At 38.0% G+C, this 144,179-nt stretch overlaps 6 protein-coding genes and 2 non-coding genes across 11 annotated transcripts in view; 3 read left to right on the top strand and 5 right to left on the bottom strand.

Moving 5' to 3' along the window:
- The window catches only part of LOC109037469 (uncharacterized), a 33,400-nt gene extending 7,207 nt beyond the window's left edge, over positions 1-26,193 (bottom strand). Inside the window, exons 1-3 of one of the 2 annotated variants that reach the window (XM_072300583.1) lie at positions 26,137-26,193; positions 20,359-20,721; positions 18,233-18,291 (exon numbers count right to left, since the gene is read on the bottom strand). In XM_072300583.1, coding sequence (XP_072156684.1) covers positions 18,233-18,291; positions 20,359-20,379 — 80 coding nt within the window. In that variant the 5' untranslated portion in view covers positions 20,380-20,721; positions 26,137-26,193. Of the gene's footprint in view, positions 1-4,680; positions 4,819-18,232; positions 18,292-20,358; positions 20,722-26,136 lie in introns of those variants that run through there. The other variant, XM_019052163.2, reaches the window with a different exon arrangement.
- On the top strand, positions 2,224-10,209 carry LOC109037467 (uncharacterized). 2 transcript variants are annotated; one of them, XM_072300580.1, is made up of 5 exons: positions 2,224-2,364; positions 5,739-5,826; positions 6,842-7,105; positions 8,559-9,063; positions 10,092-10,209. In XM_072300580.1, the coding sequence occupies exons 1-5, from the start codon at positions 2,239-2,241 to the stop codon at positions 10,159-10,161; spliced, it is 1,053 nt and encodes a 350-aa protein (XP_072156681.1). In that variant the 5' UTR covers positions 2,224-2,238; the 3' UTR covers positions 10,162-10,209. The 2 variants fall into 2 exon arrangements, with proteins under 2 accessions (XP_072156681.1, XP_072156682.1); XM_072300581.1 differs by lacking the exon at positions 2,224-2,364 and adding an exon at positions 5,043-5,104.
- LOC140224626 (uncharacterized) lies at positions 11,370-16,472 on the top strand. Its single transcript, XM_072300582.1, has 4 exons — positions 11,370-11,951; positions 12,524-12,653; positions 13,327-13,416; positions 14,212-16,472. Exons 1-4 carry the CDS (start codon positions 11,907-11,909, stop codon positions 14,754-14,756), a joined length of 810 nt encoding a protein of 269 aa, XP_072156683.1. The 5' UTR covers positions 11,370-11,906; the 3' UTR covers positions 14,757-16,472.
- TRNAS-GCU (transfer RNA serine (anticodon GCU)) lies at positions 16,797-16,878 on the bottom strand. Its single transcript has one exon. It is a non-coding gene; the product is annotated as a tRNA-Ser (tRNA).
- Positions 26,194-32,338: 6,145 nt separating the features above from the next.
- TRNAS-GCU (transfer RNA serine (anticodon GCU)) lies at positions 32,339-32,420 on the top strand. Its single transcript has one exon. It is a non-coding gene; the product is annotated as a tRNA-Ser (tRNA).
- Positions 32,421-44,921: 12,501 nt separating this feature from the next.
- LOC109042673 (uncharacterized) lies at positions 44,922-55,507 on the bottom strand. Of its 2 annotated transcripts, XM_072300578.1 has the most exons (7): positions 53,173-55,507; positions 51,552-51,657; positions 50,022-50,599; positions 49,397-49,447; positions 48,807-48,839; positions 46,125-46,259; positions 44,922-45,111 (listed from the first exon to the last, which is right to left on the bottom strand). In XM_072300578.1, the coding sequence occupies exons 1-7, from the start codon at positions 53,221-53,223 to the stop codon at positions 45,094-45,096; spliced, it is 972 nt and encodes a 323-aa protein (XP_072156679.1). In that variant the 5' UTR covers positions 53,224-55,507; the 3' UTR covers positions 44,922-45,093. The 2 variants fall into 2 exon arrangements, with proteins under 2 accessions (XP_072156679.1, XP_072156680.1); XM_072300579.1 differs by lacking the exons at positions 44,922-45,111; positions 46,125-46,259 and adding an exon at positions 46,280-46,385.
- A 25,860-nt stretch (positions 55,508-81,367) lies between these two features.
- Positions 81,368-107,774, bottom strand: LOC109037498 (uncharacterized). Its single transcript, XM_019052207.2, has 3 exons — positions 107,638-107,774; positions 87,549-87,613; positions 81,368-83,738 (listed from the first exon to the last, which is right to left on the bottom strand). Exons 1-3 carry the CDS (start codon positions 107,677-107,679, stop codon positions 82,421-82,423), a joined length of 1,425 nt encoding a protein of 474 aa, XP_018907752.2. The 5' UTR covers positions 107,680-107,774; the 3' UTR covers positions 81,368-82,420.
- Positions 107,775-132,764: 24,990 nt separating this feature from the next.
- LOC109037324 (uncharacterized) lies at positions 132,765-141,455 on the bottom strand. The gene is made up of 3 exons (XM_019051923.2): positions 140,756-141,455; positions 137,747-137,814; positions 132,765-134,779 (listed from the first exon to the last, which is right to left on the bottom strand). The coding sequence occupies exons 1-3, from the start codon at positions 140,795-140,797 to the stop codon at positions 133,567-133,569; spliced, it is 1,323 nt and encodes a 440-aa protein (XP_018907468.2). The 5' UTR covers positions 140,798-141,455; the 3' UTR covers positions 132,765-133,566.
- Positions 141,456-144,179: the final 2,724 nt, after the last annotated feature.

Here is a 144,179-nt window from a genome sequence, read left to right as displayed (position 1 = left end):
GCAAGTTGAACCTTTTCTCTCTCATCCTTGCCGTGACCGATCTGAACATTTAGTATGTATTAACCTGGTATAAGATGTGACTTTTCTGAAATTTTCATGCCCATACAAAATTTTTTGCCCCCCGCGGCAGCGTTGCCAATTTGCGGACTCAAAAATATCGAATTTGATGATAAAATGAAGGTTTCGAGGTGTGATTTCCTCCAAAATTTCACGAAAAATGTGCAATCTGAGAGTTTTCGATAAGAAAAGGCATACTTGAACAATTTAGAGTTGCAGTGTTGCCAGCTTTTGATTTAAAATTCGTCAAAATGACCCAAATCGCGTTGCAACCTCGAGCGCTGGATTTTTATTTCGTTCAGAATTGGTTATTACGGTTCTTCTGTACTCTATGCATTTAGGTACCATGAAAATTATGCCATTACTTACTTGATGGGTGCAGCTAACTCAACAAGAGAGGCCGGATAAAGCGATGAGTCGGGGGAAAACGAGCGGTTCGGGTTGACAGAAAGTTCTTAAATCTACTCCATCACCAGAAAGTAGAATTTGAGAACTTTCTCCCACCCCCCAAACCTTATCCCTGTTGCAGTCAATCCTTTGAACATCTGATCTGAAATTTTGCCCCCGAATTTTTACCAAAAACATGAAAAATAAAAACACGTTTTTGTGCAAAAAAACATCATGTTTTTGGTAAAAATTCGGGGGCAAAATTTCAGATCAGATGTTCAAAGGATTGACTGCAACAGGGATAAGGTTTGGGGGGTGGGAGAAAGTTCTCAAATTCTACTTTCTGGTGATGGAGTAGATTTAAGAACTTTCTGTCAACCCGAACCGCTCGTTTTCCCCCGACTCATCGCTTTATCCGGCCTCTCTTTTTGAGTTAGCTGCACCCATCAAGTAAGTAATGGCATAATTTTCATGGTACCTAAATGCATAGAGTACAGAAGAACCGTAATAACCAATTCTGAACGAAATAAAAATCCAGCGCTCGAGGTTGCAACGCGATTTGGGTCATTTTGACGAATTTTAAATCAAAAGCTGGCAACACTGCAACTCTAAATTGTTCAAGTATGCCTTTTCTTATCGAAAACTCTCAGATTGCACATTTTTCGTGAAATTTTGGAGGAAATCACACCTCGAAACCTTCATTTTATCATCAAATTCGATATTTTTGAGTCCGCAAATTGGCAACGCTGCCGCGGGGGGCAAAAAATTTTGTATGGGCATGAAAATTTCAGAAAAGTCACATCTTATACCAGGTTAATACATACTAAATGTTCAGATCGGTCACGGCAAGGATGAGAGAGAAAAGGTTCAACTTGCCGCCCCGTGCTCAGTGTGCTATTTTACCCTTAAAAAACCGCAAAAATTCGATTATTTTTCAAAAATCTCAAACACTCTACTTCGAAATTGGCCAAAACCCCATCAGGCAGTACCCTACTACAACTTACAATTTGAATTTTTGATTTTGAATGGAAATCACACTCCGAAACCTTCATTTTATCATTAAATTCGATATTTTGGAGTCCGCAACTTGGCAACGCTGCCGCGGGAGCAAAAAAATTTGTATGGGCATGAAAATTTCAGAAAAGTCCCATCTTATACCAGGTAAAAACATACTAAAAATTCAGATCGGTCAAGGCAAGGATGAGGGAGAGGGGGTTTAATTTGTCGCCCGGAGGCCAATTTTGCTATTTTACCCCTAAAAAACCACAAAAATGCGATTATTTTTCGAGGAGCTCCGACAACCTATTTCGAAATTGCCCAAAAACCCATCAGGGAGTACCCCACTACAACCTCCAACTTGAATTTTTGATGTACAACAAAGTCGCATTTAAAGTGAGTTCAGGGGCACCGTGTCTGATTTCTAAGAATCAAGAAACTTTACCTTTAACCATGAAGAGGAGCCTTTTATTTGATCTTATGCAAGGTAGCTATGAATATATTCTTCTGCGTTTTTCCCTATACATTTTGTACAAATAACGAACCGCAAAATTTAAATTAAAATGCCGGCAGAAAAGGTAACTGATTTGCAAAAACAGCGGTAAGAGCAGCTTTCTTGTGACGTCATGTGGACTTTCTGCGCGACACACTGAAAAAAAAAGTTTAGTCATACGAACCGAACGTTTGTTGTTCTATATCACCCCAACTATTCGGCTCGTCAAATCGAAATGTGTTTGTCAGTTCACTCTACCGCCAAAGTTTGGTTACACGAACCGAAATTTTAGTTTGACAAACCTAATGGTTGAGGGTGATAATGTGATAAGGAACACTGAACGTCAGTTCATATTTTCCAATGGCTTTCTCAGGAATGGTGTCGTTTTTGAGCACAGACTCCTCTTCAACAGCTCTAGTATAATAGAAAAGGTAGCGGATTTTGTGGTTTTAACAGAAGTATGGGGGTCTTTTATAACTAATTCCCGGAATTTTGAAGAAAATTCAATTTCAAAAATTAGATTGTTATTGCTCTCTTCTACGACACGGAAGTATGATATGATTATAGTAGCCGATCCGAACAGTGAATTGCCGTTTTCATCCGTTGTTTTATCATATACAGGGTTATTCAAAAGTGACGCACCACTGGCTATGAGGGGGTGTCCATTTGAAATTTCTGAGTTGCCCCCTTCCCACCGAGGGGATCAAAAACTGGAAAGTACTTAAACAAGTTTCCCCCTCGATATGAGAGAGAACGTCTTAAACCGCAAATCGATATCATAATTAGAACAAAAGTTATGGCCAGAGGTGCGTGACTTTTGAATGACCCTGTATACTGATTTTGAGATACCGAGTTGGAAGAGGCAAACAACGTAGAAAATGAGCAATTCGGAATCAGATCTGGAGTCCTGCATCAGGATGTACAGATTCGCAATTGTAAGTACTTGCAGTGAGCCGTAATTACATGCAAAAAATAAAAGTCCGTAAAATAAAGGGCATTACGAGGATTTAGCTCAAGGAAACAGTCACAACGCATAAAAATTTTATTTATGCAACCGATCAATTACTGGTAACAATTTCGTGCCAGAAAACTGAGAAAAATAGGACTGAACAGACCTAACTTCTATTTTCCAACGTTTCGTCGGGACTATATTTACCGCACTTACAGATAAACGGTCGGGAGGAGAATGAAGGAAACCATTAGCTACGGTCCTCAAGACAAAACGGGCGAATGTTGGCAGAACTGCCATTTGCGGAGGGTAATCGGTGGCAATTCAGAGGTTCGACTCTGGTGAAAATGTAATATTTTTAGAACTATTTGACACTCGTATCAGTTGTCAAAAAAATGTCCTCTTTTTCCCCAATGATGAAAATACATATAATGAAGAGAATATTTCGTTCAATGCCAAAACTCAACACCGAAAATCGTTATGTAGCAGTGAGTGAGCATCATATTTTTCTTCTTCTTTTCCCCGCTCCTCTAAATTATTGTCTTTCTACTTATTTACTAATTGAACCAATACGTGTCGTTAGTCCACGAAAAAGGTATCCTAGTGCATGAAAGCAAGATTTCAGGAGAATTATTTATTTTCGTTAAGTTGCACGGAAAAAATGGATTTAGAGCTTTCGTCGAATAACATGTCTTGGGTACCGAAGAAAGTTATCAGTGCAGCATTTCATTTTGATGACAATAATAGGTGTGAAATTTGTAAACTGGCAGTTTTGAGTCGACATTTAAAGCAGTAAATGGTTGTTTATCCCCCTTCCTAGTTCTTTTGTCCCTTCGAGCAGGTTTCCAGGAGCCAAAATTAATTTAAAACTCATGATCAATAAAAAGATGTGCTAATTTAAGGAATTTAAAAAAAAGAAAACCTTGATACTTTACTTTTCAGAAAAATACACTCACTCTTTAATATGCCCGCCGCCCCCCCCCCCATTCATTTTTATTCACTTTTAGATATAGCAAAAACGCATGTTAAAGTAGCTTAAATGAAGAATAATTGGGTGTGTAGTTTTAATCAAGATATATTGTTAAATAGAATAATAAAATGAAGGGGAAAAAAAAACAAGAAAAGACATGGTAACTGCTTATGTGTATTGGTAAACATACACTCCTATTGGCCTAAACTTTAGCTGATTGTGAGTTCTTAAGCAGGCACCAAAGAGTTAATCATGTGACAGGTCCACCATGTCGCGATGAGGACAGTTCTTCATATGATAAGCTGGGCGATTACAGAGCATTTACAAATTTCTCGCATCTTATATGGTTTTAAACCCATCAACTAAATTTTTTCATTCAGTCTCTCAGAAAAAAATGTAAGTTTGCAAATTGCTTTATTGCCCAAGTGTAATTTTTATCATTTGCACGATTCACGTGTGCAAAATTTCTATCAAGGAGACAGAGTTAGACGAATCTGAGTTTTTTTGTGGACAGGAAGGATACGTAAAGTAACATGGTGATGTGAAAAATGCATTCAGCCGTTCAGTACAACGTGCCTCTGACAAACATTCAACTGAAAAGATTTCCGTGCCAAGAGAAAACAAAATTTAAAAAAAAAAAATTGCAAAAATTAGGTCATTTAACTGTTTAAGGTAACCACACGATAACCGCATTTTTATCGAATAGCTTCTTAAAATGGTACAACGTATCTTTTTTCCTCCGTGGAATTTGAAAGCGTTGCTTTTTCCCCGCACGAATCTCATTCTTTGAAACATTTAAAACGCAAACTAAGTAACTAGCATACAAACTATTTAGTAACATTCCACATCAATTTGAAGTGGAAGAAGAGGTTTGAAGATTTGCAACACCATAAGTCTGAAAATATTGAAGATAAAGTTTAACTTTTCATTTTCTTTTGACTTGAAATTTTGACCGAGGAAAATGTGGGATTTTTATGCTCAAAACTACCACCAACCTCTAGTATACCCGAGTGTAAACTAATGCTTTACTCTTAATTCAAATCAAGAACTTTTAAGTCTGTATTTATCATTGCTTGTCTACTGTATCGTCATTGATTTTATGCTTCTTGATCATGTTGAGATAAACGTAAGAATCACTTTTATCAATCTTAGTTATTGTTCTATAATTTCTACTCGATAATATTTACTCGATCTCATCAGTTGAACCACGCATGTCCACCAATCAACATGGAAGCAGCAACACGGAATGCAGGTAAATGAAAGTATCCATCCGCACTCTAATGTAGACATGGACCAGACATGTGCCTATACCTCCACTCGCCTCCAGGATTAATTACGCTACAATTTACAATGTGATAATACTACCTCTGGCTCGTTACAGAAATAACATATGTATCATTAACATTGTAATTTGAAAACCAAAATATTCTCAATCAGTACTCAATAATATATTGGTTTTATTGAGATATTTCTTAAATGCATCCGAAAAAAATAAAAAAAATACTCATGTGTATTATTATTCAGGTTGAATTAACCCTTTGTTAAAATTTTTAGAGACATAAATTACCCTCCTCATTTTTATACCAATTTGCGGCCCTCTAAATCCATAAATGTCACGCTAAAAAACCACCCTTAACTTCCTTGAATTCAAATAAGTTATTGACCTTTACAATTCTATGACAAATTCCCCACGTCACGTCATGAGAAGCAATGATTTCAGATGAACTAAAGAGATTAGAAAGAGTCAAAAATTGGCTCATTGTGAACCTTACATTTAACCTCAAAGCATATTTTTCATCTCAGCCGAAATGTCAGTTTGTAAAATGTATTTTAAACCAGATCTTATTTACATTGCTTGCACCATTTACGTTAGTTATGTTTTCCAGTTGGTGAGAGGATTTTCTTGGTCGTATTATCCTCGATTGAGCCACGAATGTCCACCAATAAAAACAAGAGAAAGGCCAGTGAGTGCAGGTAATGACGATTCCAGCCTCAGACGAATGATAAAAATATGGGCATTATTTTGTTTTTGTTTGTTTTTTGTTTTGCCATTTTGGATAAAACAGTTAGACTTTGAACTTCCGACATTAAACACTCTCTTGTATCCAGAAAAATAAGTTGCAAGTGATTTAGCTCTTTTGTTTGTCTATGAATGCGCTAAAGTTGCATTATACGGTCGCGTTGAGTAAAAACGAGGCTTGAACATTCGAATGTTGCCAAATTTTTCAGGATAAGGTATTCACTTTTTGAGAAATTGTATGAACTACTTTTTTCTTAAAATTGTCACAAAGTTTTTCATTATAGCTACAATCCTTTGAAATATCAGCTTACATGAATTATCAAGAAACTTATGTTTTATTTACCAGATATTTAGCTATGTCTAAAAGTTCAAGGAGATTTTTCCCATATCGTGAGAGTGCAACCCAACCCTCTTGTGAGGCCTGATTGCTTTTCTCAAAAATAATATTTTGAACTGGAAACGTTAATATTTTATAGCTCCAGCTTGTTTCGGATTTCTCGGAAGTTTTTACGTCATAACGTTAAAAATAGCGATAACATTAATATCCTAATTTTGCGCTTACGTCACTTATACCAATTTTCCGTGCGGATGGTCTAGAACAGGCCTGTATATATAAGAAGGAGCGCTCCTCCGTTCCAATTTTTTTATAAAATATACTCACACAATTAAGTTTTTTACGAAATTATGGAAGGACTATCATTGAAACTTTCAGTTGGAGGTACTTCGTACTGCACAATCTGTTAGCAAAATTAAAATTTTCGAGTGAGAACTTCACAACGTTGAAATGCAGTTGAACGTGTTCCCCCGTTTAAAAAATGGCAATTTATTTAACTTCAGTCAATTTTGAGTTCAACAAATAGGGTCAATAATGAAACCTACATTATGTTAGAGAGTCATACTATTGCTTACGAGTATTTTCTTCAAATAAAATATCTGCTGTAGTGAAATGGAAGAAAATTTCTTTTTTAGGCAAGCATCATGTATTACTTTTGGGGGCTCCTGGACCCACTACATTAAGGGCGATATTAGAGCCTGCAACAAAACGCGAACCTGATGTTTATACAGTAAGGGCAATATTAGAGCCTGCTACAACACCTGAGCCCGACGTCTATACCTTCGATATACCTGAATACGAATACGTGGAACATCCCGCTTTGAGTCAACAAAAAATCGAGTACGTAGAAGAATACGAGTATCTAGAGGATAAGGACCTGCGTAAGGAGCTTATCAAGCGTAAGTGTCACTCGTCACTATCAGATATGCTTGAGAAATATTTCTGGCTTTACAAATCTAAGGATAATAGCTGCTAAGATGATAGTCTTTGGTGCTTACTTCACGAAGAAATTAGTTAATATCTGCTAGAAAAATAGTGTGGTGGTCATGTTCGTTGGATTTTAAAGTGGAGTTAGGTGTGAGGTTCATTTCATCCTCTTGCAAAACGGATCTCGAAAATTTGACTAATTAATATATTTTTGACTAAAAACTATCTTGAGGAAGGTAAAGAGCAACGCTCACCTGACCATCTCAATTGAGATACAAAAGACGCGAATCGTCGTCAATTGTGCATTATTGCATGAGCTCCGCAATGGTTCTTCCGAGTTATTTCCGAAATTACATCGATTTTCACCGCAGGGTGTCCTTGAGTTTTTCCGCATGAAAACTGGCATACTGTTGTGTTGACGATAGCGCATAATGGTACAAGAAATAGATAGTTTTTTTTTGTTAACTTTCACATTAGTGATGGGAAAAATAAATACGTTTTATAACCTTGTTCATTTTTGAAGCCTGCAGCTTCATACAACTATAATGTCATTGTAAAGTAACTTTGGGGTACGCCCCCTAACGGCTTTGCAGTTCAACCCCCGAGGAGTTTCGCACCCTTTGACTACTGCTGCAGCGTTATGCATTACGTGTCACTCTCAAGATTTCGTATCATAGAGTAAGATAAATGGCCACAATCTTTAATGTATCTTTCCAAAGAAGATAATTTTATTTGCTTTCTATCTATTTCTGATCTATTTAAAAAAACAGATTAGGTGGTCCAGCTGAATTTTAACAGCACCAAAATGGGTTTCATTGTAGTATAAAGACACATATTTAATGAATATTTTTCATATATGGACGTATTTCTATCAAACGGAACTATGTGCATTATGACGTAAGCCCCCGTTATGCGTGTTTTCTTATGGGTCGCAGGGCTCATGTCTTAATGCACATAGTTCCGTTTGGCAGAAATACGTCCATATAACTGCAATAGCCATAAACTAAGGAGGAAAAATCTCGTTGCCCTCACTATGCTTACAGTAGAATCCAGATCCCTTCTACGTTTCTGGTCGTAGTTACAATGTTACTTGTGCCATAAATATTTCATTCCTGAGATAAACGTCTCGGTCTCGATACCAATCCCTACAGCAAGCCCGATTCAAAGTTATACCGGGATTGAAATAATTACAAACACAAAATGAACATTGTAATTACGATCAGAAAAGCAGGTAGGCGGTAGGCCCTGAAATTCACTACGATATTTGAAAAAGCTACGATTCTGATTTATCACTGAGATGCTGACAGTCTAAAAAAAATAGATTCATTCTAATTTTTCAGACTTTTATTGTATTTATGTTTGTAGTAATAGACTTTTTTGTTTGTTTTGTATTACATACTAATCGATTTTCGTTTGCACGCGAAGCGCAGGAACCAGACGAACCATCTCCTTTTGCCCTGTTCCTGGTTGACAAACAATTTGAAAAGTTCGAGGAGAAAATGAACGACGAATTTCAATTTGCCGAGGATCACATGCCAAAGGAAACGCCTCCAGTTTGGCACATATATAACTACAAGGCGTACATGATGCAAGCATTCTGTAAGATACGAATAAAATACGAGGTAAGAGGAGGTATGAAAACAGGGGATGATTATTGTGATCATCTCATAGTACCAAAACAAGGAAATTCTGGAAGCGCTTTCATCGTCAACTATGTCGTCTCCGAGTCTGAAAAAGATCTAAGGAAAGACGCCAAAAAGTGCCTTAAGACTATGTTCGACCAGCGTTTTGGTCTTGAGCTGGAAAACAGACATCCACCCCTAGATGATGTGTACAAAATTGCCATTTCATTTTGTGGTCCCAAAGCGGTTGTTGAGTACTCAAATGCAACGATTGCAATGAAACTTGAGTCAACAACCAGGAGAAAAACGTAAGTATCTACTATACAACTGCACATTGCAAGCCGCGCTGTCATCGGTAAGTGTGTCATTTTCGGTAGCAGTTGAAAGGCGCTTTTGTTCCTCGTGACTTGTAAAAAATACATTCTCTGGACAGTTTTAGTAAATGTAAGTTGGCTTTAGAGAATGCTTCTGCCCATTTCCCCACGTAAATTTAGCGCCTCTCAAGATTCATTTAAAAAATAGGATAGGAGTTTCGTTTGGTTCAACGGTCATGATTTTTTATCAGAATTTCAAAGAAAAGCAAAAACTAATGTGGTTTTAACCACAAAATCAAAATAAGGAAAGTAAATCTACCATTGGATTTTGAAAATCAAAAATTCGTGAATTAAATTGAGTCTGTCAGTCAGAATTTTTGCCGTGTTATGTAAGATTGTCTTATAAGTTGCCTAAAATTCACCGATTTGGACAATGAACAAACCAAAAAGGGAAATCTCAAGCCGAATAAGTTGCCTCTTAAAATTTCAACCTTTATCTAAGGAGATAAAAGTATTCAAAGAGTGTCTTGTGTCGAGTATAATTATGCATATTGGATTTTTGGAAAAAGACATTACCAGTTTCGAAAAGTAGAAGCTGTTAGCTTTTCTCACTGGACGTCTCCAAAGACATATGGAGCAATCCAATCAAATATTTTAGATAACGAAATTTCTAATGCGGGAAGGAGAAAAACCCTGTATAATCATTCGAGTTTTGCAAATTTCCCCTCAGAAAATTTTTATTTTTGGGGAAAGTCATGCATGTTATTCCTTGAAACCTAAAAGCATTTTTTATCAAATTAAGAGAAAAATTCTCTGAAAAATTGGGAAGAAAATGTGTACAGATTTCGTTAAAACTTCTTGATTTGTATCAACTTTAACAACGTCTGAAGGCTCATCCGGCCGTTTTTCTTTTGCACGCGAGATGTATGTGTGTAATTTAAACTGTTGTAAGTACGGACAAAAATATTATATTTCCCACTAGTTTATCGAACACGGTACTTTGCATTGGCCTTATTTTTCAGAGAAAATCAAATGTTTGAAACTGGGACGACCAAGGATCATTTCACCATGTACACAATATTATATCCATGATTCAAATGTTCAAAAAACTGAATAAATGAAGAATGTTTGGTATTTTAATTTTGTTCAATATTTGGAATATTTTGGGGGAAAATCACATCCTTCAAACAGATTTCATGCATGATTTTCATTTCCACTGAGTAATGAAGGTGCCACTGAAAAATTCTACACTTTTTAAAATTGAGGAGTTTTTTTTCCTTTTTGATAAAATATTTTTTTTAAAAAAAATCAATCACAGATAAATAATACATACACAAGAGTCTATTTCTGGCACTCTGCGACGCCTAACCGCTACAAAACTCGGTCCTCCCACAAGTCATCAGGGAGTTGGCACTCCCACATCTTATCGAAAACTCCCTGTCGCCACCCTTTCACCGGGCGTCCCCTTCGTCTCCTCCCAGGAGGAACCCAATCAAGCATCTTTAATGGCAGCCTCTCTTAACACAGCTCCCTTATCACAGATAAATAATACGTGACTTAATAATCTTAATTAGCTTTTCAGGCATCATAAGATGTACCTAAATCGAAAGGAAAATCTGATGAACACGCATGAAATGCAAAGTTATTTTCCATAAAACACGGAAACGTCTGAGTAGTCAATCTTTCTTGTTGGAGTGAGGAAATATGGGAAAACAGTCAATCTTTGAAAAATCGTAACCCAGGTGGTTACGGTGCATGACATGCAACATAGCCCATCGACTTCATCAGCCGAGTTCATTTAAGGAGGGCACTGGGATTTTGTTTCGGTGCACTTCACGAAATAGGAGCAGAAACTATTGTGCAACAACAAGAGCGATCGGTTTTCTCAGTACAGTTTCTTCAAGACGTGTCCAAGCCCTGTCTTACCGACATCTTACATTTACACCAGATTTTTTCGACAGTAGTAGGCGAGTAAAAAGTAGACCCTAAATCAAATCCAGCGTTGAGTAACCAAAATCGGAGATTAAATGATTCATCGAAATATGCTTGGAACGTATTGAATTAGGAATCTTTAATCTCACTCGTTTGCATATGGATTACTTTCTATGTATTGAATAATTATTGACGTGTAACATTATCCTTTATTTAAAGTATCCATGAAGGAATAACTAGATTCCTCCCGTCCGGGGTCAGATAAAGATGAAAGGTACGCACGGAATGATGGAAGGATGATACGTGGTTGTTAGTATCTGAAAATTTATATGTACGAGAATAATAATAAATGCTATAAATGAAAAATTAAACAGCGTCCTTTAGTAAATTAAGAAGTGTAGCGTGATCTTTCACTGAGCAGTGTAATCTTTTTCAAAAAATATTGACCAAATTATGTCTTGATGGAATGTCTATATAGATAATCAACACAGCAAAAAGTAGTCAACTTTTAAAACATAGAAGAATCTGCCCGGTGAGAATATTTAGCGACATTTCACTTTAATCCTCATAAAAAAAACTAATTTGTTCAGACCTATTAAACAATTACAGGATTTTTATTTGAAATTTATCGATAAAATCAATTCGGTACAGACGTTACTATTTGTAAAGCACACCAGAACATAATGAGAAGAATTGGTCAAGCACTTTAATTTTCCACTGTAATCACTTCCATGAACAATTAATTGACATAAAGGTCATGAGAACGAGATAATGTTATCAGCAGTGAAGAAGACATGATTAACAATAAACATGATTCATTTTAGACGTGTTTCCATTTTAAAACTGAGTGAGCATACTCCTTATTGTTACAATGCCGTCCCAAATAGTCCAGTGTCTTCTCCAATATGTACTTGATCGATTTGAAGTATGGAAAAATCGGAATATTATTGGTAATATTAGTTATTTTTTTCTTTTTGTTCATTAATAACTAGTGTAATTATTCGATGAAATGACTAAAATACTTTGGGCTCATAAAAAAACTCGAACTATTCGAAAAATAAGTAGATACAAATAAATCCTTTCAAATGTGAAATTCAGAGGAAAAATACGATGTTTTTGATGAATTTGTTGATGAATAATCTTTCTAAATTCTGAAGACAGTGTGTGATAGGAAAAAATAAGAATTTTTCGAAAGTAACAGTAAAAAATTCACGGAAAAACTTTGTATGGCTCATAAAGTACCCCTAATAATAATGGGTAATACACATAGTAATATTCATCGGTACATCTAATCGAAATGACATCTAAATACATTTTTATAATGCTTTTTTAGTTGTGGTTGGTTTAAATGAAGCACCCGTTCCTGTAGAATGAAATCACTTACATTGCAACTTAATATATAAATGCAAAATAAATATTTCTGGATATTCAAATTTCAATATTTTCTGCATCTAAAAATTTTGCAACCAAAAATGTTGTTTTGTTTCTGTTGTTTTTCTTTCATGGTATTTAAATTTTTCAGAGTTTTCATACGGTCACAATATTAGCACACTTCTCACTGTTCGAACGATTCCAAAGATATGATGATTCCTCGAAGGAGTATGGATCCAAATTTCAAAATCGCCCATACGCTGTGCAATCCAGGCATGCATGTTAGTAAATTATATTTCAATTTCTCCCCCTTTTTTTCTTCTTCTTCTTGGGAAATATGATATGCGCGGTGTCAGGGATCCTAATTCAAGGATATTTTTAAAGGGCCTTTTGCTACATTACACAAACTGAGCCTCGAATAATTGAAAACAGAGAATAAATGGCAAAATATAACTCTTTTGAATAAAAAATGAAAATGAACAGTGTTGAAATGGGAATATCAACCGTTGGAAACAAGATATTTTATCAAACATGAATCGATGTACCGCTTTAAAATGTGCTCTGACTATTTGTTTTGTCAGAAAAAAAGCTTTGATAATTCTGACAGAGACTTTTATGTGTCCATCATAGACTAACTTAAATGCGATACTTATAAGTCTGAAAGTGAAGGTCAGTCTATTATATGAAGGAAGAAGATTCTTGTTCATTTTCTTTTATATTTGCTCCTTTTCAATAATTTTACAAATTGAAACCGGTTTTTTTCAAATTAACAAAGATTTCAATAAGACTGGTCTTTGCACAGGGTCTTTTATTTTCATGGTGCACGAAATGTTGATTGATCTGGTCTTCAGATTCTCACGGTGAATCAAAATTTTGTTAGAGATGAAAATGCACAGAATTATCATTTAACGTATTGCATATGGCATAATATTGATTATAATCTCGTGCTGACAGTCTTTTTCCAGGCAGATCCTTTTGAGCAGCTAAATCAGTATGAGTGGTGCAATAAAACAACTTATAGAAAAAAATCCGATTCCAAGTCAAGTAAGATTTTTACCTTTTTCCTTTTGTTTCATAGGAATCGAGTTGCAAAAATATCATGTTCGACAGAGCGAAAGGACCACTCATTGAACCCTTATTCAAAGTCATGCAATTAGAGTCAGCCAGTTATTTTTAGAGAAAAAAGTCTTAAACCAATTCTAAACGAAAAGTTATTATGAAAAAATAATTTCATTTATACAAGAATCTCTCCATTGAATGAATCACATAAAAGCTGTGTATTGAATAAACTATGAGGCGTTTTGCATTTTATAAAAAAGATGTAAATACTATTGAGTTGATTGAGGGATACTTTATTTGCCGGTTTTTTTTTTTAGTCATATAAATCCATACTTTCCATGGTCAATATTTGTGACATTTTCTAACAGAGGGATCTATTAACGTTTTTTTTTTTTTTTTTTTGGATGGCTGACGTTATAATGTCCTCGACAAGTTTTGATGAAAATAGGTTCTGTCAAGTAATAAAATCAGGTATTTCTATAAAAAATGTTGATGGGCTAGGTTGGGTCGGAAAATGGTTGTTTTCTTTGTAAGTATTCACTTTATAAGGTGTGCCAAATTTGTAATGATGTGTTATTTTTGAAATTTTGTGTTTGCTTACATACTAAATCAATCATCATACTTTAGTGCTGCACCTGTGAGTATTATTAATTTTTACGGCGAAAGAACCGTTTAAGAGAAGTACACCGATATAATTCGAGGAACAACTAGATTTTTCGGTGCATTTATTTCTAAAATGTGAATATTGTAAATAGAAAAGCATCTACATTTGTTTCGTAGACGAGACCATTCCGAAAGAGCCCTTGAACTACACATCTTTCTCGGCGAATCTGATACGCGAGGATTTTGCTGAGTTTGAAAAGGAGATGAACATGGAACTTAAGATGGTGGACGAAATGAAGGACAACATAACGTCTGATTGGAAAAATTTAGATGCATTCAGAATTTTCATGGCTCTGTCGTTCTGCCCAATGGCGGATTCCTGGGAGGTATCCACTGACGAGGACACCCCGAATGGGCGAATGAATCACCTGATGGTGCCGACGGATGATAATGTTGCGTACAAAACGGGTTTTATATTGAACTACGGACTATGTGCCACGCGAGCAGGAATGCGAAAAATGGCGAAGCGGGAACTTGCGAGAATGGTCATCAAAGATTTGGGTTCAGATTTGCGAGACCATGTATTATCGGTCCGGCGTATGTATCGAATTTTCATAGCTTTTCATGGCCCCGAGGGAGCTGTAGAGTATCATGGCCCCTCTGAATTGCGCCCACCCAGCTACGCAAACACGCCCTCAAACGGGACGACTGTAGCTACTTAGGGAAAGAGATAATTCAAATAATGTTGGGGCTATCTCGTCCATGACAACGAATCTAGCACGAAATGAATTTTGAGGTTAAATATTCTCAATTCGATATTTTTCATATTATCTGTAGGTGCTCCGAGTGTTTTAATATAGTTGTTAAAATATTGCATCAATTTACATATGTGCGAGAGTTTGGCGGAATGAACCATTCATGTCGCTCGGAATTGAGTCTGGAGAAAACACTGTATTACTGTAATTCGCCAAAATTTCAAAAAGTTCATATTTCAAATTCGTCTCCAGAACTAATGCAGACTAAAATACCACTATTGCGACTCCAGTGACCTCGCTTTTGCCTATATCATGAATTGAAGGCAAAACATAGTCTCGTCACCTGCAGGATATGTGGATACTTCTAATGCGGTTTTTTTAAGGTACTTGGTCTAATACTGCCGCGCTCAGGAATACTTCATGTGAGCATTAAGATGTTGCCAAAATTTGCGGATAAAACTGAATTTTTTAAAGAATCTATACATGTTTCACTAATTTCTTAAATAGTTGTATTTACAATTTAATCTAAGTAGATTGGAATTTCAAAGAAAAGCATCCATATCTATATATTTTTTTTTTTTTCTTTTTTTTTTTTCTTTTCTTCAGGGACATTCCCCATCTGACTTTATTCAATTATCCATATCTATATTTGGAAATGGATATTTTATCAGAAGAGAGGCAACGTCCGAATGTCCATGTGACGTTTTTCTTAAGCACGGCAGGTCGTGATATAGGATAGGGACTTGGAATCTGCACACAGCTTTTTTTTCCGAGGGACCCTTTAAGTGCAAAATATTCCAAGCTATGTATGATATCAGCTAGTACCTTGACAGACTAGTGCACATATTAGGCATCAAGAAATACACATACACACAGCTATTCCTGACAATTGGTTCTTAATGCACCATTTGATGTAAATTAAGCCATTTGATTGTTGCAAGGTATGAGAAGTAACTATCAATAACATTTGAAAGTGCCCTCACAAATGTACAGCAAAAAAATTGAATTATTGGTAAAAAAGAAAAAGAAAAGGAAAAAAAGTAGAATCCTAATCATCAACAATATGCGAGTTGACTAATTAAGTTAAAAAGACAACAAATCAAAAAAAAAAAAAGAGAAAAAAATTGAATGTATATTATCAATATGAAACTCGAAGTTTATCATGAACTTTAAACGAACTTGTTTTAGTAAATTAAGATCCTATTACCCCCTAAAAATGTCATTCGCAAAAACATATTTTCATTATTCTACAAAAAGGAAATGAGCTACAGGAGGGAAAATATGTCATTAAAAATCTAGAGTTGAATTTCGTCCTCTCTACTAAGAAGATAATCACCTCTCAAATTTTATGAACGCAAAAAAATATCTCTAATCAGTCGATAGAATCATGAAGAGACTTAGTGCAAGTTTCTTAATTTTGCTAAACATGCTAAGATTATTCACCCATTCTGAGTTACATCAATAAAAATCTGAAAAAATATTCATTTTTTCTATTTACTTCACGTGTCTTATAATAGCTACTAAATGCTATGGTAGGAGCCCAATACACTTTTTATGCTGCTACTGCTACTACTACTACTACCATTTATTTATTTTTACTTTTTAATGTTTTAATTTTTTTATTGAGTGAATTTCTCTAAATTCTCATTAATAGACAAATATATATCATTTTAAGATACATAGATACAATCCTCTTCTGATTAGTTTAGCCCCATTATTTTAGTCAATCCGAAAATTTTCATCATGGAGACATCAAGTAAATCCAATAAAACCTCATACTGAATAAAATATGACAATGAATAACAGAATGAAAAAAAGAGGAAAAATACAAACAAAAAAAACAGTGCATATTTAATTGAGTCTCCACCCTTACACCTAAATTTCATTCCCAGGAAGCGCATTTTTATGCGCCAACAAAAATAAAATTAAGACCCTGAATCTGCTTGCAACCTTTACCAAGTAAAATCCGGCACACTGCAAGAGTTAAAACTGCCGATAAAATTTCAACGACGAGGATGGGATTCGAACCCACGCGTGCAGAGCACATTGGATTAGCAGTCCAACGCCTTAACCACTCGGCCACCTCGTCAGATGTCGCCTCGAAGCGGAAAATACGCAACAAAACGCAAGGCGCCTTTCACCTCTTTGGGGGCCTCCAAAAATCCGAACCTGATAAGGATATTTGGCAAAAAGTTCGTTTTTTATGACTGATAAACCGGCGCCCCCCTCCCCCCTGCCGGCACTTCTGCCCGGACCGCGACGCGCGCCGCGGTTGTCAGCGCGTCTCCTCATCGCGCTACGAGAGGGGCATGGGTGAGGGGTATCGACCTCTCCCGATGTGCGAGACCCGGTTTCAAGGGGAGGCGAGATAAAAATTAGAATACACTTTAATCCTGGTTTTTTTTTTCTTTCGTTCCTTGAGGAAAATATCGTACTTTTTAAAAAATTCAATCGTTCAATTGCGAAGTTATTACGGCATGTTAATTACCGATGATTAAAGTCTTAAATCATGCAAATTCAGTGCTATGTTCCAAAATTTTCCCAAGTTAATTATGCCTTATGAGAAAACTAAACAACATTTCAGACTGCAATTTTTGCTATTGATCCCCAGCACAACGGACAAAATGAAAACGAAAATAGTTTTAGTCCAACAGTTAATAAAGTATGAAGGAAAATTTGCAACGTTGCAAATGGAGATACGCAATTTTCAACTTCAACCGTAGGTTTATTTTTCTTTGAAAAACAATTTCTCATTTTTGATTTTTTTTTAAATAGGTAAATAAAGGATTTTTTTTTTTTGCGTAACCGCTTACTTTCTACTTGTTTTTAGTACTTCGAGTTTCAAGATAGAACGGAAGAATTACAATTTATTGATTCAAGATTGGCAAAGTTTAGAAATAAGGGAAAAATATGTGTGTATTTTGTACTTCAAATGTAATATTTCACCACTACTTAAATAAATGCATTTATCTTGTAAAGCAAAGTTGTCAGTCAATATATTGTCTCCCTCTATCACCATTTTCTTTTTCATAAAGATTGGAAGGGGAAACGGCCTCCTACTCTGATGACGAGTGTGCAACTCCCTTTAAAAAAATGTAGGCACTTATCTTCATTAAAAAAAAAACTAGTAAACCAAACCAATTAATTGAAATTGAGGTACACACATTACCTTCCTCAATCAGCAGTGATTAATTTTTTTTTCTTTTCTTTTCTTTCTTTTTTTTTAGATACGATAAAATGAATTGTATGTATCGAGGTCTGAATTTAAAATAACCATACGTACGTACTATGCACTAATTTGCTAATGTTCTAATTTTCTATATCACCGATCAATGAGAGCCAACCGCATTTTAATTGAAAAAGAAACAAGTAGAATGCTATATGTGTAAGCAACCATTTATTTTTAAAATTAAAAATTAGTTTATAAGTAAAAAAATGCTTACTGATGGTGAGCAGATTCGCAGATCGAGATCAGGATGCAACACGAGATCAAACATATTATCTGCAACGAAAAATGGAAAAAATAATTTAGTATTAGAACACATGCTTTCTTCCTTGCATGTTGATTGTTTGCTGACAGCAAAAAAGCAATTCCATAATTGCCTAAGGGTGAGAGGAGTCTGTAAATTGTATGCGTAACCGTTCATATAAAAATAATGGCACCTCAGTAGGACACTCAAAGGCAAATATCTCAGTACCTAAGTTATGGAATTTTTGCCGCGTTGGCTTAAAAAGTTAACTTAAAAAGTTAATCATTATGTACAATTCTCTTTTTTGCACCAAATAATAAGTTTTTAGCTTTAGGTAAAGCTACTTTCTTTGCCAAAAGAGGACGTAATGTGGTATTAAAATCTGGTCATTTCAGTGCCCTGAGCATGGAAAATTAAAACTTTGAAGGAGCCTCTTTGTTAAAACCACATTTTTCTGCCTGCAAATTTCAACAGCCATAGCTCTCGCTCGGTTTGACATTCTTGGGCCCATTTTATCCCAAAATAACCGTAGAACGCTCTTTTCTGGACTGGTAGCAACGCCACAATTTTAAGTTTCCGAGGACTAGGGTGCCTCCTATTGCTTTTTACCCGTGGGGGTTTAAATTATATTATAAAATTGCCTCTGAAAATAACACGTCTTTAAATTATTCCTTTGATATACGGTAAAAAAGAGAGGAGAAGCAATCCCGCGTTATCTAGAAATGTCGTTATTGGTATATGTAAAAGACAAAATAAAATGCGTAGAGGTGACGAAACCTTTGATCCACACAATCTCTACGATGAGAACCGAACACGTCGGCTAAAATGATTGAACAATTTTTTGTTAGTGTAAGTATCAATTTTCAGTCAATCCTCTGCGACATGTTACTTTGTCTTCGAACTTTTTAGTCTAACTTTCCACGGAGAGGTAACCCTATTTACTGTTATTTTGGGAAAAATGCTAGAAAAAACTTTGCATTGTTGAAACCGAATAAACTCTTTCTACGTACTTCAGCTCATGTTTTGACTATTCATCTTAGCTCAAATTCATACTCGAATTTTTAAGTGCCACTCAATCTCTTGATAACAAATTCTTTCAAGATCAAAATTGATGGCTGTGTAGTGATGGAGATTTCAGCGCGCGCACGGTGGCACGTTAAAGTCTTCTAATCATGAATGTGGTTTATTTGAGTCATTTCACTTTCTACAGGGTCGCGTTTCTAGATCTCATCCCTCCTTAAAGCTCTTGATAAATATCTCGAACTATATATATTTTAACTCGAGCTAGGGCTGTTTATGGCATATTCACGAGATACTTAATTATAAAAATTGGAAGTAAACAGCGAAAACATGAGAATATAGCTACTTCAAAGCATCTACAAATAATAAGGAACCAATTTTCTTAAAAATTTTGTAATATTTCACAATTGTTCTTGGTTTTCTCAAAATCACGAGTAAAGCACCTGACACATTGACAAAAAAATATGGTAGATTTTGCCATACTCTGACACAGTGATCCGAGTATGGTGATAAACACTAGATTCTAAGTTAGAATTCACCACGCTATAGTAAGTATCACCAGAGTTCTGGTAAATACTGCTATAATTCTACTTATTTCTACTAAACAGTTTCACTGTGTAAAAAATCGAGTAGACTTGTGGTAGATGTTACCGTATTTTCTTTTTAGTGAGGTGCATGCAGTGCACCCTTTGATCGACAAGGCATTAAACAATACCCTTTAATTGGATTGCATTTTGCAAAAAGAAACCAGGAGCATTGCAATCTTGCTAAGATTGTGCAACTTCTTTTGTTTCGGAAGAAAAACCTGATTATTCATTTACAGTTTCTACTTTACTCGCTAAAAACTGTAAATTTAAGACAAAATTACAATGTAAATTTTATATTTGTTCATGTTTTCAGGAACTTTATTGCAAAGGATGAAAATGCACAATCTTAGCATCATCGCAATTCTTCTGGTTTCCTTTTTCAAAATGCAATCCAATTGACAAGGCATTTCACGAAATGTCGAATATGACCAGTGGCCTCTCGACACTTACAAAAATAACACACTTAACCATGACAATGAAAAACGAGCTTACTTGCTGACTCAGATTCAGCATCTCTTTGGACGTCGCTGGACGAGGCCTGTCATTCACCCTTTGTCGCGAAGAGCACTTTGGCACTGAGCATTGTCACTTGTAAACCTCGGTGGCGCACTATCGACCATACACCGCTTGACGCGCGCGGAAAACTGAGTTCCGTTCCTGGTTCTTCCGAGATGAAAAACCAGCCGGCTCCGAGCGGGAAAAGCGTCTGGGGCGGAACACTGGACCGAGTCCTAGGATTGTGCCGTGCCTCTGTTTGATTTGCGGAGGAAGGGTTTCACTACGTCCATCGTCGGCTGGACCGCGTTTTCTTGGTCCAGTTGCGTCGGGCAATTGCCGCAACTCGGCAACAACAAACTATTGACAAATTGCACATCCATGCAACGAACGTTATCCGTCAAATGCGTCACAAACCATTTCGAAAATGAAAGGGAAAAAGCCTTTCGGGAGCGTTCATAAATTGGACTACATTTTGCAACTTGGAACTATGAATTCTAGCCCGGTTTGAAAACAACGTATGTGCCATTAGTTTCCCTATGCACATGAGTGTTTTCCCAGAAGAGCTAGAATTTATAGTTCAAAATTGCAAAATGCAGTCCAATTACGTAACCCACTATTTCGGTTTTTTTTTACCCCTGTCCTCTCTTGTAATTTTTTTATGGCGGATGCCGGTAGGGCCCCATCTCTTAACACGGGGTAACCCCCCCCCCCCCAGAGCGTTACGTAATTAATGAATGCTCCCTCATGCCTAAACTGCTTTTTGAGAAAATCGCGTTTGAAGCTCTCAAAACGACGTGATTTAGAGAGGGAACTGAATTATGTGCTCCTCCTCCCTCCCCTCTGACAACATCATCACATGTTTTGTCAACATCATCCCTAATTTGGTGGCTACTTTAATAGCTTAGCTGCCCATGACGGTAGGGAAGTCATATCCTTAAATGAACCATCCTCTTTCTGGGATACGAGAAATGCCTTCAATTTAGAAAGTATGCAATCCGCAAATGTCAAGACCCCGTATGCCCGCCGGCACCCCGGGGCCCTGAGTTCGAATGCGGTCCTGGCGTGGATTACGAATTTTTAGAAGTGAGTCAATAGTTCTTAGTTTGCTTTCATTCAGTGTCGTGGAAGGATTTATTCTAATGGAGTAGTACTCACTGAAAAAGAAGAAAAAAAGAAAAAAAAAAAAAAAAAAAAAAAAAAAAAAAAAAAAAAAAAAACCACATTGGATCTAGAGTCCAGACTCTTGAAAGCATTGACAAGAAAAATACTCTTGATTCAATCGGATTTTTGCTTGAATCAAAACAAAATCCGCTTAAATTAAGAGGCTTGGTTCTTGATTTAAGCTAGATTCTGATTGAATCAAGAGTACTTTTTCTTGTCGATGTTTTTAAGAGTCTGGACTCTAGATCCGATGTGTTTTTTTCCAGTGCTTCCAATTTTAGTAGAAATGCAAGTTCAGAAACATGGAAATGATAATCATTTTCAATTTGATCAAATGCAACCATTAAAATGTACAAATGCAAGAAAACTCCTTGCTGCTTGCGAGAAAATGCCTTTTGCATTTTTTTTTCCTAATTTTTCATTTCGTTTTCAGTAAAAATAACGACGGACGGCAGTAAAAATGTTATTAAAATGTAATAATTTAAAATTGTTTATAGGTCCTTCCCTAGGTACTTATTTGGTTGGAACCATGAAAGAAAAGTACCCTTTTTGTACTCAAGTCCTCAATTACTGCACTTCCTACAGCAGCGTGCAGTTTATCGTGCTAGGCATGAACGAAGTCATACACACAATCAAATAGATCTACTAGAAGGTGTGACTGTTCAAGAGGGAACCTTGGCACAACGGAAATGGAGCTGGCGAAAACTGGAGGCTGAAGTTGGCGCATTCATCTTGTATGGAGACAGGATCAGTCAACAATAAGTGCGTTTTGAGAGGCGTGATTAGATCTGAGCGCATTTTGAATGAGGACCAGTGCAGCAGTGTATGAAGGAGAGAATAGGAAAAGTAATTAAAAGACGTCGGATCGTTAAACTGTTCTCTTCCGGGCGCGGGCGGGCTGGCTGGCTGGCGCTGGACCACTGGCAGCCCGAAATCGATCTCTCGCATTGCACCTCCAAAATCACGTGCCGAGATCGGTGCGGAATCCGATTCAGGATCTCAACAACCAGCGCAGCGCTCCTGCTACTGCTGCAGCGTTACTGCGCTACGGAAATGCCGTGTTTGCATTTTCCTTACCCACCAAACCATGACGGTGGCATCTACCTTGCACCGACTCCCTCGTGTCAGCATCCGTTTATTTACAAAATTCTGGGAGAAGTATTTTTATGAATTATTTGCTTCTGCACGCTTCCTGGGGCCTGTTGCAAACTTCGACTAGAGCGAAACAAAGAGTTATTTCTTATTGCAAATGGCCAAAAAACCACGACTAACGTGAGTAAGTATGAAATACTCTCCTAATTTCATAACTTGCTTAAGAAATATGCGTTTTTCTAAGAGTCCTGCTTAAAAAATGCCACTACTGCACAGATAATCGTTTCGTGAGAGTAGTCGGTACAGCCAACCCTTACGCACGAGGATGCTACACAATATTCGACATGGCCGCACCAATCTTCCAAAACACACGAGACAAGCCGGAATTTTATCAAGCGGCGCCGGCGCACAGTGGATCGAGTCAATTAGAGCGGTCGCACATGAGCTTTTTTACTAAAACTGCAAATTTTTATGTTTAATTCGTTACATTTGAATTGAAGGGGTGCTTCTGGAAGAAAATTTTACGAGAAAACCAATGGAACCACTTTCGGAGCCTCAAAGTTATGTATAAACGGTGTTATAAGTTTTTGAACTTTCCAGATTTTGTCCGACCTCTCCCATTGACTCGGGCCACTGTGTGGCATGTTTTTGAAACGGGAAGCTTAAAATAATGCATATTTCTTACGTAGATTGAGTGATTAGGAGTGTATTTCAAATTTTTCCGATACGCGTACCGTGAGTTTTGAGCCATTTATATAAGAGACAAATCCTTTTTTTGCTCTATAGCTGAAGTTTGTAACAGATCCATTGCAATAGCTATTAGCTTGCTCTACAATAAGGAGCTGTTTTTAATTTTTCATTAGTTCGGGTTTTCTTTTTTTTTCTTTTTTTTCTTTTTTTTTCAATACGTGCAAGAATGAAATCCGGTATTTATTGTGGTCTTCATGGAAGTCCACCGTAACCCTTGATTCAATATTTATCCAAAATTCCAAAAGTTTTACATTCAAATAAATCAACAATACAAGTCGAAAATCAAGCATCTTCGTTAGCCCATTCTCCAATTTTCCCTAAAACTGCAGCGGTATAGAGTTCATAGTGATATATGACTTTTTCACGCACGTTAGAGACACGGCGGTCCAAACTGCATATCATCGTTAAATTGTGTAATGGCGAATTCAATCCTCGCATAATTTTGGGTAATATTTGGTGAAAAATGGATGAAATAGTCCATTACAAGCTGTTTTTACGGTTGATTTAATAAGGATAAACCGAGCCGTATCCCGCCGCTAAATACCCAATTTACTCGGTTAAATGCATGGTCTCACATTCGTGAAATGCGAGATAAGTGTTTCAGCAGAGGACAAGTACCAGGCGGTCGTGCCATGCCATGCTAAGGAAGAACGCCGTATGAGCCTTCAGACGTTGCCAAGTTTCATCCAATAAAAACCGAATTTACTGGGAGTATTTCGAATACTATTTTCCAAAATGTGCAGACAATTTTGCACGCAATTTAATCTTAAATATCTGAAAATTTCAAGGAAAAATGTGCATAATGGACCACTAGACGAGGTACGAATTTAAGCATTCTGATACATGTTTCCTGGTCAGAATTTCACGTAGAGCACAATTCGCACAACGAAAATTACTTAAACCAACTCCTAACGAAGATATTAACATTTTTATTTTACATTGGTCACGAGGAATTTGAACTGCCCGCTCACAAGAAACTCAAAGCTCTACGTGAATCAAATCGCACAATACAACGGTTTCAGCAAGCTTCTCAGTCGAGCAATGTTCATGTCCCACCATGTGTTGTTCAAACTATAAGCAATTTGCTATAGCTGAGCCAAAGCGTCAATATTGAGGTTGCCAGATTTGTATATCGTAGAGACTGTCATGATAACGTTTAGCGCGCGATGTGAATCACGTAGAGCATTGAGTTTTCATGAGCGGGTGGTTTGAATTCACGCATCGAGAATCATTAAATATCCTCGTAAGGAGTTAATTTCGGTAATTCTCGTATTGTGCATCGTGTTTTACGTGAAATTTTGGTTAAGAAACATGTATCAGAATGCTGAAATTCGTACCTCCTCTAGTGGTCCATTGTTGTCAAAAATACATGTTTTATCAAGGGAAATTTGGCAACTCTCGAATGTTCATACGGCGTTCTTCCTTAGAGAGGCAGCATGCGCGTTTGGAAGCGATCCATTGGAGGGGACGAAATAATGACGCGTTATTAAAGCTAGCCGGTACGTTTTGAATTGGTACATACACGCATTCACGCATGTGAGAAAGTCCTCTCGTGAGTACAATGGTGACATTTTCTCGTGGTGGCTAAAGACCGCTCGAATTTCAAGTATTCATTTAATTCAAGGACCATGAGCTCGATACTTGATCAGTTTTCATATTGGACAGTTTTCTGTGGAGGGGAGGCAAGTGACATGGACTTGAAAAGCAAAATAGGTTTGAAGTTTCATCCCCTCGTCAGGTTGAATGTAAAAATTAGACTGAATCGACGGAAAACATTCCAAACATTTGATTTTAGACAAGAAAAAGTATATATCTAGGAACAGGGCCGGATTTACCAATAGGCTACATAGGCTATAGCCTAGGGCGCAACATTCTGAGGGGCGCAAATTTTTTGAGAATTTTGCGTGACAAAAAAGCAAGAAAGAAATCACTGTAAAATAGTAAGTAAAGAGAATTTTTTTTTAATTTAACGAGTCTTTTGTTACTTCTCATTTTCCAAAACCAACTTGCAGACGTAAACGTACCTCGAAACTGTTTCAAATCGTGTTTTTTTAAAGGTGAATTTGAACATTTTCCTGACACCTAACATCCTCCTTCTGATCTGGAGGGGAGGGGCGTCTGAGGATCCCCCCCCCTCCCCACGAGAGGGGACTTCTTTACTTTTTTTTCTGGTCACATAATTTTATTAAGGGCAGCCAAATGATGCTACATGCACGCATACCGATACAATTATTAAAGTTATTAAGTTAATGGTTGATCTGAATGAGCCGTGTCATATTTTTATTAGATTAAATGAGGGGCTTGGAAGACAAGGCGCATAAGTGCAGTTTTTGCTAATTCGAGAAAACGCGTTTAAAGTTCCAAAATTACGTGGATCCTTATATGGCGAAAAGAAAGTTCAAATGTTCAAAGTTCAAAGTTTTGATGCTTAAAATTGGAATTTGGGAGCAAATTTTTCGCAGAGTATGCTCTCAGACTAGTGTTTTGAAATCGTTAACGCCTCGATTTTTTTTAAAAATTGCACTTATACGCCTTGTCCTCCAAGAACCTCAAATGCATTTTCTTCAAAATCAATTTATTTAAATCGAAATTTGAAATTTAAATAGGGATGATTCGCTTTAGGCTCATGAATTTTTTAGACGGATCGACGTCACATCGGTTATGTTAGTAAGCAAACATTTTTTACCAATGAGGTTAAAGTCAAGCGACATTTAACAAAAAAAAAAAACGTAAAAAAACAATAATATAAATACAAGAAATTGCGTGTACCTGTAGAAGGATTCCTCGACCAGTATTCTTATCAAACGCAAGCTTGATAGTCAGAGACTGATAGACTGTTATAGTCGTATTCATTTTATTTTAATTCGTCTAGGAAGCTGGAGGGGGTTTTCAGACGTGTAGAATCACATTAGTCTTTTAGCTTGTCGTCTTCAATGTGGCAGCAGTAAATATTTGCTTTTTGCTCATCAAGTTGCCTTTGGCTCTACCTATTGGACGAATTTATGCTAAAAGGAACTATGTCACACGCGAACCCTATGCACATAGTTCCTTTTACCATAAGTAGGTCCTATTTATTGTTCAGCTCTGCGATTTTTAATCAGTTTTTTGACAGATTTTATTTTTATTTTATATTCTAGTGAGAATTTCGTAGATCCAGGAAGGATATGATGCCAAATAATGACGTTCAGGCAATATTCTCTCTCGTGGAATGGACCACAGAGAGAAGGAGAACAATAAGCTAATGAAATCACCGCTACTGGGTGTCACAGTTTGGTAATTAGGAGAAACTTCGAAGCACATATCGACGGTGAAACTACCAAACCACGTATCTCGTTTGCGGTGTTTAAAAATCTACGCTCACATTTTATTTTTTTTTTTAAGTAGACCAAATCAATATCATTCCTTGAAATTTTCACGGAATTTTCTCCGCACAAAGAGGAAAAATCACAGAAATTTTCAAGACTGGATGTTAAGTAGTTTTTCATTAAAAAAATAAAGTATGACAGGAAGTCTGCGACGTCGCAAACCGAGATACGTGGTTTGGTAGTTTCACCGTCGATATTCCATTTACGTATTCAATTTTCTGCGATTTCTTGTCTTAGCGGTACGCGCGAAATCATATGCTGTCGCATTCATGCAATTGTTTTTGACAGTTATTTTTTTCGTCCCTCATTTTTTTTTCAATCAACGTTTACCATCAAACAGAAGTGTGATGACGATCTCTCTCAGGCAGTCAGGCACGTTGTTCTTATTTACGTGACTGACTAAGGTATTTTCGGCAGTTTTCGGATCTCAATAAAGAGACAAAATGACATCACTTTTGTCTAGACGGATGACAAACAGCCCGTAGATTGTATGTGACACGGCACATTAGTCACGAGCAAAATGTCAAAATAATTATTCATTGATCTATGACGTTATACCCTCAGTCGAATGAAGTTACCGATTATTATTTACAACGGTTTTGAAGAATCTCGGATTGTTTGTGCTTGTAAAACCACTGAGAGGTAAGTATACTGAAAAGATTTAAATGTGAAATTTTGCAGAATTGAGGAAGGAAAAAAAATAGGATTTTTCTTGGAATTGGGTATGAAATTTTTATTAGGTTTCAGAGTTTTCATTTATTCTTTTAATTATTCATATTAAAATTTATTTTTGATGAGAATCACGTCTAATAATTTAAAGCATATGCTTGGATATTTGATTTTTTAAGATCGTTTTGTAGGTCGAGAATTTTTTCAGTCACACTCCTCAAAACATACAAACATACCCACTTATTTAAGCCTTAGCACCCTATCCTCCTCGAATCAGCCGTAAAATTAAAATTGAGAAATGTTTATGGTCATAATTACTGGTAACTACTTAAATAAACACTAAATGAGTATTAAAACGCGTCCGCGTGACCCTCTTTTCCGCATTAAAATCACCATAATAATGTTATCTTCCAATTAGAGAAGTTCTCTAAACATTTGGTATATCTGAAATGAGAATACGCTTAATTTCACGATTGCTTTTCCTGAAACTACATCACAGTCAAATATTTTCTCTCATGCGCGCAAAGCTATCAGACTGTATTCCACGTCTCATGCCGAATCTTATGACACAGGGTCTTTCAGCTTCAGCTTTAAAGTACTATCCTTTCTCGCTGGGCGGAAAAGTCCCACAGTAATTTTTCCAGGAAAAAAATCACCAGAAAAAAAAAATCTCTTGGATCCAGAGTCCAGACTCTAAAAAAGTTGGACGAGAAAAAATAATATTAAACCAATCGGATATTTTCTTGAATCGAGGGCCAAACCACTTAATTTAAGCGGATTTTATATTGATCCATGCGAAAATCCGATTGACTCAAGAGTACTTTTTTGTCAATTTTTTAAGAGTCTGTACGCTGGATCCAAGTGATTTTTTTCCAGTGACTGCATCGCGTTGTTTTGCAATAATTACTCATTTCTTAATTACCTCTTTCACTGTCATTGAATAAAATAACATGCGTAAAATATTTAGAGGAGGCCGAACGACCGAAAGAATATTCACTGTGGCAATGTTCTCATTGAAAAGTGATCGGACATTGCAGCAGAGTTGCATGGATAGGGCAGCGAAGTAATGAGGCTAATTTTTCACGTTTGGTCCAATGCTCAGTCTGTCACTTGTTTTGGTCAATCATCTCCATTAGGTGGCCAGGCGCATTGTGAACAACTCACAAAAATACACAAACTCCTGCTGTTACGTCAGGGAAATAATGCTCGGCCATTCCAGTCCTTACGCTATTAATTGTATGCAAACACAACTCTCAAATTTGCTCTCGGCATTGTCCACAAAGTCGCGGAGCAACAGTACTTTTTAGATGATTGACCCTCAAGGTCTATCCGTATGCGAGTTAAAGAGGTAATATGTGACTATTTTCAGTTTGGTGAGTGTTTGTGACGAAGACTGGACCATTGAAGCACTCTATAGTTTAGATAATATTTCGGTAGAGAAATATTTTCATGGACCGCAAGACAGGATAAGAGTATGGTACAAGACATGTTTGTAATCGTAATCCTCTCTTTTCTGATAATATCATTTTTAACACGCTCGATGGACGGTGTGAGGAGGGGGAGTAAGATGGTTGATGGGCAGGAGTGAGGAAGGGAGTTCAATAGTCAGAGTTTTAATTGAGGGGGTCATTACTTTCAGAGGCCTTTGTTTAGTCATGTACGGAGAAAAAAACTTCGTGCATGAAACCCAAAGTTTAGGTCATATGGATCTCTGAAGTTTTCGGATTGAGCATCCGAACATTTAAGGTCCAGCTGCTGAGGTTCGGATCACACATCTGAAACTTCAGTTCTTACATCTGAAGCACTTCGGTTTTCACATCCAAAAAACTTCGGTTCTTACATCTGAAGTACTTCAGATGTACTAAAAACTGAAGAAACTTCAGCGATCCATATGACCTAAACTTCGAGTCCCACGCACGAGGTTTTTTTCTTCGTGTGGACAGCTATATGTGGCCCTGTCAAGGTTGACTTTTAAAAAAGGAATTAAAATCCAGAGCAAGGAGAAAGTCGTAAAGAATATTGTTTGGCGGGAAATTTTTCTTTGAAACATCGTTTTGCTACTCAAATAAAATTATTTGCCCATTATCCGCCAACGGGCGATTTTGCTGGTCGCAAAGCGGCCTTTGGGGGAGCGCCGCGCCCCGAGAGTTGGGCCGCGTAGCAGCCAGGGGGTAGACCCCTAGTGTATTTATATTTTTTAGATGGGCGCAAGTTCGATTCAACACCGCACGGCAAAATGGGAAATCCGGTTCTGCAGTGAAAAAATGACAAAAAATAGGTAAACTCGCCCCTTATTACCTTACTCCGTTTATTGGTCCATTTCAATTCTCAAGATCGGCGTGCGTACTCAAGCCGTTTTGTAAGCCTCAAGTAAACATCGAGTTGGTTGTGAGTGCACCAACATTCGCGTCACGTTGCGTTGCAGCGCGTCATCTCAGAACGGATGAAAAACGACCTGTTAACCGTTCTCGAGTCCCGAGGGGGTCAAAGTGTGTTATGATTTACGAGTAACACCAACGAGATTCGCGGGGAGCTAAATTAAATTCCCCTCGTGCACGTCCCAATGCTACTCGACGTTCAGCGACAAACGAGGGAGACGTGCGATGAACGTCACGTCTGGACGTGAATGGATTTAGCGTAGCCTAATCAGCGCACGCCTGATTAACCACGATTATCCGAGACGGGGTGGCCGAGCGGTTAAGGCGTTCGACCGCTAATCCAATGCGTTTTGCACGCGTGGGCTTCGGTCCCATCTTCGGTGCACCGCTCTGGTTCGGTGCATCGAGACCTGGAGAGCAGGTTTGCCTTTGCTGCAATTCCTCCGGTTTCAAAACTGCGCTCGGTTACGCTCGAGCCTTCGCAAATTCGTCTTCAGCCGCGAAAATAAATATGAGACGGTTCGTTAATCTCTCATATTTTTTTCACCGAGGTGTTACACTTCATTCATCTCGGACGAGAATTCTGCATTATGATTGATGACAAAAAAGGAGAGAACTTATCGGCTTACCTGAAAATCTAGGGCAACCGTTTTGAAATGCACGAAAAAAATATGGTTTGTATGAGAATAGTAGGTGGCAAGTCATTTTTCATAAAAAAAATCCTGCCACAAGTTTTTCTGATACTTCATTCCTACTCGTTTTTTATCCCATTACAGTTTGTCTTACAAGTATGATGTCATACTGGTTTATTTTCTATGGACCTTCGTCTTTATTTAAATTAAAATATAGGTAAGGTTAAAATATGAGGGGTGTTTCCTAGTTGCGAGGTTAAGTCGAGAATTTTTCCCTCTCCTCCATTCATATGTTAAAGTATCTTTTTCAATTAGGACAAATACCCTTGGGAAAAGGGCTAGTGGGATATTTCACTCTTAGGACTTATTGTGATGGGACAAAAAACGAGCAGGAAAAAAGTATTGAGAAAAATCTTTGTAGGAAAGAAAAATGTAGTGCAAATGACCTAACACCGAATAGTCAGTATAATTTGGAGATCATACCTGCTTTTTGACGAGGGTGGACTTGCATGGATAAATATTTACAGTCCTGATAACGTTTGGTATCGAATATGGCTGATAAATGCAAGAGTTTGATCAATTCCACAAAATCCAAAGGCCAGATTTAGCACTTAGGAAGCTTGGCTCAGGGTGCTTGCGGGTGAAAGGGTCCGCACATTGCGGGATGTATACTCTGTAAATTGTAGGCGGTTCACGTTTCCATGAAAAGAACGGAAGAAAGATTTAAGAGCCGCAGGGCCCCTGTGGAAAGAGTTGTAGTTATTGGGGGATCGCGCAAATCGCAACTCCTGAAGTCCATCAAAATTTCAGTCTCAGGCTCTCAAAACCTCTAATTTTACGGGCATAGGACCCCAAATATTTTAGCATAATACCATCTAATTCCATATGTTTCCTTAAACAAAATGAACGAATCCGGAATCAGCTCTAGATTCCATTCAAACACCAATAATGATCGTCTCGCCTAGAAAGAAAGAAAAAATAATAATAAAAACAACCGGAGGATTTCACGAGCTCAACAACATCGATCTCTTTGATTGCCCTCATTTAGAAGTCTACCTAGGTGTATCATTTCCCCCCCTAATTGTTTAGTCTTCAATTTAATATCAATCAGAAAAATGTTTCGGCCTACTCCTCCCCTTTTCCCAAATCAGGGTTCTATTAATTTTACATACAGCATTTTAACTGCCCGCGTTCATTTACAGTAGTCCAAAAAATCAGAAAGCAAACATTTTTTTTAAAACCTATAATCAAACATGCTTTCCTCAAATGCCCTTTAATATTGACTAAAATATTCCAAATGCCATTGAATTTGTTTAATGTCGTTGATAACGTATGGCTTCGTTAAAATTCGGTGACCAAAAATCGAGGGAAAAGCGAGCGATGATGATTTGCCTCAATGTTACAGTTCACCATTTAATAATTTTCCTCTGGCTAGGTATACTCCCTCCTTGAGGAAATGACGGAACTCTTTTTTATTAAAAAATTAGTTATTGACTTAGATAATTCTACAAAACGCTCCATCCACATGATTCTCGTGCTTATGAGCATTAGTTACGACTTGTTTTTTAAGCCAGAAAAGAGAACAGTATGTCACAATAGAATCACCCAGTAATTAGAACAGAAAGTCCAGGAGCCATACAGTACAGCGTTTTCTGTTATCAACACCAACTTGTACTGTTGTTTAGATGCCGCTTAAATGCAACTTAACTTAAACGATTGTATCTCGGCAAAACGCAGTGAACAAATTACCTCATGCTCCAAGCAAGTTGCACTTTTCACCTTGTCTAGGATTTTAAAAAATCCATAAAAATTAGATAAGAGGAAAACGCTGAACACCAGTCTATGATAAGAATTGCATGTGATAACGCATTGAAGTCAATGTATTGTGCGTGTAAGTGTAAAGTCTCGCACCAATGCAACTATTCAAGACGAGGTGGCCGAGTGGTTAAGGCGTTGGACTGCTAATCCAATGTGCTCTGCACGCGTGGGTTCGAATCCCATCCTCGTCGACATCATTTTGCCAAAGGGTACACTCAATCTAGCGACAAACTGATCATACGATTTGAAGGGAATCTTGCAGTCCATCCATTGTGAATATCGCTTTTGATGACAATACAAGGAGCCTTGCAACTTGAAATTTTGGAATTTATTCATACATGTATTTTTACCAAAACTAAGAATTAAGGCAAATCAAAGGATATATGGAATTTTATTGTAAAATTATTAGGGATTTCACTTCTTTACTATTTTGAGGGTGGGGAAAAATTTTTCTGAAAAACATTGCAAATAATGACATAATGTTCTCTCCTCCTCTCAAAAGTTGAGCCGCCTTAAACATTGAAAGGAATTTTAAACCATTGAGATCTCTCAGAGTAATCCTGTTCACTTTCACCTCACACAAAAGTAATGATGTAAGCGATGAGTTTTATTGAATAAACACGCTTACTTCACTATGGTTTTCTTTTCTTTTTTCTCTTCGTATTGCGAAACTAAAATATCATAACTTTTTCTCGGTCACGTTTTTCGCGGAGAAACCTCGCGACATGGCAAAGCAAATGCACGAGGTGTAATCAAAACTAAATGCCCAGCGACAGAGCAGTATTGCCCAAAATACTGATCCCACTTCCTCTGGGTGAATTTCGAACAATGGTCTTATTACAGCAGTACTCTCATTGTTCACACGGAAAACAATCGGATAACCTCATCAGCCGGGTTGGACAGTAAGGTGAAATAGCACCCTCTAAAATTGACCATATTTGCATATTGTAAGATCCTCTGTAGTGTGACGCGATTTGCGATGCCCGTTGCTGCCCAAGGCACGTAGGCGTAACATGGAGTAACGTAACGTTGGAGACGGTCGCTCTTACACTGTAGCGCACGTTCCAAGATTTATTAGTGAGTTCATAGGTAGGTACACCATATTCGACTCACTGTTTCAAAATTAAATATGAGCGCTTGCATTATGGCGCATTTCCTCAAGGTGTTTATGAATTCGCTTCACTGCTTTCTGCCTGCTATTTCATTCATTCTGTTGCGTCTTTAATGCACAGGGTGAGCTGCAAGCATACTGTTTACACACCTACTTATGTCTCAAAGGGGACTAATTAAGTGCAAGTACCACATGCGCTATTCGACAAAATGTGGCTATGTGATATTGTTATGGTGGCATTTTATGGAGGTTACTTTCTACAGTTGGCAGAATAGCTTTTAATTGCATATGTTTGGGTTTGCAGAATATTTCAATTTATTTTATCAGGTGATTTTCCTTAATATTATGTGCGGAATGAAATTCATTTTTAATGGAGGAAACCAAAGTCGCACAATCTTAGCAACACTAGATGGAAAAAAATCTTTCTAATCAACCCTTCCTATATTTGGACCTCATTTTGCAACAAAGGCCCACTCCACTGTCAACTCTTTTCGACCTATCATAGAAACAACAAAACGAGAGAAAATCTTACAATAGCTCTTGTGATGTCTTATTAGTTTGGTCCAACATTTTTCCTGAAAAATCTCCACTGACCCTCCTCGGAGTTAGAGAAATGAGCGCAGGGGTAGGTATATTCTATTGCCCTCGAAGGCTCTTCTGGGGTGTTCTTCTGTGTTTCTCCTTGCAAAATGTTCCTAAGTTCAACTTTGAATTCAGCCCTTAATTAGTGACATCGCGAAGGAGTTTTGATCACGTGTATGTATCGTACGTATGATTTACAAATAGAAAATTATACACGCTTCATGCCTTCTCTGCAGCCTGAAACCATTATTTTTTCATCGAACAAGGTTCAACAAATAACACAAAATGCAGATATTTTTATAGCGATGAAATAATTACAAAATATCCGATTCAATAGAGGGAGAGCAGAGTGAGTAGAAACCGAAAATTCGCTGAATTTATATTATTCTGATTAAACATTAAAAGGAGGAAAAAATTTAATTGAACTAAATACATGCAGCGAAATAGTTTGCAGAATAGAAAGCTTTTACTGTGAGAATTTTTTGAAGCAACCTCATTACTCACTAATCTACGCTGCTCAGTGAATTGGGTTTTTAAGCGATGCAACTATTCGGCCTCCGAGGCCACGCTAGGAAGTATATTTTTCTAAATGAAGCCGTTGCTGATGCGTCGATGCGCCTCAATGAAGAATTATCTGAATCGATCAAATTCACTCACTAATGTAAAGTGCTACACTGTAGATGATTGGGGTTTCAAACGATGCAACTATTCGGCCTCCAAGGCCACACTAGGAAGTATTTTTTCTCAATGAAGGCGCTTCTGATGCGCTGACACGCTTCATCAAAGAATCACCTAACGCAGCTGCATTTTTCTCTAATCTACATTGCTACATTGTTGATTGAGTATTTAAATGATGGAACTATTCGGCCCCTAAAGCCACGCACTCCCTTTGAATATGCCTTCCTGCTTGGAGAGCCGCCAACAAGAGCGGCTGCTTTTTGAAAAGAGACAAAAGACGCCATGCAACCCAAATACGCTTTCTTGCTTAGAAATTATCCTCATTTTCCTCCACTTCCTCCTTGTCTTACTTCCTCCTCTTTTCCTTCTTTCCGTCCACATTTCCCTCCATTTCAGAAGACACATCCAGCACTATTGCATGGAATTTAGGCCCTCCAAATCCTAGAGAACGTGGAAAAGAATCATATACAGCAGACGCGGCATCATCTAAGCTGTGCGATTTCCTCTGATAACACCAAAGCTACCTCAAGTGCACCCTGTACAAATTCATCCCACTTAATAGCCGCTGGTCTAATTAACTCGCATCTTTCGAATGTCGCTTGTCTAGTGACCCGACCATGCTCGGACACAGGCTATGTCACACGACAAACCACCGCGACCGTTCCAACGTTGCCGCATTCCTGAGGATATCGCCAAGGCACACATAGAATGAGAATGAAACTCGACAATGGTCCGAAATTTTGCATCGTTGCAAGAGTGTCTGTCGCCGCCGGAGTAATTACGTATGGTACATAGTAACGCTCGAGGAGAGATGCTAAGCCACGGCTCCACAGGCAGCGTGCGACGTGAAGGTGGCTGCGCGACTAGGAGCGATGATTTTAAAACCGCATGTTGCCTCTGATTGAGAGATTTGCGTCGCCAACTAGAGTACTTTTTTATACTGGAGAATCCATTTCTGATTGACTCAGCCATCTCTAGCGCCATGTAGCTCTTATGACCAGGAAAAAAAATTATGGACGTTACATGGAGTTGATTCAAAATGACTTGGCTTTCAAATAACTGAGGTTTTACTTCCTTGTGTCACTCAGATCGCACAGTTGTGTACCGATTCTGCACATTCTATTCGAAAAGATCTCTTCAACCTAGATCGCCACGAAGGTAAGGTTCGCAACTGGAGGAGGTTAAACCCATTCAGATCGATAAAAAACAGTATAAAAGTGTTTTTACTTGTAAGATTCAGATACTTCAAACTGAATAGGTGGTAAGCCTCATGCCGCTGTGGGGTCCAGTCCCACGTGCTAATACTTGGCGTGGTTAGTACTTGGTTGTACCATTCCAAAACGAGATAAATGTTGTGATCCAGCGTTCATCAACAACATTCATCTCGATTTTGAAAGGCTCAACTGAGTACAGATTGTAAGTTTATACTTTTTTTTTTTTCTTTTCTTTTTTAACCAACTGGAGAGGGCTGTGAGGTTTCCAGCCGAGATGTCATAGTCATTTGCGTTTAGAACGAACCTTGTTGCCCACTGGTTTTATTCTATTAAAGTTAAAATTACTACACACAGTTGCGCGGTCAGTTCGTGTCGCTCACTGCCTGTGGACTTGTGGAGTCGTAGCTTCATTTGCCTCCGAGACGCTGATTGGTGGTAGTGGCGCGCATAAGTCACGCCTGCGAAAACAATGCCGCTCTGAATGCGTTTTAATCGAATTACGTGCGACCGTCGTCTTGTCGACCACGGACGCCGCGGAAAACCGAGAAAAGTTACACGCGCGACTACTTTTCCTCGCGCTAAGGGCACCGATCCGGCATTTCGCATTTCCAAGCGAATAATTAAAATCCTCCATATGTTTCCCATGCGTGCAAAAAATTTGCAATGTCTTACACCTGCTGTCGTCGTAACTCACCGTCTAGACAGTTGCAAAACTCGCCGTTGGGGAAGCCAGCAGTGACCAGCATGGATGTTGACACTTGGAGAAAAGAAGAATAAAAAGAGTGAATACTATGGTGAAGATGTATTACAGTTGAAAAATGCACACCTCTAATAATGTGGCGTTTCAAACCAATCTCTGTGTTTGAATTCTTTGGAGATTAAATTAACCGATAGTCTCTGTTAAAATTTTCTAATAATTTCCTGGTTATTTCATTCAAAAATTTTCATTAGATAATTAAATAGATAAATGAATAATTAGCTAATTAATAAGATAATTAATTGATAATTCATAGACAATTAAGATATTTCGGTCAATTTTTCTCGAGATACATGAAACGTAATCAGAGATTTTGAAACGATGTTGCAATGAACTTATGCATTATGCATTTTTCGACTCCGATCATCGATTTAATAGATTAGAAAATACGCAGCTTTTGACTTCGTGATTAGTGCGTGGTTTACATTAAAAAATTGGTATCCTCCGTGTGTCATAAAATGTTATTCTAATTTCCTGAAATTTTAAAAATTAACTAGCAAAAGCAAGATTTTTGCACTTACAAATGAAACCAGCCCCAATATTAAAGCGTATTTTTGCGCATGAATAGCATCGAGGATGACATCACCTTCAGAGCCATTCAATCAACTAACTATATTCTTATAATAATTTGAAGTAAACTCTTAGCTTAAAATTTTATTATATTAATATGCTAATTTGTAAGAAGATCACCTTAATACGACATTATTATTCGGATAACTGATCTATGAAATAACAAGAATTTTGGCTACCAACAAAGAGCTAATTGCGAACTTTCCTTCATCGAAAGAGATCGAAATATAACCACCAAGACCCATGACAGAAGAAGAGGTATACTTTTGATCAACATAGACAGTGCTAAAAAAAACATAGCAATACTTTTAATGAAGGCACAGACATTGAGTTGAGTTGTTCTAAATGGGGAAGCTTGCCTTCTTTTTTTCATAATAACACATTGCGACCCTAACGATTGTCTCGTTTTATCCTGTCTTTTGCTCCAGAATCGAAGTAGACATTTAAAGTAGGGCCGGATTTACCTACTTGCCACCCATGGGCCGCCTTTATTTTGCCGTCCCCTTCTCATTCGTATTGAAACATCAATAACAACCATCAAGTGAACGTGGCAGTGGAGGAGGGGTGCATAAGACGCGTTTACTCGTGTTGAACACATTTTTTGGGGATGCCCTGTCAATACTACTAGCAAAAGTTAAGTTTCGTAAACCTATCTCTGTGTGGACAAGGCCTTCCATGCATGAGAAATGAACGAAAAAATTATAAAAGAACAAACATGAATGTGGTTTAATGATTTTAACTTCCACCGCCGCGCCGCGCAGACCGCACCGTGTTTGGCGCGATGCGTGAAGTATTCACGCAGTCTTGTAGGCGCCATGCGTTTCACGCTGACCGCACTGTGTTTGGTGCAATGCGTGAAGTATTCGTGCCGTCTTGTAGGCACTTATATGTGTTACATGCCGATCGCCGCGCCGATGGCTTCTCCTTTTCATCTCAAGTCCTCGTCATCATTGCTCTCTGCGCCGCGCCGTTCCAGGCCAAATTGCGTGTTTGGTTTCCCCCTTAACTCGACTAATTAAAGGTGCTGTCTCTTGTATCACTGAAAGACGAATAAATTAAAAATTACTACACTCAGGAAATGAGAGATTTTGTCGCCTTTTCTCGTTTGTAATTTTTTTTTTCTAAATCTGATATTTGTTTATACCTACATTTAAAAAATGGCTAAATTTGCCGCCCTGTAGATTTGCCGCCATGGTTCGCGACCCATGTGGCCAATAATCCGGCCCTAATTGAAAGACTAAAAAATGTAAAAAAAGATGAAAAAAACTTGGTATAAATGTAGATGTACATCGAACCACTTTCTGAAATATACCATATGCCAATTCGGACCGTATATGGGGGGGGGGGGGGGGGCTGTACTGTCACAGGTTTAGCAATCCTGCAAACCCAAGCTGGTAACCCCTGCCTCAAAGGGGATTTCGAGATGGTCACTGGCTTCTATAGGTGAGCGAATTACCCAATTTAAGGGCAGATTGGGTCCTTAGCTGCAGTGAAAGTAACCAATCTAGGAGAGCGCATTCCAAATTCATGGTCTTCCAGGTTGCGGTTGAGAAATGTGTTTATGTATTGACTTCACAGTACTTGTAAAAAATCCAAATGTCAAACGACCAAGCCAAAAAAGCCTCGGGACCCATATCAATTCTGAAACTTCGCCTTAAAAATGTGATAAAATGGTAATGAATTCCGTGTCACTATCGGCAAACACAGTGCAGTGTAATTAAGCCGCTTTGGTCGATACTGGTGAAAGGATGCGCTTCATCACAATGATGGATTTCATAAATGGAACCTAGCGACTTTTTATGCGCGAGCCTTGTCTAGACCAGTTAAACGTCGCAGTTCGAGAATTTTATTCGAGGTGAAGAAACTTCTCGATTGTGAGCGGTCAAGAATTTGCTTCACTGCTGGAAGCATCTGGCTCGGCCCAGTGACTCGACCTGCGACCTCATAAGAACAACGGCCAATCCGTCCTGGAGGATAGATTATCGCTGGATGATAAAACCGAATTAGGCAACGAACAAGGCGCGATGATACCCAACTGATCCATCGCTTGATCCATCGTTGTTTAGAAATGAGAGGTGAGGACAGTGGACCAGTCAGCAGGATGGGCCACAGCCACACTGCCGTCCTAAGGAAAAACGCCGTATGAGCCTACGGGCGTTGCCAAATTTCCTTTGAAAATCACTAATTTTCGAGAAAATTTCAAGAATATTTTTCTTTCAATTTATCAGGTAATTTTGTTCGTAATTTAATCCAAAAAGTCTGAAAATTTCAAGGAAAAATGTTGATAATTGTCCTCATAAATAAACATCTATCGTAGGAAATTTGGCAACTCTCGAATGTTCATACGGTGTTCCTCCTTAGCACGGCAGTGCTGGGAGGAGGTGCCATCAACTACCCCCATTCTCCGACTATAAGTTCAAACGGACAGAATTAAACAGTTTGAAGCAAAAGAAGACCGTGAATCAGTTTCAAAATTTAAAAATTCTTCCAGACATCAAATTTCAGCGCCAAATAGCGACCAAAGTAAGGCTTACGTAAAAATATGCGTGAAAAGTGAATCGCATTTTGCAATATGGAATGATCCTAGCATAGCAATATTGTTGAGATCACACTGAAAAAAAGTATCACAATCTAAACGATACTTCCAGCTGATTTTGGCGCCAGCTAAAAGAGTATAGTTGCACTAGCTATAAGTATAAAGACACCAGCTAGCGGTATAGTTAATCTAACCACACCTACGCTGACTGTAAGGGCACCAACTAGAGGTATATGATTGATCCAACCACAATTTCAGTTAACCTAACCATACCTTTGGCTTGTGCAACTACTCTAATATATAGCGCTAAACTCAGCTAGGAGTATAGTTGGGATTGTGATATTAGCGGCTCTGGTGCTTGCACTAGAGCTGCTATTCCGGACGGTCCCAGCTGGGGAGTATCAATGGACCATGTTACATTGGAGAGACCGCGCGTTGGTTGATGGGAATCGGCGCCATTTTCGACTATGTACCTTGTCATGACTTTATTTTATTGCATATTGTTTTATTGTTAGCCAATGCTATGTTGTGTAGTGTATTTTTGGAATCATGGTGATACAGTCAATAATTCAAAACTTGTCTGTGCTTTAATCTCGTGATGGAAAAAATGTACTTTACGTTCAAAATTTGAAATTTTGAATTTTAAAGTTTTCGCGGTTTTTTGGAAGAATGCAGTGGTTGGAGCTTCCTAGGCATATTACTCGATATCAGCTGATAGCAAACAAAGGTTACCAAGGAAACCGTAAACGTTTAACAACTATCGTGGCCATCGGGGCGATTATTGAAATGACATCGACTCTATGTCGCCGCTTACGACAAGACATAGCCCTATCTTATCCGTGTAATATATCGCAATTCGATTTAAAAAAAAAATGTGAAAGAGATTGTTTAGGATGCGGACCTCCAAAGAGCCTTCAAAATTAAAAGTATACAACAAGTGATAGTGCCATGGATTCTGCATATCAAGGGCCAATACACATTTATACACCGGCTTTGTAAATCTGCTAAGTTACAAAACATGAATCGACAGTTGTCGGATTGTACATCAATGACAAAATGTGTCTAGGCCCTCATTCTTGACTACAACTACCGTCGCCAGAGCCGCTTTCCGACGCGAATGCGTTGGAGCTTACTGCTTGTTTTTTTTCTCCGTGTACGCAACTTCTAAGTCCACGATAAATTAACCGGAAACATATGATATTTACAGGATTTTTTTAATGCACAAATAAAATCTATAATGCATCCGCAGCGTTATTTTTTGAAGCAAAAATAATTTCCACAATATTTACAACATTTTAAGGCAAGTAGTTCTTCATTGCAAAATGCAGACCAAGTCACCTTATTTGTGCACTTCCTGAAGTCGTACACTACAGTTTTTAGACCACCACCGCACATCGCAACTTGTCGATGGCGTCATCCACATATTTCTAAAAGGGCATCATATCTTTGGCACTGCATTTAAAATTGGCATTTAAATATTTCTCGCTATTTTTTGTCAGTTTACCAGCTTCAAAGCAAACATACTTTTGCCACACGCGTGCACAACTGACCTATTGGCAAATCCTGAATTGCAAGATACAGAGGAAGCCGCTTACAATCGGGCAACGTCGGTCTAAAAGTATGGATAAAAAACCGGAACACAATGGTTGTGAGTGGAGTAGAGCAGCAGCAGCGCAGACGAGCGGCTGCAGACGCAGGATAACGCTAAACGTTATTCACAAATGATCGCTGCACTTTCACAATCTCACATTCGTTCAGAATGCAGCGAAAAAGATATTACAAGTTTTAAGTTATTCACCGTCGTCGTTGCCGTGTCTTACACGAAATAATTCAAATTTCAATTTTGCTGAATAGTATTGCAAATATCAAGAGTGGCGGTAGCCACCCCCGGTCGAGGAAAATGACGTCCTACTAAAGTCCCGATAACAAACGGGTGGCCGACACTCTTAGTCACAGGCAACTCCCTTAATCTGAAAATTGATTCGATTTAGAATGGAATTCAGAGCAAACGGCGGCACGGATTCCAACGATCTTGGTGTCTATGGACGCAGCTAAGTTAGCCGGATGGCGTTTAAGGGTTTCATTAAGATCCATCGAGTTTTCAAAAAGTTATAAGCACTTAATGACCCAAAACAAGGAAAATTTTACTTTTTACTTTGCCGGGAAATTTGAATTTCAAGAATCCAGGGTCCTGAGAAAGTCACTCAAACTCCGCGATAACGGTAAACCTTAGACCCATAAAAGTGGGTACCTAAAGAATCGTCATGTTACCGTGTCCATGGGTTTTTACAGTTTTCTAACATTCCTAGTGAACTTAAAGAGAAATTACGGAAAATACGACTAAACTGCCCGTCATGACCATCTTTAACAACAGATTTCTCGCTTACCCGGCCGCAGATTGTAATGGAGCCTATGTAAAGGGCACTCCGTGAAGATGTGAGGATTTCATTTTGCCACATAAAAAAGCGCTTTATCTCACGGATAATCCAGCATCCGCTTACATCCTTCAAAATTTTAGCTATAATATTTGAATTTAGAAAAACCAGTGGTGGTTCAATGCCATTGGTTCATTCTGTTCAGGTCCGATCGAGTTTCGGGAACGAAATTCGGAGTTCCCGTCGTCGATTATACCAACCTCCACCTCATGTATTTATTTGTGAATAATGTACAGATTTAATTTAAAAGTTCGATTCATTTTAGATAGACCCTAACTAATATTACACAATTATGTTATTACGTCCACTTTCATCCCGATAAACTACTTCATTGGTTTCTTAAAAATTTGCAAGTGATTTACTGACGAACGCAACTGTAAGTGAGGTTATGTCCAGCTGACTGTCCTGGAACTGGCGTAAGCGATAAATGTACAATTTACGATGTCATAGAAATTACGAAATTTTGCTGAAGAATCTCACAAGGAAGCAGCATTTCCACCACAGATTGCATTCTCACAACAAACAGCTCCTACAAACTTCAATACCGTTCAAGTAGAGACAAGCGCCAAGTGCATCGGTGGAATCTACGAAAGAAAGTGCTATGTGGTCATAGCTTACATTTTGTTCATTTACAGTGTTATTTTCCTCATGGCACGAATCCTAGTCCTCAGATCTTGAAGAGGAAAGTTGTTCTCAGATGAACAGTCATAAGTTAAGTTCTACTATCCAAAAGTTACTGGACATCAGCCTCTGCCAATCCTACGATATGGGACTGTCCAGTGTGCTTTGACCAAAGTTCATTCGGTTTAAACTTTTCTATCAGCCCATGCCTTCTGAAGTGATTGCGTTTTCCTTAAGTGCATGTTATTGGCATGAAGGCTATGTTCTTTGCATGATTATTCTTGGGAAATCCCTCCCCTGACCGTGTTGGGAACCTCAATTACTTGGACATCGGCAGCTGTTGTTTATCTGGAGAAGTAACGTTCAATTCTACCTACCACCTCTCTGTTTAGTGCAGTCATTTAATCAACTTATTGTCACAAAATCAGAGATCTTTGACTGTGGGTTTAAGCTCCCATTTAACTCTTTCAGAGACTCTGATTTTGCGTCTACAGTTGCTACAAGCATCGTTCATTGCTCCTGACATTATTTAGGATCCAATTTTGTGAAAGGTACGTACACGTTCTATTTTCTTACCTTGAAGATATAAGTAATTATGGGTGATAGCAGTCACCTCTAAATAAAATTAACTCACGTAACAATAGAGCGGCTTGAAAGATAGTCACAGCCAAGCAGAGACTTTCACACGTTGCCGGGTATGAAAATTCGAGTCGGTTTCAACAAAAACACCTAATACATATTTCCCTAGCTTACTCCACCTCACTTAATGATCCAAATCATCTTTTCGCCTCATGTCTGAGTTACGCCTGGTTCATACGCTGGCTGAATAAGGTGATCGCTCTGTCCTCCGATCCTGTTATCAACTACTGAGAGGTCTAATTTGGAGCCATCCATGATTCAATTTACAGTGTGAGAAATTGTCTGGGACAGCAGGAATTGAAGAGCACACTAACTAGTAGTCGATGAGAAAATTAATGAACTTGGGGCTGCACGAGAAATCAACTTAAAAACCAACTTACAAAAGAATGCTGCATTCTCCTTTGCATTAAAAGGGAACAAAGTAACTGAACTTCATTCTCAATTAGTTTACCCCATTTAGACACCTACTTGACAGCGATGCAAATTTTCTAAAGAAATAAAGGTCCTAATACTTAGGAGCAATGTTCGCCCCTGTAACAGGGCATATAAATTTTTCTAGTTCAAGCTGTTGCATTGTGTTGAACTAAGGGAAATAATAACATTAATAATCATGCCACTGAAACAGAAGGTAACATCGAATACATTAGACAAATAGTATGAACTCTGGTAACAACTATTGCCAATCTCTAGGTTCCTATAGTAAAAATCCGCAACTACGCTTATTCTGCAAGAAACCTCAGAGGTCTAACCATTTTTTTAATTCACATGAAATACTTACTTCCTTATTGAGTAAAACGATGAGGTACCTGAACGAAACATAATCTTGCCATCTGAAAATTGCCTTTCTCTGAAAACACCTTTGCAGACGTATAGCAGAAAGAACATGTTCCACCATTTGGATCATCAGACTTAGGTACAGAAAGCGATCTCAGGGATGAGAGTTGGTGGCTTAGCTTGCCTCCTTACTCCCGCACCTCCCTCAAACGTCTGAGCATTGGCTTGTAATTCTCCAAATTCTCATTGCTCCTGGATTTGAGAGAATGTTTCTTTTTCCCTTCTTCAAGGTAAAATTATAAATAAAAATAAAAGTTAACGCTTTCTAAATCTTTCATCTTAAATATATGGTCTGACTAAATTAAGCCTTTCACTAATTTCTAGCTGATGTTTCGAGCGAATAAATATGGAAAATTAAATTTTGAAAAACGCCTATCTCTATTGAAACTTTAAAATAAGCAAATCATAGTCTTCCAATTAAAGCCATCCACTAATTCAAGAGGAACTGTTGATTTAATTTAATTTAAAAAAATAAATAAAATTACTAAGTAAAAAAAGGTCAAAGATTTTTTTACGTTGCAAACTGAAATACACATTATTCAACTCTACCCATCCATGTACAAAATCCTCTTTAAAAGAGATCATAAGAAATATTACGTGAGATAATGTAATGAAACTACAAAATCCCCCAGAAAACTTTCAGATTTAAAGGAGTAAAGAGTCCGCCCAAAGTCTTAAACTTGTTGAACCAAATCCTTTTCTTATTGCTTGTATAAAAAAATGAAAAATGTTTAAGAGATGATATGACATCCTACGTGAGATAATGATGAAAGAAGAGGAAGAAAGAATATATAATTTGATATTAATTTATTTACATATTATGAAAAAATTAAAAAATAGTCATTTTTAGTCATTAGAAGTCTCTAATGCCAGACGTCCTGGGTTGCTCAGCGTCGGCGGCCGCCCTGAAACAAAGGATCAAGCAATGAGGAAAATTAATTTTTAGATAAAATATTTGTTACATAATGAGTATATAAATGAGAATATGTAAATTTTCAAACCAATTTTAATGCAATGGTAACTGAATATTCATCATCTATCCAGTCACGATTTTGCTGTGCAATTTGAGTAAGTAATCAAGAGATTTCACTGAGAGAAACTCAACAATAATCTAGAGAAGTGAGCAGATATCCACATCTATGCTATCCATTTCATGACCTGTTCACAATGTAGACCAACTGTTCATCAATGTTGCATCTCACTATGTAGAATCTTACAATGTTGCGTCTCACTACACTATGTAAAATTTTAAAAACTAAGTAGCTATGTTTTCTTTACTTCAGAAGGGACACCTTTTTTTTATACACATGCACATAAATTGCCTGTGCATCCCTATTAAATGACTCCACAACTCATATGAAAAAGACATAGTATGGGAAGTAGGAGAAAGCAGATTCCCAAAAATATACATAATTAGAAAAATATCACACGACAAAAGAAAAAAATAAAAAAAAAAAAAAAGAATTAAATAAGGCCACCAGAACAACAACTTTTGAAGCGTGCAAAGGAAGAAAATCCTCAAGAAAAAGTGTTAATGAGGAAGAAAACGCAGGCAATGTAATAACTGTTAGGTAGCGAAGAAGCCACTGTTATATTATACAGCTCACTACGGTTGGAAATCCATAAAATGTAAGATATGAAGGAAGCCACCCTGGTATAAACACTGCGACACGGTGGAACTCCAGGGCCGGGAGAAAAAATCAAAATGTTAGAGGAATCTAATGAAAAAAAGTTGAATCAAACGACCAAACAACCAGTCAGGGAAGCGGGAAAAAAGAATGATCAATAAGTAAATCACCGAATGAAGCTGCAAAAAAGGAAATTATTTACAGCATTATCATCATTCCAAGCCTTAAATCCACTCCATTTATGATAAGGGTGATGCAAAGCCTGTTATCTTTACATCACTTGTTCTTACTTGCAATTGTGTCCCCTCCAATGATGAACTTGTAAAACAGACGTTGACCTTATAGAAAGGAGAGATCTGCTGTTGGCTTTTTGTTACCACCCAGGAGACTAAGAATGACATTGTTTCAGTTCCCACTGCCCAACTCTGTGCCATAAGTGTGAGTTGTAAAAATAAAAATTAAATAAAATTATTCAAAGTCCCCAGTGCGATGATACTGACTGGAAATTTGGAATGATATATCAGTCATCCTGCTGGTGTTGCTATGGAAAGCTGGAATAAATCAAATTCTTTTGTTGTATTAATTTGTTGCAATTGTTACCACCCAGGTAACTGAAAATCAAGACTTAAATATTGTACTGTTAAAATCACAAATTGGAAGGCCAAAGAAAGGAATCCTAATGTTTTGATCTTTTAATAAGACAATAAGAGAAGACATAATTTGTTGCTCTTCAAAAATAAAAAAAATTGTCACCATCGGCATCTCCTGGCTCTCTATTTTGCTCACTGCAGTATTTTTCCTATATGACCTTTCTGTCAAAAAATTACTTTTATTTACTTTCTTTCAAAATCATGTCATGATGCTGAATTGAGGACCATGCCGGAAGAAGGGCGTATGTACAAGGTTCAGCGTCGTTAGAAAAACGCATTTGAAGATTTGAAATGGTGTCCCGAAAAATGAAATGCAGCAGTTGGTTAAACCAAAGTCAATTCTCTTAAACTAGATCCTACAGCTTTGAAATCCATTAAAAGTTTAAAAGAAATAAATAATTTGCCCTCTGTAATCATTGGACAAAGTAAGCCAGAGATACGCCCTTCTTTCGGAATCCTTGTATGTACGATAAAAAAGAGGATCGTTTTTCTTCGATAACTCATAAAGTAATGAAAAAGAAGAAAATCGGGGAAATGACTTTCTGCTAATACATTTCAGTATTCTAACGAGCCAAAGTTTTTAAAGATCGGGTCACTGGTTGCAGAGAAACCCAGCTTTTTCTGGGCGCACTTGTGATTGCTGAAGACACTAAATTCACTACTAAGTTGATTTCCTTCTTTTGTATCTCGTGACAAAATTAATTTAAAGGAAATCAAAGAAAACGGTTTCTGCAGAATTTCTTCAGCTTTCTAACGAGCTATAGTTTTTTAAAATCGGAGGTTTATTAGCGGAAAAAACTGAACTTTTCCGGTTGCACGTACATGAGAAAAGTGCATTGTTATTGTCGTCGGAAAACTGTTATAATCCGCTGTTGCTCCTTATTGAGTCTGGAGGGTCTCCAAAGGTGGTCGAACATTCAATTGGTTACGAATTGCACCCATTGGATTCTGTTTGTCTAATATCAATTACATCTTGCCCCCCCCCCCCTTCCAACGGTATGGGATATGCTGTGTTGCCAATCGTCCAGAAATGAACCTTATTGGTATAGCGGTTTCTTCTTAAAATTATTGTCTTTTCTTTGGTTGTCATTTTAAACTGTGGAATTCCTTATATGTTTGAACCGAGTGTTGCTTAATAATTTGATACATTGTCCGTAAAAATGAACTTTTCAATGGCCAAACCTTCATCACCGAATGCTCCAATTTTATGAGGATGGAAAATGCGTCGATTTAATCATTCAAAAAAAAAAAAAAAAATGCCCCTATAGAGAACTTTTCTTGTCATTTTTCAAGAGTATCTGATGAAAATTCTGTAAGCTCTTGTCTGTTAAGCTTCATTGATCTTATAATGTTGCCAAATTTAATTAACTCTCAGATAAGGTACGCCCCTTGACCGCTTCCCACTCCAACCCCCCAAGCGCTTCGTCGGGTAATCATTTTCAATAAAAAAACCCATGTTGAATATTCTGTAGTTGTTCATGCGACAGATTTCCACTTTTATTGATTAAAAAACTTAAGATCTGTCCGATGTTGCAAAGTTTCTGCAATATTTTTCGTAATATTCTCGAGAAGTATACGTTCGCGCCTGCGAGTAAGGTGGCTGATATATGTAGGAAGTTCCACGCTGCGGCGCGTCATCACAGCAGCCATTTGGGAGATTTCACTATCGCGTACTTGTGTATCTTACATCAAACATACATAGAGTCACGAGAATTTGTTTATAAACTTGCAACTCCGAACAACTCCGAAACTTAAAGCTTCGGACTGCATTAACATTACTAATGTAATATGTGCAATAAATCGTAACTCTCACATTTCACGTTCTGTGATGTACAGTAAATAAAAATGAATAAATAATCATTCTATTCGGCTAAAACTATTCCTTCTAATGAGAACAAAATGGAAGTGACACTTCTTTCACCAGAAAACAGGTAAAAATCCATATCACGGAAGGCAAAATGTGTAAATAAGAGGAGAAAGTTCGTTGGCCGGAAGAAGGGCGTATCTTCGGTGTACTTTACAGGTCAATTATTCACGTAACAAATCGACAGATTTTTCTCAAACTTGGAGGATACTCTCACTATTCGACGTAGAATCAGAAAAGCAGAATGTTGAAAAAAGGGCGTATCTCGAGATACGCCCTTCTTCCGGCATGGTCCTCAATTGCATTTGGGAAAAATTGCTTTTTTAGATGAGTATATTACATACACTCCATACAAAGAGGGCCTCATAGAGACACGCTTCAACAGATTCTTTACCTATCTTTATAAGAGGCAAATCAGTCAGGATAACATAATAAATAAAATAATAACGTCAACTTACCCTTTTCTTTTTTAGGGGGGGAAACTCTTTATCCTGAAAGCAAGAAAAAAAAAATAAATGTAACATATTGTCCTATTCCGTTGAATAAAGCTGCTCCTCCAGTCAAGTGTTAAAAACAAACAGATCAAAGAATAACTAATTACCGAAAGAAAATTTCCGATTATTTTAACTTTTATATTTCTTCATGGCATAAAAGAGCTTTTTTTACTTCTCAAATATCATGACTAGAAAACGAATAAATCGATTTTTGAAGAAGAACACACCAACAAAAATAACATAAAACCTTTTTTTTTTTTTAACTCAGTCAGCTTCGAAACAATAAATACCCAGTTTTTCACTTTCTTAAAAAATCTGCTACAAAACTGCTTCGATTTTTCAAACAGTTCCTTGTAATTTTATTTAGTTATACAACCCCAGTGTTACTTTTTCATAAATATAGTTGCTTCACTTTTTCACTTAGAACTCTTGCCATGATTTTTTTGTCTTTATACTCGTAGTATTGCAGGAAAGCTTTGAATAGTTCATTCTGAAAATTAATTAAGAAAAAAACACAAAAATAGTTGCTTCACTTTTTCACTCAAAATTCTTACCAAGATTTCTTTATCTTTGTAAAATTTCATGAACTCTTCGAATAGCTCCTTCTGAAAATTAAGAAAAAAACACAAAAATTAAAAAAGTATTAATATGTTACTGTATCATAATTAGTTGGCAGAGCATTGCCTATGGATTTGGATGTTTTCTGAGAAATTCTAAATCAATCTCTCGTGACACAGATTGAAAGAAGGAAAAAAACCCACCCATGGCTTCAAATCCCTGCAATTCTGTAAGTTAGGCTTAGGCCTTTCTTCAAAGCCTTTATTGGACATTCCTTGATTGTGTACAGGCTGATCCAAGTCTCTTGCATTACTCCTCTCTATCATTTAAACAAATTGAGATGGAGACTTGAAATTTTCGGAGTGCTTATAGATTGAATGAAACTTCTTTTTGCAACCCCTCAAAAATTTGGGCGAATCTTGTCAAAAACACGAGTGGGTGGTTGCCTTTTGATGAAAAAAATTCCAGTTCATGATATTCTTTCTAGTTTCTCCCTCTAATATTTCAGTGATCCCACAAGTGCACAAGCCATCCATACATTCATTATGATCCCACCACTCTAAAAAAAAAAAAAAAAAAAAAAAAAAAAAAAATAAATCATTATGAATCAATCGCCCATACTTGCTTGTCATTGGATGCATCAGCTGTAGCTGGTGCCGTAGCCTTGGTTGGTGCCTGAGGAGCTACTGGTGCCTGTGGAGCTACTGGTGCCTGAGGAGCTACTGGTGCCTGAGGAGCTACTGGTTCCTGAGCAGCTACTGGTGCCCGAGGAGCTACTGGTTCCTGAGGAAGTACTGGTGCCTGTGGAGCTACTGGTACCTGAGGAGCTACTAGTTCCTGAGGAGCTACTGGTGCCTGAGGAGCTACTGGTGCCCGAGGAGCTACTGGTTCCTGAGGAACTACTGGTGCCTGTGGAGCTACTGGTACCTGAGGAGCTCCTGGTGCCAGTGATGTGCTTGGGGCATATAGGGGCCCTGTTGGGAAGGGATACCCATAGGCATACTGTCTAGGGTAACCCGCGTATACCGGACTGCGAAACTCCAAAGGGGCTGGGTATCCCCAGTTGGCGGGACCAGGGTGCCAGTTTGGTGCCAGATTTCCTGATGGTTCAGTTGGTGGTGGAGGCGGCGGTGCATTTTTAAGTCTCATCTCATTTTCTATTTTCTTGATGACAAATTGGTCATCACTATCATCATTAACTGAAAAGAAAGAAGAAAAAAAATGAATGCTACAGAAGCAAAAACAAAAAAAAAACCAAAAAAAAAAAAATTTAATAAATTTGCACTGAAAAGAACCACGTTGCGAAAAAAACAAACCCTATTCTCATAGTTTCTTTTACCATAAGTACGACCAAACAGTACTTCCTTGTTGCAAAATGATGTCATAGTGCATTTTAGAGATCATTCCTATTGTCCACTCATTACTAGGCTGGCTGTAAGAATAAAAAAACTGTTTTGTGGATTTGATGCCGAATTACTTCACTCACAATTAAACTGTCACAGAGGATCGACTCTTTTCAGTTCGCCATTGAAAGTGAATCCAAGAACCAAGATGGCGAACTTCTATCTCACTTTATCCATCTAATCTACAAATCATCAAGAGCTACAAACACTAATTTGACTTCAACACTGCCTGTCGACAAGTTAAGAAATTGTAGATTTTTCTCCCTGAAAGGTCTCATTTGAACACATCAGAAACCTCCAAATTTAATTCTTTTACATAAGATATTCACGTTTGTATCATGCGGCCTTGGAGGGAATCAATTCAAATCTTCCGCTTCTATGAGAAGCCATGATGAATGATCGTTGGTGTATACCAAACAAACTAATCTGCCACTGAAAACAAACTTCCTTGTTAGGCAAGAAACTGACGTCTGATTTCATAAATGCATATTACTTGCCTCCTCTCAAACTCTCAAATGAGTTCCTCCTCAACTTTTTAGAGCAAAATCATCTACTGTGAAATATAATGATGAATTCAGTTCAATATATGTACTGGTAAAATTGCATGAATTTCAGATCATAATATTTTTACAAAACTAAATTTTTTTCAGTTTTTCAGTCAATAGGTTATGATAGGACACTACGTACAGTTTTATTATTTTGTATCAAACAAACATTAATCAAAGAATATTACGCTTAAACAACTTACACAACATTGCCGAAATAGTCATCGCCGCTATGCGCTTGATTTTTCTTTCCTCCAGCTTTCTCTTAATTCTTGCCACTTTTAGGGCGTGCTTAGCTCCTTTTGATCCCTAGAGAAAAAACATAAGTGTTTAAGAATTAGAGCTTCAAAGACAAATACATCAAGTGTTCTAAGCCCAGACACAGCATCCAGCGATGAATTCAATGAAGGGAGCTGTATGCATCTAACAATATTCTCTCCCCTTTCTGCGCTTACTGCAGTATACTCAATACTCAGCAGTGGCAATTTTTAGAAGTTGACATTGCTGCATTTCACCCCCTCAAAAATAATACTTAGAAAAATTGATAATGCTTGACGAGGCAGCCAGCTAACACTCATAACTCATTGTTTAAGTAGGATTTTACGAAGAAATCTTCAGTCTTATACTACCAACATACAAGAATTACCACTGCTGCTCAATAACCTGATCACATCTTGAACTGTGAAAAGTCATCTCCAATTCAAGGCATTCTTTATTAAACTTAACTACATCATCAAAATTAGAGTCTACATCAAATAAATTTGTCCACCTTCAGCATGAGAAATAAGATTGCCATCTTTATTCTGCCACTTGCTTTCAATGTTTAGCCAATTTCTTTCTTCATGGTGAGAAAACAACAGAAACTAGGATTGAACCATGACGTCGCCACCAAGTCAGACTTCTCCGTCAAAACAATTTCGAAGAGACATGCTATTTAAGATATTGTTGCAGGATTGCTAGAGGTGTCGTCAGCTAAGTTTACGGTTGTTTACTTTCGGTTTGCAGGCAATTTGCAGACGCCAATGACGAATTTGGGCCTCTGAACAAAGCGGCGTTCGTTACTATCCACTTTGAAAACATCCGTCTCATGATTGTATCGCTAAAAAAACTACTTATCAGATATGATTTGCGACTTTTATGTGGTTATGATATCTGTGTGTTTAAAAATTTAAGTGTTACAAGGTTTGAAGGTATTAAAAAACTTATCTACGCTTGTGTTCTTGCTTCCGAGAGAGTCGGATGTTTTCATGTGGATAGTAGTGACGCGAAAACGCCTGCAAACGGAAAGTAAACAACCGTAAACTTAGCTGATGACACCGCTAACACCTCTTTGAACATTTCATTTCACATTTCTTTTCTTCTTTCATCAATGAAAATGTTCCGGCAAGCAAACCCTGGAAATGACTGCTGCAGCCTGATTGTTGAAATTTTTTGTTTGTCGGAGCGACATAGATGACATAGGTTAAAAGGCGGAGCATGATTGGTTGGCTATGTCTTATCACTGCTTTGTCAGGTGGAATGGACGACATACTGTCGGAAACTTAGGAGATGTCGTTAGCTTGTCGTGAGTTCAACCCGACAAAGCAGCGATAAGACATAGCCGACCAATCAGGCTCTGCCTTTTAACCTATGTCATCTATGTCGTCCCAACAAATAAACGATACTTCCTCTCTACCCTATGGGAGCGAGAAAGTAAAAATTTCAACAATCAGGCTGCAGTTCATTGCAAGACACCTTAGCAGGGATGCAGCAGGTCACTGATTGAGGGAAAATTAATGAAGTTGGATATTACATTATATGTTGATATATTAATCATATACTTACTTCGGGTACTAGGCGGTTGAACAGCGGCTTGTGGTGGTCCTTATCACTCATTTTAAATGGTTCTGGATTCTCGTTTGGGTTGATATTTTTCGGTGTACGAACGAAGATCGAAGTTGAAGATACGTATGAACATGAACAAACAATGAACAGAAGCCAGCCGCCGAGCCGCGCAAATTCTTAGAACAACTTTAAGTACCAACACAACTTCTTGCGACGAACAAAAATCACTAACCGAAATACGTAGAAACTCAAGGGGCTCCCCTCCTCCTGATCATTCATCCGGCGTGTTTCTTTGCAAAATCATTACTTACTTCTACAGCAGTTCTGTGAGCTTTCTCATTATCTAGAGCTTTGGATAAAAAAATATCCACATCTTTCAGTGAAAATTCAAAGGTGGTTGCTACCTCGTAACTGACGTAGTTATGACTCTGTAGTCCTCAACCAATGAACACTTAAGTCATTTTAACTAGAGTAGCGCCTTGTGGAATCCACTTCTGATTGGCTCCTGATTTTACGTTTCCTCAGTTGAACCGTGGAACTGAGGCATTGACGTATAATACAATCTAGACCGCGCATTAGGAAATTTCAGCGAGACGATAGGCAACCCAGCAACACTCAGCAAGTGTACCGACGAGACAATGGTGGAATTCGTGGAAATGCCAGTCTTGCCAGTGCCGTTGCCTGATACGGGTACACTTAGCTCGTATATCCGGCGGTATCAACTAGGCTGAAGGCGCGTCTTTGCCCTGATTTACCCCCCTAGCTGTCTTACCTTCCCCGCCTAAAGTCGGGCCCAATGCGCGGTCTAGATTGTATTATACGTCAATGAACTGAGGGCGCGACAAGAAACAAACGGAATGAGAGAACACAGAAACCGGTAATCCGGGAATGAACGCAGGAACTTCAGGAAGTAAACATCGCATAGAGAAAAGGTGTTCGCATCTTGAGGATTGTGTACCCTGTGACGTAAGTCGGCACAACCTGGTCAGCAAAATCCGGAATTCGAAGTGTGAAAAACGGATCATAACGTCCGATTTTTTTGCTTAAATCAACTCATGATATAATTTCAAACACTTTATGTAGGATGCATTTTTACCATAAACTACACCATTTCCAATAAAATCGATGATAAAAGTTGCCGCGCCGACCTACGTCATCAAAAAATTCCAAGATGCCCGAAATGCAGACACCCCCTTTTTTCTCTATGATTAATTAAACATAACCAAAGAAAAAAGTCTGGAAAGTAGCTGCAATACGAGAACTTGTTACTTTTGCTAGACATCTTTCAATGAAGCTCCTTTTTTACAAGGTCTCATGGCAAAGGTTACAAGAAAAAACATTGTACCACTAATAAAAAAAAACGGACAAAGGAAATCATCTGAATAGGTAAATCACTTTGTCTAAAATTGATTGGCGAGGACAGGAGCGACTATAAGGGGAGATGAGGAGGTCGCTTTAAGAAATTCAATAAATTCAGGTGAAAAATGGTCTATTTCACCGAATACTTCAGTTTTGCTGGCTCCTCGTATAGCCAGAGCTTTATCCACCCAAAAAAGACCTGATATAAACTACAAAAACCCTCAAAAACATTTTCGGGCAAAAAATCCGGTCGAGGAAATTGACGTGTCACTTCCTTTTAATTAAGTAAAGGATAGGCAAAAACCTTTGATGAATTCCCAAAGTCCACTAAGCCTAATCTATCAAAAATCTTCAGAAACTTATTCGAAAGGAAAAAAATAAAATGAAAAATTAATCCCTTGCCAAAAACAAACAAAAAACCGATTTTGAGATAAATCCCTCGAATGAACTTGAAATCTCAAAATCGGTCGAGGATGTCAACTGAAATTTTTCCCCCTTCAATTATGAATTCCGCAACAAGCGTGACTCGCTTGTACCTTTTCATACACGAGCCGCACGAATTCATCTCTTCTTCTCTCCTCTCCTTCCGTCCATGGACAGAGGTCCAAAATTTTTCGGATTTACTGACGCGACCGGCTGCGGCTTGATGCGTAAACATGGGTGGATTACTAAGATGACACAAAAGTCAGAGAGGAACACGTACAACCTGTCGACTTAAGAGGGACTCATTCCGTGAGGGGACTCAACTCCTCTCCACCATAACTATTCCACTATTAATTATGCGATTCAGAAATCCCCTCCCTTGCCCGGACCCAACGTGTCCGTTGAAATGTCATCCAATGGTACAGATGTATCCTAGAGCTATTGATGCTGATTGAGAATAAGAAAATAAAGAAAATTATTACTTACAACCTACCTACCATCCAAATCGTATGGTAAGCTCCCTTAAAAAAAATCCAAGTTTCAGATGAATCATGTTTCGAAAAAGTCTAACATGTAATTGTGGAAAAATGGGTCGACTGGTGAAACTGCAACCGACTTGAAGCCGACATCAGGGATAAAAAGGCACCGATTCACTGAGAGCATCGAGCCGCAGCCGGTCGCGTCAGTAAATCCGAAAAATTTTGGACCTCTGTCCATGGACGGAAGGAGAGGAGAGAAGAAGAGATGAATTCGTGCGGCTCGTGTATGAAAAGGTACAAGCGAGTCACGCTTGTTGCGGAATTCATAATTGAAGGGGGAAAAATTTCAGTTGACATCCTCGACCGATTTTGAGATTTCAAGTTCATTCGAGGGATTTATCTCAAAATCGGTTTTTTGTTTGTTTTTGGCAAGGGATTAATTTTTCATTTTATTTTTTTCCTTTCGAATAAGTTTCTGAAGATTTTTGATAGATTAGGCTTAGTGGACTTTGGGAATTCATCAAAGGTTTTTGCCTATCCTTTACTTAATTAAAAGGAAGTGACACGTCAATTTCCTCGACCGGATTTTTTGCCCGAAAATGTTTTTGAGGGTTTTTGTAGTTTATGAAGGCGAAACTATTGAATGGCAAAAAGGCGGTGAAGCTACAAAAAGGTGCATCTCATTTGAGGTTACTAAATCTCTGTTGCTATTTTATTTTTTTAAGGGTGAACAGTTTTATTCAACACAGTTGCTTAAAATTTCACAGCACAAAGATTTTATATACCCACACAGAAAAAAAACAAAAATTCGGGAACTTTTCGAAAAATTGATGCTCAATTTTTCCATTTAGAAAATAAATTATGGCGGGAAGTAGTCTGCAAACACGCATTATAACCGAGGTACACGATTTTGTAGTTTCACCGTCCAAAAGGAGTGTAGTCGTGGTCCTTATCAGGGTGGCATGAAGCGTAAGAAAGAAATGTAAGATTGGAAATTTCAGTGAAATATTTCATGAAATTTCACGAGTTTGTGAAATATTTCATATTTTTCAGGGGCTAGAGTATGCAACCCGCACAAAAACAGAAGAAAATCACAATTTTTACATTTTGCGAAACATGAAAAGGAACCGGTTTTTTTTTCAATATCTTTCATTAATTTCTGAAATGTCATGAAATATTTCATGTGCAATTTCAAGATTTTATTTTTCATGGAATTTTGCCCTTATCTTACGGAACATCTCCAAAAATTCCTAAAAAGTGCGTTACTTTCGGACGGCCTTAAGGACTAAGCAAGGATGAAACTCTGTTTTCTTCATTTTGCATTGTTATTCATGCGATATCCCAGGTCATTCTCCGGAGAAATGGCAACTTTTTCCACGATCCATGCCTCGGGTGGCGTTGAGTAGCGGCTCCAGCTCCAGCCGCGCGGAGGACTCCTTCCTGAATTGCATAAAGACAAATAATAAAATATGCCTAGTCCTATAATAGCTCAAGAGAACTTGCTGTCTGGTTTAAGTACAATCGCCCGGCCACGGTCAGTTGAGCGGGCCACCGTTCGCTGCTCGACTATCGATGCGATATTCCGCCGCGATATTTTTGACTGCCTGGTCTGATCACACTAAACCAGTTTCGACTGCATCGTTCGATATCGACCCGGGCTGGTCTTGCATACGCACGAGGTCATTATATCAAGCCGCAAGCCTCCAAAAACGTGTGGCATAGGTACCCAGTGACACACTGCGCTGCTTGTCCGCTCATCTGATCTGGGAATCTGACCGGCATCCCGGTCGATATTTCGCTCCATCCTTGGTGCCCTTTTAAACTTCCTTTTTCAGGTGGACGTGACCCGCCTGGCAAATATTAGATTCCTTGGGACATGCTTTGATATGTGATAAGAGGGATAAAAATGCGGGTTCTAAGAATGCATCAAGAAGTTATGATACGCGGAAAAATTAAGTTGCTGATTTAACAATTCAGTCGCTAAAAGAAGTGACTGCAATATTTCAACGTAGATTTCACAACACGAAAATACTACTTTAACCACTAGTGTAAGCTAATTTAACCACGGGGGTGGTTAAAGTAGCATTTTTGTGTTGTAAAATCTACGTTGAAATATTGCAGTCACTTTTTTTTAGCAATTGAATTGTTAAATCAGCAATTTAATTTTTTCCATGTAGAGGGGATTTGGAAATGCATGAAGAAAGTGAATCCGATTTTATCCAAAAGTGCATTCAAGGAGAGCCAAAAGTGCTTAAATTCATAATATATAATGGAATGAAACGCCTGTTTCACAAAACAATATTTATTCTTCGACAAAAACAGTAAAAGGAACGTACACAGGTATTGACTTTAAAATTATTTTCTAAAACTAATACAAACATTACATCACGTCAAATTCTAAATCGGGAATCAGCACCTCAATTTCAGCTATATTTTTTACTCAATTTTTCAATTTGCCAAGTGAAATTCGTACGACTTTTGTTTTCTTGTGTTGGCTCAATTTTTCTCGAAATTGGTTTACAATCAGGTGAACCCTGGCAAATGAGTTGAACCCTGTACTCGTATAGGCTATACTTTTCAACGCGGAATAATCATTTCTGGCTCATTTTTGGAACGACATACGTGGCATTAATTACGCTATGCAGTTATGTGCTTTGAGTGATAAGCCAGGAAAAGTGGATCATTGTTGCAAAATGTAATCGAAATGATCTTCGGAACGTTTAGTTTCTGTATGAAATACGAGTCTACTTAGTGATGAAAGCTGAGCTCAGCGCAAGTTTTTATGCTGTATAATTTTTCATCTTCAAGTGAATGATGAAATAAATGAGGTGAAAGCCCAACGGTCATTTTCTAAAATGAAAACAATTCGCCATAACATGATCATTGAAATCAACAGACATTTAAAAGAATGATAAATTGAGGAGGCTCATCCAAAGGTAAAGTTTTGAATTCTATGGTTTCTCGAATTCAGCTAACAACAAATTTGTTTTTTACCTTACTGTAATCATGGATACACGAGCTTTTTTTGTGATGCTTACTTTTTATTTCAAAAAATATTTTGCCGTGGACCAATTCAAAACAATATAGTTGCATCTTTGTGCTTGTGAAAAAGTAATTTCTCTTGATCTATAGACTCCAAAAAATATCTAAAACATTTACAGGCTTTTATTTGTATAAACCAAGAATCCAAAAAGTAACATTTCGTACTCTATTCTAAAGTATCAAAAAAAGTTATCAAGTCCTCAAAAAGTGAACATTTAATAAGTTCAATACTGATTTCATCTTCATGTTATAGTCTAAGACTCAGTGGCGATGTTCTACTAATGAGACAGTTTCCTTGAAAACATTTCTAAGAACCTGAATTTTCATTCTTTCTCCGCCGATGAGCTGCTGGTGGCGTTCACTTTACCATTGACCTCGACGCTCTCATCTTTATCCAGGTCATCCGTGTCCGAAATCGACTGGACACCACTAGAATTTCTTCGAAGTCTGATGAACTGCAGTCTGCGAGCGTAAGGGACTGGTATGATGGCCAAAGCACTGGTATGATGGAGCGGCACAGGGATGGTCAAGGGATTAAAGTGTGGAAACCTGTAGGGAATGGGCCCCAAATGAGCTAGCGGTGAGAATGGCTGTGCATACTTGAGGTAAGGCAAAGGGGAGTCCGGAATTCCTGGAACGGCTAATACCCCTGTATTTTTGATGTTCAGCCAACGATAATCGACGTATTTGAATGGAGACGGTGGGGTCACAGGACCGATAGGGATTACTCCATAACCTAAGTAAGGTCTTGGCGATGGTAGGATATTCTGTGTCGGTTTTATGTAGTAAACCACTGTTGCCTCCACTGACCTGCAACATAAATATTGAACACTCCCATTAATGTGCTCGGAACTTAGTGAATTTTTGTAACCATATTAGGTGCATATGTTTTATTCTAGCAGTTATTAAGATAGTGCTCAGTATAATGGCATGGTTAGGAACGCACTGCTTCAATATAGAAGATTGGTGTGTGAGCATTCACTTTATCGCCAAATTACCATCAACAGAATAGAAAATGTGTAAATTTTTTGAAAAATTATTGACGTAAAACCATTCAATTTTATGATAGTATGTATACTTGAAGTGAAAATTTAGAAATTATCAGTTGACATTAAATCACAATCAAAATCTGGATGAAAAATTCAAATTTTTTTCGGAGAAAAGGTAAATTTGATCATATAAAATTTGGCATGATTGAATGTGCACGTCAGAGAAAGTTCTAGGTAAATATTTTTAGTGAGTTTGGCATGCGATCATTTGATTCCATCATGTCTGGATTGAGACATGTTGAACGGTCTCATATCATTTTCACGAATGCTATGTAGAGATAAGAAGACAGCAAAGAGCCGAAATTATTGCTACCGATCACACTTTAATTTCACATGAAAACGTTAAAATGTTTATATAATTTCGTAGCGATCAAAATCTAATTGAACTAAGGATTAAAATAAGAAAATTCGGCTTTTATAAAAAAGATTAATTCCTGTGAGTAATTGATTCTTCTTATGAAAATGAGAAAATCTGATGTAGTAGCTTGGTCAAGATTGCAGCGAAGAGAAATGTATAGAAGATGGTGAAGAAATCGAAAAAGATTTCGGTCGTTCGCAAAGTAATAATCTGTTCAATGTGCAAGCAAGATAAACAGTTACCGCACAAAGAAACACCGGAGTGAACAACGATTATAAGTGTATATTCATTCATGAATGGTGAAAAACTAATCCATACAATACACAATATAATTCGGTCGCTAAAAAGACGCGGAGGCAAAAATGAATGAAACTATAATTCCTGATCACGCACAAGTATGCCAGTTCGTGGTGCATTAAGCTGTTGACTTATCTACGAACGTGAGACCAACCAAATAAATTCAATTTCTTTCTTCACAGCGCAACACATAGGCGACGCAACGTTATTGAAATAGTCAAATCCATGTAAGGTGTAGAGCGTTCATGATAATGATACTCCGGATTTCAAAAGCTTAAATTTGATATACTAACACTCTCAATTCACTTAGAGACAGTACTGCTTCAATAGAGAAGTTGCGGGTGTCTTAAATTTTGTGAATTACATCTTTAAAATGATACTACTAGGAAAACTGAGTTCGAGGACATCATTGGTTTCTAAGGTGGACAATTATTAGAGAAAATGTGACAAAATAACCTAATCTACTAAAATACATGTGTTTAAATGAAAAATTCCGACAGATGACGTCATAAAACGGCACATTTTCTCACTTTTAAATCTATTTTTCTACAATGTCCCATGTCAGAAAAAAATTATAAAAAATACTGCGAACTCAGCTCATTAAGCACTCTCAGATGAAGCATTGAAATTTTCGTGTGTAAATTCTCAATTTCAAAAGTGAATTCCAAATCCAAGTCGAAATTAAAATCAAGACAAAATCAAAATGCATAGGAGTAAGTTTTTTCATCTTGCAAGTTGTAAACATTCAAATTTCTTTCAAGTTCCTTGTCTGATAGCTAATAGCGTCATGCTCGTCTTTATGGTCTGAATTGGTCTGGGAGAAACCTATTTTAAGCCCCATTTTCAAACTAGAGTAATTGAGGAGTTTCCTGGCAGTCTTGTAGGCGCTATTATTTGATACATACCGACTGCCGCGCTGAGGGCTTCTCCCTTTCATCTCTACTCCACGCAGTAGTAATGAAAAAGAGCAGATGAATGTGAGGATAAATTCAGAGCAGAGCTTTTCGATAAGATATTCGTAATTTAAGACCCACGTTGCACAAAATTAGCAGCATTGAAAACCTTACACGCACTTTTACTTGAACATGTTTGATGCTTGATGTACGTCTCATAAGCCACCATTCGGCGAGATGTTGCATTGATGAATGTAGCAATTCTCGCACTACGAATGCCATCATCTGCCCCACGAATGCAAAACAAATCCGCGGATGACGTGAGGTTGCGTCAACGAACGGAACCACGTGCTGCAACAGCGGAAGGGGTTTGTCACAAGAGTTACCGGTCACCACGCAACGATGATCTTCCGGGACGTCATCCATTAGTGGATGACCATTCCTCAGATGCGACACGATTCCCCGACCAGAACTCAACTTTGTGACGAATATGCCATATCAACGGGGGATCGGTGCTCTCTCCACTTGACTAAGGAATTGTTTTTCACGAGCACGTGCAACAATGCGCGCTACCGCTGAAGATGCACCGCCGGAGTTCGCGTGCCGAGTGCATTCTCCGCGCGCCGCACAGTAGATCGGGTCAATTAGAGCGGTCGAACATGACATTTTTTACTAAAACTGCAAATTTTGATGTTTTGTCTGTCACATTTCAAACTTCAAGGGGTGCCTGAAGCAGACAATTTCTCAAGGAAACCATTGGAACCACTTTTAGAACCTCAAAGTTTTGTATAAATGGAGATATAAGCGTTTAAAGTTTCAAAATTATATCCGACCTCTCCGATTGACTCGATCCACTGTGCGCCAGTTATGCGCGTGATGACACGCGCTTGCATTAAGTCCCTCCCTCTTTATCTTTATCCACCGTATTGGAGGATCGCTATAAGAATAAAATAAGCTCAAGATGCATGTCATTGTTAGTTGTACCAGTTCCAAATTTGAGCTCAGGTGATGAGAAATAAGTCTTTCTGTCATGCAGAGATGAAAATTTTCGAAAAAAATCAGCGACTCATGAACAACACAAGCTAACAAAAATAAGCTCAAATGAAGAACAACTTAATCCGTTAAAGCACTTAATAAAATAACAACTTAACCTAGGTAAAGGCTGCACAACAAAATAAAAGATAAATGAGAAAACCGGGAACGTTTCGAAATAAATGACAATTTCATTTTCAACCGGAAAAAGGCTAAAAAATGAGTCGTTGATTCACTGATGATGCGTTCCGGGTTTTTTCTACTTATTTTTTGTTTTGTTGTGCTGCGTCTCCCCGGATTACGTTCTTATTTCGGAAATAGGTTACTTCCAATAGTTTATCTTTTAATTCTCAATAAGAGGAATGAGAATCATTGCCCCTCCACTTTGATACCTTTTCCTTCTAATGAAAATTGCTAATCCTACCACTGTCTTTTCTGATAACTCAGGCTGATGAAGCTGTAGATATTTTAATTTCAACCATCAAAAGCTATTGTTGTAGACCCTTTGAGTAAGTGAAATACTTTGAAGAGTTAGTAATTTTGATTAGACTTCAAGGTTCAAACAAATTGTTTAGAGTCTCACAACATGATTTAGAAGTGCACTCCTTTTTAATTTCTCAATAGACCCCGGTAGAATCCCTACAGTAGACTCCCGGTAGATTTTAGTTTCCTCAGTTATCCCAGAAGACTTAATTTTTTTTTTTTTTTTTTTTTTTTTTTTTTTTGGGCACTAAATAAACTTTACGAATAATACACTACTAGACATTGGAAATTTCTTTAAAAACCTTAATTTAACTGTTAATGTATGACTCAACGCTAATTTAAAATTTAAACTATAAAATATACTACCTTTACATCGTGTAATTTTGGAGAGTAAACATAAATTAATTGCAATATGTTTGATTCGTGACCCTGTCTAATGGTATATTCTTCAAGCAGAAGATGTGCGTCAAACGGTTAAATATTCCCAAAGACAGTGGATATGTTATTTTTTTTTTTTTTTTTTTTTTTTTTGGAGGATGGTGATCTTGTCATGGGAGATACAGACTCTCCCTGAATTCCCTCTTTCAATTGGTCACGTCTCTGTAGCTGTACCTTGCCTCTAGACACGGTTGACACTTTTTCAAACACACTCGCTCATTGACTGGGATCGGAACTCGGAAAAGTGGAATGAACAACCGGTTACATAACTAGTGCAAGGAAGCTGGAAAAAAAGAATGAAGTAAATCGATTGAAGTTCTTTATTCGGTCACTATACTACGGATCTTCCCCCACCTGATACAGACGTGGCTAAGCTGCTCGACCGTCTCATCTTTTGTTGAATTCGTTGTTCTTCTAACGTAAGCGTATCTCTATTTCCAGATGAGCCCCAGAAAGTACAGAGTGACATGGAGAACAGGGCTCACGTTTAAATACAGATACGTCCTTACGTCTGAGGAAGGTCGAATTGTATGCAATAAAAATGCGAATCGTACTCCAGTGTGTGTATATTTTTCAACCGGTCTTGCCAAATTGCCGCGAGAATCCGTGTCTTTATGTCGGGTGGAAGAGGAGTTTCCCGGGAGTTCGCCGGGATGCGGCAATGTTGCCTTCGAGTAATGACGGAAAACCACGTCATTGCTGCGTAAATCGGCGCAGGTATCCGTCAATCGATCGACGGTTTCTTTTTGTGCGTCAGTGAGAATCGCTGGAAATACTCTGTTGCCGCGTTCGGAGAATATTGGTTTTGGGAAAACTGAATATCTCTGGTGAAAATTAAATGATAAAGAGTCACGATGACATTGTAGGTATTTTTTTCTTCTTTTTTTGGGGGGGAGGAGGGGGTCACTTTTTTAGGGGGAGTTTTTTTAGGATTGGGCCGGGGTAGCTTCCGCCACCTAGAATTTGCTTCACCGAAAAAAATGTGTGCAGTGATATGAGGACGATACTGAACAATAGACCCTGCGGTAGCAAGTAGCGACAAATGGCACGGGAAAAAAGGTAGGGATTGTTGGGTGGTATGGAAACTCTAATTACTTGTGGTAGGGCCCCAGTAAATTAGGTTGTTAATTAAAATATTGCTGTACCACCACAATTTATTAAAAATGTCCATATCATCCAACAAACTGGGGTATTACCACAATTTTAAGGGATAACTCCCAACACTTTTTCCCCGTGGGATCTAAAGCTTGGCACCCCCTCATTTCATTGAAACCCCCTGTCATCACCCTTTCACTGGAAACCCTTATTTTTTCTACTCCCATGGCGAACTCAATCGAGCATCTTTTTCTCCAGCCTTTCTTCCATCATCTTGTTAAAATGACCTTGTGGCTTCGTCAATTCGGTTCATCTTTGGCGACACGTCTTAATCAATGTTTTAATTTCGGCTGAAATCCAGGGCCTTCTCAAGTGCACATATTTTGGGGCTCTGCCTCCCCCCCCCCCCCCCGGATTCAATTAAAGACGGAAGAGAAAGGCAAAGACGAAGAAGAAAATGAGGAGGGAAGAGAAAGGAAAAGGACAAGAAAATAGTAGGGATTAAGGAAAGAAGAAAAAATAGGGAGAAAGTGAGAAAGGAGAGGAAACCGAGAGGAGTTAAGATGAAAAGTAAAATGGAGGGGTAGGAGAAGAAAGAATAAGCGAGAGGAAGAGAAGAAACAAAAGCCAAAATGAAGAATAACATAACACAAAGAAGAATCTCTGAAAAATTTAATAATGATGGTGTGATGTACTGCCTGTCCGATCAAAACGATTTTCATCAAAACAGGAAGTGAGAAATGACAACATGGAGAAAAGTGGGAAAAATCAACACCCAACCCAATCCTCTGCGTTCTCCTCGGCCCTATTTTCATCCACAGTCCATGCTCTATACGTTATGATTTGAAGCGTTTTCCCATGCGTAATCGGTCCAGATTCTACGATAACATTACGCAATTCACGCGTGTAAGCACCTTGCGTGTGCCGGAGGGGTGTGGGGCAGAGATTTTCAAATGATGTTTGATCGACAATCGTCGCTTTGTGATGCCAGTTTGACAAATGCCACGGCTTACGTAAGCGTGATTTTATGCCTAATCGAGTAACAGGATATTCAGCCATGAAATTCAATTTCGATAGCACAAGTAATCGTTTTTCAATAGATTATCACTTATAAACCGCTGCGGTTAGAATGACATTAATTTTTTCCCGGCGTCATAGGTGTTGAAGCGTCTCAGAGTTGTGACAGATAGAAGGAAGGAAAGGGTAGGAACATGATTGGTCAAATGTACTTGTCATTCTGAAGAAAACTACACTCAAGCGAACCTTCCAATAATGCACAATCATGTTCTGAGTTTTGAAGTCAAATATTATGAAGTTATGTGAGATGTTTCATGTGCATCAATGAAATCCCTTCTATGATGATAAAATAAATTTTCTACGTCATGAAAATCCACCAGCTAACAAACATTTCAGGAATTTAAGTTAGCGTCTTTGACTTTTCAAAATGAGCCGTGCGTTGCGATTTCAACGTGATTTCAAAACTTTAATGTAATAAAGTTTTGCCTGTTTTGCCTGATACAAGGTTTCCAATTTGTGTCCTTTTTAATATTTAAACGAAGTAGCACCACAAAAATTACAGATAAGGCAAAACTTAATTTATCCTGCTTGAGGTTCTTTTATTGCACTTTCATGACCAGTGAAATGTGATAGAAGAACATTCAACAACAAAGGACGATTCATTAAGGTACATAATAGGAGCTTCTATATATCATGCTCAGATCATATCTCTGCATCAGTACAAAAAATTCTTACATCGTATGCTCTGATACAACTATTCGTACCTAGGAGATACCTTTGCAGTATGAGCAAATAATTAAAAACGCTCTGCTATTTTAAATCCTCGAAGCTAAAACCAGCCGTTTTTGTCGTGCAGTGGGTGAAATGAGTGAGTTCCTTGACAGTCAAAACGCCTTCACTTTGATGCGTATGCAACACGGACATCCATGGAGCCCGAATAGTTGCATCAAGGGGTTAAAATGTAGTTTATATTGTGTTCGTCGCATTCGACTCCAGATAAGGGTGCTGTGTTCGTTTCATGTGCATCATTACTTCATGTGCATTCAAGTGTTGTGTTACATATTGTGCCAATGAAGTAAACTATCACTGAGTTTTATTGCGACATTGCCGATTTTCCGCACAGTGATTTGTTTGTTTAAATATATGTAACAACGTCGCCGTCCTTTAAAGTGGGCTTCGACCCATACCTGCACTTTCAAAGAACCCTCATAAACATATTCACTAAAAATTTTGTGCAGCCAAGGCTGAGAAATATACCCCTGGAAAATAGGATTGGTCGAAAATGTGAGCCCTTATTGATGCTGGAAGTGAATTTTATAGGGGTCTCAAAAACATCGAGAGGTGACGTACCCAAGAAACTTTTACGACTTCGACAAGAATAGAAGAGGAAGCTGCAGGAATGAATAAGCTACAAAGAGAGAATCAGGCTACACCGCCTATATTTAAAAGAAACCTCCTTTATTTTTCAAAAAGAATCGAGGAATTTCAATGGCTCAAATCTGATCAAATTCGCCAAATCTTCAGGTGCATCGCTACCCTTGGGGGAAAAAAATTCTTGAAATTCGGCCTGATAGGTATCCAGATCTGATCAATACAAGAAATATGTTTTCATTTAAGTTTGAATTGTCCAAACGGCCTACGAGGCCACTTAGTCCATTTTTAGAGTGTATCTCAAGTCACACATGAATGAACAAATTTGACTAAATACTCACGTGTGAGGCAGAATGTGAATAAGACTGATTAACACCAAAACGCACTGAAACAACAAAAAATAAGGCTCATTAGTAATTATAATCCTTCAACCTTATGATTTGATTAATACTTTAACTATATTTGATGCAGCTAGTTTTTGTTGCCTCAAAAAAAAAGGCCGGATTGTTTTTCTAGCCAATTTTGGTAGTATTTTTGTTACCAGTATTAGTTATTAAATTTGTTACCAACATTTATTTATTACCAATATTACCAATCTAAGGCAACGCGGTAAGTATTTCCGTTTTCCCACCATTTATCAATGCGTACGAAAATCTCATTTTTGTGATTTTTCACCAGTTTATTATGAAATATTTTTGAGCGAAAGAACTTGGAGAAAATGTATCAAACAAAGCAATATCCTTCAACTGTTTTTTCACATTTTTAAACCACTTTCGTCCCCAGGAAAACCTATATCCTCTCTGATTCGTGTACGATTTTTATTTTGATATTTGGAAGAGGAATTTTCAGGGGTGCTGGTAATTTGGGAATACTATCGCCCGAAAGGGGGTATGTTGATATTCAATTATGTATGCATAATTCAAAATTACAGATTTTGGACTTATCCTTTTTTTCTTAAAATCGCTCTCTGTGCAGCGCTCGGGTCGATTCTCTATTTAATCTAAGTTAATGAGAATTCCTGGACGCCGCAAATTCCTGCAATCTAATCATGAATTAGTACAATATTATCTTTAACGTGTTGGGTCAACATGTCTACAACTCCACACTAGAGCATAAGTAGTGCGAGAAAAAAAACTCCTTCAAATTCGTTGTATGCCACAAGTTAAACTCTTCATCGTAGGTGAATTAGAGACCAAGTGAATGAGCTGAGTCACTTGGTATCTGGTCTGGAGAAAGTAGATTTGATTTGAGAACCGTGTTCATACGCCCGCTATTGATAGGTTAGGCAACCAGACGTACGTTACTGCAGATTAAATCACTTAGTCCGTATTTGAAGGCATATGAATTTGTTTGATGAACCTAGAACACTCTCTCTGCACAATTAATTGTATGATGATTCGTTTTAAACCTTAAAAACTTAACTGAAGAGAGACTTGAAAGGGATTGTGAAAATTCTTTCAGATGGGTTGATTAGGATTACCATTTTTTTTACTTTTTTAATAATTAGATGATACGTAGACTTATGTGGAAAGAAGAGGGTGTTAAAGTTATATCATTCTTTCTAGATTCTTTTATTAGATTTTTTCATTGCAATGTTTAAACAATAATGTTCACGAGCAGTTCCGAAAGCACCATTCAGATATCGATTACGAAAATTAAAAGATAAACTTTAATTGTCTCATTAATGCATATTTACAGACTTATCCACAAAAAAAATAAATTTATGTTTTGCCAACAGAAATATTGCAAGCAAAAAAAAAAAAAAAAAAAAAAAAAAAACATGGGACAGTAACAAGTAAGAAACGGGTTGGCTACGTTTTAATATTACTAACTGACACTGTTGCGGAAAATGAGTATGTCTTTTACTTCCAGAATTCGCCTTCTTCCGGTCAAAGTATCACAAACGCCATGCTACGTGTAAACATGTTATTTTATTTTATTTTTTACAAATAAATTTTTGGCTGAATCTGTTCGAAAATTCCGCTGAATTTTATCGGCAGCACGAAGAAAATTCAGAGAAATTTTCGGACAGCTTCGTTGAACAATTTATCTGTAAAAAAAAAATGGTGACGGAAATTTTTAAACGTACCATGGCACTTGTGATACTTTGGCCGAAAAGTGACGAATTTTTCCCACTCACACTTTTTACGTAATAATTTTGCACATTATCGCCTTCGAGGCAAGGGACCTATGTCCACAAAATTTCAGAATTCCGTTATCGATGTCAGAGCATCAAGTAGTGCTCTGAAAAATGTTTCATAAAACACCGAAAAATTCCAAGTCAAATAGGAGTTACGTTGGTTTGAAGTTTGAAGTTTAAAAGCTGCAGTTTCCAGGAAAAACATTCTAAAATGTCAATTCGTTATCAGTTATATTTTGTCAAGGCCTTGTATAGTTGATTTTAGCTGTATTTTCTTTTTAAAGCAGTTTGCCAAACGCAGAATTTTCTACAACTACTCAGAATCAAATGATTCGAAAGGCATGAGAAACTAGAATCGAACTGAAAAAAAAAATGTATAGATAAATTTTTAATTCGTTCACGCGATACTGAATACAGAACCAGTTTCTTGAAACATTCGTAACATTGTACGCAAATAGTTAAATGGCTCGAAAAAAGGATGAGACAAGTATCATTATCAACGAGGAAAATTGTAATACGTATGTGTAAAATTTTTCAGCGTACAGTGTACGGATCTAGGATCTCTATGTGTACTCATGAGAAATTAACGTGGAGACTTTAATGCTCGGGCAGAAAGATAGACGTTTGAGATCTCAGGAGTTTATTGCAACGGAGATGCAACTCATTTCTTTTGCTGGCGTAGAAATGAAGAATCTCTATTATGCCTTTCCGAGAGATTGACGCACACACGCGGAGACTTAAACGCTTGGGCAGAAAGAAAGGCGTATGAAATCTTAGGAGTTTACTATACAACGGAGTTGAGACATATTGGCTATTATTAAACATGCACACAAAGACAACTCACTTTAATGATTCAGGAAACAATTAAACTTACCTTGCAGCAAACCATTATAAAAAGCACACCTTCTTCACACTACCGAACGAACAAAGAATCAAACTGAAAACCAAAACACAACTGGACGATGAACCGAATGAAAGTATCGATAGTTTCTACTAGACCCTTGGATGAATAATGTTAAAATTTAGGTGATGGCTTGCCCACCAGACAAATTTGGACTCCAATTACTTTCGCATTGATAGGTCTGAACTGCTCATTGATAATTCGAGAGCGTCCAGTCTGACCCACAAAATTCGGACGATCATGGGTGATAGTATTTTGAACTTTCATTCACGAAATTTGGCGCCCATTCAGTCAGAAGTGCGCATTCAGGAAGTGAGGTGAAACTTAATCCTTATCTGCAACGTTATTAAATTTTATTCCAACGTAAAAATTGTAATCCATTAAAACATTGCAGTTTTGTAATACAGTAAATACATCTCCGATGGAATGAGTTTAAGTATGAGAGATATTATATCGTTAAATGCTATTATATGTATATTACCTTTCAACTTAATATAAATCCAAAATAAATTAAATTGGAACTTTACAACCGCAATTTTTTACCTTTAAAACAATGTGAAGTTTACAAATTACTCTTTAAATGATTTTTTAAAAATGTTTGCTTAGTAACGTGAATTTTGATTAAAGTTGTAAAGTCGTGTAAGTTATTTAACTTATGCTTCTCTAAAATTTTGATTTATTTTATCGCAGGATTGATTGAACTGGCTCTGATACGAATATCCCTGAATAATGTAGGTATGTAACTCTAATTGGTAATTGATATTTATATTTTAAGAAAAAGAAAACTACAAATTTAAAGTTTTATAATTTATCTCCTCCAAATTCTCCGCTAGAAAGAGTGGGAAAAAATAGCGTATTTGTCTTTGAAGAAAACAATAAAAATCATATTTTACACGTACAAAAAAAATCAACATGACTGTTTTTAAAAGATTCCGCATTTCCTCAAAGTTAATTTTGTCGCACGGACAGAGACGGTCTTTCACCGTCGGGACCATTTGAAAACCAGCTTGGTAGGTATTATAAGTTCTCATGCAATTACACACAAAACGGGCGATTGTTAAGATATATTGAAAAATATGTAAATGGCTGTTATAAAAATGCAAGGTAGCAAATTAACTAAAATCCGACTTTTGATTCCCTTTTTTGACCTCCTCCATCCAACTCCCCCCCCCCCCCCATGAGAATCAATGGAGATTCTGATGGCCACTCAAGGATGAGGACACCCCTTTCTCCTTCTAAAATACTAATTTACCAGGCACCCGATTTTTCAAACCTGCGGAGAGACTCATTGTGCTGCTCGTCCAATTTCAAATCAAAGAAAGGAAATTAGAAAGAAACCGCAGAGCTAATAAACGCAGATATGTCTCCAAGATAACTGGCAGCCTTGGCTGGAAGAATTACAAAGCCAGGAAACATGTAGTCGAGCCGTGAGCTTTTACCAGTCGAAACGATAGACTGCGCGTATCATCAAGTGGACTTGTGCAACGCGACGATGCTGTCTCTCTCGACCCAACCTGTATCGAATTTCGATGATTAACCCGCACGAGATAGGAAGATATTCGAATCGCATATCGAATCAGGTCATATCGCACCGGTCTGATCGAAAGACTCGGAGCACGCGCGCGAATCTATCACGAATCAAAACTCTTGCTCGTGATCCCAAGCTTGTACTTTTCGCCGTATAACCACAGTTCCGATGAATAGAAAGAGAGGGCCGGCCAAATGGCGGGGGAGGGGTAAGGGGGGAGCAGGGTGTGTAGGTGTGTGTGAGTGAGGGAAAGAACGTCCCGTCGCTCCATCAGCCTGACTCCTTTGACAAATATCTGCCTCCGAGGACAGTTTGGTCATAGTAAAGAGCTGAGTTATGGTGCAAGGCTCCGAATGCATACATCCTGCATATCATGATTTTTTTCGAGAGGGAGATTTCTCCGCTCCTGAAAGCCAGGAGCTTGCGCAATATCAAGGAAGAAAACTGATCCTGTGCTGGTGGTTTATTTAATGGATCGATATTGCATAGCCATGAATAATAAGTATGATCAATGTATTTTCTCAGGTTTCAGTATGGTACAATACCAACCTAGTGATCCGTGTTACTGATATAAATATGAACTCTTGAACTAGCACTCTCTGTTGAAGATTATTTTCACTAGGCTGATTGAAACAGAGAGGGAATACAAAAACTTCGTATGAAAGCTTTTAGAGTGGTCATTTACGGACGTTATCGAAATACGTAACGCTTAATTGCAGATTTTTCGACATACCTTCCTCCCTCGTGACGATTCTGTGCGACATGGGTCCGTGCATGACTTATAACCTGTAAAACCAAAATAACGTAACGCTATAGAGTATAAATAACGTAACCTCCACCAGAGCGTTACGAACTTTATGAGCTGCCCCTTACTTTTTTCTTTGATGTTTTATTTTTCAAAAAGAGGACTAGGCAACACTAAATTTTGAAATGTTGTGAGTACATATGTATTCTTCATAACTTTAGGTGAATTCACGGAGAGTTTATATGCTTTAAAATATCTGACTGGTTCTCTTGGATAAGTAGACTTCATTTTGCAATTAAGAACTGCAATATCTGACTCATCTTTAAAATTACTTGTCTGCATATGGAAATTAACGGCACATATATATTGTTTTTAAAAGAAGCTGGATATTAGAACTCCTGATTGATCTGCATAATGCAATGTGGAGCTACAATACCTGGCTCAGTTTAGAAACACGTATATATACAATTTACCGTTTTAGATTTTCAATGCACTCAAGTATTTTTACAAATGAGCCAGAAATCGTGGTTCCAAATTGCAAATTGCAATCCAATGGAGATGTTGCATGTCTGATGGAATATACGATTTGACTATTGATTCTTATGTAAAAGTTCGCAAGAAACACTATGGTGCCACTGGTTTTCTCCGAAATCAGCTCCCAAGCTCAAAAAAAGCTCTCAAGTTGAGGCCAAAATGAAAAGGATATCCCACGCTATCCTGTGAGTCCACCTATACATCAAGACAAACTCTCCATGCAAAGATGGGGAGCAAATGCATGGACAGGGCTGCCACTTTAATTGGGGACTCCAAAACTGAAAACACGGCATCTTATCCTTGCTAATGTATTTGCACCCTATTTTTGCATGGAGAGTTTGTCCTGATGTAGAGGTGGACTCTCAGGACAGCATGGTATATCCCCTCCATTTTGACCTCAACTTGAGAGCTTTTTTTGAGCTTGGGAGTTGATTTCAGAGAAAACCAGTGGCACCATCGTGTCTCTTGCGAGCTTTCTCACATGAATCAACAGTCAAATCGCAAATTCTTCACACATGTAACATCTCCATTGAATCGTTTTGGAAGACGGGCGTAAGTCCAAAACCTCATGAGCCCCAGCGTCCTGCGAGATCAACGAAAGCCAGGGCTCTTAAGTTTTTGGACTTACGCCCGTCTCACACAAATCGATTCATTTGTAAAAAAAAAAACCTATTCTGGACGATATATTACAAGTCCCGGGGAAAGAATATGTGAAAAAACCCCAGTATTTAGGCCTGAAATCACATTTTTGATTCTCTACACTTGATATCAGAATGACCTGAGGTTCTCTCCCGAAAATTGCGCCATACGTATATTCTCGAAACAAATGAGTTTAATCAAACAGGCAGCAGAGTTGCACCGAACTGCTTTCTTTTCTAGTTCTTGGTAAAGATGAGGAAGTTGGGGCTCTGTGGCTGCGGCTGGCAAGCCAGAGTGCGTTCTAAAGATCAAACAGATTTATTCAGTTGAATGAGCCATGGCAGCTCGTTTGTTTGTTGTGCTTTTTATTGGTGTTAATCGAGTAAGATCGGCGTTTATTTAGATTCAAGAGCTCTGTTGTCAAGTCGAGATGGCGAGAGTGATAATTATCCTTATAGAAATGATGAAGTGGATGGACTCAGAATGGACCACTAAGTATAACGTTAGGTATTAATAAACATAATGAAGTAATATTCATCAAAATTGCACAAAGTGTACGGTAGACACATCGAACGTTTCCGCATTAAAATCATTGATGAGGGATTGAACTTTCGAAAAAAACCTAAGTCTGAATTGAAATGGGCACAAAATTACCTTAAATTTTGTCAATGTTTGTCTAATGATACGGACTCAGAATGGACCACTAAGTATGACGTTAGGTATTAATAATTATAATAAAGGAATCTCCATCAAAATTGCACAAAGTTTACGGTAGACACATCGAGCGTTTCTGCATTAAAATCATTAATGAGTAATTGACCTTTCGCAAAAAACCTAAATCTGAGTTGAAATGGGCACAAAATTACTTTAAATTTTGTCAATCTTTGTCTAATGATACACTTTTTTTTCGATGACTGCATTTTTAATAGTCTTATTTATGAGTCAATTTTGAAATTTTGTTAACAAATGGAACGTGCTGGAATGGAAATTTCATTTCGGAAACTTACGAGGAGTATGAATATTATGCCGTACTAAGGAGCCGTGCACTCTTTGCAAATTCCTTCCCCTTTCTCTCTCTCTATTTCTCTCTGCTCTCGCTCGTTTTTCTGATCTAATAATATACATATTTCCAATAATAATATACCCCCTACATCTGTATTGATCTCTCTTATTGAAGGTGTTCGTGACCTTGTTTTGTTACGGCACCTTAAAATAAACGCATTCATCAACCAATCAACTACATCTGGGGGGCTTGGAGGACAGAGGCATTTGTGTGGTTTTTTAAAAAATTGAGTTTTTAATTATTTCAAGCATAGCTAGTCTTAGCGCATATTCTGTGAAAAATTCTCTTCCAAATTCCATTTTTAAGCATCAAAATGCAATTTTAACTTTCTCCCCGCCATAAAGATCCATGTAATCTTGAAACTTCAAACACGTATTCCTCGAACTAGCAAAAATTGCACTCGTGTGCCTTGCACTGAAAAAAAAGATTGGTATAATTTACCTCTCCTCTGCGCTGTATTTCACACAGAGTGAATTGAAAGTCGATTCTTCCAGAGGTATGGTTACCAACCTGTGCCAGTATATAGTAACGTTTACCTTTCTTCTGGCAGAATTGACTCCGAATTGACGCTTTGTGAAATACAGCGTGAAGGAATGTTAAATTCTACCAATCTTTTTTTTTTTTTCAGTGTGTCCTCCAAGCTTCTCATCTTACATCTCTCCATGATCAATATGCTATTGAAAGCCGGCAACGGCTGAGCTTGCGTTGGACGCGTCAACTCGAGTATCCGTCCATTTAGCGCCAAAAACATCGACAGCCGAACAACCTCTCGTCTTTTTCCTCACACGGAAACGGCGCTGCGGTGGCGGTCCCGCGGTCCGGCTGTTGATCCTTCCGATGTTTACGAGTGTGTAACTTCCAGCTCCAGAGACCAACGTCCACGCGAGGAGACAGAGGCGCCGCCGGTCGATCCGTCCCCGCAGAACGAGGGTCCCGCTCGTCACAGTAGGACCCGCGTGACGTCATCGCATCCTACCTCGCGCGTGACGTCATCGGCGGGGCCTGACGAGCGGGCGGGACTCGGAGGCGAGCCTTGGCGCCTTTGACACGGGAACGCTGCGGACGCAAAACGTGCCCGCGGAATGGACACTCGGGTCTCGCACGAAACTTTTTTACTTTCACTGGTCATTCCTCATACGGATCTCCCGATTCGGATCGATCCCGAATCGCTTTTAGCTGCCTATTACATTTGTCTCCTTTCTTTTCCGGCCGGGGTTCGGCCGAGGAGGCAAAACATACCGTCCATGCGCAGACAATGCTACTGTGCTGAGGAAGAACGCCGTATGAGCCTTCAGACATTGCCAAGGTTACCTCGACACAACACTGGAAAAAAACTCATTGGATCTAGAGTCCAGACTCTTGAAAACATTGACAAGAAAAAATACTCTTTGATTCACTCGGATTTTTGCTTGAATCAAAACGAAATCCGCTTAAATTAAGAGGCTTAGTTCTTGATTTAAGCTAGATTCTGATTAAATCAAGAGTATTTTTTCTTGTCCATGTCCTTAAGAGTCTGGATTCTAGATCCAATGTGTTTTTTTTTCCAGTGAAGCTGAATTTACTGGAAAAATTGTGAATATTTTTTTCCAAAATTTTCAGACAATTTTGTGAGCAATTTAATCTAAAATATTTGAAAATGTCAAAAAAAAATTTGCATGAATGTCGTCGAAAATACATGCTTTATCACGAGAAATTTGGCAACTCTCAAATGTTCATACAGCGTTCTTCCTTACCACGGCTGAATGGAGGTAGAGGGTGCTCCTGAAAAAATGTTCCGAGAGCTCGTGCTAATTTTTTCAGGAGCTCCCGCTAATTTTTAATATGAATACGACGCTTATTGGCACCAATAAGCGTCTTATTCGTAATCATTTTTTTAAATAGCTCCTTCTCTTCGGAGACTCCATTGGGTTTAAATTGTATGTATAAGAGGTTCATAGAGATGATTAACAAAACATGTTAAAAATTAATTTTTGCAAATCGCTCTAGGAAAATTCCGCTGTATAACTTTGAAAATTAATGCTTGCAACGGATTGCAATGATTTGTCACCACAAAAAGACAACATAAAAAAGCTATACTTGGACGTATTTCTGCTAAACGAAACCATGGAGTGGGTAAGATGGGGTGTGCTCTGGAGAGCTGAATAAGAACTAATGTAAAAGTGGGCGTGATTCCCTTGAAGAATCGCCGCTAACGTCACTGGCGCTTTTGTGATTCCCATTTATTCTTACGGTCCTCGATTAACAAGCATACCCTTTCATTCCCACCTGTCTCTGGTTCCTTTGGCAGAAATACGTCCAAATCTGAAGGCTCGATGTTAACTGTGGAATGCTCTTATTTTCTTTACCGTGCGTTTAAGTCTCCAAATCTATTGCGCGCATTATCCGTACAGATGTTGAATGATTTAAAATATTCAACAACCTATATCAAATGAAACTCTGAACAAACTAGTCAGTTAGAGAAAAAATCATGAAAATCGTGACAGGGAAAATGAACTGTAGGAAAACTTGCATAGGCTCTACGATAGAGATTCATCGCACGGATTCATTATTTCAGTGAGGAAATATTGTGGTCCTTAAATCATTCCAAATTCATAAGCAATAAACTTTCAACTCAACTGGAAACGTCTCGAGCCACTTGCCCATCACACAGAGTTGCCTTGTTTTTAGTTAGATATGTTTAATCACTCAAGTGTCATAAAAAAAAACAAAAAAACAAAAAAAAACAAAAAAACAAAAAAAAACAAAAAAACAAAAAAAAACAAAAAAACAAAAAACAAAAAACAAAAAAAAACAAAAAAACAAAAAAAAACAAAAAACCATAATTCCTTGGCTAATTTTTTATGACAATCCAAGGAAAACTGACCCTTGGTCACATTTTTTAATATTTCGTCCGTAGGATTATTTGGATGAATTTCAAGTATATCTTAATTTTGCATGATAGATATGTAGAGCAATTTGTTGAATCAACCGAAAAATTAGCGAATAAAAAAAGTAACTTGAAGTTTCATTTTTCATCTTTAGTCTTGAAAACTGAACATTCTTTAAATTATTATGCAATAATATCTTCACGCACTAGCGTAATCAAATTTCAATACTTTTTCATTCAAGTTGGTGCCTTGGCAATTCAACCCTCTCCCCAATAAAAATTTTGTTAAATTCACGCAGAAAACGAAACGAAAAATCAATTTCCGATAAGTTAATTTTTGCATTTTTTTTTTTTGTAATTTTGTCGGCACCATTTGAAGATCTTTTGCCTTTTAGAGGAGTATGCGCAGGAATCAATATGCTTTGATTTTCCAACACTTTTTGCATGTGATTCGGACTATTTTGAGATACGCCCAACTTTGTGAAAATGATAACGTCATGAAACATTCAAACTGACAATTGAGGGGCTTGAAAGACGAGGCGCATAAGTGCAGTTCTTGAAAAAAGAATGAGATTTAACTGATTTAAAGTGAACCTAGTCTTGATGCATATTCTGTGAAAAATTCGCTCTCAAATTTCAACTTTTAAGCATTAAAAAGTCAGTTTGAAATTTCTTTCCGCCATAAAAATTCATGTAATTTCCAAACTTCAAGCACGTATATCTCGTAATAGCAAGATCTACCTTTATGCAGCTTGTCCTCCAAGCTCCTCAATTGAAGTGAATTATGACTATAATCAGAAAAGTGAACCCGGCAACATAGCCTCTTACCACGATTGAATTGTTCACGAGTCGACAATCCAAAAGGACACCCAATACTTACTCAAATACCGCCACTCGCCCATTCTTCCGCATCGTGTCTATTTTGATCGTTAACTTCTGGGAGCCGCTGCACCCCACAGCCATCGAGAGTCAAAAAAAGTACGAGTGACGCACACTCCCTATCAATGACTCTTGCATTAATCGGAGGATGATGAGTTTAGCGTGACAACTTGATGAGTTCTCTCACTCTTCCGGCCTCTCCAATTACTTTCCCTTGCAATATCACCGTGTTCAGGAAAAAACGCCATATGAGCATTCGAAAGCTGCCACATTTTTGCTGAAGATAAGCTAAATATTTTATGACTTAATACCAATTATCTGTTGAAATTTTGTACGAACTTTGTCCACAGGTTAACTAGAAAATTTAAAAATTTCGGATGGCAATTTTAAACAATATCCCCGAAAATAAATAAATATTCAGAGAAAATCTGGCAACTTCCGGACGATCATACGGGTTTTTTTCCGTAACGCGGCAGCTTAAATCTGTGTAGTAACAATGAACACACGATCCTCAGGTTTATTTCGTGGTAATTTTAAGCCGCTTTGCATTTCTTCCAACCTACCTTCCCCGTCAGCCTTCTTAATTCTGCCGTGCTAAGGAAAAACGCCGTATGAACCTTTAGGCGTTGTCAAATTTCCTTTGATAAAACACGAATTTCCTGGTAAACTTATGAATATTTTTCTTCCAATTTTTCAGATAATTTTCTTGCATTTCCATTGAAAAGTCCTGAAGATTTCAAGGGAAAATATTCATAAATTTCCTCAAAAATGGACATTTTATCGGAGGAAATTTGGCAACTCTCGAATGTTCTTACGGCGTTTTTCCTTAACGCGGCAGAATCGTTGATGAATGTTCGTCGTGTTTAATAAGACGACCACTTAAAGGCAGGCAAGGTGAACTCCAACCTATATAAATTTGTCACTGTCTGATGACAGGTAGTTGGCAAGTAAACAGAGTTTAACAGGTATGCACATACTGAAAAAAAATATGGCAAATTGTATCATGCGTATGGTAAATTCTATTATCAGTCTATTTGATTTTCGACGCAGTGATGCTGTAGGGTAAAATTATTCAGAAATCTAGTAGCATTTACCATAATTTTGGTGAATACGATTTGAAGTCTCACTATCTCTTGCCACCATGCGGAGTCAGTTAGTGAATACCATACTCATGGCACTTTCACTCAAACCATATTATTTTTCAGTGCACCCAGTCACTTTTCAGAAATAAATTAGCTACAAGTAGTGTTGAATTCAACTTAACGTAAATTTTCTCCTGATACAGATTCAAAGTCGGGAAACGATATTTTGATCGTGAAAAAGTCGTTAAACTATAACGTTGAATGGAAGAGTTTTTGGACAACATTGTGTAATTAGGATCTACAATTTATGGCTCAGTTTCGAAATAACGTAAATACAATCAACTTTCCTATACACATAAGGGTTATATGCATTTTTAGGGTGAGCCAGGAATTATGGTTTCTAATTGCAAAATGTTATCCACTACCAGTCTCTTTTTCTCGGATTAAGCTTGATACGACTTGGTTTGATTCTGTAGAACTATGCCCAGATATATGTATCATCTAGACGTTCTGATGACTTCCTCTTACTACTGATGATGGGTCCTCATAAGTTCAGTAATTGTAGTCATAGTAATGGTTGTCATAAGTAGTTGTCCGCTTTTGGCTGATAGCGACTTAAAGACTATATTGCAGTCATGTTGATGCCAAATTTTTTTTTAAAAAAAAAACGTTTTTAAAATAATGCGTTGAATGATTTGCCATACAAAAATGAACATTGACAGGAAATTTCCATTCCAAAAAATTAGGAATGTATATTTAGATTTTCGGCATCAATATCGAAGACTTGTTGAATTTTTATTATTATTAATTCGTCCAATTTTACTCAATTGTTTTTGATTTTTATCCTTTATCATGACTGTGGTTTTCTTTGTGATATATTGGGGTGCAAAAAAGCAAATGGAGTTGCTCCTCGGCTTACGTTTTCACGAACGAAAGGTTCACTCCATTAGGCAATCTCAAGTTAAAACTTGTCTCTGGTTAAAACCCACGGGAAGATTTCGTTTAAAATCCAGCGAGTCGGAAAGAGGCACTAGGGGAATGGAAGGAGCAGCACGGCTAATCGGTGCAGTGAGAGAAAGTAAGAGGGTTCGCAACTCATCATCCGCAAAAAAATTATCTGAAAATCTTATTGTCAGTGCCGCAAATCTGAAAGTAATACGAGCTAAAGTATTCGAAGCAAATTAACTCCCTCACACGAGATTACACGTACCTCTTATTGCCGGCCCGAGGATCGCCTTATGGTTACACATGGTCGCCGGTCGCGGTCGGCCACTGTTAGCTAACGTGGGTCTACTTCCTCTTTATTTCACTCATCCTTCGCTATTGTTTAAGTTTTAATTAGCGCTCTACTTTGGGTTAAATTTAACTATATGTAACCAAGCAATGCCGGTCTCTAGTATATTATTTAATCCCGAAATGCATTTTATTCTCTCATACCACCCACAATCTTATTACGAGATGTTATTATATTATTTTGTAATTATTATTACACAAATTGAAACATTGATTTACCTCTAGAAATGGAATTTAAATGCTCTTGAATGTATTTCAAAGAGAAAATTCAAATTTATATTTTGATTTATTATATTTTTGATACAAATTTTCTTTCATATCTCCTGATGAATCTTTGCTGAATACTGAGGTAAACTATTATTGTGATTGCCAAAGCATGTGGAGCTCTTTAAAAGTTCTTAATTAAAGGTAAGTAGCTGTAACCGATGATGGTATTATTTTGATGATGATAATTTTGACACGTTCAAATGATACTAATTCCACTATTATTGTTTTTTATTGTGATTTAAAAATCCATATGGAACACCCCCATACTATGGTCGATTTAATAATAGTTTTCCACTCTACAATCTCTCGAACAAATTCATACTTAAATGAAATGGAATTTTATGATAATATTTAGTTTAGAGACTGATTCAATCCAAGAAAAATTCATGGATGAAAATATCCAGCCATTCCTTTTAAAACTGTATATATATGCTTCCAAATGGTACTAAGTTTGTGTCATTATCTTACTTTAAAAATACAGTATCATAAAACTTGTAATACCCACGTTATCACTATTTTTTTTCATTCTTAAATGATGTTAGCATATATTTAGAGCAAGAATGAATAATGCATCATTCGTTATGTCAGTTATCTATTTCTTAAAAAAAAGACTTAACGAGGTTTCACTCGATACCAATCATAGCGACGGTGATACGTTTTATTGAGCGCCTTCAAAAGTGGTAGGCATGCAATTTCGTGACTTAAGAGTACGTTAATTTGTATCCCATTTTGCTGGGCGCTTTTTCAACTCGAGAGCACACTATCATTCTGTTCCACTGTTGCGCTGATTATACGCATCTATCTATTTTCAGCTTATGAAACTTTTTTTTCTCTTCTCTTCTAGAGATATTATTATTTAAAGCAATCTATTAATATTTTAAGCATTGGAATTAGATGGGTGAAAATAAACATATTAGCATCCTTAAAAAAACATGGCAATTAATTTATTAACTTCTAATATATACAAAAATAAAAACAATAACAAAAATACAAATTTTACAACAAGGTGATTTTTTATGCAAAAATAGAGAGCTATTTGTTCCGGTATTACACTTTTGTGCATTTTGATCATTTTTGATTTCAACTTAATATAGATGAACCGATTACATCATGAAGTGAACGAAATGAATATATTTCATAAAAATATTTTTCGAAGAGAAAATTCAATTTAATCAAACATAATCAGGTAAATTAATTGAAAGTTTGGAGAGTTTAGCCTCAATGACTGAATTTTGGTTCCGGAGAGTGAGAAGAGGATTTCGAAAAGTTCTGAAAAGATGGAGTGAAAATTTACAATGCTCTAATGTGGAGACACCTTGAAGATAAAATCATTGAAATCATCAAACGGCAACATTCGGTTACATTTTTGGGTAAAATCGGAGTTAAACACTAATTTGCATATCTGTAAGAACCAAACATCTCCATTGGCCGATTCGAGTGGACAGACAGAAAAAAAGCATTGATGATTCATATCTTAAAAATTAAAGTATTCTGATTGAATGCAGTAATCAATCTCACGTATACCGGGATCAATCCCAAACGAAATAAAATATAAAAAAATCCTCACAATATTGAAACATATTTTGATTATATTTTGTGCACATGTCTGATCTGCTGATATAGTTTAATCATAGAGTATCAAGCTCAGAATGTACTTACATTGTACTAATCAGTCCAAAATAATTTCTCTCTTGTTACGTGCTAATTGTCTTGAAAAGTCCACAACTGCGGACAACTACATGGTTCTTTACTTTGCCTTTGCATCGGAACAAATGAGGTTTTGGTCGTCACACGAATGTACAAAAATATCACAAATAAAGGAAACTTATCTAAAGAGCATGATGAGTAACTTTGGTACATGCCGATTTATCTGGATTCGAGGTACATTTGGCATATCTTCTAAAAGAAAACAATTGGGAACAAGTGAGAGGAGAGAGAAAACGATATTTCATTAATGGCAGTCTTATGAAAGTGCTTATTTCTTATGGTAAGGGAGATCATTGTGATCACCGCTGAAACCACCTCCACTGCTGTGACCTGTGTCACCGCCACCATAACTGTACCCGGCGTCGTTGAAACTGTCGTCACCGTGGCCTCCGCTAGATCCACCGTAACCTCCGCTGGATCCACCGTAACCACCGCTGCCGCCGTGACCACCGCTGCTGTAGCTGTCGTGGCTGCCGCCGCTGCTGTAACCACCGGATGAGCCACCGTATCCTCCGCTAGATCCTCCGTAACCACCGCTGCCGCCGTGGCCTCCACTGCTGTAGCTGCTTGAACCATGACCTCCACTGATTCCGACAAATCCACTGCTTCCGCCACCGCTGTAGCTTCCGTGGCCACCGCTTGAGCCGCCGTAGCCTCCGCTGCTGTAGCTTGAGCCACCGCCGTGACCACCGCTGCTGTAGCTTGAGCCACCATGTCCACCGCTGCTGTAGCTTGAGCCGCCGCCAAAGCCTCCATGACCTCCACTGCTGTAGCTGCTGCCACCTCCGTATCCTCCGCTGCTGTAGCTTGAGCCACCACCGTGTCCACCACTGCTATAGCTTGAGCCACCATGTCCACCACTGCTGTAGCTTGATCCACCGTGTCCACCACTGCTGTATCCACCTGAGCCGCCGAAGCTACCGTGGCCTCCACTACTGTAGCTGCTGCCACCTCCAAATCCGCCGCTACTGTAGCTTGAGCCGCCATGTCCACCGCTGCTGTAGCTTGAGCCACCATGTCCACCGCTGCTGTAGCTTGAGCCACCGTGACCACCGCTTCCGTAACTGCCAAGGCTTCCACTGTCGTAGCTTGAGCCGCCACCACCGCTGTAAGACGAGCCACCGCCGAATTTGTCGTGACCGGAGGATCCGCCGTAAGAGCCGTGTCCGTCGCTTGAGCTAGGTCCGTAACCTCCGAAGCTGCTTGGTCCGCTGGAGTCGTAGGAGGATCCACCGTGTCCACCACCGATATCTCCGCCTCCGTAACCTCCGCCGAAACCTGAGTCACCTCCTGGACCGTGGTCATCGTGTCCTCCGTGTCCGGGTGGGCCGTAGCTGCTTGAGGGTGGTCCGTAGCTGCTGGATGGGCCTCCGCTTGGGGGTCCGTAGCTTCCGGAGGGGCCGCCAGATCCGTGATGGTCGTCTCCTCCGCCTAGGACTGGGCCACCGTAGCTCGGTGGTGGGCCGCCCCCGCCGCCGCTGCTGAAGCTCTTTGGTGGACCGTGGTCGTCGTGATCGTGATGCTCGTGGTGTTCCTCATGGTGTTCCTCGTGATGAGGCTCTGGTAAGTGAATCTTTATGTGGACACTGAAAACAAAAATAAAAATGTTTCAATTTAAATTGAAAGAAATTATGCAAAGGACAATTTATCTTTTGTGCGAATGTGAAATACTTCGTAGTATTACTTTTAAAATATTGGAATCTTTGGAAACACTCTATAGTGTCATCATTTCCTAGTCGTAAATAATCACAGATGAAGACATTAAGTGGAATTTTTGCAGTTTTAAGAGAATCGCATTAAAAATTGCAAAACAAATTCATCAATGATTCTGATAAATTTTGAATCCGCACATTGATTCGAAGGGATGAGCTCAAGAGTGTAACTCCTCTAAAACGTATATCCTGAAATAAGTTATATGGAAAATGATTTCTATCCCGACTTTTATACAATTCACTTAACGTCTTTTAATCTGTAAAACTTTTCAACTGCTCATCAATGAGGTGCCGTTTTTGCAATTTAAATTTAGTTGAACTAAAATGCGTCTAAATTTCCAGAATATGTTTTTCTTTTTAATTTTACCTTGACATTTTGTTGAAATATACCAAAATTATTATTAGACAATATTGCTTCAACATTGTCTGATTTTATTTCCACAACCCTGCAGACATTGTAGCACTTTTGCTACAAAAATCGCATTGGAGAGTGAAAATGTTAAGGTACGCTTAGTTATATACAACAATGCGGTTAGTTCATAAAGTATTTTTTATTTTCAAATGATGAAGAATTTTTCAAACTACTCCTGGAATATGTTGTCATACTATTTTACACAGTCAGGGTCAAAAAATTTTCGGGGAAAAACAACTTGAAAATGCGGGACTCTTTCAAAATCGCCTGGGATCAATAAAATATATGTGGCCAAAGTAATATAAAGTAAATGCCTGTCACGTCTTCAGTCCGTCCAGTTCACGTAATCGCAAATCTTATATGTTATGTACTACAGCTGCCGTGAAGCGTGATGGAGGGAGATGTTAGTCATGAGTATGTATGTCGCCGAAAATAGGAACAAAAGATCTAGATAATTCGAATCTTTTTGCGAAACTAATTTCCAAAAAAGTCTAATCCTTCGTCTTGTCCTCTTGTTGGACTATTCATGTTCACAATGTTGCCACATTTGCGAAGCTGTTGAAAAAGAAGCAAGCATGGATAAGGAATTTCATACAGTTAAAGATAAAAGTCAAGTTCAAGTTTTGTGTTCTTGTTTTTTGACATTGTTTACCCTAAACAACTACTTGTAAAATTCTGCAAACTTGATGAAAAAACCTAAAACATCAATTAATCGAGCAACACTTCGAAAGTCAAAATTATAAACAAGAAACTAAAACAACGCACTACTCAAACGCAACCAGCAAGCACTAAACGATGTAGTTTTTTTAATTAAATTAAAGGAATATACACAAAATCTTATTAATCAACAGAAACTATGGTGTTCTTGAAGGATACGATCATTTTTAAACTAAGTTATGTATGTATGTACTTTAATTTTGGTTCTATTAATAGAGATTTATGGAAAATACTACAAGCATTTAACTATTGGTTCGATTTTCTACAGAGTATCTAAGTATATGGAACTATTGACATTGTATTTGATGTATATACATTTTCAGGTCAAATACCGATAAAAGCAGCGAAACTTAATTGTTCGGGGATTTCGGAATACTTTTGGTTTTTATACATGACGACTCAATTTACAATTCTGTTTATTTATTTACAAAATATTTTACACCTTCGGTTTTTACATGATGACTGAAAAATCTAAATTTTATGTTGTGACAATTTCTTTTTTTTCTGCACATAAGCCCATCTAAGTCATCAAAATGGTATTCTTAAAATGAGGGCAAAGTCTGCATCGGAACAAAATCATACATTAAGGAAATGAAAACTCAATGAAACATATATATACACACACGTTATGACTATTTCAAAGTAATCGCAAACGAGAAAGCTGGACGTTAAAATGACGAAATGACGAATGCTAATTATAAAGCCATGAGGAACTGTGACACGCGGCTGCAAATATCATAAAGACAACGTTACGTTTTACTGGCTGCGTTGGAGTGGTTGTAAATCGTCGTAATTGTTTGCGGACCAAGAACAAACTCGATAAAATGTGGAGGACTTTGATGACTTTGAGGGCTTTTGGTCGTTGTGATTGTCTCGTCCTTTTTCGTCGTTGCATGCGACACTACATGCTCCTTGTGATCTTTAGACAGGTGTCGGGCTATACTGGCAATCACTCCTGCTTTGGTCCTAGATTAATCACATAATGCCTCAGCCATGAATGAACCACAAACTTAGCTTAATTCCAGTTCTTTTGGCTAATAAAGTCCTGTATATTTAACCTAGTTCTTGAAAGGACATAGTGCAGTTGAGCCAAAACAAGGGTAATGACAAATATGATTTCATTGAACGTTGAGTAAACAGGCAATAATAACTAACTGTTGGCACCTAAATTTCACACAAGTGAATTGTAAACTGTTGAATTGTAAGATCGTTTCCTGATTTTTACTGGATAACTCAACTAAAACGATCCTTGGTATAAGTTTAGCTACCTTTAGAGGTCTTATTTGAATAGTTTTTGTCACTAATGTGGAGACTCAAAAATTTCAATACGTGTGCGCCAGCTACGGCTTGCTGAAAATGTATTAACCGTGAAAAATGCAACTGGTTATTCTTCTCTTGTAGCTTTCTTGATCGCGTCACAGTATGTAACTATCTATGTAGATGATGAGTATCTAGAGCTCTGAATGGATAAAAATTAGATGCATCAGCTAAACAAAATTTAGTGAGCCAAGTACCTTAAGCCTGGAATTTAGTTCTTTGATACAATTTATGGCCATAAATTTCACACTTTTTCGGTGCAGAAATCAGAACCGTGTTTCCATAATTTTTTACTGACATGAAATTTACTAAGTTTTGTAAAATTTGACGCATTGCAAGCGACATCAGATCAAGCATTCTCTAAGTCAATAAATAAAAAAGCCTTTCTTAATCACAGCTCTCTTGTAATCTGCATAGTCTACCGAGGCATTTTATCAGCGAATACCCATACACGTTGGTTTACACATGATACACGTGCATACTCATTATACGACAATGTCGTTGCTTCTCCTCGGAAAATTCTCAAGAGTGATGAATTCAATAAAAAAAAGTGAAGGTGAAAATGCGCATGCGGTGAGGTCCCGCTCCGTTCATGAATACGAGATAGTTTGACGTGATTGAAATTATTTTACGATTACATTTCATTTTGTCAAATTTATAAACACTTCTTCGGTGATTTACCTGATGGGTCGATAAGATTGAAACATAAAAATCTGAAGGTGCAGAGAAAGTTAAAAATTCTTCTTGAGTCCTGTAGTATGTAAATTTTTTTCTCACATTATAAAATCGTAAGACTATCAAAAACACATTTCTGAAAGTCCCATCATCCCATGTTTCACTCGAATTACTTTCCTCAGGAAGGTACTCTTTGCATGTTGTATCTGCTTCTGTAAAAAGTTGTCTGAATCACACTTCATTCGGAAGAAATGAAAGGATTTCCCTCGTAATAAAATTTCTGTTTGAAGTACCAAATTTTTGACTGCTTTGGCTATTCTGAGTTTTTTGGCCAGGTATGAAAGATACCTCTATGGGAGGGGGGGGGGAAGAAGCGTGCAAAACCTTAATTCCATTACTTTTTTTATTCTTTTCATCTATTTTAAATGCACGTGTAAGCGCTTTTGAAATTTCTTGATAAATACAATAGGTAGTCTAAAGCATATGATTCTCATTAAAAATTAACCCAAATTGCATATTTTCAGCTAAATTGCAATGTAGCATGGCATGGACAAAACACTTACTGTTCTTTCCCGAAGAGGAACGCCTGAGTTGACGCAACCGTCAGGAGTAATATGGCACAGACCAACTGAAACAAAAAATTAAACGACAAATTAGACCAAGACGTAATGTGTCCAGAGTATGAATGTGAAGAAAAAAACGTTTAAATAGCACAGACTGGAATGTGAGAAACTTTGTTTTTTCTCTCTCTCTCTCTCTCTCTTTGACTAGATCAATCATCCAAAAATCATGATAGGTCATACATATATTTTTGGTAAAATTTTGCTTCATAATTAAGGTTTCAAAAGGGTTCTATATGAGTAATTCATAACATACACATATATGCCACACGAGAAAAATATAGGTGTTTTATATTAATTGAGGATTATCAATTGTTTCGTCCTTTTTCAAAATTCTTGATTCCTACCACTAACTATATCCATGCCCGTTAATACTGAATTTCGTTCCCAACTGTAATTAATTAAACACCTACGAAGACGTGTTTTAGGAAATAAATAGAAATGATATACTTCATTCTTTGTGGCCTTTTCAACGACGTTACGTACGACAGCACATCATTAAAAGCCCGCAGGATTGCGTCGAATTTAACAAGCACCTTTGACTGCACGGATGCTCAAAAGAAGGCTAATGACTGTAACCGGTAAAAAGTTTACTCCGAGTCATGCATGGTTGTTCCGCGGTCTGCCCGCCCGGGTTTATTACGGCCCTCCGCCGGGTGCACGGTGCATAGGTGCATGATGCAGCGATGATTCACCGGTTACGTAAAACCCGAGCGTGAGTGCATCGTGCACCTCAACCGGTTCACACGAAACAGAACACCTCCAACAATCAACAGATTAACGACCGTGCTCCCCGGTCCTCCGCCCGGTTACACAATAGTAACACCTCTGCCTCTCCTGTTGTCTGTGTCTGTAAGTGTGGCGGTTTTAAACCGCCGACGCGGGATTTTCCACAGCCAAACTCGTAGTTTTATGTAAGCCGGGGCATCCAATTTAAGGCCTGTCACGAGATGTGCGGTTTTTGATGGATTTCGGCGTTCGGTTTCATAAACTAAAAATTTTCCCTTGTTTCGAAATCGACCCAAATCGGGAGGGGGCAAAAACTATCGCCCAGTCTCATCACGTGGGTTGGATTAAAAATAAGGTGCCGCAATGTCTTCAAAATACCGACGTGTGGCCCGATTGATATTCCGCGGCGCGTAGAGTATTCCGGGAGCTATTATGAGATTATGTAATGATGATACGTTTTCGGAAGGATCAGCCGGGTTATTGCTATTGGGAAGTACTCTCTCCGTTGTTTTAATTCCAAGCTCTCCAGACTTTTATGACAGGGATATCCCCCGTGATATCCCCGAAAATGGGGAAATAAAAGAAGTTGTGGCAACGTGGGTTTTTATCCTCCCGAGGAAATTATGTCATAGGATGTTTGAGTTCGGTCACGTTCTTGTTGCTGCCCGAATTATTGTTATGGGTATCGGGAATTCGAAAATTAGGGGGAGGATGAACGCCCAATTTTCATCACGATTCGAACGACCTGGCTTACTTACTTAATGACTCAATTTATGTAATGGATAACAAGGGGGCCGAGCAGGACTATTTGAAACTGATACAAATTATTATTTTACGTAAAGGGACAATATTGCACTCAATTAATATCGTGGAGTTCGTAGTTCTGGGTACTTTTTATTATTTTACGTAAAAAACAGTTGATTAATAGATGCTGATATAAAAATGAATAAATTGAGGAGATAAACGAGGATCTTGAACGCATCAGTAATATAATTGAATTTATGGATTAATACTGGTGATTATTTTTAAAAGTTTTTTGCGCAACTTTATAACGTGCGGTTTTTAGGTTTTTTTTTTTTAGTTTTTAAAAGAATACATTTCAAAATGTAAGTTTTTTATTCCTCAGGAGTAAAAAAGCAACTTTCATGGTAAAAATTGATTATAAGTGGCTAGACAGTTTTAAAAAGAATAAATTCGAGCACAAAAAAATGGTGATCTAATTCTAGTTCTTTCAAATTAAATAATATGCAAGAATTTGAAATATAAGAGTCTCAGACAACAACAAGCAGACGCCATTCGGTCAACTCTAGAGACTGTGCTCACCGTTTTGGGAATCGGGATGATTTAGCATCTTACTACTCCAAATAAAACTGCTCGGTTTTACTTTCGGACAAGAAGAGTGACTTTAGAGAAACTAAGAAGCAGACGAGAACTTAGCACATCATCAATCAAACATGCATGTTCTTCAAGCAGCCAAGCCACCTATTCCAGCACACGCTACTCCATTAATTAATTGGTCAGCGAAGGCAACATTTTGGTAGCAGTCGACTTGAGGAGCAGGAAATAAGAGAGTTTGGTGCCGCACTTCTTCAGTTGCTCAGTTTACTCTCCTTTTCACTCCATTTTAGTGCTGACTCAACAATAATCATACTGGTTGTGGATAAAATGGAGAGGAAGAAAAAGAGGTGCATGAATGCCGAATGAATGAGACTCGAATGAAAGACTTGCGCAAAATTAATGATGATTGGTATGTGGACGTACTTTCATAATGCGAAAGCTCAAATTGGCACAGATACGATTAATCAAGCGGTCGTTGGTGAGTTGTCGCCCGATGTTAGTGTCCACTATTGCCACGCGCGGATGAAAATCACCGTGTTTTCATTTTCACTCCCAAACTATCCCGACCTGACAAAATCTAACCTAATTAATTCTAACATAATTAATCCTAATTAATAAAACTCTGCTCAGGTCAACAGACAATCACATATAACTATTGCCTAACTTTTAGGTATCCATGGTTCATCGTTGGTTTATTTTTTGGAGACTTTAACGCTGAAGTAGGAAAATAAGCCTGATTAAAAAAGGATGTCGAAGTTTCACGTCATCGAAAATTTCTTATTAAAATTTACTTTTCCTGGCAATTTTCAGGAGTAATACACGCATAATACATACAATGTTATACTTTACACGTTAATGAGCAACTGGAATTATTTTGGAAAAATCCCCTCCCGTTCATAGCGCTTAAACTTTGACTTTGACGAAACTTTGACTCTTGGGCTTGAGGTCTCCTTTGAGTTGTCGAAGAAAGCATGTTGTCTCATGGGAAGGTCCTTAATATTGTATAAACTTATAAATAAACAAACAAAAAATACGATCCACTAAAGGATAATCTCCCACGCCAAATACTCACGGAAGTTTTGCCGTCTAAAAAACGGCGGAGACTTTCATCCACGATGTCAATGAAGAACATGGTTCCCTCCACCTTAACTCTATCAATGATTCATTTTAAGCAACGTAAGTAACAATGACGTGATACAGCCACGGCAGTTGTCACCGTGATTTTTAGAGTGCAATATCTTCATTACCTTTAAACGTACACTGAAAAAAATAATAGTGCCGTAGAGACAAGATAAACTTGTTAAACCTGCCTTGTCTCAGGAACAAGACTTTTAGTTTGCCGAACAACTCAGTTTGTTTGGGAAACAACACCCGTTTGTTAATGCAACAAGACCAGTCTTGTTTTATATGCTAGGTTTCTGAGCCACCGGACTCGAAAGTCTTGTCACTGTGACAAGATTCTCTACTCACCGCGAGTAACGGTCAAATTCAAAGAGAGCGTATTATTTTATATATTTTGAAAGAGTATTTTAAGAACTACGCATAATAATTGTTCCCCGAAAATTTTTCTGGATGTTTAATGACAAGGTAAATACGATAAGTTTATAATTCTTTTTTAAAAATAAATCGCTCATGCGTAAGGTTTTAAAATCAAATGTATCTAATTATATAATTATTTTTTTAACGTTTGATTTATTTATATATTATTAATTATTATCATGATATAAAATAAAAATAAAAATTAGAATCATTAACAGGGAACAAAGGAAACGTCGTTGCTTGAAGAAACACATTTTTTCGGCCTAAATTGTCCATTTTTATCTGATGTAGAGTGTAAATTCCTTTTCGTAAACGGTAAATAGTAAAAAAGAAAAAAACCAAACAATCTGATGCTCTACGCATTCCACAGACTTGAGATAGCAACAAAATGAAAAAGTAATTCTGTGGGCTGTACTTATACTTATAATTCGGCTCCACTATACAACTAGCCCGGATAGCTCGGTCAGTAAGACACTCGGTCCGTAACCGGATGGTCCCGCGTTCAAATCCCGATCAGGTCGGTAAAATTTGGAAGATCGGATGGGACAATTCTGGTGTAAGAGGAGTGAAGGAAGAAGAGATCAATTAAATTTTCATATAAAAATTGCAATTCATATAAATTTGTGACATTTTTTTTGCAATTTTAATTTCTTCCGAATACTGTGACAAGACAAGTCTTGTTCCCAGAACTAGACAATTTTGTTACCGTGACTAGACTTTTGACTCATGCAACAAGGAAGTCTTGTTCCCTGAACAAGACTGTATGGGTCCCACGAACAAGAATGCCTTGTGGATCAAATATAACAAGACGGTCTTGTCTGGGGGACTAGAATCCTTGTTTCTCGGACAAGGCACTTTTTTCAGTGTAGGAACTCCTGTTTTATTTTAATATCCCCAAAAAATTAAGGTAAAATCGTTCTGTGAATCTTGTTATTATTTACTATTTTACTATTTCAAAACAAGATTACAGGGGGGAAAGCACTGAAATGATAACCCAAACAATGTTTGAAACAGGATGTATAAATAGTGATAGGTCCTCTTTATTTTGAAGGAAAACAATGGATGATAATAGATCATATCTCTTTGCATTACTACCTTAAGAGTCAACGATCAAAACACTAGTCTTAGATAAACGAAATTGATTATTTTCGGCTTAATTTTCGGCCGATTTGACAAATCCATCGAGGCTGGACACTGGGCATGGAACGAAAGCTCAACGATCTCGATTTCGGTGAACTTAAGAGTGAAAAGTGTGAAAGTTCACGACTCAGCGATGCTGAAGCCGCGCGCATTCGATTTAGCACTTCGACGGTTTAATTGCGTAAGTAAAACTGTTCCAATTCGCGTCACAGTGCACCAGTGTGGACGCGGACCACGAAATTGCCGCTACTCACGTGGCCGTGTGCACACTGATCGACTTTCTTCGCCCAAAACTGGATTAATTATAACGCGACGCGTCACTTGCCCTAGTCCCAATACGACGCCCCGTAATCACCTGTCTTTGCTTGTTTTTTTCGTCATTCAGGAAAAGGACAGACACATTTGAAGAGCTTTTTTTACCATTAAATTGACCGGGTTTATCAGATAAGGAACCAAGCAAAATTTTCGAAAAAAGTGAGTCAAGAATGTTTTCCAGTTCCACTAGTGGTTTATTGTCTCCTGTCAAAATCTGAAAGTCGAACAAAAGAAACTAGGTTGTGAAAAGTGAGGTGAAAGTTTATTTTCTGCATTGAACCTTATGCATGGATAAAACTTCCAATCTCTTTTTCTCAGTTTCAACTCAATGGGGATTGGTTCCTTTCTGACGAACTCGGTCCAAATAGGTTAAAACTTTGAAGGCGATTGAAAAAAATCTCGAGGAGAAAAATTATCTCTCCTTCCGTTTTCCTATTTTCGGAGATCACTTTATCTTGAAATGATAAGTGGTAAAAGAGAAACTAAGGAGAAAAAACGAGACCGAGAGGGAATTCTAACATTTTATGTTGGAATTTTTTAGCCAACGTGCGTTAAAAATCAGCATAAAGCTGAAAATCTCAATACACAGGGAAAAAGCTCATATCATCACAATTATCCCTTGAAGAGATACGCGTTTTAAAACATAGACTTTAAGAGATAAGAGTTTTAAAATTACCACCTTCCGTATGATATTGTGGAGAGAATATGCGGGCATACATACACATTCAATTCAACGGCTAACCGAACCAACACGAAATTAATTAGTCTATATCTCAATTCACATCGTCTGAGACTTACGATGAATACGTCCAAAAAAGCTTAAAACCCATGACGAGGTTTCACTTATTGAAATTCAGAGGCAGTTTGGACCATTTTACCAGGGTCATTTACATAAGGTATGTCGACTCGAGCAGACGTATCTGACCAAACATTGAAAGTAATTTTGTGTGCGGAGTTAATATGTCAAAATCACGCAATCAAGATATAATGATAGGCACTGCCACCGGTGCAGCTTTGCATTGTTTTTAAGACAACTCCAGAAAAGAAATCTCAGAATTTAACGGTAGAATGCACATAATTACGCATTTAAGTATGCTGGCGTATTTCTTGTAACGCTAATGCTGGCTTCTAAATTCGGTCATTTTCGTGATGTTTGCTTACAATCTCCAGGACACATGGATATTTAACTCTTGCTTTATTGCCTGTAAATTACTTGATTTACAAAATAATAATTCAAATGACTTTTCTTGCATCACGTCTTATTTTTACTTCGTCCTCACAGTCAAATCATCCCATTAAATGATTACTCGTAAAAAATCAATAAAATCATCTCAATGGTAAAACTGCGTAGAACAAAATGAAATTATTTGCGTTATTCAATTTCAGATTTAAAGGATTTAGAATTTTATTGTTAAAAGTACACTTTTGAACGTATAGAATAAATTAAACCAAATTCTTAGCCTCGGCAGAAACTACGTTGCAATGCTGCTCCTATAGATTGTGCAACTTTGTACTCAAAACAGAACAGAACATCATTAAAGCCTTTACTTGGGTTTTCAACCGAAATTTTAACCGTATTTTTCCATATTTCCCACAAAAATACTCGTCTTGTTTTTCAGTTCACCAAGAAATTGTGTACAAAGCCACATAATCTAAGAGGCACTGCAAAGCTCATTCTGTAAAAAAAAACGCAATTAAGTCCCCAAAATCCCAAAAGCAGCATTAAGCTGTCTAGATTCTTGCAAATAAACTGAAATCCCCGCTTGGAAAACACTGTTAATTTAACCCTTTATTGCATAGCGTTGCATGGAAGCAACAAATGGTTTTCAGCTTTATTTCTATGCTAGAGTATTAAAGTGAATCAAAGCAAGAAATAATTTTTGAGGCACATGATGTGTCTGATCTCGTTGCTTAGAAAAAACCATAAAAATCGATTCCAACCGACTCTAGTGTCGGAAAAATACTGTACAATGAACTCTCCAAAATCAACGATTAACTCATGCATCAAAGGGTTAACTTTATTTTTTTTATTTTTTTTTTCCAGACTTGTGCATAATGATTGAAAAAAATCTATAAAAAGGAGAGGAGGTTTAGTTCTAAATCCAAAGATACAAGCATTCACCAGGGAGGATCGGAAATGTTGGCTTTTTGGTCGTCGGTCACCCACAGCAACTTTCATCAGCTCCCTTTGTCCGGCGCGAAAGAGCGACCTTCACGCATGCGCAACGTCGAAAGTTAAAAGTTACGTGACGACATGGAGTACTCAAGGGAGTCATCTGCCGCCCGGAGTAGAAAATCGAGATTACAAGCTTAAATCATAACGGTAATTAATGAAGAGTCGCTCAGAACCGGGCCTCTAACTAATGCACGTAAATATGGGAATCAGTCAAGTCCGTTTTTGCTTTCATAGTAAGCTGAAATTATACCCTTCCCACTCTAACGTTGCCAAGTTCAATGAGAGCAAATCGTCGCGTCATTTCCTAGAAGAAGGAGCATAACTCCATTTGAAGGTTGCAAAATCGACTTAACTATTCAGTTTTTTACGAGAATATTCCTGAGCTATATCTTTTTTAAAATTTTGCTAAGTTTCACATTTAGTCAGAGGAAAAATAACTGTAATCTCCGTACAGAATTTATCAAACATTTGCTGGCAAACATACAATATACTAATGAAAATTTTGCAACATCGGAAAACAGATACAATGCTTCGTCTAGGAAATAGCGAGTAATACATAGTAATCTTTACGGCATCTTCATGATATGCGTTTGAAAATATTTATGATGTATTGGAGGCAAGGAAGGTCAGTTTGTGATCGCTTTTAACAGTAATTTTTATTTGGACGTATTTCTATCAAACGGACCGAAGCGCCATAGGGTGAGGAAGGTAGAGGGGGGCTTGGATTGGCGGCGGAATTGGGCGTCCGGCTTATTCCGTCCTATACTCGCAATGCTTTTCCACGGCGCTCAGGTCCGTTTGACAGAACGCGCTATCCGGGATTCTAAATTCCTCAAAAGGAACTCAAATTGGCGCTTAGTTCCGTTTGACAGAAATACGTCCATTGATGTTTCCGTTAGTAAAAAATTTAGTGCGAGGTATCAAATTGTGAAATACTTCACCTCCATGTATAAAATTTAAAAGAGAGGCGAGAGAAAAGAGAAAAAACAACTTTAAAGAAAAACTATACCGATAAAATAATCTTTCTTTGGATATCCCACTCATTTGTATAGGCTTTCTAGGATCAATTCAATGATTTTTGTTCTCGTGAATATAAACTCGATGCGTGTGGTTTGAAAGTATTTAACCAAAATTAGCAAAACTGCATCAAAAGACCTCTATATAACTTCCATGCTTTATTTTTTAACAGTGAACGAAGCAATATGATGATTTGACATTGTACCCAAATATTTAAAAAAAAAATTGACAGAGATTTTCGGAGCGGTGTGTAATTTGATTTTCTGTTGAAAAGATAAAACATGAGAGAAAATTAGACAACATGAATTTAAATGGGCTTAAATCCGTCCATTTGCTCAACAATTATTGTCTAGTGAGTTTAGTTTGTCTCAAAGTTAAAAGGATAAACAGCTCAATATTAATAGAGGAGCCGGAGGAGGTGGAACAGCTTTTGGTGCCAGACGTGGCTGAAGGGCGGGGGGGGGGGGGGCACCGGGAGCCCCCGGATTTGCGGATCCTTTCCGGTGTCTGCGTTCGAGGAATATTCCCTACTCGCCCTGCAAAACAGGTTCTTCCGGCGGCCGCGCGCGGTTTTTTGTACGAAGAAAAAAATATCACTCCCACGTGTGTATTCACTTTCCTCTAATCTCCCGCCGCGAAACACGGGCTACCGGCATCCCGTATGTTCCTGTCATACGTAATAACTGTATTTAACCAAGTCTATAATTTGTGTGGACGAAAGGAGAGTTCATGCGAAATTGTGTGCTATGCATCTCTGACATATTTTCTTTTTACATTTTTATTTTAGAGTTATAACGAATTAATAATTTTTGACAAATATTATCCCACTTATAAATACGAGCCACCCTAAATATCAAATGCATCTGTATCAGGTGAAAATAAGGTCAAAAAGGGCCCAACTTGGATAGCCAATAAGCCCAAACCCGAAAGTGATCTGCTGCGGAATAGCGCTTACTTTCTTCACCGTGCGTTTAAGTCTCCAAACCAATTGAGCGCACTATCCGTTACAGATGTTCAACGGGCGATTAAGCGATTAAGGTACGAATTTAAGCATTCTGCAAATTTCATCTTGCGAATCCGTACTTAATAAGATACTGTAATACTAGAGTCCCTTTACAGAGAGAGTTGAGACAACGCGGCTCATGGATGTCGCGTGCAAACGGGAATAAAGAATACACAAATCGGACATTCCTTGTAATCTTTGATCAACAATTTCTGAATTCCAATCTCCGTTCCCTTTCTCACTGAATTTGTTCTTTGCCTTCCCTGGTCCATTTCAGTTTATAATCTTTGTAATCGGTGAAAACTTAATATTTATTCCCGTTTGTGACACCGGGAAGGCCTAAAATAAGGGAACCAATCAGGAATGGATTCGCATTGTCTTTACTCTCAGTATAAAGGGACTCTAAGCTTAATTAAGCGTTGATTTCAGTAATTATCGTTCAGAATACTTCAATTTGAACCTTCACTGGAAAAAAAAACACATTGGCTCTAGAGTCCAGACTCTTGGAAACATTGACAAGAAAAAGGACTCTTGATTCAACCAGATTTGAGCTTAAATCAAAATGAAATCAGCTCAAATTAAGAGGCTTGGTTCTTAATTTAAGCTAGATTCTGATTGAATCAAGAGTACTTTTTCTTGTCGATGTTTTTAAGAGTCTGGACTCTAGATCCAATGTGGTTTTCTTTCCAGTGTTGTCTACTGGTCCATTTACTATGAAAAACAAAGGCGAAGAATATACAGTGAGTCTAGTCAGGAACAGCTTGCGGGGTCTCATAGATCTCATAAAGCAGCGCGTGGAATTAGTCACGGGTGACCGCAACCGCGAACTATGCACCGACCTCTGACATCTCATCTACCTGTCTCGGGAGCGGGCCGCTCGGAGCGCCCGAAAAAGGAAGTGACGCAACCGAGGCGGCACGAGCGGTGTCTTCCCAGTGAGATGCACCCCGGAGCTTGCGGTGAGACCCGGGATGACGGGCCCATTTGCATCGCATCAACTCTAAAAGCTGTCCCAGACGTTTCCTAGACTGGTGCACCTATCCGTCGCCGCATTCGCCGCGCCGGATTTACGACGTTTAAAAATATCATCACCGCGTCTTCCTCGCTCGTGCCGGTGATGCACGTGAAAAGATCTGGTTCGGTCTTCTTTTCGTATCGTTGCGCTCACTTATTCTGCTGTGCTAAGAAACAACGAAGTATGAATATTTGAGAGTTGCCAAATTGCTCCGGATAAAACATGTATATTTGAGAACGACAATGCGTATTTTTCTTTAAATTTTCAGACATTGTATACGAAATTGCGAACAAAATTGTCTGAAAAAAATTGAAGAAAAAATTGAAGATTGATCCAGAAAATTAAGGTTTTATCGAAAGAAACGTGGCAACGTCTAAAAGTTCATACGGCGTTCTTCAATGGCACGGCAGTATTAAGTTATGTCTTCATCCGTGAAAATTTAATCAATGTTGATAATGTAATTTAATGATAAAGTTGTCACTTAGAGCTCATGGGCGATATCTCTTTCCAATACGAAACACTCATGAATTATAAAAAATGGGGAGGGGATAATGGAAAAAATAAAAATAAAAACAATAAAATGATTCAAACATTGTTTCATAAGAAAGTCCAAAAAAAAGATAAAGCATGAATAAATAAGAGAAAAACACCTCATGAACTGTGCCGTTCACTTAAAAATAATATTATTAAAGCCTCAGGGAAAAATTCCAATAAGTTTTCCTCTTAAAAATTCCGTACTTTGGAATGTAAAAGTATTTTCCCTAAATATTAATTTTAAAAGAACCGAGTTTTAAAACGTTTTGAAACTCTTCGATACGTAAAAAGGAAGTAAATACACGGTTCCCCACCATTCCTCAGTCTCAGTGAATAAATCAGTAAAATCGAATATTTTCCCAACCCCTGAAACTAACATAATGATTGAATATCACTATGAGTCCACACTATTCATCGAAGTAATTAATTTACCAGAAACTCTAATTCTAACTTTCAGAACTTTTGGATTTAATCTTCTTTCAGAAAATCGTCCACCCAGCACTATTCCATCAACTGCCACTAGATAAAGTTATTAAATAGCATTTACACTTTAGCGACTCTAATTTTCCGTGCATGCAATATCAGGTCATAGCAAAGCCAGATCAAAGCAGAAGGCGGTATACTCCGATTGGTATACTCCGGTGGTATACCCTAATGAAATCTAAGTGCACTGGGACTCCTGTTCCTTATGGAGCCTCCCTTTCATCTCGGCGACCTCCTGGAAGCGGCATTATGCAATTTTATAATGTGAGATAGAGAAGATGATCTTTTATGTAAGTCTCTCACCTCAGTCACCTCTCCGACTTCAACAAACATCAGAGAAATGAGCGTTCCTGTTTCAATTTATGGCCCGAGCTTTTGTTTCCCACGTGATTATGTGCTGTTGCATGGCAGGAAGGTGGACTTACTCTAGTATCCGTCTCCCATAAATATATCTAAGGTCTCTTCTCAACCGTATGGCAATGTTGAGGAGGGATCGTAATCAAGGCGTATTACTCGCGCCATGCCCTCTTCCTTTTACATTTCTCACAATGTTCATTGCACCACGTAAGCCATATTCAATCTGTTAGTGTATTTTCCGAAGGAAATACACTATTGCATTTTTTTTCTTCGTCCCTTCCTCGGCTCTGCTGATTCATACTTTTTTCTTTCTGCAGCGGTCATCATTGCAAAAATGACCGTTGGTTCTTTTTAAACGAATTGAGAAGACAAACAATTGATGACACAGATAAAAATTAGAGGTATTTTTAAGTGAGGTATGGTACCTATACATTTCTTAAGGATCATGCAAAGCTAGTTCGTCTGGTAACAATGCACATTTTTTCTGTTTATCCGAAAAAAGAAAGGATATTTCCTCCATGCAGAGATAACTTAAACTGACCATTTCTAAAAGGTCGCACCTATACTTTTCTAGTTTCCAGTTAAAGTTGCTAACTACTTTTGTTGATAGAAATATTTCAGTCTACGTAACAATGTGGTATAGTTACCGTGACCGTAAATATTGTTACCAAAACCATAACATTAAAACTTCAGCTAAAGAAGAATTGAGGACCTGGGATTGGGGCGCGTTAAACAGAGAGGAACCAAGCCGCATCAGCCATTGCCATATTTAATCGAGCTATTAATGTTTTATATGAAAATGGCTGTGGTGATTATTGTGCAAATTTCAGTGAATTTTTTACACGGCACAAAGCAGACTCCTTTAAATTTTCAAAGGAATCCGCAGAGACGGCCTCTTGTAAAAAATATAAATTGCCCGGATAAATTTGGCGATAGCTGATGTGGCTTTGTTCCTTTCTGCTAAATGCGGTCCAATTCAGTCTGAACATTTTAAGAGCAACGATTCATTTTTCAGGGTGGATAACACTCATAGACTAGCTCCTCATGGTTAGTTGCAAAGTTAATTTATAACGGAGCGGGGAGTTGAAAGAATAAACAATCAGTGGCGTGGCGTGAAGGATCGATTATCGAAATATCGCTTTTTGAAGCTATAGTAAAGAATCGATTACTAAGGTGTTCGCTGCGAACGCCCTGACAATCGATCTTTTTTCCATAGGTTCAAATGGCATAACAATCGATAGATCGCAATTCACGCCACGCCACTGATAAACAAATGACGTCCGAGACGAGTAGAGTGCAGCCCGGTGCCAAGAAGTTCAGAGTTCCGAGAAAAAGGGCTCACGGAGGCGTATCGGAGGAGCGCGATAGCGGCTCCAGGTTAGGAATCCCCGCGAGGAAAGGTCGCCGGTTCCGAGTTCCGGGGTCAAATCATCTGGCTCTTACGCAATCTTTATTCGCGCAATAATTGTACGTATCCGTAAGCGACGACAATCCGGCCGGGCACAGAGCAACAGCCGGCCCGGGCCCCATCGCTGGGCTGGACGCCGCGGCGTCGGCGTCGGCCGAGGGGCGTCGGGGCGCCACCGTCACTTCCGACCTTCCGCACCACGTTGCCGCCCGAACAATGGCCGCTCCACGGACCTGGAATTCGGACCACCGCGCTGAGGAAGAACGCCGTATGGAACTTTTGCCGCTGTCAAATGTCCCTCAATGAAACACGATTTTATGGGGAAACATTTTTTTTTAAATTTTTTACAGGGTCCTACAACGATCATGGTCGTTTCCTAATCAGCTCGTTTCCTCAGAAAGGCTCTGTACTTCTGTTGGGTAAACATTGTGATGCTAGGATATTTAAGGAGACCAACAAGAAAGTTTCATGAAAATGACAATATTTTCCATACTTAGTACAAAAATAGTAGAGCTTTGAAAATAGATTTTTGCAAGGAATTTTAATGATTTTACACTCCAAAAAATATAAAATATTCATAGTAAAAAAAAACCTGTGATTTTCACAAACTTTTGGGTAAAGCCGTACACAGCTGGAATTTTTCCAAAATTATTCGGTATTATCTTTTGCATGTTTCGATTATTGCAGAGGCAGATCATAATGATCCCTAAAAAGATTCCTTTCTGTTAAATTTTAACTACAGTTCGTAAAAACTGTCCATTTTAAGACGCTACGATGAAGGCCTCCTTAAACGTCCCTTAATCACGATGCAAACTGCACATTGCCACCCTGAGGGAAGGAGCTGATGAAGATACGACAGTGAATTATTCGCAATGTAAACTATTATACCTAATAATTTAAAAGGAAAATATTTAGAATTTCCCTGAAAAATAAATATTTCATGGCGGAATATCCGGCAACATTCGAGTGTTATACGTCGTTTTCCGGTGCACGGCCCGGCGGAGGAGGCCCCGGCAACGGCGCTGAGGCGTCGGGTCTCGCGCTCCCGAAATTCGTGACGGGAGACGATTCCGCTCACGAACCGGTTTTTTTGCCCCGACCGGCTGTCCCTCGGTTGCCGCCGCCTCGAAGAAATTCGCCGGCTTTTGGTGGGATCCAATCTGCGATTCCATAAAAGGGTAAAAAGAAACGCGGACCGTCGTGAAGAGTTTCAGTGCGGTGACGTTGCGTGGGAAAGAAATTCGCGCCGTCACGGAGAAACTGAAATGTGTAAATTCAAGTTCAAAATATCCGCAGATTGGAGGCGCCACTATTGTGCGAAATACAATTTGATATTGTCACTTGAATTCAAACCATTCATTGTGTGCACAATTTTTTGGTAAAAAATAATGATGCCAACAAATGCGCAATTGTGATGCTTATGCATAAAATGCATTGCCCCCTTTCAGCATACCAAATCTACATTTCTGACTGTACTTTGTCATGCTCATTGTGTATAAACATCTTATTACTTTGACTTTGAAGGGGCATTTGACTGAGCAAAACTACAAAAAACATGACCTTTTCCTTCTTTTTCACTTTTTTAGAAAACTAACACATTTTAACACATGAAGCTTGAGCCATGATAAGTGGAATGGCTGGTGAGACTTATAGCCATATTCTGCGATTTTTATAGGTTGAAATGTATGATAAATTGTAAAAGAAAGGTCCGAGCCCAGGGTATCTGCAATTATTGTTTTGATGATTAGTCTATGTACTTCTTACTAGATACATGTATAAAGTTTAACGGATTCTTGAAGGAGTCCTTGCAGTTTTTGTCAATAAAACGATTTTTCGCGTCGCCATTTATTTCTTACTGCTGAACAGTTTCACTTATGGATACTATTTATCATTGAAGTCATAAGATTAAGTTTTGAAATTGGTAGTCACAAATTAAAAATGGAAATTTTTTCTCTGTCTTTCAATCGAGGAAATATCAAGCGTTATTTTCTTACCTTTCTTTTGCAACGCAGTGATAACGACTCGTGATCGTCAACAAAAATACTCTAGAGCGGAGGGTCAATACCCTACTAAGTGCATTTTTCTAACTTGCTTGAATTGCAGACGCACGAATTACAGGGCCTAATCGCGTAACTTTATCTTTTTTAAATGCAGAATTGTTCTATTTTCCCTTTCTTCCTGACTCTTTCAACACACACAGAGTCGGTCACGGTGCCACGCAAAACCCTCATTACGTATACGAATCATAATGAGCTTATAAAAGTATGCGGAAGGAATGAGCGACTGTAATACGCTGCCGACACATGTTGAAGCAGCTTAATTTATTTTTGGATATCTCTTTGGCTCCTCAGTCTTGTCCGAAAGACACGAGATGAACAAGAAAAAACGTATTAATTTCATTAATCGATAGGTGGGTCTTTGCTAAGGACTCCTGTTCTGCAATAAGGGGCCACTACTTCTAGCTCATCTAAGAAATCACCGATCTGCATAAGGAAGTCTAATATGATTTTTCTTCCGAAATAAGCCACAGAGCGTTATTGTTCTTCACCGCAAAATGTAGTCAATTGGAATACGTTTTGCAGTTAGGATCCACGGTTTTTGACTCAGTTCAGAAACAACGTGTGTTTCAATAGGCTCCCTATGCGCATGAAGGTTTTTACGGATGTGCTAGGAATCGCAGTTGCTAATTGCAAGATGAAGTCCAATGAATCAATAAAACTATTACTGAAGAATATCATCCATATCTGAGAGTGACCTCCGTTTGATGTAAAAAATAATGGTTTTTTTCGGGGAGAGGAAGAAAAATCAGCAAAATTACAGTCATATCAAACGCAATCTGCACTGAGTAAAAACTGTAGTTAAAAGCATCACAGTAGTAGCGTTTCATATGAACTGTTTAATTAACAGCAGCTGTAACCAGTGCCAATGATATTAAATAATTTTTTTCAATATGTCATCCCTCACTAGCGTGGTATTAAAATTATTAGTGAATGTTAAGAAGTACCACTATTTTTGGTTATGATCACTATTAATTAAAAGCTCATACAGACTACTACTAATTCGATCATTGTAATCATAGTTCTTTCTCAGTGCAAAAACACTTGGCAACATCGAGCGTGATAGAATAAAGCGCACGGTTCCCATCGCCTATTACCTCGTTTGCCCACGAATCGATGAATGACCGATACGAAAAGAAGATCCTCCTGGTTCTTCCGACTGGTTGCATAATCATCGGAGGTAAGTATTTACGACCGAAAGGTTACGATTGTTTAGATCAGTGTGTCTACTGCATAAAAGATCCACTCCGTAGGGCCAGGAAGAGTTGCTTCATTAAAATGAGCGGGTCGGGTCGAGAAGCCATTGACCAGAGGAGAGGTGTTCCGGAAATCAATCAAGTTTTTTACGAGACATTGTTGCGATAATCGATTTCATGTTATTCTACGGATTAATGTCCAGGAGTTGCTCATTTCAGAGACGCGAAAGCGTGCGATCGCAGGTGTGATGTATTCGTAGGTTATGGTGAAATAAAGGCTTGAGGCGCTTTTGTCTGGAAGATTTTTAACCAGATGTAAGAATTGACCCGTGAAAGAACTATCGTTGTCTATGATCAATTTGTCCCCATTCTTTTAGGTTTTCTACAGCGTTTTTTCCCTTTTATTTAATTTATTTTTTTGCGGCTTATAAGACTCGAAAAAGGTGAAGGTCGTTGGACAACTATTCTAAGAGAGATTTAGGCGGGATTCAGTGAAAGTATGACGACACTTTTTGTGCTCGTTTTTGTTCCCAAACTTGACTGTAAATTGCAAGTTGTAAGCATTAAAATATAGTTCATTTCATTTATAATTATTGCTGACTATTTGTTAACTTCATGGAGAAATTTAGGATTAATCATTCGATAGCATTGTATGATCGTCAGATAGAGGAAGCTAGTCTCCTTGCATGGTTTCATTCCAAATATACTCTCACTAGAAAATAGAAAAATATCCATTGAAGGATTGAAAGGACATCTTTGGAACACTCGATTATAGAGTAATTTTTTCTAGAAAAATGAAACTCTTTTTGTTTCAAGAACAAGTCTATTTGTTTCAAAAAGAATTCTATTCTAGAAAACACTATTGGGAACATTTCTTTCTCGTGCGTTCGTAGATTGAACACAGAAAAACCCGATTTTGGCAAAACCGAAAAGAGTCACTAAATATGGAACCACCTAGTCTTAATGTGTGGAGGTAATTAAAGACGGTATTTTGATTGATCATAAGACTCATCACTTGCAAATTCTATGTACTTACCGCGGAAAAGTGGTGTTGTGTTACACGATTTAAATTAAAAATTATTTTAATGCTTATACTTTTTAGTATCGAAAACATCATCCTGCCTATAGCAGCTGTCCATTTAGTAGCGGTTGTCTAGTTGTGTGGGGAAAAGCACACAATAAATATCGGTTTTTATCTAATCCAAAATGCTCCCGTAATTAAAATCTTTCTAGCGTCCCCCTTTCAAATTACCCACCGACACGATACTTCCAAAGAGTCTAAGAATTAAGGTTTCTTATTAGTAAGCCACGTGTCGTGAATTTTAAGCCCTCTTTTCTTTTCTCTCGTTGAAATCAATTGGCATTCATCATTGTGAAACAAGAACCAAGTAAACCGGAAGCCGTTAGCGTACTCACGAGGAACGGAAATAAATCGAGATACTTTCACATGGTTCATGAACAAAATAGCAGGAGAAAATAAGGCGCCAAAATATGCAAATGACCGATGACGCATGAGTGAAATTCAAAGTTGAGCTTGCGATTGTGCGAGTAAATGACCAACTGAATCAATTTGTATAATTTGTATAAATAAACAGTAGGGGGCAGGCTGTGAAGTGAGATTTGGAGCGTTTACTCAGGGTAGAGTGTTCAATTACTAAGTTAGTGTGAGTAACAGACACATATTTTCCACTTAATTCATTGTCCGTTCCAAGATTCTTTGATTTTGGACACAATCAAATGGAAGGACTTACTGCGCAACTATATAAGTATATCGCTCAAAAAGAAACAAATTTGTCAGAGATTTTTTAAGACACGAAAGCTTCAGGAGAAGGCTGTACATGTGCCAGTACAAATGTTAGGAGGTGTGCTCCAGTTTGAACAATTTTAAACTTGGAATAACGAAATGTGTGAGATTGGACTGAATTTTGCAATTAGGAACCATCATTTCTAGCTCAGTTTAGAAACGACGTAAGTACCACTAGTACCCTATGAACATAAGAGTTTTTACGAATGAGCCAAAAATTATAGTTCCTAATTGCAAAATGCGGTCCAAATTGTTCAAAGTACATTGTGAATTTGACCCAAACAACGAGCTGATACGGCAGTGTTGATTCTTTTTATGATAATATAGGCAAACCGCAAGATTTAATGCCAGCGGAAAAAAGCATAAAGAACTAGTTTTGTGAGGTAATTAAAAAAACATGTATCAAATGGTCTACAAGAGCCAAAACTCAAACGCTGCCTTTAGATACACGGCCGTGTAAGAGCAGAATTTAAGAACTATTTGCCAGGCTGAAGGGAATTTACCATATAAACACAAGACAATGACAAGGAGAAGGGAGACAGACATAAAGACTTCTTAGCATTTTAAAATTGATAGATGCGGATATTGATATGATATGTGATTTTAACACACTTTAACAGTTTGATTCACACCGGAAACAATGTTATTTTCGCAAATGATTATTACCATCTACACTTTTTGGCAATAGCAATTCTAACCACAAGCGAGAACCGTTGAACGCGAAGAGACTTAAACGACCGGTTAGAAAAAGGTACCTTTTTATCTCTCATACTCCCCTTGTTTTGCACAATGTATTTTACTTATTCTCTGCCAAAACAACTCCTTCGAAAATTTAATTATTTCTGTCTGTCGATTGTCGATTGATTGATCCACAGTCCTTTCACCCCGAGATAATTGAAAAATATCACGAGGGTGGCTTTGTAGTTGTGAAGAATGTTGACATTAGTTGGAATACGCGAAAGTTTATCTTTAACCGAGAGGAAGCATTTTTAAGGGAATTCTATATTCCTCCAAAAAGAAAAATTCTACACGGTTGAAATTAAACGGCTCATTTCTTTTGGAACATGAAGTGTTTTTAGCATATTCTTTAAAAAGTCATCCTCTAATACTGGTATGACATACGAGCATAAACGCGCAAAATTATATAGAGCCCTACACGTCGAGCGGAACATTTTGATGATCACTCATTATCACTATGAAAGACCATGCTTTCTTGTTGTAAAATTGCTTTTTCTTTGTCTATTGAGTAATATTCTGCACAAACTTCATACATTTTTTTCTTTTGAAACAGATAAAAGAGGAATATTTTAAAAACACAGCAGTCCAAACTCAAAACCTCCAATAGCTCCAGCACTAATACTTGAAACTTTATAACTACGTGTTACATTTCTTTAACGCACAATAAATTGATTTTGGTCTCGCTTTAGAGGAGAGGGGGATGTGGTTCAACATTTTTCTTATAGGGGGAGGCCCTATATCATGGGCGTATCGAAGTTCTTTACGTTTTATGAAGGTTAAAAAAGGAAGAAACTAAAGATATAACTAAATATAAAGATAAATCAATGAAGGGGATGTCTTGAAATGTGAAAGAGTCGATCAAAAAGGCCTTTAAGGTGGAGAAAAAATTCTGTGAGAGATCGTAGCTCAAAGAGGTCAAGTTTGCATCATTTGGTGCAAAAACGTACGCAATTTTCAAAAATCGATCCTTTCATAGTTGATCTTGACCACGACACATTTCTGCATATACAGCACTAATGATGCATATCTAGCTTGAATTCTTACCAAAAGTTTAACATCAAAAACTAAAAATTGAATTTTATAACCCCAACGCAAATTTCCCTCTCTTCCGAGCAATTTACGTTTCCACCCTTAAGGACCCTTTCGCTTGACCGTATGAGGAATAATCAAATGGAAGACTTACTTTACTTGAGGTAAGCATGTTTCCTTGGAACCGGATCAACATAACATGTAATCAAAGCACAACACTCGAACGTGATCCAATGACCGTTGACGACTGACGTCGGAAAATGCTGCCTTTTCGTATTTATACGAGCGCGGTCGCGGCGCGAGTGGAAGGTGGATGGTGGATGGTGGCGCTCCTCAAGGTCCTAACCCTGACCCCCTACTTTCATCCTCCGTCCACTCTCACTTTCCTCCGCTGGGCGCCGGGCGGCCCCTCTCTTCCTCGGAGGGGGCAAAGCTCCCCTAACTTCCGATTCGCCGCTCCGCACGCCGCGCGCCGGCGCCGCCGCTATCAGTCCAGATTCGCTGCCAAGCCCTACATTTTACCTTTAATTGCTTCGCCTTATCATTGTCTACCATCGTGCGTATTGCATCATAATCATGTATCGCATGTTTTAATTCTTATTTTCGTATTTCCCGAAACGAGAAAAGAGCAACGATATTTAGTAGAAATTTTCATCAGTTGCTATACTTGAACTGAAATATTCGGACGATTCGTCAACGGTTGGTACTCTTGTGTCATCGATCACGCGCAACACTGCGCGGGCTAGGAAATTTTCAATTTTAGCCATGTTTTATTAAAAATTATTTTATTTATTTCTCCTAAATTTAGTACTCCACTTTTTATTTTTATTTATTTTGGGGTTTCGGCTACTCATAATGAAAAAATATTGAGCTTTTCTCCAATTTTCTACTTGATAATAAGTTAACTCAGATCATGCTTAAAAAGACAGTATGCAAGAGAATGTTCATTTCAAAATTACCGTATTTTTACTTGTGTCTTACTGCTCTTAAAAATATGTCCGTAAACCGATCAATTAATTTTATTCAAACTTAAGCCATGACATTTCCAAAGTCTCAAAAGACTTTTCAATTTTGCTATATTTTCAAAATTTAAACGCAAAAAAGATACGATTTTAACCTGTTTTTGAAAATAAGCCTTCAATAATGTCGACAAAATATCCTGCGCCTCAATCTTTACATGACGTCAGTGATCAATCGGTCGTTGATTAGTCGACTTTGGGATATTTTTGGAAAAATCCAGTGCATCGTACGTATTATTGGAGGATTTTAACACGTATTATATGACCGGGAGATTTACCACCGCGTGCAAAAACACGTATTACGTGGATTTCCGCCGTGGCGATCCTGTTCGCAGGCGCCACCGGTGTCTCTGACCTTTCTCCTATTACGTTCATGCGAGAGATGCGTGGAGTCTATCCTTCGCGGCGTTCCGCCCTTCTCCATGCTTCTTCTTTTCCGACTCGATACCGGAATGACTGTTGCGAAAGGAACGGTGATGTGCGTCCGATGAATTTCATAACTTGCATCCGTGCACTCTTGTCTCATACTTTTTTCCCTCCGCCATTAATTCGTAACACTAATAATTCATAATTCGAATCTGCAAACATGCAACGTTGCTACATTGATGGAATCGCAAAGACGATGAAATTAAAACTGAAAATGGACTGCGTTGAACAGAAAGGAACCAAGCCATTTCAGCTCGTTAGCAGGAGCTAAGGTTAGCTCTTGTTAACCTTAACTGGGCTGAATTTTTTTACGAGAGAACGTTTGTGTGAACGAGAGATTCCTTTGAAAATTTTAAGGAATTTGCTTCGCACTATGGAGAAAATTCACTGAAATTTACACAAAAATCCGCACAACCGTTTTCATGTAAAATATTAAATTGTCCAATTAAATTTGGCAATAGCTGATGTGGCTTGGTTCCTTTCTGTTTAACGCGTTCCAAATATCCCTTGTAAACACAGTTTCTCTTTAAAGTGAAATCTTAATATCTAATTTGAAAAATAGAATGAAATTGTGAATCAACCACTGTACTAATTGCGAGGGGCGTTGGTTCATTTGAAAGGTGTTTGTTCTCAATGCTTCGGGAAAACTATAAATTATTTTCTGGGGTTCGTCCCCGATTTTTAAATCCCTAAAAACTCATAAATTGGATGAGGGGAAGTGGGGGTTTTTTGTTTTTTGTTTTTCGGAAAAGTTTTGTTGCGACGCATCTTACTTTACTGTTTGCTGTCTTTTTATCAGCTGTTTTCATTCAACAATCATCATTAAGTGAGGTTACTTCCAACACTCAACTGCCATCAACTTACATTTTTCTTTTCCCGCGTTTTTTTTTTTTTTTTTTACGGTTTTTCATGATTGGTTCCATCTTTTTCCTATTGCCAATTTTTCCTCATTAAGGCAATAACCTCCAAGTTTTTTTTCTCATTTCCGATCAGAACTTTTCACGCTGTTTCTTTTCAATGTGTATAAATATGTTTATTATTAATTTCCATTTTCATTTCATCCTTTTTCTTCTGATTTATTTTTTTTTAATTTAAAAATTGAACTTTTCAGTTGTGATTTTGTTAAAATAATAATAATTTTTACTAATTTTAATTTTAAATTTAACAGTTGTTATGAGTGAAATTTTCAATGACCGAGGCGGTCGTCCTCCAAAACGTGGTCGCGTTTTCCAGAATTCTTTGCATGTTCGTTTAGTGAAGCAAGAACTTAACTCTGTTATTAGTATAGAAAATCAAAGTTTCATTTCTTCATTTCGGAAGTATAAAATTGATGATCAGAACTTTGATGAAAATTTTGTTACCAAATTTTCAGCCGGTTTAATGAATATAAGTTGTCATCATTGTGATGCTCGCCATTTTCAGGGTGAAATGTCCAATGGTCATTTTAATAACTGCTGCCAAATTGGAAAAATTAGATGAAGTTAAAACAGGAGCAGAAAAAGAAGAAGAACCAGAAGGAACAGCTACTGAAGAAGAAAAAGAAGAAGGAAAAAAAGAAAAGACAAAAGGAGGAAAGAAGAAGAGCAAAGTTGTAGGAAATATAGGAAGAAAAGCAGGACAGAAATGGCAAAAGAAGAATCAACAATTTAATCGAAAAAAAGCAAAGTATTTAAAAAATAAAAAAAGATCTTCTTTAAAATTAGTTTGAAAACAAATGTAAAACCTAAAAAATAATTTTGTATGAAGATTAAAACAAAATTTTAGTTTAAAGTTTACTAAATAAAATTACAATTTTTGAAAACATTTGTTATATTTATTCTCTCAAAGAAATAATTAGACCCGATTCAAAGACAAAACAGAAAATTAAATGAAAATAAATAAAAAAAAAAAAAAACATGTGAAAGTGAAAAGTGTACAGGAAAAATAAGGGGCTGCGAAGCAGCCCCATAAGCCCCTAGTTAAATGTATTTATATTTTTTGTGGACATCATGTGATTCTATAGAAATATTTATTCTTCATCAAAATTGGAGGAAATTAAATTAAATACGACTTTGTCATGCACAATCATTAGTTTCCTTTTTTTTTATTGGACAATATTGATTCTTGCCTCAGCGTAATACCTACAAATTGCATTCACCGAAACGTGTATGTCTGATTCTAAATTGTTAGACGGTAAAGCTGGGTAAGATTCTGTTGAATTAGTAACAAAATTAGCAAAAGTGGCCATTTAAGGCTGGAATCAGTAAATGGAGGAGCCAGAAGCATCGCGTCCGGTAAAAATGGTTGCCGCACTGAAAAAAGAGTATAACAACCCCAACTATTATCCTGGCTGATTTTTGCGTCAGATGCAAGAGTAGTTACACTAGATGGTTGATCCAACCACATTTTGGGCAGACACAACTGTGACTCTGGTGCAACTTTTCTTTAATCTGACGCCAAAATCAGGCAGGAGTATAGTTGGATTGTTATACTTCTTTCCCGTGGCATCTTAGCAGGACTTTTACGATTTTTTTTTTCTACCCAATTCAGAAAGAGCATCCCCTCACCAAAGATTACATCAAGGATTAATTGATTTTCCGTTTATATTAGTTTGGATATTACAGAACTTTAGTGTGTAAGATCTTTTTTTACGTGTAGATTCTCATTTCTAGTATGATCTCTAATTAAAGGTTTTATTAATTGAGGTTATACAGATTTTTATCAGGAAAACAAAAGACCGTAAAAGAGAAAAATTGACAAATTACACCATGCCTTAATCTCAGATCTCGCATCTGCAGAGAGTTGTCATCTTGTAGACAGTCATCTCACTCTCGCTTACCCAATAGAATCCGCGAAGTTCATTCAGATCTGAACGAAATGTCGCAACTAATGTCGACCCACATCAGACGTTGCCTGTTTTGCTGGATCTCTCTCCGGAAAGGAAAGAAAAAAAGTGAGCTTTGTTTGCGCATTTTAATTTCTCTTCCGCCTTTGTTTCTGTGGGCGAAATAAATGAAATCGCAATAAACTTAAAAGGAGAAAACTGACAAAAAGCATCTTGAGCGACATTTTATAAGGAGTGATTTATTTATTTTGGGCACATTCCCTCCCCTGGACATTGGACAATGGGCATTCAATCATTGGAACCGGCGACGCATCATGCAAAATACTATACGCACGAGTATAAATATATCATTCATTTGTCCAGATGTCCGTGGTTACGGTATATTTTTTTGGCTATTGGACCGGAATACAATTGTCAATTTTATGTGTGTAGTTAAAAGTAGCCATACATATAGGCACCCATGTAGACTAATTAACAAGTGATAACTCAAATTCATTGAGGTCTGATTCTATTTATAAAACTCGACTTAGATACTCAGAGGAAAATAGGAAACCTGTCATTACTGATAAAAAGCATTTTTATAAAAGGGAGGGGGCAGGGTGAATTGAATATCAGTTTATGCACTAATACTATACATGCCTAAAACGTGGTCACACTCTCACTCTATATGTGACAGGGTTATATGTATACTCCTTGTGCAGGTACGCATTAAAAATGAAAACCAACAATTCAATAATCCTTATCGAGTAAATTGAATTTTTTTTTCTTCTTTTTTTTCTTTTTATCGAAGTGGTTATTTGTCAGCATGGTGTACCGTCAAATAATAACTACATTCGTTGGTAGCGTACCCCTAACCAGGAAATCGTCTATGCACCATGTTATGTACCAACCTATGTCTTTGGGGTGAACTGAATTTTGCACGAAAAACTCAATCAGGAGCATATCAATGAAATAAATGAAAAACGTGTGAAAATGTTTGAATCGAAAAATGTACCGTCTTACAGATTCCAGATTTAGTACTTTCACCACCGCACCGCTATGGTTAGTAAAAAGCACCGGCGCGATGCGCGGTGCAACGTTTGCATTACGCGCAACTTTGGTTCGAGCAAGAAAAACCAGCAGGGCGCCTTCAACTTTTTTCATACAACACGCGCATCCATGAAGCACGAATAGTCGCATCCGGGCGCCGTGATGTACTTTGCCTCCTTTCGCGCATCCAGCGGCTGCAGCATTAGGGAAAACGGAGAACAATTCGATGGTGACCAACCAACCAACCAACCAATGTTCCAACCATGTTCCAAACCACGTTTCTCGATTTGCGATGTTACAAAACTCCTGTCACATTTCACTACCCAAAGAATACCTGACTATCGTTTTTGCGAAACATGTTTTCCCCCTTGATTGTAGGTGATATATGGACCGAGTTCATCAGAGAGGAACCAACCCTTATTTTCGAAAAAAATTGAGTTAACAGTGTTTTTAAGTCCCACTAGTTGTTTATATTCCCCCATCAAAAACTCAAAGTCGAGGAGGAAAAACTTAGTCTGTGTTAAGTGGGGTTGAAGTTTACTTTTTACATTGAGCCTTATGGAGAGATAAAACTTCTAACCTCTTTTTCTCAGTTTCAACTTTATAAGGGGCTGGTTCCTTTCTGTTTAACTCGGTGCGTATGGTGCGGTATTTCTAAAATATTTCTAAAACACTCGCAGATTAATGGCTCAATTATGAGTTTTTGTTGACTAAGGTCATTTCCCCTCTAGAGCTTACCTTAAAATGTTGGTAATTGTTGGAGATTATGGAGCTTTTATTTGTAGACTTCAATTTTTCTTGCGTTGATTTATGCTGCTTAGTAGGCAAACGAAGGTTTAGGTGCGTGGTTTTAACTTATTGCTATCTTTTTGGTTGAGGGAATTAAACCAAATCAATCAAATTAAAGCGTACTATTTTTGGTATTATGTATTTAATTCATACGGGGGAGAAAACTAAAAACGTGGTCCAGAACCTGTCAGTAACGAGATGGTACAGAATAGCTCTAAGTAAACACTTTCTTGCAGGGAAATCATGAGCCAGAAAAAGCCAAAATAATTACAAAAAAGTTTAAAAAGTCTCAGTGCAAGACTGGAGGTGGAATGATCAGTTCCAATGCATCTGTCTTCGTAAGCCTCCATCTTCAGTCTTGCATTAATGTAAGACCCTTTAGATTCAATTCTGTGACTCTTATTTTAATATTTGAGTTTTTCTCTGGCTACGATACCACCGCCAAATAGCGCAGACCCTGCATTACCATTCTATTACTTGTGTTTGATATCTAGATATTTAATTACTTCCGATAGAGTGGCGTGCTTATCCACTTCGCTCCATGAATATTCGTCCAGAGTTGCAAAATATCAATGCGAAACTCTCTTTGTTTAGGCACAGAATTGTTCCTTTAAAGTATGATGCATTTGACAACATCGGAGGGGGGGCTAGTGAGCCTTATTTATTTTTGATAAGCGTTTAGCGATCGGCTACTTATTCATTCTTCATCCTGGCTTCCAAAGTGCATTCGTTCAATGACCCTCGCTTGCAATCAAAGCGGTCCGCGCCGTGAAATTGTTTATAACGTTTGATTTGTAATTACTCGCAGTCTCGGCGTAAGCTTGGCGTAGTGACATAATGGCGTTTGGAACACGGACCACAGACAAACTGGAACTTTCATCGGTGCCTGGATTCAAACCCTTCAAGCCGATCGAAGAATTTGATTGATTGGTTAATGATCTCACTACCTACACTCACTGTTTTCCTTCCGTTTCTTCTTCTTCTTCCCTGTTTTTGGCACGCAATTGATGATGTGGAGCATCTCAGATAATGAAAAAAAAATGACTGAGTGTGCATCCAGTCGGAGCAATAGCGGTTTAAAATAACCCAGGTAAGCGTGCACGAAATGACCCGGCTAGGGGCACGTAAAATGTGTTGATATCTTGGTGTAAATTGAGCAAAATGTCCTGTTAAATCAACGAGACTCATGTTGAATACGCAACGACAGAGATTTCTCGTTGATTATATGAACGTTCTGAATGTTTAGGCTGTTGCCAAATTTAAAAAAAAGCTTTGACACACTTTAGCAAAACTATTTCCAGTCAAACTTTGTAAATATAAAACTCAAAAAATCTAGCCAGCGCCGGAGTACATAGAGTCGTAATGTAAATAGAAAAGCTGGCGCCTCTTTTAAGCATTTTTCAGGTTTCCAAATTCCGTGACTCCAGTGTCCAGCCGAGTCACTATTTCAATATATAATCGGTTGTTTTCGATATACGTGTACCCTGCGGGCCATAGGCCAGTCGATGTAAACAAAGTGGTTATGAATTATTACGTAATATACATCGCCATTTCGGATCGAAAATGTATCGAAAAGGTGACCAAATCTCGGCGCACAGCGGGCTCGGAACTCGTCGATCGAAAAATGGCCACAGCACTCTTCATTATATTACGACTCTGTGTACTCTATGGTGCCCAATCAAAAATGGTAACATGCAAACCTCATCATTGATGTCCCAAAACTTTGCATGTTAAGATAGGATTTTTTATTTCATTAGGTTCGAATTCGAAATAGAAGGGAAGACTAAAAAAACTAAAATAACTAAAGGTAAAATTGTCCAAAAGGACTCCACAACTTGATTATCTAAATCATATCGTTTAATCAAAGACTCAAATGTCAAATGGCGAATGTCGAAACTTGAATTATTGATGATTAACTTGACGATAAAGGCCTGAAGTAGGCTTACATGATAGGTATATCAAAACCATGCATGTACCTGACTTGTTTAAAAAATAGGGAAAACCAATTTTGAGTAGGAAAATATTACAGTCATCAATAATAACCAGTGGAACGTTACAGAATTAAGGAGCTGGTCATTGACTGCTTTGCGTATGAGTCTCCAGATTTCAACATGCTCAAAATATAATCGACTTGCATTCAGAACACGCAAGCCTCTACTTGCCAAAGCTTGAGCAGATGATGCAAATTCTCGGAAAAAGAGGCAGCGCGTGCTTCATAGACTCATGGCCAGGCTTACGTATTTTTCAGTTCTAGAATAAAATCAGGGAGGGCAGGACAGTAAGAGGAAAGGTTCTCTATGCACAGGAAATTTAAAGATTGAAATGTCTCCTTCGCTTATACTCGTAACTGCGCGGCCGGAGAATGGCACAATCAAGCGGAAATTACCTACTATATGTTTTATCTTGAAAAATTATTCTACTTTTTTAGAGGAACCGAATTATACAAAAACGAAGACAAAAATTGGAATATTGGTTTGTAAAAACGTTGGTTGGTTTGGTTTGTAAAAACGAGGATACATAAGGAACTAATCCACGAGATGCCATAAAATCGTGGTTTCTTGGCAGTCTCCATTATCAACATCATTTTTATTTTGTCGCCTTTAGTATATATTTAATGATAAGTTACAAGTGGTTTAGTTCATTATTTTTGTGGCGCTGGAGGACAGTACATTCCATTGCGAAATCTGGACATGTAGTACCAGGGCCGGATTTAGGGGGTGGCCACATGGGCCGCGGCCCATGGCGGCAAATTTTGCAATTTTTTTTAATGTAGGTATAAAAAAATCGGATTCAAAAAAAAAAAAATACAAATAGAAAAGGTACCAATATCTCTCATTTCCTGAGAGTATAGTAATTTCTAATTTTGTCGTCTTCCGGTGATACAAGAGACAGCACCTTTAATTAGTCGAGTTGAGAGAGAAACCAAACACTCAATTTGGCATGGAGCGGCGCTCGGCGCAGAGGGCATTGATGACGAGGACTTGAGATGAAAAAGAGAAGCCCTTGGCGCGGCGGTCGGCATGTAACACATATTAGCGCCTACAAGAGTGCATGAATACTACACGCATTGCGTCAGACACAGAGCGGTCAGCTTGCAGCGGTCGGTGTGAAACGCATAGCGCCTACAAGACTGCGGGAATACTTCACGCATTGCGCCAAATACAGTGCGGTCAGCGCGGCGCGGCGGCGGAAGTTAAAATTATTAAACCACATTTATGTGTGTTATCTCATAATTTTTTTCGTTCATTACTAGTAAATGGAAGACCTTGTCCACGCAGAGAAAGGTTTACGGGACTTAATTTTTGCGCAAAGTTCCTCAAACTTTTGATAGTAGTGTTAACAGGGCTTTCGCAAAAAATGTGTCCAACACAAGTAAACGCGTCTTATGCACCCGACCCCCTCCGGCACGTTCACTTGATGGTTTTTATTGAAGTTTCAGAACGAATGAGAAGGAGCCAGCAAAATACAGGCGGCCCATGGGCGGAAAGTACGTAAATCCGGCCCTGTGTGGTACTGTTAAATACAAAAATTAGATTTTTGGGTAACTCTTTGGAAACGACATGTTTGTGCCACAAACTGCAGGCTATTCCGGACTAATTCGCCTTGAAATTGGGCGTTTGTTGTTCGAAAATGTCGAAAATACTACCTCGTATTTTGATACCAATATAACTCAATTTCTTTTTAAGTAAGTTTTCTCACTCACAATTGGCCACATATCGACTGAGAAACTGCAAAAATAGTTTATTTTATTTGTGGTGTCTTAAAATCTTTGCCCCTATTTCATCTCATCGATGGAGAACAAGCTAAACAAGTTTGCTTGTAATTTTCACAGAATATTCTCACGTAAAAAATAAAAATCAGCGAAGTGTTTTCAAGAAACAAAAGAACATACAAACATACCCCCAGGTATACGAATACAATAGGAAGAGATTAAAACATGAGTAAATAAGGTTAAACAATTAAAAACGCTGGAAAGTTTGAACATTTCCCACTCAATATTTCATTAATTATTCTTTTTTTTTGCAGCTGAAAATGATCCAGTGAAGGTTCAAAACGCTCTGCCTTTTTAGTTTTTTTAAATGTTTCAGCCTAGTTTTCCCATGTTTTAACCTCCTCCTATTCTTTTCAAGGAATAAAGTTAAGTATTTTTCCATTCAGAATATACTGCGACAGACAGTGTCGTACATTCCATGCTGAGGAAAAACGTCGTATGAACAATCAAGAGTTGCCAAATTTCCTCCAAAAATGTTTATTTTTTAGGAGAGTTGTGAATATTTCCTTTTAAGATTTTCAGGTAATTCAGACCTGGCTGCAAATGAAATTTTCTGAAAAATAGGAGGGAAAATCTTCACAGATTTCCCTGTAAATTCGTATTTTATACAATGAAATTTGGCAACGTCCGAAGGCTCATACGGCCTTCTTCCTTACCACGGCAGCGTAGACCGAGGAACTCATCTATGCAGTTTCATCGCCGATTCACTTTAAAAAAAATGAAGGAATAAAACCCGTAGGATGCAACGAACAGGCGCGGAATGTGGGCCGATCTTATCTGCGATTTTCGTACAAAGAAAAAATGTTGAGAGGATTCTGCGTAGGTCATCCGACCGAATAAAACTTTCTCTCGGTTTAAGATCTTCCATAAATCGGGTCGCATCTTTTCATCTCTGATTGACCGTTTACGTAAAGCTAGTTGAGTTAATGCCGTGCTGCTTCCCGAATAACTTTGTCTCAATTAGATTCGGCCCGGTGCAGCGCGCGCCGCGCCGCTCGAACGTCTGCTTAAGTGTGTTGTAATAAATTAAATATGGATATACTTATTCTCATGTGTCTCGACAGGCATTCGCAGGGTTCCTCCTCTCAACCTGTCTGCAGCTGCGGCTGATTCTCATGCCGGTAACTTCTTCCGTCAGAACAACTACCGCGTCATGTTACATCTTTGGCTTTGGGAAGCTCTACTTCTATTGACTGGTAAAAAGGATGTCCTAGGGTATAACAGCCAAAATGCATGAGAGTCTTCTAAGGGCCAAATGAGGGGCTTGGAGGACAAGACGCATAAGTGCAGTTTTTGACATCTCGCAGAATACATGTTAGAAGTTTCGAAATTACATGGATCCTTATGGCGGAAAGAAAGTTCAAACTGACTTTTTGATGCTTTAAATGGGAATTTGGGAGAAATTTTTTCACTGCAGAACACGCATTAAGACTAGTTTTACTTAAAATTATTAATATCTCAATTTTTTCAAAAACCGCACCTATGCGCCATGTCCTCCAAGCCCCTCAAATATGTATAATGGACTGGTCCTGTTTAAAGATTTTTTAAAAAAGATTCCCATGTCGGAGCTATGGTGCTCAAAAATTTGGGGAAACCGTCTTTTTTTATAAATTTTGAAGACACTCATGAGCCAAAACTAATGGAAAATTACTTAATCTGATACAGTCAAACACTAAATTCACTATGGTCTCTAAAATATCAAAATCTCAAGTTAAAATGGGATTCAAGGAAGTTTCAGAGAGTCCTGAGTTTTTGAGAGTAAATAAAACTTTGTTGTTTGACAAAACATTTCTCATAGATTCGGGTACGAAGTAATTAAATAATACTAGTGACCATTTATTGAGGCTTTTTTGAAAGTTCAATTCAATTGAGGACTTTTTCAATAATAGAGCATATAAGATTTGCAATGCTGATAGTGTTCGCGGCAAATGAAATGTATTCAGAGTTGACTGACTTACTTTCTTGCAAAAAGGAGGAAAACCTCTGAGCAGATTTACTGAAAAATGCATAGCAAAGTCTATCTTAATGCATGAGTTTTACTAACATCACTGCTGAGAAAGACCATGTGTGCGAGTGAAACAGAGTACCATGTTTACGCCAACCTGGAGACTTTAACGCATTTGTAGAAAAAAAGCCGATGCACCGAGACCAAAAAATACTGAGCACACGTTTAATATGCCATGTAGCGCTGATAACTGAATCGTATTTTGATGTTTAATTCTTTTAGATTAGCTAAAAATAACAAAGTCTGTCCAAACAGCAACTTTCAGCGTTCAATATTAACCGAGATATCGCCCTTTTGGAAAATCGGGTTTTTGACGTCATCCACCGCGGTTGTACTGAGCATAAAATGGTATGTACATACCATCGCGGTGGATGACGTCATAAATTTAGTTTTTCAAAGCGCGATATCACGGTCAATATCCAACGTAGAAAGTTGCTGTTTGGGCAGATCTTATTATTTTTAGCTAATCTACAAGAATCGAGCATCAAAACACGATTCCGTGTTCAGCGCAACTGACCCATTGATCTCCTTAATACGTTTCTCTCACTATTTTGACTCCATCTCATTCATTTTGATGGTAACATGCGGGGCTTCTGTGCACAAATAGTTACATGGTGCCACATATAACAAGGTAGAATTTTTTAACTTTAGACTTGTTTCCCTCGCAGAGTCGTAAAATTTTTACTCAATACCCTTATGCACAAAGCCATTAAACTAACTTTTAATCTGGCAAACATACATATGTTCTTATAATTTTGATTTATAACGGATAGAACCTAACAAGTGACCAAAAAACGGAACCTGACATCATCAATTATATCGCCTGGTTGCATCTGTTTAAAAAGGTGTCAGAACATAGAAGGAGGGATCAAATCGGTAAATCATGCTTTAATAATCGCCCGCTCGGGTCCAGCCGGATACAAACTTCGAATTTTTTATATAATTGACAAGCATTCTCTCGGGAGACTGAAAAAGGTTTTTTTATAGCCCGCATCCGATATGTATTCATATTATTTGTCGAATGCCAACTGGCGACGCCCTGGGACGTCGGCGGCGACCAAAAGGGCACGGGCAGAAATACTGCCGTGCTAAGGAAGAACGCCGTATGAGCCTTCAGGCGTTGCCAAATTTCATTCGATAAAAACCGAATTTACTGGGAAAATTTTGGATATTTTTTACCAACATTTTCAGACAATTTTGTACACAATTTACTCTAAAATATCTGAAAATTTCAAAGAAAAATGTGCATGAATTTCGTCAAAAATACATGTTTTATCGAAGGAAATTTGGCAACTCTCGAATGTTCATACGGACGTTCTTCCTTAGCACGGCAGAATAAGCGGGGGCACGAGAGAGAGAGTCGCGGGGACACTCTTCGCTTTTCGGAGGAATTCCTCGAATTCGGACAATCTTTTGTGACTCAGTAGGTTAGTCTGCACCGACGGCCACCCTGCTGGACCACTCGGCCACAGCTTATGCAAAAGTTTGACGTAATGGAACAGGAAGGATGCTCCGGTTATTGGTACCAGTTTCCGGTCGTGGATATATTCGGAGCCCCGATGCCAAGCTTGAGGTTTTCGCACGGGGGACACGATTAAAGCGTCACGGCTTGGCAACAATGCTTCGGAAATGGCCGAGGCGTTGAACTGGACCCGCTAATCTTCGAAGAAAGTTTCCTCCGGTGGAAATAATGTAATCCGAAATTATGAGTCGACCACGCGGTTGGCGTCACAAACCGTCATTCTCCCCACGAAGAAATAACGTAACTACATTCCAATGTTGCCAAATTGTTCCTTGTAAATTGATTCATTACGAAGAGAATCTTGGGCATTTTTGACTAAAAATTGCACTGATTTTTCTTCTAATCTTATGCAAAAACCAGGAAAATCTTGGACGTAAATTGCACAGGTACATTCTTGTTAAAAAACAGAATTTTTTAGTCAATTTGGCAACCGTGGAATGGAGTTACCTTCCTTCGTCCGTTAACGACGAGTTGTAGCATCGGGCGCAATTGGGTAAACTTACGATCTGTTAAGCAAGCTCTCGGCTCAACGTAACATTTGTTTGTATGCATTCGAGTTTCTTACGTGTTTTGGCAGTTCTCAGACCTTCATCACATCTCCCGCTAGACGCGCTTTTTCGGTGGGAATTCCGACTGAAATTGCTCCCGAAATTAGGAGTAGTTTCACGTAGCTGAACAAACTGCAGTGCTCGGATTGCACGCGTTCGGTAGTCCCAATTCTTTTGTGGACGTGGGAGGTCGTTCATCTTTCTGTAGAATATCGTAAATATAAAAAATTTAGGCCAATAGTCATTTTTGTTCTTTTTATTTATTTATTGAGGCCAACACACTGTTACAGCATGGTTACATTGGTCGGAATACTAATACTAACTTGCGATAACAATTTCTGGATAAGGAAATACCAGAAGGATATTGACGAGAAGTATGAAGTAAACATGTTTTAAGAAAGTAAATCTTAGAGGTACCATGTAGAAGCTCTTTCATTTCAGTAAGAAATACTTAAGATCTTCGAAAAATTTCTAGAACCAGGATAAACTATCAGTAACCAAAATTTCTTTCAATGTGGCAAGAATGATTTCATGTGCTCGTATCTTATTTTCAAGATTTTATTCATAAGAAATTATTATAGAGATACTTATAATCAAGAAGCATCGGAACATGAGTTAATGTGTCAAAAACTGATTTGCACTCAGATGTACTTGCCCGATCATGATAAATTTAATGAAGATGAAAGTAGGAGACAATTTGACAGTATCTTGATTGAGGTAAATTAAAGTTTCTAAGAATAATAATCAAAATTTTTGCGGAAATTTTCAAAGTATATTTACTTGCAAGAGTAGAGAAAACCGACAAATTTTCTCAAAGCAACGTTTACTAGTCCTCATTCAAAACATTCAATATCAGCGTAAATGAGAAACATTGCAAACCAATGTGCGTACTTTTCGCTAATGTCGCTATTAATAAGTGGTCTGATAAAACTATTTGCAACTGTGTAATGCTTTCCAAACCTCATATTTTTACCTATTTTTCCTATTTTCTCTATATTCCATCACTACTACTACTACTACTTAGTTTCATATATTCCTTTTTCAGGAAAAGTGGATACGTGCCTTTTTCATTCTAATTTTTCTTCACCATCAAAAATCCATCGAAAATTTTGCCCTTTCGATCCCTCCTTTTCAATCTCAAAGGCAAAATTTTCTGTCAAAAATTTAGGACATTTTTATAAAACGAACTGAAATAGAAAACATGAATTTACTCAAAGGTTTAGTTACAATTTTACAATTTTCTTTCTTCCTCATTAACTACGGTAAAGAAAAAAAAAAAGAAAAAAAAATTATCCTGAAGTTTAAACCCCTAAAATAAATTCATGTTATATCAATTTCTTTACATTCCTTTGGACACGGCTTAAAATGTAACCTTCATTGGTGCTATATCTCATTGTCGTTCAAAGTTTGTTTTCTGCCCTAATCACCCTGTATGCTTCAAATACGATTGTAGAGTTCACTTTATTATCGGTATCCCCTAATTTTCGTATTGGTTAAACGAGAAACAAGTAGATAATCAACCTCAATTATACCGCAAAACTCATCCCTCTCCTTACAAAGCTCTCTGAACGTTATGAGCAGTTAAACTACATTTGCTATCTATTTATGTGAGCGCATTTTCATCCACGAATATGAACATCTGCAATTTGTCTGGAGGAAAGATTAAATGCTATTTATCACAGACTGACCTCATACAGATGCACATACCTTCAAATCAAATCCATTTGCCTAAACCAGAGTCATTGGCCGGTCAGGCATTGGGTAAACCGTTTGCGATAAAAAAAATTAATTACCGGAAGAGTGAGCATACAGCTTTTGTTCATTTTTTGTGAGAAAAAATATCCCTCGAATAAGTTGCACGAAATTGCTTGAGGCTTGAAACAGTAATCCAGAAAGTAAATGACTAAATAACCTAAAAGAGGAAAGGAAGAAGAATTAATCTTGCAGGTATTTGAACTCATGCTCCTTTTTTGTGCATTAACTGGTTCTGAGTGAAATATAAACTTAAAAGGCCTCAAGTCTTTTTTACCTGGACTGCTTCTCAAATTACGTGTTGTATTTTCTTTGTATACGAGCCCGAATTGTATCTCTTCAACTATCTCTACATAAAATAGCAGCTACTAAATCAACGAAGTTAAAAGTAAATGTAAGAAAACATTTAAAACGGCTAAATGTATTGAGGGAAACATATTCTTCGAGCATTTGATGGGGGCTCCATGTTCATAAGGTATGTATGCTACTCGATTGCCCTTTTGAAAAGTCTTTCGAGATGAAATGTTTATTTTTATTTCTAAAAACACAGATAGCTCTCGAGTGTAACCATAAAAGTCAAGAAATTTAACTGTGATCCAACGGTTGCGTCTGTTTTCTTCTGATAAGATGAAATTTCGGACAAGAATGGTACAATGTTTTAGTGAAATACCACTTGTAAAACGATTTTATCATGGAATATACTTATTTGCCACAACAGAAATTGTTTTAAAAATAGGTTAGAAAAGAAATGAATGAGAAAGAGGCGCAATATAGAGCAGACAGCAGGGAATTTTGATTTTCTTGTGTTGTTTTTGGTACATTGTAGTCATCAGAGAGATCAGCAGTGAAGATCACCCTTAAACAAATTAGTAACATCGTGTGGTTATTGCCCTGACGCAACTTTGCTACATAAGCAGAGGTACTCACTTACCACAATAATTCAAGCAGCCGCCCATAAAACTCCTTCGTTAGGGAAGGTAGGCAAATCTAACAGACAGTAACCAGAAACTGCCTGCGCAGTAGATTGAAGGCTCTTCTTCCTCGTTTTATAACGATGACTCAATTCTTCAACAATTCGCGCTCCAGCCATCATAAAAAGTTTTTCCTAACATTTTTTGTAGACGTGATCAGTCAATAGACAAGGAATGATTTTTAGTAGCACGTCTGAAGTTTCCTCTTCAAATTTTGTGCAGAAAGCTATTTACGAATTGACTCCCAGAAATCAACTCAAAAGCGAGATTTTAATATGCAATGATTTGACGGAAAATTTCTTCTCCAAATAACGTCATTTGGACTACATTTTGCAATTAGGAACTATAAATTGTGCCTCAGTTTAAAACCATCGTATGTACCATTACTTTCTCTATCCAGAGAAGTGCTGTTACAGATGGGTCGGAAGTTATAGTTCCGAATTGCAAAATGAAGTCCATTTGAGGTTTTTAAGTTAACGTGCGTTAATTATAGATACTGATATCTTCTATAGAAGTTGATTACTGGATTTGTACGTTTGAATCAGATTGTATGCGTGACACCTTGAAAAGAAAATTCGTAACAGACAGTTGTTCTCCAATTTTAAAACCACTGTCTTGTAAAATAATGGGTATCTTGAAATACAGACTTTGAATTTGTGCTGATGTTTCAAAAACAACGCGGATTCAAGTTTGAAGCAAATCTGTTTGTAGATTGGCAAAATACTTTCCTTGACTATTTTGTACTTAAACTAGTCTCCATCTTGAAGTGGTGATCCTAACTTAGCGTCCATTTTGTTTTCTATTTTTTTAATGCTCTTATTAAACAATGTATCACAAATCGGGTTGCCATATTTGAAAAGTTCAGGGAATCCAAAAGTAGTCCCATTTGACTCCCTATATCGACGGTGAAATTACCAAACCACGTATCTCGTTTGCGGTGTTTAAAAATCTACGCTCACATTTTATTTTTTTGAAATAGACCAAATCAATATCATTCCTTGAAATTTTCACAGAATTTTCTTCGCACGAAGAGGAAAAATCACAGAAATTCTCAAGACTGGACATTACGTAGTTTTTCATTTAAAAAATAAAGTATGACAGGAAGTCTGCGACGTCGCAAACCGAGATACGTGGTTTGGTAGTTTCACCATCGATATGTTTCAAATCGATTTGTCTATTGGCAATCTCCTCAGTGACCTTCATTAACAAACACTGACGTGCTAAGTAAGAACGCCGTATGAACATTCGAGAGTTGCCAAATATCCTTGGATAAAGCGTGTATTTTTTGGGAAAATTATGCATATTATTTGTTGAAATGTTCAGATATTTTAGATCAAACCGCGAACAAAATTGTCCAGAAAATTTGAAGAAAAACATTCAGAGTCTTCCCAGGGAATTCGTTTGTTACTGCGAAGGAAATGTGGCAACGGTTGAAAGCTCATACGGCGTTTTTCCGTAGCTCGGCAGACTTCCGAGAGGTATTCTCCTTGTATTTAGAAGGACTTAGGGGAAGGAAATGACCTCAGAAGCCTTGGGAGATGCAGATTTGTTTGTGTACACGGTCAGCGGACTGATTATTGAAATTGATAGACAAAGCTATAGATAAAGGAGACAAAAGAGATATGAAGAGATCCTATTGGTGGAAGCGGGTGGTTGCAATGGTCAAAAAAGGTAGATAATAGACTAACTAACAGCAACGAGCGAGAGACCCGACCGTTAGTCTATCATTTTCTCCCTTTGTCTATAGGAGCCACCCATTTCAAGCAAATATAGGATCGCTCCGTTCTCCCTACGTCTTCTTTGTATATAGCTTTGTCCATCAATTTCAGTAATCAGTCCGCAGGTCACCAATGCCGACAACCCATCCGGAGTAATCTTTCCTCTTCTGAAAAGTAAGGTGCAAAGCTTTCCGGTCCTACCTGTCCCACAACTTCGACCTCCGGAATGTAAACACACCTTTTTCCTCGATCTAAAACTTATTGCAAGTTGCTGCGTGAGCCTTTTCCGATACTGTTATTTTCTTAGAAATTGAAGCCTTGAATTACTTTTTAAAATAATTTTGTCATTGTCAGCATAAGAAGCGCACTAAACGTATAAGTAGCCGCCCAGTAACCGCTGAGCTGCGCACTGCTGTGGCTGCGTGTAGCGTAGAGAGCTGGTATGAAGCCTGAAAACGGCTGGTTAGGCAACACAAGTTGCATGAACGCGCTCTTAGTCGTGATGCAGGCTAGGCACTTTAACGACTTGGGAGAATATATTTTGAGGTGAAGACGAGATAGCAATGAATCTACCCATTTTTGAGGAGAGGGTGGCAGTCCTACTAAGTCTAAATAAGACTTATGCGGATACTTTTTTGCCAAAAAATCAGCGTAAATTATGATGCATTCGCTTATGGTATCATGCAACACACTGAGAAAAAACTATGGTTTATAAACCTATTAGAGGTAAATATGGAACACCTATAATAGTCGTAAATAAACTAATGATTCTCGGTCTGTGAACCATACTAAGGTCTCTGTACCTAATTAAGGTACCCCGTACCATAACTAAGGTATATGTGCTATTATTATATGTAGAGGTACTACTATTAGTGGTGTTCCATATTTACCTCTAATAGGTTTATAAGCCATAGTTTTTTCTCAGTGCAGTTTAAAATGTTTCTGACTTTAAAGTTTGTGGTAGTTTACAAGGGATATTCAGATGCATTGCTCACCAAAAATTTTTTGCTCTTTTTTAATTACGAAGAGGGACTTTTTGCGCCGACCGCTTGATTACACAGCATTTTCGTTATATTTAATGCTTTTCAACATGCAAAAAAAATTAAACATCACTCTTTTGCCCCCCTTGCCTTGATTATTTTCATTTTCAGTCATACTTTCCTCTTTTGAAGTTAATTTATCTTCGTAAAGCCTATTAATATGCTTCAATAAGTCCTATTTTTAGGTAACTGTGATCCATCATTCGATCATCCATCATTCATTCGATCCATCATTCTTCTAGTGCTATATTTTCTTTCAATCACACGGCATTCATATCATTAGTATCTGCACTTACCGATGCCGTTTACTTTATTGAAAATAAAAAAAATTTGTCAAATTACACAAGGATACATCAAAACTTAACCGAACGATTTATGTTTTCTGCATCTACTTTTCCCTCTGCCTTTGTTGACCACGTGTGACTGGTGAAAAACTGGAATCTTTTGCTACTTATCCCTTCCTAGGCTGGGATAGTAGTTTGTCGCTCTTATGATGTAAGGACACACCTCTATATTCACAAGAACCACGAAAATAATATAGATTTACACGGAGCTTAGAACCCTTAAGGCAATTGAGATACCCCACGTTAGAGGAGTGACGAGCTGTTCTGCCGTGATACGGAAGAACGCCGTATGAACTTTCAGGCGTTGCCAAATTTCCTTTGATAAAATTCGAATTTCTTGGTAAACTTATGAGTATTTTTCCTCAAATTTTTCAGATAAGTTTGCTCGCTATTCCACCGAAAAGTCCTGAAAATTTCAAGGGGAAATATTCATAACTTTCCTCAAAAATGAAAATTTTATCGAATAAAATTTGGCAACTCTCGAATGTTTATACGGCGTTCTTCCTCAGTATAGCAGTGTTGTTATATGATTTTCTTCCCCATGAAAAAAGGATCATCTCCAAAAATGAGCAGGAAATTACTGCACCGGGAAGTATATATGTGTGTATGCAGAGACAACATAAATCCGCAGAATGTTCTTATCAACTTACGCCTTTCATCTCTAGTTGGACTTTCTTGCAGCCGCCTACGTGGATTACCTTCTCTATGCTGCAGCGCATATTGCAGACGCTGCGCTGTTGATCCTGCAGTCACTGACAAACCCCCATTCAATCGCTGAATATCCGCGATTGTTGATGTTTATCTATGCTAATTATTGGCTTCCCATTTGGTGCTGATCCACCTGCCGACAATTATCCTCTACTCGGTGCAATCTCCGAACAATGGCGTTTCACTTTCTTTCCGATATCCTCAAGTTAGCAGCTTGTAATTAGCGCTCCCCTCTCCCTCGCCCGGTGGCCGTCCATCGTCGTCTACCAATGTCGCACTGCCAACCTAAGCGAAAACGCCGTATGAGGCATCCAGTCATTGCCAAATTACCTCAGATAAAACATCAATATTAAGATAAAAACACAATAAAATACAAAAAAGATGATAAACATCGTCAAGAATAGAGGTGAACTATGCAACTTTAGAGCTAACATAGATGGATTGAGCGCATCCTATCACCAGTTTTTCTGTGGTAGAGAAGAGCCTCTATAAATACTCCTGGGTGTGGAGGTTGGCCTATTATCAAGGAGGTGATAGTACCCCTCTGTCCATCTTTGCTCTGTTTTTCAGTTGACACTGATTCCTACCTTGGTCAGTTGCATGCTCATTTTATCGTTTTAATTTTTACATTTTTAGCTTCTGTTCCAGTTGAGAATGGAGATGTAATTGGCTCGAAACGTCCTGGTTTGTTTTATGTCTCCTTAGCCCTGTATACAAATTTGTTTTTTGTAATTTATTGTGTTTTTATTGTTGTCTGCATTAGAGCTATTGAGTCTCATCAATCTCTTACTAAGATACATTTGCAAATATTTTTATTCCAAACTATCAGAGAGTTGAGATTGCAATCTGATCTATATCTGAAAATTTGAGGAAAAAATACCCATAGCTCTCCTTTGGATTAAACATTTTATCGGGGGAAATTTGGCAACGTCTGCCAACGTCTGCTTACCGATACTACGTTTTTCCGCAGCACGGCAGGTTGCCTCTCAACGGTTGCACTCGTTTGTCGATCGTATCGTTGCATGACATGAAGCTACGTATTAACTCTGCGCCAGACCCGGAAGAGATCAAGCATCTAAAAAATCAGGGACAGGAGGGAACTGTAATATCCGCACATGACTATGACGTGCATGGCAACATATTTTTCGTCTGCACTCCTCCCTGCCGTCAACCACTAGTTTTTTGGTCAACTTTTACTTCTTCTTTTTTCTACGTAAATAGCGACGAAAGTTTCAACCTTTCTCGGCTTTCTTTAACGCAATTCTTTCTTAGGTCTGGCTACGTTGGAAGGTCCAAGACAGAACATATCGACGGCGTAAGTCCATAATCACATATCTCCTTTACGGTGCACTGTAAAAAAATACGTTAGATTTAGAGTCCAGACTCTTAAAACCTTGACAAGAAAAAGTACTCTTGATTCAATCAGAATCTAGCTTAATTCAAGAACCAATCCTCTTAATTTAAGCGTATTTTGTTTTGATTCAAGCTAAAATACGATTGAATCAAGAGTATTTTTTCTTATCAATGTTTTCAAGAGTCTGGACTCTAGATCCAATGTGTTTTTTTTCCAGTGTGTCTAAAAATCTCCGCCTCTATGTTATTTTTATAAAGGAGAGTAAATTGACATCATTCCTTGAAGTTAATGTAGAATTTTCTTCGCACAGACGAAAAATCACGGCAAAAATTTATAATTGCCGTTGAGTAGCTTTCCGTTAAAAAAATATAGTATGACAGGAAGTCTGCGACGTCGCAAACCGAGTTATGTGATTGCCGACTTACGCCGTCGATATTGTAGACTTCCAGCCATACTTCATTTTTTCCTCGGGAAACTGAGTCAACGTAATTTCTTGAAACTTTTCTTGGTTTTCCTTCTCTGATTGTAGAATATTCTGAATACATTTCAAGCTACAGACTTGACTTGTTCCTTTTCGAAAAAATAAACCAGGAACGGAGATTTTGGTTCACCGCGATGGAGATGTACGTGGTGTCGCACTTTAGCCATCGGTATCTACTTACTTATTTGTAATACAGCTTGTATCAGGATTAAACGTCCAGACTTCATGAGCATATTCTATAAGTCAAAATAATGAATTTTTTCTCTAATTAGTTATTTTCCAAAAATGTCACCAATTTTTGAGCTTCTCCAAGTTTAAGGGAAATTTTTCGCATGCGGCACTGAATTTATCCATGCCCCATAAAATGTTAAAATTTCAAGTTGACGGAAGATTTCAGGAGGTCTCTGTCATTTAAGGGTGAAATATTAGACCGCCTAAAATGTGTCTGTAACTTAATATCTTGATGTCCTCGAGGTTTTGGATGAATTCAACGCTAAAAATATGCAGCACTAGTAATAGTAAACAGCAATTTTTCAAGGGGTTTGGTCATGAACCCTAGGGAAATATCAGGAAAAACGACCGTTCCCCCAAGAATTTATAGGTTACTCGTAGCTCCGACTGAATCCGACTTTGGAATTTTTTTTTCTTTTAACTTCTTACTTTGATCCCTAAAACACGCCCCTGCTAATTATAAAAATTGACTAATTTCAAGTAATCAAAACTCCTAGATAATTTTATACTGCAGCCACACCATAATGTATTCGACTAAGGATGAAAAGCGTAACTTTACTAATTAGGGAGGGGAAAGGGGAGGCTCTCAACAGAAAAAGTAGTGAGGACGCACACTTTCATTGACGTGATGAATCCATGCATGAAGTCAAGCAACCGATACTCATTTCATCAATAAACGGTGCGTATGATGACTTGGTGCTCCAAGCGGCAAATGATGAGCACTGTATGGTTATTCAACTGTGTTGACAACAGGGAAAGCAGTCAAGGTTGGATTACTTATTCATTGCCTGCTCGATTAATTGGTATGGTGACGGCCTGTCGTCATCCTGCATCAGTTGCATAAGGTGCTCAAGACATCATAATGATTTCCACTCTGATAGTAAATTTGAGAAAGACATTTTTGCAGTATTGCGGCGTGATTTTGGGAGAGTAAAGGGTTAACATCACTGTAAGGAAACCCAATGAATATACCCGAAATCCAGAGGGCTCAAATCCCTTCCAGTTGGAAGATGCAGAATTGCAGAAGTACAATTTTACACAGTGAATTGTGAAAAGGGAAAGCTCTGAGAGAGGTCACTTTGGAATAACAATTTCTGCCTCGTGCAGCGTGGAAAGGACTTAATTTAAGAAGTTAATAGATTTCTGGTCAGATAATATCGAGGAAATCGACAGACATGAATATTTACATATACGCTTTATTCTTTAAAGTAACTCAAAGTTGATAACCCAATCGGAAATTTGACCTTGGTACAAGCTTAGTATGACATTTTTTCACATTTGAATAGAGTTGCCAAGCTTATCTTGCTAATGTTCCCACAATGTTAGCAGGACATTTATTTTACCTCTGGGACAAGCTTGAGCCCAAAGATTGTGCCAAGGTTAGGTTAGTAAGACTGCTCCAAGTCTATCCTGACAATATTGCCACAATATTGGTGGGACATTATTTTACTTCCGAGACAAACTTGGATATTCAATATTGGGACAATGTTATGTTAATAATATTGCTCCAAGCTTGTTCAGTGGATATTGTGATCATGATGATGCCATAGACTTGATGTTTAAATATTGCCATAGTATTGGCAGGATATTTATTTTACCTCTGAGACAAGCCTGGATTTCCAATCCTACCTCTAAGGCAAGGTATGCGATAGAACGCCGTATTACCTGCCGTCCTCGCGGAAAAAATTTCTTAGCGTCGCAAAGCCTAGTGTAGGCATGCGGAACATTGGAGTGCCGAGGAACCTTCCTAAGTCAGCTACTTTCTTGGCTGCTTGTACTGGCTGAAATATTCAACATGGATCCCACTTGTAACGGGCACTGCCCAGGCGAAACGAGAACCAGCCCCATTGACGGGGCGGCCGCGCGCAGACCGTTGCCAAAAAGCTCCATTTGAGCCCTTGGCCTAAGAATATCGGTAAGATGGGTTAGACGCCTATGGATCATGTGCCTATTACGTCAAAAAGCGAAAGGTCGCAGTTTTTGCCCTTTAATTTGCCCTTAAAGGGACCGCAACGGCAGATCCGCGGCGAGCGCGCCCTGGTGGCGGAAATAGCAAACGCGGTCGAATTGTGCTCGCCGCGCACAATATTGTGTTAATCTTATGACAATATTAGAAACAGGAAGCCTAAAATGTTTATTTTCTTAATCTTGTGACAATGTTAAAGTGCGAATATTACCACAATGTTGTAAAAATAATGTTAGCATAATATCAATTCAGCAGTTTTAGATATCCAATATTGTGTCAATATTATGACGATATTACGAACAGAAGCCTGTTATGTTTGTTGTTCTAACGTTGATTGAATGTTAACATAATAACAATACCGCAGTATCACAGAGATAACATCGTCTCGATATTATTTTAGCAATTTTGTTTTCCTAATATTGTGTCAATATTGTGTCAATATTATAAGCAGAGGCCTATGTTCAGTATTTTTTTTAATAATGTGCCAATGTTAAAACTAACATATTACTGCAATATTGAAAACATATACTCTACGACAGTATTAGTTTACCAATATTGTATAACCAATATTGTGACAACATTGTCACAATCTTGGAATCACCGAGCACCACCTGACGTTGGATTTCTAAGGTTGCTAATATTGGTGCAATATTAAAATACTAAGGTTATACATCCAGTATTGATGGTATATTGTACCAAGATTCTCAGGCCAACCTTACTGTTGAAATGTGCTCACAATCTCGCTAAGGTTGCCACAATATTATTCCGATCTGCCCAAGGTCAAATTTCCGATTGGGAACTTACAGGAAATTCTTACTCTAAAATCGGTAGAAAAATCAGGTTCATTTAACAGCACAATTAACAACGGAACAATAAATGATTAGGTAAAATGAAACAAAAAATCTGAGAGATCCTTACTATTTGCCGCTAAACGTTTTGAAGAATTATGCTTCGGTGAGAAAAAGCCAAATTTCAACAGAAGAGCTTAAAATAAAGCACCAAACTCTTCAAAAATTACTTAATTGATCATATATAATATTCGATATTAAAACAGCGTCAATCAGTGGCTAGGCGTGAATGATCGATTATAGCTATTTCCCTATTTGAAACCATGGTAAAAGATCGATTATTAAGGTGTTCGATCCTTCTCCATAGGTTTAAATGGCATATCGATCGATGTATTGCAAAGCACGCCACGCCTCTGATCAGTGCCACGAATCAGAAGTAGTGTCTGGGGGGAAGGAACGCTGATTCGGCTCACAAGAATCCCTCTCTTTGGCTTTACTGCTATATAAAATATAAGGAACAACTGATTTTGCATAATTTGTTTTCAAAATATTTCAGATAAGGCACATACTTATTTTTGGATGCGGATTTTCTTTCTTTTTATTTTTGGATTCATATTTTTTTCGAAAAGAGCGGATTTAGTAGCTCTACGTCATTCGATGAATTGATGTTTCCAAACAAAACACTAACGTAACCTGAATCTTGAAGTGTCCATTCCTTTCATTAACTTTTCACTCGTGCTTTTGGAAAAAACCAATATATCGAATAACGAAATTGCTAAATCAGTCTAATATAATCTTAATGGTTAATTAAATATGCCGTAGGCGTGGTACTATTCAAATGCGAGTACCGCATTTGGTACGATGACGAATTCGGCCGAACTTTACTCGGATTATGAATATTCAAATCGTAGCTCGGCTTCCGTCTGCTCGACTCCGATACCTGGACATTCTGGTCCAGCAACGCTTTGATATTATGAGGATTCAATAAAAACGGCTCCTGCTCGTTCTGTATCCCGTGACCTTTCGGCGCAGAATAAGCATCGGCCTGTTCGTAATACGGCCTCGCGTAATTTTGATTGACGTAAGGCCTACTACTACTGGTAAAATACGGATCCTGGTCGTAATAAGGCTGCATTGTGCTCGACGGCGAGTAATTATTATGGTACACATTTTGACTCAATACAGGTTGTGGGGGTGGCTGTGGATTATTGTGCCCGGAGTAGGGCGAACTGTACAAAGAGGTCTGTTGTGTCTTGGGGTAATCATGTGGCTTGATACTACTACTGGCCATGTACATGTCCTCCTCGTAACTCGGTTGCTGAACGTATGAATGAGGCGGATATTGTGCAGTCTTAACACCCTGATTAGAGTAGTGGGATTGGAGAACGGGTTTCGGTTTGACCTCGGTGGATGATAGGGGAGGTTTTTTTACTTTCGGTTTTGTGACCTTTTTTTTGACCACTCTATAGGTAACGATGTGTTCTTTTGGGGGTTGGACGACGGGGGCTTTGAGCCGAGGGCCGGGCGGGGGGTTTTTGGGAGGGGCGACAGCGTGGGGCGTTATGTCACTCGGGGACCAGAGCTTCCAGTCGGAGGGGTCGTTGACGATCGGTGGAAGGGGTCGCTTCTTGCTCGGAAGGGGGTGAAGGTCGGCTTCTTCTTCCTCGAGGATTTTGGGGTATTTGACGGGGGCGACGGCTGCGGCGGAGGTCCCGGTGGCATCCCAGGTATCCGAGCTGATGCGCTCGCCGCTCACGTATCCTGTCGTCTTGATGAGCTCCGGGCTGGGCCAACCGGGGTGGCCGGGATGCCCGGGGTGTTTGACCGGGATCGGGATAGACGGGCGCTTATCGAGCCACTCATCTTTCTGAGTCGACTCCCAGCCCTCCTGCCAGACGTGTTTGTCCTCCTCGTGGTGACACTTCACCGGCACCGGTTTGTAGACGATCACCTTCTTCACATGGTGGTGGTGGATGTTGTTTATCTTGTTTGGAACGTGGATGACAACCCTGCGAGAAATCGGAAATAAACACACCGTATCATTGGAGAGTTCAGCCGCATCCATCAGTGATTCTCAAACGAGGGTCTACACTGGGGGAAAAAAAGTCGCTTGGATCCAGAGTCCAGACTCTTAAAAACATTGACAAGAAAAAATACTCTTGATTCAATCGGATTTTTGCCTGGATCAAGAACGAAGCCTCTTGATTTAAGAGGATTTCCTTTTGATTCGAGCAAAAATCCGATCGAATCAAGAATATTTTTTCTGTCATTGATTTCAAGAGTCTGGACTCTAGATCCAAGCCACTTTTTTTCCAGTGTAGTCAGAAACGGAATATTTTAAAGATTCCTTAAGGTAATTCGACGGACGCCATTTTTTGTGTCAGAGCGACGTGCGATTTATCGCATTGATTCGTTCCATAATTTCAGCTATTTTTCATTTTTTTCCGAATTTTGAGATCACACTTCTATTGTAATGAGACTGGGGAATTCATGTACCAATTCTGACGAATAAATTCAACATAATAAAGGCGTGGTTTTTTTTAGAGTAAAAAATCGCATTCGAGTGCAGATTCGATGTCAGTATGGAATGCGATATTTTTCCTCTAGAAAAACTCTGCCTTTATTACTTTGAATTGCTCGGTCAAATTCGGTACATAAATTCTTTAGTCTCGTGGCAACAGAAATGCGATCTCAAAATCCGAAAAAAATGACAAGTAGCTGAAATTATGGAACGAATCGATGGAATAAATCGCACATCGCTCTGACACAAAAAATGGCGTCCGTCGAATCACCTTAACGCCTTTTCTCCACGGTAGGTTTCATGGGATTTTTCCAAGTTCGAATCGCAGGAATGAAAATTCTGGGCTTCTTCCCCGTTAAACAGAGCAAAAACATTTGTTCTCCTTCTCTTTAAGTCACTTTAAGTTGGGAATCACTGACGAAAAAATAGTTACAAAGAAGGGTCAATGATACAGTGCACAGACCAGATCACATTCAATCCAGGTTATCTTCGTGAGGCTGTTTAACGATTAATACTTGATTTGGATGAGGCACTGCACAGTCAATTAAGATCTTCATCATTTTTTATGAGACTATTACTAAGATAAGTGATTTAGATATACCTTTATTAACTCTTAAGGCCCATTCATGCTTAGAGAAAAAAACAGTCCATTTATCATGTAAGAATATAAAGTTGTCATCGTTTTTAACACCCCTGAAATTTCTACCCCGGGTGGTCTCATCACATTATAGTCTTTTAAGACATTATAAGAAGGCTTCAAATCGAGGCAAAACCCTCTAACATTCAAATTTTACTTTTTTCTCTTTTTCTAAGATCCTACCATTGAGTGATAAATTTGATGAATTATATCAACCGTATATTTTAAAGCAAAACGTCGAGATATTTACAGTCGATCTCGATCATTTCATTTAAAGGTCCTCTAAACGTTTAGAATCCCATTATCTGTTAGGGAGGTCTCTATTTAGGGAAAAAAGCCTTAAAACTTGTTTGTGCTCAAAATTGACAAATTTCTCGGGAGAAAATTACTGAACCATCCATTACTAATAATTCTTGGATTGAAACAAAATTATAAAACTTTTCCGCACTCTTTTACATTCAGTGATTTTTAACCGGAACGTGTTTCATGGCTTAAAGCTTCATTTTCAGCTGTCTTCATCGAACTCCACTGAAAATGGAGCTTTAAGCTCCGAGACCAGTGGCGTGACGTGCTTTGCGATTTATGGATATTTCCGCATTCGAAGCTATGGTAAAGAATCGATTATTAAGATATTAGTTGCAAACAAAGTTGCAAAGTTGTTAGTTGTTAATTGATCTTTTTTTATAATTTTAAATGGTAGATCAATCGATATATTGCAAAGTACACCACGCCATTGTCCGAGACGCGTCTCGGTTAGAAACCGGCAAAAACAAGAGAGTGTTGGAAAGTTGTATTATATTGTTTCAACATATTTTTGTGCCTTACTCCGTCAAAGTTTTTCATTACCTCTGGGATCTGGGTTGTACATAATTGTACAGTTAATCCACAAAAATATCTTCTTTCGCAAGAGTAAACCAGTAAGTAAGTTTTTATTATTTTCCAAAGCATCTACCATGAGCCAACATTTTTTGTTTAAAAAATTCCAATTTTCACTGAATCCTCTGGCTCCGTTTTAAAACAAGCTGAATTTGTTGGTAGCTTGACTGTGAATCGTTTTAATTCAGTAATGAATGAGGCTTTTTAAAGAGGTGAGGTTGCAGGAAAATTTGAATAATTTGACAAATTCACGGTCAATTTTCTAAAATTTATGCTCTCTTGAATCTGAACAGCACGTCTAAGAAATAATTTTGTCGGCTTCCAAAATCGGCAATAGCACCAGAGAAAATTTGCTATTGACATACTCTCAAACTTTAAGGAACAGGGGAAACTGACCTTCATAATCATTGAGCCCTTGAGTCACCTCCTGACATTCATACCTTATTCCCTTATCTTTTGGTGCAGTGAATGCTACCTTCCTGAGATACAGAGCAGTGGGTGTATACGGGGGAATAATGTTTACTGTATTTGAACATGGCGATGAAAATCATCGTAGCAACAGTTAAGATTGAAGGGATTCGATCGTGAAAACACAATGCCGAGGTGTTAAGAAGATGCTTTTATTAATTAAAGCATATTTTATTATTGGCATTTTGTCTTCACAATCAAATCCCTTCAATGTTTACTGTAAGTCGTTGTATGTAAAATCGTGTTTTACTCGTTTTCGGGAACCAAAGTTTGAAAAAACAATGACACAATTTGAAATAACAAGGTGTGCAAAACGATAACAACTATGAGACTGGTCCTACAGACGCCATGCTATCGAGTCAATATCTTAACATCAACTTTTACTGAAATCCTGTTCTTCATGCGCGCTTTGCTTCTCTATATAGCAGTAATATTCATGATAGTATGTGCGTAAGTATTGAGAATTGTGGTTACCTTTTCTTTCCGTAAGCTTGCTCCAAAATCAGAAATGTTATCAGGAGAAATGTGACGTTCATTACCATCTGAAACAGAGTCGAAAGCTCGGATGAAACGTTATGCGAGTTATGAGCCGTGAACTAGGATCGGCTGTATGACCATCGAACAGAGCGTTAAGGCGTTAAGAAACTGTGGGGAGGGGGAGAGGAGGGCGCTACCATGATCATCGGCCTATACCGTTTTACTTTCTCGAGATGAACATGGATTAAGAGCATAATCTCACTCGCCACCCCCACTCCAAGTTTGCGACGCTCCTCCTATCACTTACTGAGCCTCCTACTTCATATCAGAGTAGAATAGCATCACGCTGAATAATTGAATCGGTCAGTTACAACAGGGCCCAAGCGCCAGATATAAAAGTACGAAAAAAGCAGTAGAAGCTGTATGAACCAACCCGTTTTAAATTGGAAATTAATTAATTCATCGCTTTAATATTTTAGAGCTCTGAGATGTATAAAACGTCAATTAACACGGTTAATATCATTTTTCTCTAATTCTCATTTTTGGCGCTTGAGCCCTGCTTTTGAAACTGACCAATTCAATTGGACCGCGTTTAGCAGAAAGGAACCTAGCCACATCAGCCACTGCCAAAACTGGGCAATTTAATTTTTTACAAGAGAAAATTTGAGCGGATTCCTTTGAAAATTTTGAGGATGTTACTTCGTGTTATGCAGAAAATTCACTGAAATTTGCACAAAAATCCGCTCGACTGATTTCATGCAAAAAATTAAATTGCCCGATTAAATTTGGCAATAGCTAGGTGTAGCTTGGTTTCTTTCTAGTGTTTTATGTAGAAAAAATGCACTTGTATAAAAAGAAGAGCGCTCTTCCTTCCCTTGCAAGTCGTATGGGTCTCTGTCTAACACATGCCAATGGACAAAGGCTACTCCACTTATGCCTATTTTAGAAACTCTCAGAGATACTTTTAAGTCTAATCAATTTTTAAATGGCTATGAAACACATAAATTTTTATTGTTTATCTCAAAGTCTTCATTCATAGATTTATAAAGATATAGGATCTCTAAGATGGACTAAACTACCAATGGCATTGTCAGAATGTAGCAAAGGTCGCCAGTAAATTCGAAAATGAAATTGTTGATTGTTAGAATTTGGAATAAAATTAGTTTGAGGTACAAAATTACACATGTTTCATAAAAATTTTAACTATTTCTGCACAGTTGAAAATTGAGTAATTTTTTTAATTTTCCTATTTTTACACGATTATATGAAACATTTTGTGCTGAGAGTCATCAATGCGTCATTTTTTCCCAGAATGCTACTTACTGCCCATATTCATCGGATGTTTCAATAATTTTGATCTCATGATTCAAAAAATATGTTGATCTTTTCATCTACATGCGATGATACCACAGCTACCACATGTGCAAACAAATTAAAAGGTCACAGAAAGGATGACATCGAAGACCAAAACTGATCCCAACCTGGATTTCTACTATCAGCGTTTTAAATAATAACACTTATATCAATAAGAAGATTTTGTTGTAGCTGCGGTTATCGAATCCCTGAAGTGATATATTATATTACATGGTTGTTTCATTTAATGTCATTTTTCGACCTGTGCACAAGTTCGTACCATGTAGTAATTTTTGGGCTTATTCCACTATGAGAAAGTATACCAATTAATTGCAGCCTATATTAGCATAGACTATGGTCAAAAACAGCAATAAACTCGACATGAAAATGAAAAATTACCAATTTTATTTTCATTTTAGCCCTCATGCTTACGGCAGTACACCTCACCGAAAAAATTTACTAATCGGCTAAAATCGCAGTTACTCTCAATGAATTTAGACCCATCACTGTCCAAAAACGTTGGCTCTTCAGGTATACAGGAGAGGACAGGGTGTTTAACGACACCCCTCATACCCTTCATTTATCTGAAACTGGGCTTAGTGAGTATTTGCATCAAGGATATTCTGAGATGTCCGAAGAATCGAGAGTAGAAGTTTCGATCGAGATCATCAAAAATTTGAAAGACTGTTTCGCGATTGGTGGATCATCTAGAGTAAGTTGCTTAAGACTGAAAACTTTCCGGCGGAAAAGTAGCTATTGATTGGCCATTAATGATGCATTTAAGGTCAAAATAAACGTTCTTCAGATGATTAGTGTTGAGGAAAAATTTTATACGAGAAGAAATATTAGAATAAAAGTTTGAAGAAAAAAGTTCAGCATTTATCTTTGATTCCTTTTCGAAAAATCTATTAATTTTTATTTGAAAATAAAAGGAAGTTGAAATTCTGATCAAAACTCTGAAGAAACACTGAAATAATATTTAAAAAATATACGCATTAAAAACCGCCTAAAATAAAGACAGACACAACTTGCAAAATGTTCAGACTTTATTTTTACGACTTGATTTGACATCCATAATGTGAGTGCTCAGTTGCACCGCTACTATAAGAATTGGGCAATAATCAAGGAAATAAATCTCTCGATTAGCCCTTCACGTATGTTTAGGATTATGAGTCCATCAAACTTATATAGAGAAAATCTTTTGAATTCGTAAAATACATCAAGAGAAAAATCTTGTAAGATTTGATCGCCCCTCGAAACTTTTGTCATGGAAACATGAAAAGTCTAGCAAACGAATCTCTACTCGGTAATGTAATTAATAATATCTCACTTCTTAACCAGGGACGTTTGGGTGGATTTATACTGAAGACGTCTGATTGTTGAGGATTTTTGGGGGGTTGATGGACATATTATAATTGTCGAGAAACAGAATTTTACGGATTTTTCCTTTGAATATCCCCCTTTCCTTCAAATATTGATACCGAAAATAAAATATTCACTGTAACATATGAGGTACCTCACACCCTAAGAATTAGTACCTATTCTTATAGGACCTCAACTCTGACGAATGTGCTGAGTCAATGACTGAAAAATTCCATGACCACATCAAAACAGAGGAACTTATCGGAATGATTGTGTAAAGATTTCACTTACCGACTTCAGCGTAATTCCATCACATCTCGCTGATTTAAACATAATACGAGCACATTTAAAATGAATCCAGCTCAAGCAAAAATCACCGTGGGACCCACATCAACAAGTAGATTTGGGTTGAAGCACTGTCCCTCCCTCAAGAGGGAGCATTCCGAAATCCTCGGTTCCAACGACTACGATACTGCAAAGACAAGGACAAGAAAAGCACACTTGAACATATTGGTCACCTCGCCGGCAAACACGAACCGCGTTAAGTGAACACGCAATGCTTGGAGGGATAGCATATATATCGCGCATTAAAATGAGCAACCATCGGAACATTTTGGCTTTTTCTCCCCTCTCTCGTTCGCATCTTCATTCTCTCTTTTCCACCTCTGCTTCGGGTAATTATCCGCTGCTTAGGCGTAAACATTGCGAAAGCATGAAAAAAGCACACAACTTTTACTCGCCCATCTGCCCCTCCGATGGCATTTTCAGAACCAATTACGTGTGGCTGAAGCTAAAAGTGAAAATGATTTACGCTGATTGTGTCGACGCTGCGTCCGATGCACGTATGAGTAATTTCCACGCATGAGACGCACCTAAACGGCCATCGTCGTCCGTCTCGAGCGTGCATCTCATCTGAAAGATCCCGATCATATCGAGGAGATGTATATAATAATATACAATCTAACTCGCAAGCGCACTCACAATGAACACATTCAAGAAGTCATTGTTAAGTTTTTCTCCCTCAGTCTCGTCACCGGTTGTGCGGCACTGTTCCGCGTTTCATTCTTCACCGCATCGATATTCTCAAATCGATGGCAAAAAAACAAATTTAAAGGGGCCCTACGTAGAATTAATATCAAAGGTACGGTATGAGAACAAGCAGAGACAAGAGACCCCACACTAGTCTCTTGGTGACTTGTGGAAACTTTTATTCTCGGGAATTCAACACTTTGTGATGGACTTTCCGAACTATGGGGGAGAAACAGTCATCATACCCACTAAATGGGTGATGAGCTTCGGGTGACATTATAATGAGCCAAACAAGTTCGCCAAAATTTGGTGTATGTGCCAAAATTTGTTAAGGCAAAACCGAATACCTAGCACATTGTTCAGTAGATAAGTTAACAGTTGAACGTTGGAAACCAGAAATTTAAAGCCAATACCAAAATAGCAATGGAGGACCGGGGCAAAGACCCTCCACTGGCGTCTTGGCGACAGGTGGAAACTTTTACTTTCGGGAATTCAACTGTTCCTTATGGATAATTATAAGGAGGCAACAGTTATCACTCTTTTTCCGGTTGTTGACCAACTAGGTAACAAAGTTCGGCCCAAAAAAAATTTTGGTGTTATGTGGGCCAAAAAATTTTTGTTTAAAAAGGCAAAACCGAATTTATCCTAGGCACCATTTGTTCAGGTTAGATATAAGTTAAAACCAAGTTGAACGTTGGAATATCACCAGGATAAATTTTAAAAAAAGCCAATACCCAAAAATAAGGGCAAAAATGGAGAGGGGGACCCGGGGCCAAAGGGGGGGGGGGGGGGGGGGGGGGGGTGGAAAACCCTCCATGGGGGCTGCGTCTTGGCCGAAGGGGGGGGGGGGTGGGGGGCCTCTCAAGTCTGTGGAATGCGTAGAGCATCAGATTGTTTGGTTTTTTTCTTTTTTACTATTTACCGTTTACGAAAAGGAATTTACATTCTACATCAGATAAAAATGGACAATTTAGGCCGAAAAAAGTGTTTCTTCGAGCAACGATGTTTCCTTTGTTCCGTGTTTATGATTCTAATTTTTATTTTTATTTTATATCATGATAATAATTAATAAAATATAAATAATTTAAACGTTAAAAAAATAATTATATAATTAGATACATTTGATTTTAAAACCTTACGCATGAGCGATTTATTTTTAAAAAAGAATTATAAACTTATTGTTTTTACCTTGTCATTAAACATCCAGAAAAATTTTCGGGGAACAATTATTAAGCGTAGTTCTTAAAATACTCTTTCAAAATATATAAAATAATACGCTCTCTTTGAATTTGACCATTACTTCGCGGTGAGTAGAGAATCTTGTCACAGTGACAAGACTATCGAGTCCGGTAGCTCAGAAACCTAGCATATAAAACAAGACTGGTCTTGTTGCATTAACAAACGGGTGTTGTTTCCCAAACAAACTGAGTTGTTTGGCAGACTAAAAGTCTTGTTCCTGAGACAAGGCAGGTTCAACAAGTTTATCTTGTCTCTACGGCTCTATTATTTTTTTCAGTGCAGGTGACGTCATGAGCCAAAAAAGTTTCCTAAACTTTGGTTCGTTTGCCAAACGAAACCCCCAACACGTTATTATTCACCTAGTGGGTAAGTCAACAGTTGAATGTTTAAGTCCCTAAAGTAAAAGCTCCATCAATGCCAAGATATCAGTGGAGGGTCTCTTGCCTCTGGTCTCCTGTCCCTGGAAAAAAAGCTGAAAACACACAATACATATGGTGAGGGAGTAGTTTTTGCAGTCACTAACGCCCTTTTCAGTCACTGAAACGGACCTTTATAGACAAATGCATAAGTTAGCGCATCACGTGTGTAATGTATGTAGTTTCTCCTCAAAATTTCACGAAAAAAATGAATATTATAACGCAAAGCCCAACTATTTGCAGACACTCAACTTGATGCTTATCATTCAACTCAAGTCTGAAGTGACCCTTCATCAATACTTTAATGAACCCTAGGCTCATTCAAGGCCCTGCTCATGTATGACTACAAGCCTCCTAGTTTGAAAGAAATTTTGAAAGATTAAAAACACGGAAGTTTTAGTTGCAATTTTTTGTCAAATCAAGAATTCTGTGAGCTTTTAGAAATGCGTTGTAGAATTTTTGGCAAGCGTTCGCCAAGAGATATTACTTATGATCTTTTTTTTCACTGCCGCATAATTCGATCGATGGTTTATGGAATGACCATGGTATGTTTGACCACTACAAGTAATTGACGGATTCTTCACTGCATCAACATGCTGAGTCATCTCTTTTGGAAGGACACAGGTCTACAAATAAAATACCTACCTGACCAAACGACCTTAAAGGGAAGTTGAAACTGACCTTTGGAACGAAACATCGAGGTTCATTATGGATACATTCTATACACTTGCAGTGTCAACGTGATTCACAAATGCTCTAAAAATCCTATTTAATGTCAAATATCGGCTTGCTTCATTCGATTAATTTTTAAAAGAAGTTTTTTCGAGAAGAATATTCGATCTTGTGGCATGGGCCTCAAGTTTAAAGGAAACGAAAGCCGGAAAATGAACTCGGGTTGCATCATACTGACGCAATGCAGGCATGAATGTGTGTCGTATCCCATATCCGATAAAATTGTAGCAAAATGCTCGGATGTCATAGGAACAAGATTTATGTTATCAGGCAGCATTTGTATTCAATCTGACATGGAA

Source organism: Bemisia tabaci, chromosome 5, assembly GCF_918797505.1.
Source record: "Bemisia tabaci chromosome 5, PGI_BMITA_v3".
NCBI classification, from domain to species: Eukaryota; Metazoa; Arthropoda; class Insecta; order Hemiptera; family Aleyrodidae; genus Bemisia; species Bemisia tabaci.
The sequence above is the reverse complement of the archived record's forward strand: the minus strand, read 5'-3'. Positions and strand labels throughout refer to the sequence as shown.

Excerpts from the sequence above, each read along its gene's own strand:
- LOC109037467 (XM_072300580.1), top strand. The coding sequence starts at position 2,239 with ATGGTTGAGGGTGATAATGTGATAAGGAACACTGAACGTCAGTTCATA. Across the intron at positions 2,365-5,738 it reads GCTCTAGTATAATAGAAAAG|TTGGTGAGAGGATTTTCTTG; the intron begins GTAGCGGATTTT and ends TATGTTTTCCAG. Across the intron at positions 7,106-8,558 it reads GCGTAAGGAGCTTATCAAGC|CGCAGGAACCAGACGAACCA; the intron begins GTAAGTGTCACT and ends TTGCACGCGAAG.
- LOC140224626 (XM_072300582.1), top strand. The coding sequence starts at position 11,907 with ATGTACTTGATCGATTTGAAGTATGGAAAAATCGGAATATTATTG. Across the intron at positions 12,654-13,326 it reads TGTGCAATCCAGGCATGCAT|TCTTTTTCCAGGCAGATCCT; the intron begins GTTAGTAAATTA and ends TCGTGCTGACAG. Across the intron at positions 13,417-14,211 it reads AAAATCCGATTCCAAGTCAA|ACGAGACCATTCCGAAAGAG; the intron begins GTAAGATTTTTA and ends TTTGTTTCGTAG.
- LOC109042673 (XM_072300578.1), bottom strand. The coding sequence starts at position 53,223 with ATGAGTGATAAGGACCACCACAAGCCGCTGTTCAACCGCCTAGTACCC. Across the intron at positions 51,658-53,172 it reads TCAACCGCCTAGTACCCGAA|GGATCAAAAGGAGCTAAGCA; the intron begins GTAAGTATATGA and ends TTTTTTCTCTAG. Across the intron at positions 49,448-50,021 it reads ATGCATCCAATGACAAGCAA|AAGGAGCTATTCGAAGAGTT; the intron begins GTATGGGCGATT and ends CTTAATTTTCAG.
- LOC109037498 (XM_019052207.2), bottom strand. The coding sequence starts at position 107,679 with ATGTTGATCCGGTTCCAAGGAAACATGCTTACCTCAAGTAAA. Across the intron at positions 87,614-107,637 it reads ACATGCTTACCTCAAGTAAA|TTGGTCTGTGCCATATTACT; the intron begins GTAAGTCTTCCA and ends TTTTTGTTTCAG. Across the intron at positions 83,739-87,548 it reads TTCCTCTTCGGGAAAGAACA|TGTCCACATAAAGATTCACT; the intron begins GTAAGTGTTTTG and ends TTTTGTTTTCAG.
- LOC109037324 (XM_019051923.2), bottom strand. The coding sequence starts at position 140,797 with ATGTTTAAATCAGCGAGATGTGATGGAATTACGCTGAAGTCG. Across the intron at positions 137,815-140,755 it reads ATGGAATTACGCTGAAGTCG|ATGGTAATGAACGTCACATT; the intron begins GTAAGTGAAATC and ends ACTCTGTTTCAG. Across the intron at positions 134,780-137,746 it reads CAAGCTTACGGAAAGAAAAG|GGTTGTCATCCACGTTCCAA; the intron begins GTAACCACAATT and ends GATTTCTCGCAG.